The 117,500-nt window shown below is 43.0% G+C and overlaps 7 protein-coding genes across 9 annotated transcripts in view; 5 read left to right on the top strand and 2 right to left on the bottom strand.

Moving 5' to 3' along the window:
• Positions 1-5,334: 5,334 nt before the first annotated feature.
• On the top strand, positions 5,335-11,369 carry socs6b (suppressor of cytokine signaling 6b). The gene is made up of 2 exons (XM_063219025.1): positions 5,335-5,719; positions 6,645-11,369. The coding sequence occupies exon 2, from the start codon at positions 6,762-6,764 to the stop codon at positions 8,355-8,357; it is 1,596 nt and encodes a 531-aa protein (XP_063075095.1). The 5' UTR covers positions 5,335-5,719; positions 6,645-6,761; the 3' UTR covers positions 8,358-11,369.
• Positions 11,370-24,935: 13,566 nt separating this feature from the next.
• cbln2a (cerebellin 2a precursor) lies at positions 24,936-26,101 on the bottom strand. The gene is made up of 3 exons (XM_063219937.1): positions 25,814-26,101; positions 25,437-25,556; positions 24,936-25,306 (listed from the first exon to the last, which is right to left on the bottom strand). The coding sequence occupies exons 1-3, from the start codon at positions 26,099-26,101 to the stop codon at positions 25,109-25,111; spliced, it is 606 nt and encodes a 201-aa protein (XP_063076007.1). The 3' UTR covers positions 24,936-25,108.
• Positions 26,102-29,288: 3,187 nt separating this feature from the next.
• On the top strand, positions 29,289-39,724 carry LOC134466037 (neuropilin and tolloid-like protein 1). Its single transcript, XM_063219936.1, has 8 exons — positions 29,289-29,313; positions 30,230-30,364; positions 30,488-30,736; positions 33,739-33,780; positions 34,007-34,134; positions 36,606-36,834; positions 38,791-38,904; positions 39,117-39,724. Exons 1-8 carry the CDS (start codon positions 29,289-29,291, stop codon positions 39,722-39,724), a joined length of 1,530 nt encoding a protein of 509 aa, XP_063076006.1.
• Positions 39,725-49,137: 9,413 nt separating this feature from the next.
• atpsckmt (fATP synthase c subunit lysine N-methyltransferase) lies at positions 49,138-54,017 on the top strand. Its single transcript, XM_063219024.1, has 4 exons — positions 49,138-49,669; positions 50,405-50,542; positions 53,443-53,493; positions 53,724-54,017. Exons 1-4 carry the CDS (start codon positions 49,391-49,393, stop codon positions 53,898-53,900), a joined length of 645 nt encoding a protein of 214 aa, XP_063075094.1. The 5' UTR covers positions 49,138-49,390; the 3' UTR covers positions 53,901-54,017.
• A 248-nt stretch (positions 54,018-54,265) lies between these two features.
• On the top strand, positions 54,266-82,805 carry marchf6 (membrane-associated ring finger (C3HC4) 6). 2 transcript variants are annotated; one of them, XM_063219023.1, is made up of 26 exons: positions 54,266-54,624; positions 55,575-55,674; positions 58,041-58,114; positions 59,719-59,862; positions 60,102-60,174; positions 60,816-60,984; positions 61,996-62,194; positions 66,053-66,114; positions 66,398-66,430; positions 66,564-66,615; positions 66,712-66,770; positions 67,454-67,534; positions 67,939-68,007; positions 68,583-68,657; positions 68,760-68,894; positions 69,402-69,521; positions 69,647-69,747; positions 70,788-70,925; positions 74,373-74,574; positions 74,751-74,820; positions 75,636-75,817; positions 77,278-77,412; positions 78,638-78,727; positions 79,156-79,288; positions 79,934-80,069; positions 80,498-82,805. In XM_063219023.1, the coding sequence occupies exons 1-26, from the start codon at positions 54,606-54,608 to the stop codon at positions 80,583-80,585; spliced, it is 2,739 nt and encodes a 912-aa protein (XP_063075093.1). In that variant the 5' UTR covers positions 54,266-54,605; the 3' UTR covers positions 80,586-82,805. The 2 variants fall into 2 exon arrangements, with proteins under 2 accessions (XP_063075093.1, XP_063075092.1); XM_063219022.1 differs by having other exon boundaries at positions 70,725-70,925.
• Positions 82,806-83,539: 734 nt separating this feature from the next.
• On the top strand, positions 83,540-105,956 carry ankrd33bb (ankyrin repeat domain 33Bb). Its single transcript, XM_063220304.1, has 4 exons — positions 83,540-86,129; positions 100,161-100,290; positions 103,707-103,847; positions 104,761-105,956. Exons 1-4 carry the CDS (start codon positions 85,677-85,679, stop codon positions 105,576-105,578), a joined length of 1,542 nt encoding a protein of 513 aa, XP_063076374.1. The 5' UTR covers positions 83,540-85,676; the 3' UTR covers positions 105,579-105,956.
• Positions 105,957-114,707: 8,751 nt separating this feature from the next.
• The window catches only part of ctnnd2b (catenin (cadherin-associated protein), delta 2b), a 74,807-nt gene continuing 72,014 nt past the window's right edge, over positions 114,708-117,500 (bottom strand). For both annotated transcript variants that reach the window (XM_063219020.1, XM_063219021.1), the window contains 2 exons: positions 117,011-117,087; positions 114,708-116,395 (listed from right to left, as the gene is read on the bottom strand). In XM_063219020.1, the coding sequence (XP_063075090.1) occupies positions 116,150-116,395; positions 117,011-117,087 (323 nt within the window). In that variant the 3' untranslated portion in view covers positions 114,708-116,149. The remainder of the gene's footprint in view (positions 116,396-117,010; positions 117,088-117,500) is intronic.

The raw sequence follows: 117,500 nt of genomic DNA, 5'->3' as shown, positions 1-117,500 counted from the left end.
TAAAGATATGTTAACAACTCCAATCCTCGCAGCAACTCTTCACCTGCCTGTTACAGTAGGCCACATAAAGCTGTTTTTGTGTTTATCTTTTCTTTCCCCTTTGACTGACTCTTACAACTTCAGCTTGTTAGGTCAGCTCATTGCGTATACATATGCACACAGCTACACTTCCCCAGCTGTCTCGTTATTTCAATTTTCACGTTTGACAGTTTTGTCTTCTGGTGATTTACTACTCATTCATCTCACACACACACACACACACACACACACACACACACACACACACACACACACACACACACACACACACACACACACACACACACACACACACACACACACACACAGGTATTTTACAAAAGTAACTTAGTAAAATTCCTCAGGTGAAATTACAGGCCATTAAATGTGGTTAAATTAATCACATGTGCCCTTGCAGTGCACTGCAGGAGGAAATGTGATCCTCTGCGGACTGCCGCTCTCTGCCAGTAGTGCAGTGATTCTCAAAGTGTGGTCCGGCGACCACTAGTGGTGTGCAACAGAGCTCAGGTGGTCCGCGAGGGGATTGCTACTTGTCCAAAGACAAGGTAGAGGTAGGCTATATTCATGATATTATTGCAAAGCTAAATGTTGCCACATTTTCACCACAATAAGACAGGCTTGTAAATGTGAACTAAAAATAAGGGATCTGCATTGAAATTAGCACCGGTCAACTGTCAATTCAGTTGACAGGTGGTCCCTGAACATTTTTGGGGGGACAAAGTGGTCCTCGGTCAGAAAAAGTTTGAGAAACGCTGCCAGTAGTGCCTCATGAACCCTGGGAAAGCCTGGGGGAGAGAGGCCCACATTATGTGATCGACATGTTTTCCTCCAAACCTGGAGGCTGAACGAATGCCAACGCTAGCAAAAACCCCAACCTGAGCACACTTCCTGTACACATCAAAGTCTATGTTAATCAACTTCTCAGAATACGTACTCCACAATGCCATGCATCTTGCCCTGGGCTAAAAAATTGAGAGCAAAAATCAGAGCTTCTTGTTTGCCTAAATTGCAGGTGAGCCTATCAATCCCTAAGACCTAGATTGGTAAAAATCTATTTATTTCCCCCTGAAAATTATTTTGTAGTAGATTTTGTAATCACAGATAGGGCTTATTTTTTCCTCATTTCTATTGCCTCGGGGTAATGTGGGCTACAAAGCATAAATAAGCTGTGTTACTTTTTATTTTTAGCTGATGTCTTTCATGTGTTTTAGTATATTATTTATATACAGGGCATACTGAATGTATCACCCACACGCACAGATGCTATCAGACCTCTGGATGGCAGCATTCTCTTCTCCCAACATGCTCCTTTCCCAGCAAGAGATGGGTGGTTGCCATGTTGTTACGCCAGTTGCCAGGAAGCGGATGGAAGAGTGGGGGCAAAAAGCAAACAAACCTTGACTGGCGGAGGAAGCTGTGAGAATAGGAGTCAGGATGGCAACGTTTCCCTCTGCCACAACCCCAATTAACTTAGACCAGAGTGGCGCAAAGTAGGGGGCAGGGCCGCATTAACGCACAGGCTAGATATGGCTGCAGCCTAGGGCCCCCACCTGCCAGGGGCCTCCAAGTTAAAAATGGCAGAATTGTGACCTGATGCAATATTGAAGAAAAAAACTGTAGTGTTGAGCACAGTTGGTATATTTTACCCGTTAATTCCTAGCTGGTAATTATGACACTGTAAATTTCTCACGAAATTTGCCTTCCGGGGGGCCCCACAGCAACCTGTAGCCTAGGGGCCACAGGCCATCTTGATCCGGCCCTGGTAGCATGGTAGCATCCGGCCTTCCAACATAAAGAAAATTGAGAAGAAAAAAATCTATGAGACACAGGTTAGTGTACTGGGGCAAAGAGGAGGGAACACACCAAGGAGAAAAGATGCAGAGAAGTGTTTTGACAATGTGTCTTTAGAACAAGTATGGAAGAGTGGTTTGTGTCTATGACGGATGAGTTCTATTTCAGCGACATACCATGTAGACCACTAATGTATGGAAATGTATTCTGCCACCGTGTCAAAAACACACACTAAAATGTATAGAAAACGAACACATCTTTCATATTTACAAAATATGACCTGGCCTTGGACAGGTTGTGGAGACTGCACATTGGAACCCATACCTCCTGGTTGGCATGGATGCATGCAGCTGGTAAAAGTTGTATCCTTGCAAGCAGGTCCCATGAGACGCTATTGAAGAGGCGCACAAACTTCTCCTCTTCGCATCTTCTCTCCAAGCATCCGAGCTCTGGCAGGTTATTAAAATATCAAGACAGAGATTGATGTTACATATAGGGCCTAGATACAGCTGTGGTAAAGGCTGACGCATGTTGATGAACTGAACATTGGCCAACAGTATACAAACATACAGTGCTGTGTGTAGAGTGTCTTGTGCAGATATCGCTCTGGGAGTTACTAGTTGGCTCTCTTCTTTTTCTTTCAATTTATGTGCTCATGGTTAGTGGGAGTATCCAGGAAACATAGTGAGCTACGACAGTACATGTACAGGTTTCTAAAAATCCATCAGAACACATGGATGATATTGGGTGGTGGACTTTTTTTTGACACATGTGACCTGAGGAAGGCAGACAGGCCGAAACGTTGTCACATTAAAATCTTGTTTATTTAACTCGAGAGTGTGCGGCATTTCTCTCCTCCTGCAAGTGTATTTACTGGTTGCCAGCACCTCTGTTTCTGGTGTGCGTTTTGCACCTCCACTCAAGGACTTGAGGTCACATGAATTATCTAAATGAATCCAGTTTATAGAAAACAATTTCAAAAATGACATGTAAATGTACACCTGTGAGGTACCCACCCATCCCAATCATGAAGTCAAAAATCTATAGAGGAGAAAATTCAACAGAGTCTTCCTTGAAAAATGAGACATGCTTGACCGTATACGTGCAGCTGCCACCCATGATGTCTTCCTCCTAAATACATGGACCATCTGTCTGGTCCAAAAACAGCTTGTTGTGTTAGTCACCCCACACAGGCTCTCAGCCCAGACTCCGACTCTCACCAAGTCACCCTCTCATGTCCGCCTCCTGTGCACACCTGTTAAACCTCAGCTGTAATGGACGACCTGTCATAACTGGGCGATGCGACCTCTGGCCGGTGACACCACGTTAGACAGTCGTGATGGCTGTTGTCCATCTGGCTTGGCTGTCTGACTGTGGTGTGAGTGAACACCCTTAAGGTGAACTGTGAGCCCCTCGAGTGCCTATGTATGAGATGATTATGGTTATACTCTTTCAATGCGGCCTCATTAAATGTATTGAGCTAGGCCTACATTATTTTACCCATGTGTTTCAGTAGGATGATCACTGCTGCTAGCACAATTTATAATCACACAAGTGAAAAATTTAATTTACCATACTGTTTGAATGACTTCACTTAAGGTATCAACTATATAATTGAGAGTCAGGTGAGACGTTTTCTACTTATGTATGCAGATTTGAGTTGAGAGCACAGTTGAGAGGTCCATCTACATCATAGATTTTCTTTTGAAGAAAACAACACATATGTTTAAAACAAAGGGGGGTTTAATCCCCATGCATATACCGCAAGGCCAGACAAACCTGTAGCAGCCTTCTCATTTTAATAGCCTGTGCAAAGGCAAACGGATCAACGGTAATTGGTAGGGCTAATTAATGCCAGAAATCATGTCCCTATACAACATTCAAAAGTCCACACCACAACACTCTACGGGCTCCACTAGCTTTAACAAATACCTTGGAGAGAGAGAGAAAGAGAGAGAGAGAGAGAGAGAGAGAGAGAGAGAGAGAGAGAGAGAGAGAGAGAGAGAGAGAGAGAGAGAGAGAGAGAGAGAGAGAGAGAGAGAGAGAGAGAGAGAGAGAGAGAATGAATAGTTCATGACACCTATAGACTAGAGACAATGGAATCTGTCCTCAACGTGCAATTATTAATTTTATGCTGAAATTGACACTAATTAAACCAACCTTTAGTCATAGGAGAATGCTGGGGTTTGTTAGGCCTATTGTTATGATAATGTTATGATGCACAGTGGCACCAAAATATATATTTTTTTTATTGAGGTTACACATTCATATTCACATATAACCCGTATTCAGATTGCTGAGCAATGAGTAGCCTAATGTTAAAACTTGTGACTAACAACACAAGAACTTTGCACATTTGCAAACCTTTTGTAGGTATATTAAGAGTGGTAAGTTCAGGTCTCATTTAAATATAACTTTATAGGCCTGGGAATAATAGTATAGAGATACTATTACTAAAATAATGAAGGTAAATGCTGTAGATGTTGCAAGTGTTCAGTGTCCACTGCTGACTCTTCATCATGAAGTAAAGAGGAGCTGTTTGAATAAACGCTCATGTGCCATAACCCCAACTAAACCCGACTGTCAATTGAAGGTCAAGTTTGACTCAAAGATGTCAGTATTTATGGTGACCTCACAGGCACTCAGTTTTTGTGTCATCATCCTCCCCTCAACATTGTAAAGGAATCATGTTTCCCTTTCCCCACATCTTGAGTGATGGGTTAAGTTGGAAAGTATAGGACAAAATGATCAGGTTATAAAGCCAAAAGCAATTGGCAACTTTGTTATGGTTCGGCCTGTGTGGTCGTACCACTTCTTGCATTCTCATAACCCATGAAGTCAACGGAAAATGATGTGCAATTGGAATAGTTGTAAATTGAGGTAGCCTATCTTTGCGACATTTAAAAAGCATCCTTCTCTTTGGTTCGGTCCACCCAGGCACCAGGCAACTTTTGCTCTCAAGTAAAAAGGTGAATAGGGCCTATCAGGTCAACATGGACAATATAAATGTGGACCTATGCTGCTACCTCTTAAGAGTAATATGACCGGTGTGGCTCCATACATTTACCTACTGATATCCACAAGAGGCCTAACACACATAGGCCTAGTATTAGAACAGATTAGATTTTATTGAAATATATCAATGTCAAATTGCCTTGGCTGATGAATAACTAAAAATGTTAGGCTACTGCTGGAGGCAAATAGCCTAAAGATTGGACCACAATTTAGGAGAAATTATAGGTGATCTGTGTTAGGTGCCCTTACATGACACACTGGTGTTCATAGATAAACATAAATAGATAGGCCTATATTAAGATCAATTTAATGTTGCCCACTAATTAATGCATAGGCTATTCTGCCTGCCATGCCAAGGACAATACCGTCAAATAGCCTCCTAGCCTTCCATAATAGACACAACAGCTTCTGTGGTGCTGTATGCAGATCAACGACCCCAGGTCCTCCCTTCAGACAAATCCACACACCACCTACCCCTTTCCCATGATGCAACAGCAAACAAAGGGGTAGAGCAGGAGGACGACTGAAAAGGGGGAGAAAAGTTTTAAATACCTACCATCATGATTTCTGATACGTTCAAACTTCGAGAAAATGCCTCGCACTAAAACACATTTCACCCCGAACTGTGTTTTGTACTGTTAAGCGCTGGTACAAAATTCTGCAAAGCGATTTTAAACCATTTAGCCTGGTGAGCTAGTTAGCCATAGCCAACGAATACATCAAGACTGATGCATCTGATGGTTTGAGTTGTAGGCTAAATGTTAGCTACATTAGCTTCTTCTTTCATGCCAGTATGTGATTCAGAGCAGTTTGGGATACATTACGGAAACAACGGTTCGCCGCCTTCGGTCTGCTGGATGTGACAGCACAAGAGGTAAACGTGTTGATATCATCATATTAGATTTTAACGGATTATGAAGTTAATCATTGTTGGAAAACAGGTTTCTTAATGTGTGTACAATATGCTAAGCATAGCTAGTTGTCAAGTTAGCATTAGCCAAGCTAACTAGCTAAATATTTTGGGTAGCATAGCTCTACCTGGATAGCCTGATGAGTTCGATTGTGTCCAATAATAAAGGATACACACATTACTATTACAATGTCAGTACAGCTATGAATATTATGGTGATGGGTATTTTGATGATCGTCTTTGAAATGTATTTTTTAAGTATACATCTCTCACAATTTAAATGTAAGGGCAGCTCTGCCAGTTATTTACTTCAAGTGTCAGCTCCATCCTGAAAGGTGTCTACTAGCATGCTAAAATGCTATTTGGTGTTGAACCCTCTGGGTTTTGACATACATGTTATAACGTTGTCCTCAATTGTATGAACATACGAAAATAATAGACTTTCATTCTTGAAAGTGACTTATTAAAGTGTTATTCTTGTGAACGATTGCTCTGCATCTGTTGTTTTCCCATGGTGTACCTAACAGTGGCTTATCAAATGCTAGGGAGGACAAAGTCCCTGGGGAGAAAGATGGAAAATGCTAGGTGCTGAGTGTTGATTTTTCTCTTTTTCAGCTGGATGATGTAAACTCAAAAGCCTTTATGCATTTTTTTATACACAGCTTGCTCATCTCTTGTTTTGACAGTGTTTATTTGATCATAGCCTATTTAGGTGGTCATGCATTTTTGTTATCTATGTTGATCTAATGTCTGGTGGAATGTATGTTTTTTTTTTTTTGATTTTTAGTGTCATCATTTCTTTTAGGGAAAGGTGGCCAGTGTAGTGTATACATACTCCTGTATATTGAATTCTAAATTGACATTTCTGTCTCTTTCCTCTTTTTTCCAGGAATGGCTGTGGTATCCACAAGATAAGCAATGTGGAAGCAGAGGGACGGGCAACTTAGTCATCTGTGAAGCATTGCCTGAGTCACCCCCTTGCCAAAACAGGGGAGTAACTACCAGAATGAAGAAAATAAGCCTTAAGACAATAAGAAAGTCTCTAAATATAAAAGGTAAAGATGAAAACGAGTTTGCGGCACCATCGACCCTGGCAGCCAGCTTTGCAGCAGACGACTCCCTGTTCGGGGGCTGCTACAGCAAAGACCTGGTCACGAGTGACTTTGACAATGAGGAGGAGAAAGGCTCCAAGAACCGGTCCAAGAGCGAGAGCCTTATGGGTACCCTGAAAAGGAGACTGTCTACAAAACAGAAAGTGAAAGTCAAAGGGAGTTCGCCGTCCGTCAGTTCTGTGGACGATGACACGTTCTCGTCGTCCTCTGCCCCCATTAGTTTTAGTGACCTGAAGTCGCAGTCCTCGCTGAGGTCGACGTCTTCGCGGAGCCACCACTACAGTCCGACGCCGTGGCCCCTCCGACCGGCCAACTCGGAAGACACGTGCATGAAGATGGAGGCCACCGTGAACGCCTTGATCCACACGTCTGCTGCTAGCCCTGCGCTGAACGGCGTCCGCAAAGACTTCCTCGGATTTCCCAGAGATGGTCTCTTTTCAGAGTCGAGCGATTCGCTGAAGGACGCCGAGCCGCAGAACGGCGACCTTCACTTGGAAATCGACGAAAATGTGCCTGTAGTGATTGGCCTTGCAGCTCAGGACTATATTCAGTACACAATGCCTTTAGATGACGGCCTGTATTCTGAGGAAGGGTCTCGCTCTTTCTGCCTGGACAGCACGTCGCCGATGGAGGTGGGGCCCCAGTCGGACAGGTGCTCCCTGAACGTGGACGTGGACGAGGAGGAGGAGGACCCCATCGAGCAAGAGCTGATGTCCCCGGACATCTTCATGGAGCCCTCGGTGAACAGACTGCTGCTGAGCACGGCCAGCGTCCTACTGCAACAACAAGGCTCTCAGCTCGAGGCCCCCCTCTCTCCGTTGCTACCTCCGCTTCCAGGCAGCCTCCGTGGCAGGACCTTGCCAGGGTTCAGTGGCACGCACGCTCAGGTCGCCGAGCGGGTCCTGCAGCACCTCAACTTCGACCCCAACACGGCGCCGGGGGTCCGGCGGGTCTACGACGCGGTGCAGAGCAACGGGCCCATGGTGGTGACCAGCCTGACCACGGAGCTGAAGAAGCTGGCCAGGCAGGGCTGGTACTGGGGGCCGATCACGCGGTGGGAGGCGGAGGAGAAACTCACCAACCTGGCGGACGGGTCGTTCCTGGTCCGGGACAGCTCAGACGACCGGTACCTGCTCAGCCTCAGCTTCCGCTCCCAGGGTAAGACGCTCCACACTAGAATAGAACACTCCAATGGCAGCTTCAGCTTCTACGAGCAGCCGGACGTAGAGGGCCACACGTCCATCGTGGACCTCATAGAACACTCGATCAAGGATTCTGAAAGTGGAGCCTTCTGCTACTCCAGGTCGCGTCTGCCTGGATCTGCAACCTACCCCGTCAGACTGACCAACCCCGTGTCCCGGTTTATGCAAGTGCGGTCCCTGCAGTATCTCTGCCGATTTGTCATTCGACAATACACACGGATAGACTTGATCCAGAAATTGCCTTTACCGAATAAAATGAAAGATTACTTACAGGAAAAGCACTATTGAAAATGGTTGATACGGTCTTGGAACCAACCAAGACTTGCTTGCTACTTGCACTTTTGGGATAGATTTAAAAACAAAGCAGGTTCTAATGACTTCTAGACATGTTCTGGTGCCATTTCTTTTTTGTTTCTTTTTTTTTGTTTTTAAAGAAAAGATGAAAAGTGATGTTTGTTTGTGTGTTAGTGAGTAATGATGTCCCCCTTCTAGATTGGATAGTCATGTTTTTGGGCATAACTTATCAAGTGGCAAAGAATGTGATAAAGAGGATCAAAACATACTGGAATATGTTCTGCATGTTCAAGATGAGAAAAGCTTAGAGTGCCATCCTTTTGGTTGTGAGGATCTGTATTTTTTGGACAATGTAGTCCTTTTTTATTTGTTTTTGTTTGCATAAACACATGCATATCCCAAATAAGGAAACATGAGAAGCACAGGAAATGCCCAAGCTTTACTAACTTAAACATAATCAGCCGAGGATGCACACAGGGAAAATGTCTAATGCTGTTATGGGGTTGCTTGTATGTTTTTTTTCTGTAACTCTTGACACATTGTTTGTGCACAGATTCACACAATCCTCTGGAGTCATCATTTCATTCCCTCTGTCCTCTCCCACGTTGGCTCAGTGGTTTTCAAAGTACCTGCGGTCACCCAGAGTTTTACGCACGGACAATGCTTCCTCTGTGTGTGTTGTATGCTGTCTCAAAAAAGCCATACTTATAAGCTACATTAGCTGGCCACACAGGCAGTGCACTTCCATGTCCACTCAAGTTGACTTTCTACAGGAAGGATATCTGAAGCTAAAATGTATGTTAATTGTTGCTTTTTTAATTTGGTTTTAATTTGGTTGTTGTATTTTATAGCCTCCCTTATTCCAGGCAGTAGAATGTGGACCCCATGACTCCGACCTGTTCTTTTTCTAAATTTTACTATTTGAACCTTTTCTCTTTTTTCAATTCAACGGTACTTTTTGTGTGCTTGAAAAGACATCTTTAATTCCCATATTCTAATCATGTAACTACATTGTTTCTTTACTTGGATGACATTTTGCATGTAATCCTTTTTTAAAAACTGTTCAAGTATTAAGGTGTTGACTTTTGTCACCTGTAGGAGCTCCAAAGAGCTGAATTTCACCAAAATACCCCTCATATTGCAGAAACAAAAATGTATTACCAATGGTGTTATTTTTGAAAGTATTTTTAGTATCATCGAGGCACACTTTTAAAATTCTTGACAGATCATTGCAACAACTCCTGGCAGGTAAAGGTTAAGGAGTGCATATTGAAAGGGAAGACAATTCTGTCTTATTCCAAAAGCTGCGAACACATTTGCATCTTGCTTTTCAACTCTAATTTAAATGGGTTTGTATTAATTGTTTTTTATTTGGAAAATGCATAAAAAGTGTCTCTTGGAATGATGTAAGTTGGAAGTCCAACTTTTAGTCTAGGCTCTATTCAGATCATGTAGGTCACAGAAGTTGGACACTACCGTCCAAATGTTTAAATTTGTTTGGTCAGCATGTCATCTTCAATGCATCATGTTACTGCTTTGACTGGATGTTCCCAAGGCAAACATTTGAAAGTAATCCATGCCGCGAATTCCAGTGATTGAATACAGTTCTAACCATGAATTATTATTTTTATTTTTTTTCATACAGAATACAACTGTTAATGCTTATTACTTCTGTCACATCAGAGTCAATAATCTGGGTATTTTCAGAGTGTAGTATGTTCACTTCTGCGACACAAGTGAAGTTTTAAACATGTATCATGGCTCATAAGGTATGATGGCTATCTAGCATGTGGTAAAGGAAGTTTAAACGCTGGCTTTATTGTACCATGCAGAACAAATCACAATGAAGGTGTCCGTTTCTTATACTTGTTTTATGACTGTTCTGACTTTACATGCATCATCACTATTTTGGCTAAATGTTCATATTCTCCACGGCCATGTGGAGATGGTCCGTGACAAGCCAACATTCCTGTGATGACAAAAAGGGAAACAGAGCCACATAACCGGCAAGCCTGGATACACTGAGCTGGACAGAAAGGGTTTTCAGCATTTTGAATGGAAATGGTGGGGTGAAGGAGAGATATTGATTGACGACAATGTTTTAAAAGTGAAATGGGGCCAATTGCCATTGTCAGCATACCTTTTAACCAAGCATGGCTGCTTTACCTACACTTGGCAGCAAGAAGGAAAAATGGCACCAAATGTGTGGTCTGTTTGGTTATTGAACCTGCTTAGCTATACAGGCAATAGAATAATATTTTGAAACCGGTACTGATCGTATGCTATTAATATTCTCACTCCGATGACAAAACACTTGGCTATTTCCTGTGAGACAGAAAAAGACGTTTACAGGGCTAAGATAAGACAAAAGTGCAACAGTTTTAAAAGTCATCATTACGTACTAAATATGTCATCCCTCTCTCGTTTAAGCTGCTGGTTAAGTCAGTATTTTATTAAAGTATCTAATTATATCCAGCCAGTGCTGTCCATTTTCTTATCCTTGGGTATGGCCATTAGGGAGATTTACATCTGTTCATACTAATTATATTATGTTGCTTTGGGCCTTACTTTATTCAGATTTTTATAGACATGTATCCACATTATCCACATGTTTGGTACGTTGTAAAAATTGTATCATTTCTCTCCATAATTACTGACGGCCTTTGATAACTTATGAATACAGAGAATGTCATTTCAATGTGGTTAGAATGACTAAGCTTGAAAGTCGCTTAGGTGTGAGCCTCTGTTAAAAAAAAAAAAAAGTAGTAGAGTTGAACTAGTGGTGGCTTGGGTGGTTATTGATGCCTATGGCTGCAGTGATTTTATGGTTTTTGGTTCGTTCCAGGTCTTTAGGACGCCCTTCAAGAATGCAGTATAAGCATTCATGTGCTTTTTCCTGTTTTTGAAGGGCAAGGCTGTATAACAACCTATTGCACATTTTGAATACAGTGTAAAAGGGTTTTTTGTATCTGCTGATACACCATGTAAATAAAAGACTTATTCTGATGTGACTTGTGCTGTGTGCTAATGTGACTGGCTGTGCGTGTGCGCGTGCGGAGGGGCGCCACCAGAAATGTAGGACCCCATGAAAAATTCAAATTTGGACCCCCTTAAGGGCCCCTTTCAGTGCTGTCACTGTTTGGGCCCTTAGAATCTGTAACACCTTTCCCCCCCTAACGGCACCTATGTGCGCGCGTGAATAAAGGCCAGCTAGTAATGGCACTCGATTTTTGAATATTCGATATGTATCTAGAATATTCCTTTTGAATTCGAAAATTCAAAATTTTGGCCACAATATCCACATATAAACATGAGGCATAAAACAATTCTGAATGGTCCTCCTTTACTGTGTTAAGTGACAATGAAGACTTGTATCTTTTGTTAAATTTCTACATTTGACCAGCAAATATCAATGGATAACCTTTAATTTATCACACAGTGTGTCAGAAAGTCACACACACTGTTTACAAGGAGAATAATGTTTGAATAGTATTTGAATATTTTAATAACGTTCATCGATTTTCACATATTGTGTTTGTCAAAAATTCCCATCCCTACTAGTATAAGCTGTATTGCAGACAAGGAACAAAAACAATCTGAAACAGTACTGTTGGAACCTTGAAAACAGACAATACCCTGTCTGAAATTTGCATTGATTACAGTGGTGAAGGGGTAGGTTAGGGAGAGAAAGCCAGAGGAGCCTGTTCTCAGCCATGCCCGCCCCCATACCTCATGGCCAGCTGGCTGCCCCAAGGTGTGCTTGGGCCTCTGTGTCAGCCCTAACCAACGCCAAGCTCTGGAGTGGGCTTCATTACCCAGGCTGAATGCTCATAATGCATACATTACCAGCCCCTCTGCGCCGCCTTTAATTGGTTTCTATGGTGGCGCCCATCCACCATGTATCTCTCCCAGGGTCACTTAAAGACCCATATGTCTCGTAACACCCCCTTTTTTCCACAGCTAATGCCCACTTTGCTTCTTAACTGACAAATGAGCATGTAGTTTTTTTCCTGCCCAAACATCAGAAACAAAAGAGCCCATGAGAGGTAAGGGGTTGACAGAAAAGCTTCTCCTCCCCACATTGTTTTGCATCTTAACTCATTTGGTGCCTACAGTATATAGTAGCCTAGGTATTCCTGCTGGGTCTTGTTGAGGAAGAGAAGGAGAATTACTCTAGTAAGATGCTATGCTATGTTTGTATTTTCCATGTAGGCCTACAGCACAGCCACAATATTATGCAGTAACTGTGATACAAAAATGCGCCAATACACTAGTAGATGGATTTTATTTGAAAAGTATGCCTTGGGTTCACAACACACATAAGAGGTAGTATATGGGAATACTCAAATGTATTGTGTGTGGATTTTGCATGCAGCCACATGGATCTCTTCTTTGATGATAGAGAGCCACACAAGAGAAAGTGTTTGATGATTTATTCTTTATTTCTGACAGACACCAAGCTCTTCTTTGTCACAGCTTTTTGCAGCATGGGTGAATGGTGGGTAACGCAACACAAGCTCCTGCCTACCTCGTGTAAACATAATAGTCTGGGACACTGCCACACACACACACACACACACACACACACACACACACACACACACACACACACACACACACACACACACACACACACACACACACACACACACACGGCCCTTCAGTTCTCTCCCTTCAAGCCTTTCACTGTCCCCGAAAAAATGTCAATGTCTCCTCGAGCGTGCACTTTGATTCGCCGTTTGTGCTCAAGAGTGTAGAATTTGCACTGTGACTGCAGCAGGCGGCAGTGCCAGCTTCGGCGGCGTGGCGCGGCGGCACCCACCCTGATGCTTCTGCCGTGCGGGGTTCTTGTGCAGAGAGGCCTGTGGAGCCGCACCACTTGTCACACTGATGCCGCCTTTATCTGAGAGGCACGCCATCTGCCAGCCGCCCCCCAGAAGACCTCTTTCTGTGCGCACCATGTGTGTCTCTCTCTACATAAAAGGCAGGCTAAGGCAGGCAGCACTGTGAAGCAGCAACTGTGCCTCTCTGTGTCCCAGCTTCATTACAGGGGGAGATTAGGCTGGCGAGGAGGATGGCAAAAGGAGACGCTTACAGTAGATGTGGTGGCCCGGCCTCTGGATCCGGTGTCCTCAAGTGATACATGATGAAGTCAGGAGGAGTTGGAGAAAATAAATGAAAAGACCAACAAAAAAACCCATATCAAATCGGTATGGAAATTTCAAACGACTCGCTGTAAGTTGAAATTAATAAATATGTTACATTTCAGTGAAATGAGAGGGATGGCATAAAAAAACACAAGTTTATGTGTTGCGACTGGTGCAGGCAGGCCATGTTTTAGTAATGGCTTCTGTGACTGTGCTGTGGGCTCTCTGCATTGTTGCCTCAGTGGAGTGGGGAAGCGGGGCTGTGGCATAGAGGCCGGAGGCGTGCCCTGGGAGGTAGCCAACATGATTCCCAGCAGAAAAGCAAACCTGGGGTCAGGGCGGCGCGATGAGTCTGTTGTGTTGTTCAGCGACTCTGCACTAATTAATCTGACATTTCTCTCTCTCTCTCTCTCTCTCTCTCTCTCTCTCTCTCTCTCTCTCTCTCTCTCTCTGTTACACACACACATAAACACGCACAGTATCTGCAGAGACAATACATTTTTCATTAAATGTTTATAAAAGTTTCTTCCTGCATAAAACATTGTTTTCCTTTCTGTATGAAACATTATACAGAGGTGTAATAATGACCTTATAACTGTGAACTGCTGTGTTCAACTCATCATGCAGAACATTATGAACACTTTGACAACCAAACCGTGAAAAAAACTCATTTAGTATTTATTTGTATTAGCTGCTCAACAACTTGGAAGTGGAAATGCTTGATAGTCCTGAATGTAATAGTCCTGATTAACTCAAGCCTATGTAGCTAATTAGCTATTTAGTCACCAGTAATTTAATCTCATTTTGAAAAAAGAACAAATCGTTCAAAATATATTTACTATGAATGACACGGAAGATTCTGAATAAGTCATTGATACTTAAAGCCACACTAAATAGTTTTTCTTTCATGGGTTCATGAGCTTTAACATGGCACACGGGGTCTTTTGCACTTGCCTCGCCTTCTTCAATGGTCTACCACAGCACAAGGCAAGTTTGGGGGTATTGAATGAAGGGTAGAGTAGAGTAGAGTAGAGTAGAGTACCTTTTCTCCCCAGGGAGAAATTAATTTATGCCATTTTCTATCGAATTGTTATTACCTGTACGATTCTTTTTACACCATGTGCCTATCTGTTGTGCAATGTGTTTCAATGGCATGTTTATCATGTATAGTTATGGCTTTATTGCTATTCTTAGCCTACACAAATGGACACAGGGGCCTGCCGTTGTCTTGTTGCAATAGATATGGGAGGTAGTAGAATATGTGTGCAGTATAAAGAACAGTTTCAGTTAAGCAGTCGGCTCATTTTAAATCTTTAAACACCTTCATCAGTATGCCATTTTCTGAGGCCTTGCCTTTGGGCTTAATAAAATTCAAATGTGAGCTCCACTTCTCAGCTATGTGGAGAACAGCTAAAGCAGTGGTTCTCAAACTTTTCCCATCATTCCCCCCTTCGGAGGGTCTGGATGCTAACGAGTGAGCACCTGGACAATCATGGGTGGTACAAATTGTACTGTACATACAAATCACGAAAGGTCAGCAGTCAAGTGTCTGACTAGGTATAGTGGTTCTATCAGAGCCCAATGTGTCCTGTTCACAATGAGTTGGAATTTGTTATTACAGTACAGGCACAGGCACAGGTTTATTGTTATGTCATTCTCCGCCCGGGAAAATAAAGACAATTTTGGATAGTTCTGTTCTCGGTCAGTGCTTTATTTCAGCATTTGTTCAGATTGTGCTTTACTCACAACAGCTCACGCCCTTTGAAACCCACTATTATTTTGGCAAAGGCTATTTATTTCCCCACAATACCTGTCAGGTTCAAGTGTGTAACACTTGTTTACACATCTTGCCAGTGCCCCGGCCCTCTGGGTACATATCTCTATAGGAGAGTAAACAGCCCAGAGGACTAGACTCACAGACTTAATGAGAGGGAACGTAAAGGCTAAATAACGGGATCCAGCAGATGCTCCTATTTATTATTTACAGGCAGCCACTGACATCTTTCAGAGGCAGAATCTCATAACTGTTGGCATCCAAGTCTGAGAAGAACAAGGCAATTGCCCCCAAAGGAACTCTCTCTGTCTCTCTAGGTCTGTCTGTTTGCCTCTCTCTCTCTCTCTCTCTCTCTCTCTCTCTCTCTCTCTCTCTCTCTCTCTCTAGTTAATAAGAGCTTGTGGATCAGGAAGCAATTATAATGGCCACAGATTAACTGACTTATTCTGGTCACCTGTAAAACAATGGCTAAATGCACATGCACATGGGTAAACTCCACATCACGTTACACCAGTCAGCTGCTTAGACCTTATTGCATGGCACAAGATGGGTGAGTGAATATATGCAAAAGATTGATGTATGATGTTGTGAAACGCGACATAAAATGTAATTTGCCATGTAAAAAGCTTTCCCTTTAGAGGAACTTTTCTCAAAAGTGCCAAAAAAGTTACTGTGGGGCGATTAAGAAGATGCATGAGTTCAGCACTCTTCCATAAATTTACAATTATGTCTGCAATGAAGAAGATTTAATCAGTAGTGTTTTGAAAAACAAGTGATTAAGCAAACTGGATCCAGAAGGTAGCTATTAATGCATTTTCAATGAGTTAAGTCAATACGCCGGCCAACTTAATCAAAAACAACATTGTCTTGCCTATGCCTATGTATGCAAATTGACAATTACAGCTCTAACAACCTCCAAGACGTCCATAAAAAGCCATAAAACTCCACCGCCATAGACAAAATGCAGCAACCATCTTCACCTCCCACAGGCTGTTCATCAGCAGCAGGGGCGGAGTGGCCCACCTTTTCCCACCGGGAGAATTTTCCCCTTGGCGGCCCTCTTTTAAAAAAAAACAAAAAAAACCCAAAAAAAAACAAAGCGAACAACATGGTTTCCTAACCAAAAAGACAAAAGCCACGAAATCTGCAGTCGTACTACATGTGGACATTAGTGTTGTCAAAATATCAACCTGAAGTGGAGAATTGTAGCCTACACCTTGATGAAATGCACAGCCAGTGGTGTAGTCTACGTAAAACGCAGGTATACGCACCCATTTCAAAATTTCAGGGATTACAGTATACCCACTTAAAATTGATTGATCCATTATTTACAATAGCACAAATATATACAGTAGACTATACACACATCAAAAAATGCTCAAATATACAGTATACCCACTTCAAAACGTAGACTACACAACTGGAGCCATCATCACAGTCCAAAGCATTCATAGGCCTACTAGGTTAGTCTACATCACGCTACTGTTCCATGCAAATGTTTTGAGTTTTGAGTGTGGGGATTTTTAGAAGAGTAGGCTTACAAAATATAGTATAGTAGCCATAGCTTACAAAAAGTCTGTCTACATTGTGCAATAAACCCACCATGCAGCAAATAAGCCAAACCTAATAGCTACTTCAAACCACAACCATAAGTCAACAAAATGTATAACCAAACGGTGTAGGCCTACCTTAAAACGCTGTCTTCGTCGCAGCAAATGTCTTTGTTTCTTGCAATCACTCTACTTTAATCCACAGCTTAGGCTACACACCCAGCACTGGTCACATCAGAATATTGTGTGGTAATTATTTTGTTCCATTTCTTCAGACATAGGCTACATCCTAAATGTACCACATATAAATATATGTATGATAATAATATTATTTCGACCAGGGCTCTAAATTAACACACGCCAACCCGCCAAACACGGGTGAAAAATAATATTGGCTAGTAGAAAAAAATACCTACCCGCCTATTTGGCTAGTGGCGCCCGAGTACGGTAAAGTATGAACGGTAAACCGCTGCTATGACAAACGTTAGACGGCGAGATTTCCTACATTACCCATGGACACTTGCGTCACGACGTAGCCTCCCACCGTGGGCTTTCCAGTGCAGCGAGCGGCAACTCCATGCCGTTGCGCGCGCCAGGATTGAAAACATTTCAGATGACCAGCCTTCTGTCAGCTACGCTCACACTATTCTGACAGGCAGCTCTCCTCCTATGCTCCCGTCGCTTTCGCTACAACATTTTAACGTCACTAGTACTGCTACTGCTACTAGCATGAACCTTGCTGTAACAGGCTGCCTTTTTGAAGCTGCGAGGGCCTGACCGTTTCAATAACAGGACTAACGCAGATTATGCATAGAGCTACTTCTGTTCTGTATGTTTTGTGCGAGTGATGAGAATGTGGCGGGGGTTAGAGCAAGGTTCTCTGTATTGGTGAATGCCAGTAGTAATTGTAACAGTAATAGTAGTGACGTTAAAAAGGTGGTTGTGGAACGAAATTGCGACAAGGACAGAGGAGGAGAGCTGACTGTCAGAGTAGTGTGAGCGTAGCTGTCAGTTGTCTTCTGAAATGTTCCGAGTCCTTGCGCGCGCAACTAAGTTGGAAAGCCCACGCCATCGAAAAGAGAATAACAAAAAAGCAACTAACGACGAAGCTATGGAAGTAACAAATGAAGATTCCCGTGATATTATTTACTTTTAGTTAAACATAGGCTTCTTGTCATTTTGTTGCGCATGGTAGAGAAGAGCTCCTCCTCTCTCCTCTCATTTTCCTCTCATCTCTGCTCCTTCCTTAGGGTGTGCGTATGTGAGGTTTTGTAGTGTTTGGCTGTGTTTACTGTATGTTAAGGTCTGTTATGTGAGTGGCTTGAGATGTGATTCACTGTTTTCAGAGGAATTGAATAAAAACTAATGAAATTGATCAGGCCTAAGTAATGAAAGTAAAAAATAATGCAGAAGTTAAAAAATAATGAAAAAATAGCCTATAATATGCTTATTACATAGGCATAGTATGCAGGCCTATAGTGTAGGCCTATCTGTGTTGTAGACATAGTTGAACAAAATGGCCATAATTTAAAAAAATAATTAGCCTAAAGCATAGTTTATTTTGGCGAGAAAAAAAAATGGCTAGTTGAACTTCTGTTTGGCTGGTAAGAAAAAATGTCCACTAGCCAAATTGGCTGGTGGTGGAAAAAGTTAATTTAGAGCCCTGATTTCGACTATAAGGAGATGTACTGACGGTCTAACAAATCAAAACAAAACCCATTGCTTCTGTTAGGCGCAGTTCTCTTCCTTACCACTTGGTGGAGTCTGTTCGTAACCCAAGTCAATAACCACAGAGCAAGTGAATCGGGACTGGAAAGACTGTAAACTGTAACAGTCGTGTGGAAATCGGAAAATAAATCATAATTTGTTAATATTTCCATCCTTTGGTAACCAATATACATATCACAGGTTCTTCAAATACTGAAAACGAAACTGTGTTACTAAGATCTTGTAAACTTCCGCGATCTACGGTGTATGAAAATTATCAGTAGAGAAGGGGTGTGGCCAATTTACTGTTTGACACCGTCAGTGAGGTATTGCCGTCTGGTATGCGGTATAAACATTGGCTAGTCAGCCTTACTGAAATATAGGAAAGTGGAAAGTGGGAAGTCAGTGCTAATAAGTATAATGTCAATACTTCAGGGCCGATTAAGAACACAATGCGGCCGCATTATTACATTTCACGGCCGCGGCCCACCGGGACAAGTCCCCGATCTCCCGACGGCCACTCCGCGCCTGATCAGCAGGGAAAGGTGTTGCCCTGACCATGAAACAAATGAGGCATATGCTGTAGTAGGGCTGTAACGATACACTCAACTCACGATTTGGTTCGTACCACGATATTGGACCTATGGTTTGACACACCCCACAGGTTTTTTTTAATCTATCTTGTTAAGTTCATTCTTTGCTTCTTTACACAAATATGATGCTTCAATTGAGGATACTGTGAAAGGGTATATCACAGTACTGCCTTCTTGCACCGTGATACAGTATCGCGACTCTGCGTATCACGATTTCTCAGTTCGACAATGCAATATTGTTAGGTACAGCCCTAATACGCTTACAACCGAAGGTAAAGCTTAGAGTTGTTAGGTCTACTACTGGGTATGTGCCAGGTATGGAGGCAGATCAAGAGCACATGTCATACAACACAATTAGATGGATCCCATCATCTGAAGCACAATATTGCTCTCGAAATGAATTACATGAATATGTTCGTGCAGTGGCGTGTTAAGTGGAAGCTACAAAAAGCTGCTGTGTTAAATGCCTTCAACGCATGTGCTATAGATTTTAGATATAGGGTCACTGCACTGGTCACTAGGATAATCACAAGGTTATTAATAGGATTACACCTAATACTTATACAATCTCTATTTTTCAAATTCTATATAAACGTGCAATATTCAGAAGTAAGGTGTGCGTGCGTGCATTTGTGTGTTTTTGTGTGTGCGTGCGTACCTGTATGTGCGTGTGTGTTAATGAATGAGTGAAAGATCACAAATCATCAAGTCTGCCATATTTCATGCATTTAAGATGTTTTTCTTTCCAAGCACACCACTTGATTAATGGGTAAAGTTGTGATGTTTGTAACAGTGCTGACCTGGTTGCAGGTTCTCGCATACAGCCTACTGCACAAAGAACTACTCATGGCAAACCACTCAGACTCAATGTAAGCAGGCACTTGAGACATATAAGACCTCTAGCCTAAAGAACTTCACAGTGAATGGTGAGTGTGCGTGGGTGAATAAATATACTGTATTGTAAATAATTGCACATGACTTGCAGTCTGTTCATATAATTTCCTCAGAGTTGCTCAAACAGTATGTTTTTTTTTTAATTTATAAGCACTGATGTTTTTATCCATCTGAATAACTTCTATATATTATATGTGGTAAAAAAAAAAGCATTGGTACCTTGATACCATTGTTACCAACTGTAATAAAGATGCATGATTAATAGTATGCACTACTGCTTCATTAGAAATGCATCAGCGTTGGGGTCTAAACTCTCCAGATACATTGCCTTGCATCTGCTGATGCTGCAGCACCACATCACACTAGTGCTGCTGTGAAATCACCTTCATAACATGCCACCATGCCTGATATCGGTGTTATTAAGAACCTCCTATAACTACAGACATTTGTTAATGCATCTGTTCAAAGGAATGGAGATTAACGGTGGTCTCCCAGGTGCACATAAAGCAAAGCAAAGAAGACCACTGCCATTAGTGCAGAAATAGTGCAACCCCCACTATAGAAACTACCACTGACAGTATTTTGACACGGCCATTTATTTCAAGACCTCAAGGGGTTGTGGGTTAGCAAAACAAGTCTTGCAACACATGCGCTCTCGTGAGTCTAAATATCTGAGCTCCATATGAATATTAATGGCCGACTACCAGCGCCCTGCTAGCCACAGCCTGCGGAGCGCTGCTCGCTCTGGTGGGAGATCAGTCAGGTCTTGTGGAGAGGAAACTTCCCCTCTCGCTGAGGGAAGGGGCGTGTCCGTATCCAGGGCTGTACTTTAGGAGAGGTAGGGCTCGGGCACTTTTGGGTTAAAGGGGCCCCTCATAATTAGGGTGCAGAACTGACTCATCGGTGGGGCCCCGCACCCTCATGGGCCCCTATTTTCAGAAATGTAAAACATTATATATTTTCACATTTCTGAAAATAGGGACCCACAAGAGTGCAGGGCCTACCGGGAAATGCCAGCTATGCCAGATGGACAGTCCAGCCCTGCCCGAAGCTCTATCTGTCTCCATGTCCGTGTGTGAGTTTCCGTAGGCCGTAGGCTGGTTCCGGGGTCCGCTGAGTGCCAGGTGTCAGCGGGTCACAGATTGGGCTTGTGCTCAGTCACTGCCGACCTCCCGGCAGGTGTCCCGCTGAGGAAAGGTGTACATCAAAGCCCATCGGCTGAGACCACAGGACAGAAATATGGAGCCGCACTCACTCACCATCTGAGCCCAGCAGAATGGCCTCTGTGTGTGTGTGTGTGTGTGTGTGTGTGTGTGTGTGTGTGTGTGTGTGTGTGTGTGTGTGTGTGTGTGTGTGTGTGTGTGTGTGTGTGTGTGTGTGTGTTTGTGTGTCTCTGTGTGTGCATGAATGTGTTAAAGGACTCACACTCAGCAAAGACACAACACACAACACTTTCACTTCAATCCACTCTTATAACTCAATCCCTACAGACAAAACACCATGAATATACCTATTTTTGGATGGATTGATGTGCATGTGGCAGTTTTAAAGATGCAGTGTTATACCTTGGTAACACAAACGTGGAAACACTTTGTTGGTTGTGATTGACTGTTTACATTACGTGTCACCCTGTGTTTACATTACGTGTCAGTGACTTGCCAAAGTTGCCCTCATTTGTTGGGAAGTTACTATTTTGAGCACGGTGGATAAGAACATTTTTTTCATAGTGACTGATAGTCTTAAAGTTATTTTGGCAAAGAATACTAACCCCTATTTTTATTATATTTGACAGAGTGCCACTTGGCTAGAAGCAGCATAAAATGTCGACTGGACCTAAGGACAAAAAAAAAACCCAGCTGTTTTCTTTTCACAATAGAATTTAAAGCATTACACTTGGCTTTGGTGTTAAATACTCTTCTGGCAAGCTTTTTTTTTTGTAAATCAAAGCACATGTCAAATTGCATTCCCAAACATGCCAGAATATTATATAAACTCAATTGAAATCTCTTAATATCACAGGATCATGGGGCTTTTAAAAAGAGAATAAAAAGAACATACTGAACTACAGCGGGTCTATTTTAAGTGCATTCTCTCATTTCTATTTCTCTTATAAGCACTGCCTCTACCTTGTGGGATACCGCTCTGTGGGAGGCCGTGCTGATTGTGTGCTCCTGAATGCCACACTGCTCTGCACAGGTAGTCTGCAATACAAACTCACACTCAGTAGTCCTCACACCATACAACACTCAGACAGAAAACACTACAAGATGCATTGTGTTCTATGTATACCAACTACATTTAAGGTGTTAAGTTTTGCTGAAATTATGGCATGATTAATGGGACCTTGGAGGCATTAGAAAACACACGGCATCAGAACAGTCATCTTTCGGTCATGCAAGCTTGGTGGAGGTGGTACTGAGATCACAGAAAAGTTGATAAATAACATGCACTCAGCGTGTCATTTTGTATGAAAATATGTGTGATTATCATGGGAATCAAGACACTGCCAGTAGGCATATGCATGCAAGGGGGACATACATAACTAGGCTACTATAGCAAGCCCTCGTGGCAAAATATCAGCTGTATGGAAGCTAATTACTCAGGGCTACATGTGTGAGGAACATGCTAATGGTCCTCCATTTCATTTCATTTGTTCACAATAATCACATAGAACCAATCATGTGATTATTGTGAACAAAACATTTCAAGATGGCCCTTTCATGGCTTAATGGTAGGGCACTCGTCTGCTATGCAGCCGACCCAGGTTCGAGTCCGGCTCGGGTCCTTTTGTCCTTCCCCGTCTCTCTCTCCCAACTCACTTCCTGTCATTACTACACTGTCCTATCGAAATAAAGGCAAAAAGCCCTCCAGTTATATATTTTTTAAAAACAATTTTCAAGATGTGACAATATCTCACTGATATCTAACTTACTAATTTATCTATGTCATTTAGTTTTCCTATGGAGGACCACAAATGTCCATAAAGCGAGAGAGACTTTTTTTTCTCCACTCACTGAATAGCCAGAATTGAACTGAAGCTGAGACCGAAGAGATCTACATTTCCTTCCACCAAATCAAAGTCCTGTGAAGTGACCTGACAGAAACATGTCTGCTTGAGTCATGTTTTCATCTTTAATCATTCTCCTGAAAAGAGAAAGGTCAGTGAAGAGATTCACACAGCTTTTGGCCTTTGGGCTATCTTTACTTGAACCAGACCAAGAGACTTTCAGGAAATACTAATTATGTGTGCTCATGAAGCACACATAAATGACGAGGACTAACAGAAGAAAAACAAGCTGGAAAACAATAGCCATGTGTGCCAAACAAATGAAAAGATGTAGGCAAGTTAATGTAGACAACAGAGGTGTATGGCAGTGAGACTAAGTTATATTTTAAAGGGTATAGTTGCATTCACAGTCCACATTGTCACAACAAAGGGACAGCCGAGTCTTTTCAAGAGCATCTGTTGCAAATCACCTCACGCAATTTAACACAAAACGCCTAGTCGTTACTTCGTCAAATTTGCATTTTATTTTCAGGAGTGCTGTCTATACAATTTTTAATTGTACCCGCAGTAATGCCACCCCTCCTTCTGTGCGCCTCTTGTTACTGTGCCAGCAAAATATAAATCTATGTGTGTGTGTGTGTGTGTGTGTGTGTGTTTGTGTATCCTTGGTGTTCAGAGGTGCGTAGACTCATTGATAGTCCCCCTGTCAGAAGACGCTCAGATGCTACTGTGTCACAACACAACTCAAGGCTCATTGTGTGCATCTGCAAGTCCCTGGGGGAGGAGGAGGAGGATGCCACACTCACATGGTGCACTGCACGCCTCTTTCCAGACTCTGCTCACTGCAGCTGGTGAATTATTTCTGGTTTTACCCACTTTATACTGTAGTGCTGCTAGTATTGCTGTATGCTACACATGTGTGTATGTGTGCATGTGCGTGTGTGTGTGTGTGTTTACACAACTGGTTGAACGACACAGCAGATTCTGTCTGACCTGATTTTAGGCTCCATCTGAGCTTATCACAGCTGCTAGTCATGATATTGCTGTGGCTGCACAAGTGGCAGAGTACTGATTCTTGAAGCTTTCTCCTAAGTAGTAGTGGCAGGTTCCTAAAACTCTTGCATTTATTTAAGACGTATAGTTGAATTTTATCAAATGCCACTTTGGAAAGCACACAAAAGTGTAAAACTAACATCACACTATATGGTGTTATTAGGTTCTTCAATAATCTGAACAGAACCTTTGGTACAGGAAACACAGGCAATATGATCTTCGGTCAATGGCTAAAGTGTGAACACCATGCTTACTAGCCATTCATTTGGCATTGCCTGACTGACTGAAAGGTCCAAGAATGCAAATGAATGGAAGTGCCACTTGTCCCCAGTCTCTGTTTAATTTCTACACATTATTGAGGTAATACAATTAGAAACTCAGTGTAACAGGTCTGAGTAAATTGATTTCAACTCCTACATTTGTTTATGTTTATGGAGTGGCTGAAGCATACGTCAGCCTGAAGAATGGTGTTCAAGTGAGCATTGTTTGCAGCACCGAACGCCAATACGACGAAGCAATGATGCGTTTCAGCACCATGGACAGGGTCCGGCTAATAACGGCTGGACTTTTGTCGATACTGTTCATGTAAAATACCCATACCTACCATATATCACGCAATATAACAACTCTTTACATTCCAAATGCTACTTTTCATAAACTACATTCAAATTTAGGAATACTCCTGAAACAGCAAGTGGAACATAGTGTAGCTAAGTTTTAAGAACTATTAAATTGCGGTCTATTTAAGATAGGCCTACGTGTAAATAAATACTGTACTTTCAGTGCAGAATCAAAACGAAGAACCGTGCATTGTAAAACGAAAGTCCAAAAACAGCACACGCATCAAAGACTCACTTCCAGGTCATCTTAATATTTTCAGCATATAGCTTACACTTTCACAGTTTCGATATTTTGTGCCTCAAGTGTTATTCTCAGGAAGTGCTGAGTAAGTAAATACATCCTTGGGCGTTATCCCAATTGCAAACGAGGGTTGCATGACACAAAGTGTCCGGAAAATAATTAAAGTGGGAATACAAGAAAGCCAGAGAATGTGGAGTACTTCCATCCGCCCATCAAATTCCCGCGTTCCAGTTTAAGGTAGAGCTTGTCCTCGCGCTCCAAGTGAAGGAGAACCCCGTTGCTGGCTGCTTCTCTTGTCACGTCCTGGTCGCCAGCGAAAGCTGATATAATTGGGTACTCGTTGTGCATCAGGTTTACCTGGATAGTGTTCAGAAGAAAACGTATAAACTTTCTTTTGCATACTCCAGGTAACCTTTTCATGGGCCTAACATGATGTAGGCTATAGGCTACATAGTCATATCCTCTTCAAATCTAGGCTATTACCCACCTGTATAGTTTGCCGATTGTAAACCTTCACAACGTGGAAACTAAAACTGTATATCCCTCTTCTTGGTGCCAGGAATACGCTGGATCTGAGATCGAAATGGTTACCAATGTTGACAAGCACCTGCGAAGGTGGGTGTGAGAGAGAAAATCATTGCGTTTATTGCACTCTCCTTCGCCGTTTTCTGTCATAATTTTGACAAGCAGTTCCCATAAATTATTCATTAGGCCACTTGATGCAATGTTATCACGCAAAAAGTGACCAAAGACAAAGACACAATGAAAGAACACCAAATCTGAAGTTGAGATCTGAGATGCGTGTTATCAACCAACTTGCAAACTACACAAAATGATTCATTATGCTATAAGTGGGCTACTAACCTGATCGAAGTAGATGGTCATTGACTGGTTGCTCATATCAGAGGGCTCGTGGTTTGTACCTCTAACTGCAGAAAACGCCACTTTAGCTCCGGCAGCTCTCACAGATATTCCGAAAGAAGATGTTACCCCTCCTTCTGCGGATGGGTTCGAGTCACATACCACCAAACATTTTCCCTCCAAAACCACTGGTTCTGTATCGTTCTGTCCCACAGAAAGACCAACGCCACACCCCAAAAGAAGGGAGGATGCGAACCATAAATGAAACAGTCCATTATTGTTGCCTCTCATAATGAAGGAGCAGCTTGCAGCTGGAATGTGTAACGACCTGTCTTCGGAGACAATGCGCAGGCACCTGCTGCAACTAACTACAACTCTGTTTCTGTTTCTGTCTCTCTCTCTCTCTCTCTCTCTCTCTCTCTCTCTCTCTCTCGCTCTCTCTCTCTCTCTCTCTCTCTCTCTCTCTCTCTCTCTCTCTCTCTCTCACACACACACACACACACACACACCTCTGGCAAGTGTCGTTTGCCACAATCACTGGTGATGGAAGATTATTTACTTAAAAAAAAAAAAAAATCTACATTTCCATGAAATGTATATCATTACAGGTCAATTCTGCCCCTCTCTCGTTCTTTGACATTTTTCAGTTATGCATTCACTGATCAGTCAATTACGCATCGCCATGCGTAATGGCATAATTGGACATGTTTGTGAGCAAAGGAAATACTAAATATAACCAGAGATTGGAAGCGAACTCGGAAAGCATAGAGAAAATATATTGCTTATTCTTGATTACGTAGATCCAATTATTTTACCTCAGTGAGTTTACTGTTTGAAACCATTTCAATAGAATGGTCGAATCCAACGGCGTTTGCTCCATCTAGTGGTATTCAGAAACTCTGCGCGCCGGCGATAGGAGGACTCTTGGCAAAGCGCCCTCACTCTAACTAAACCACTGAAAAGCACCAGTACGCCGGTGTATTAATCGCTCTCTGGCATGAATAAACGAAGGAAGAAATAAAGTGGGTCTGGACAGTGAGGTGTGTTTTATCTCCTGTATAGCCTTGAAATAACCATGTGCAATAGGCCTAGGCTATATTCCTGGTGGCCTGGTAGTATCTTGATATATATAGGCTATATATTTTAAACTATGGTATGGGACTATTCACCACAGTCAGTATGGCCAATATCAATAAAATCCAATCTGATCAATAGTCTATGTAATGGAAATTGGCCAATTGGTGGTCAGTCTTAGCTTTAGCCTCAGTCTTAGTTATCAAATTCAGCAGTTATGTTCAGAAAATGACACGGCCTGCTATTTTGAGTAGCCTATTTCTAGGTTCATACAGGGAAAGAAGCCAATTTAAATCTATCAAACCGTGATATTGAATAATGCCATGCCTCAAAATTCAATAGTGCCCATCGGAACAGTCATCAGGTAACATTCAAAAACATGTGTGACGGATGTCATCTTGCACCTGTTCACCCCCCTCGGGGATCGAACGTGCGATCTCGTCAACTATAACGGTCCGGCAATGGGAGACACAGTACGATACCGCTGGGCCAAGAATCTTGTCTCTTGGCCCAACGGCTCGAGACTGTATGAGGCTATCGGAGGGAGGTTTACCAACGTTCCACGCCAACTCTGCTAGTTAGCCTCCGTTACACTCTCCCCCTTAAACCTCACTCTCAATCCGGGTCATGGCACCACTGTGATGGAGGTCATCTTGCACCTGTTCATCCCCCTCGGGGATCGAACGTGCGATCTCGTAAACTACAACGGTCCGGCAATGGGAGACACAGTACGATAGCGCCAACGGCACGAGACTGTATGAGGCTATTGGAGGGAGGTTTACCAACGTTCCTCGGCAACTCTGCTAGTTAGCCTCCATTACACATGTGACCTTAAAAATTAAACGTTGAGGGCCTGAGGGAGTTGCACACTCTTCCTCTGGATTATTGAAACCTTTGAGGTCTTTTTAAGTATCACCATTCACCACCTTCTAATAATTCTTCAACCTGAATGTCAGTTCACCATACCTTCCAAATGCTTAGTTACAGCATTTAGTTACATGCTCTTCAAAGGAATATGCAGTCCCTGCATTGTGCAGTATGCATTTCAGTCTGCAAGCCCCATTCCTAGGCCTACGACCTGATACTCCTCTGTCCACAAGAGTTCTTAAATGACTGTCATGCGTTCAATTGCCACTGGTTCAACTGCTGATATCTGTAACAAGTGAAAGTCCTGACGTCTGATGTTCAAACTCACTATTTGACATAAGTTTACATCAGCGCATAGCGTTCATGTAACTTCCCATACATGCTGATCTCCTCTCAGATTCTCCAAATTATGATATAACATAGGGGTGGTCATTGTCTAATCTCGGGCTCGCAAATTACAACAGAAGTCTTTACCGCAGAGGACATCTGGGATCAGATTAGCTATCTCTCTCACTCACTGCCTTTCTTTCTCTCTCACTCTCTCCCCTGTCTCTAAATCTCCTCCCTCTTTCAGCTGTTCACACATCATGGCCTGCTTGTTTGCCCATCTCTAATCTGAAATATCCCCAGAGGGGGAAGAGACTGTGAGGCCAAGGTATCCCTTCATGACCAACACATTTCAGAATCACACACGAGGCCTACTCTGACTGAAAATGTGGACAAAATGAAGTGGGGGATTTGCCTCACAATACCCCACACACGTGACCACACTGACACATGAAATAATAGGCTACAGCAACATAATTATATTCAGTAGGTAATATATAGGCTACTGCTGATCTTGTTGTAGGCCTAAACTCTATTTAGAATTATTTCAACAGGGGCTTAGGCTGGGCTACATTACATTAAACAGGGGTAAAGTATAGCAAGGGCAGTTCGATGCTACATCATTAGCAGTGGTGTAGTCTACGTAGAACGCGGGTATACGGAGTATACCCACTTCTAAATTTCAGGGATTTCAGTATACCCACTTAAAATTGATTGATCCATTGTTTTGAATAGCACAAATATATACAGTATACCCACTTCAAAAAATGCTCAAATATACAGTATACCCACCATTAAAAGGTAGACTACACCACTGATCATTAGCACCTGTTTTCAGTAGAGAGAGTGGTGATCTCGTTGTGCCATTGACTTGTCTGCACCAAGGGTGTCATGCTTTGAAAACCAAATTGCCACCCGTGGGTTGTCCCGACCTGGCACAAGGGTGGCGCGAAGGAGATCCAGATGACGGACCTGTTAATCCGCTCTTCAGCACCACGACAGTTTTCCAAAGGCATGGAGATCACACAATCTCACCGACACATTCCGTCAGTTGACATCTTTGAGTGGTACCTCGCCCTTCGTTGATTTATTACGTTTTCTTGTGCAAAAACTGTTACACACAAGTAAATGTCTGGTTTTATCGCTGAGATCTTTTTTCGTCAAAGTTTCATGGAAATAACTGGCGTGGAAACATTTGCCAGGAGAGACCATGTACAAGCTCAAACTACTCATTGGTAAGTAGTATACCTTTTCAACGTGCAACTATAAAGGTTCTGTTCATGAGGATGGGAACATCATAAAACTTAACAACAGTGGACATAACCACTTGGGACTTAAAATACATCCCATATTGAAAATAAGGTAAATGTCTTCTGTGCGTAAAACCAACGAATCTGTGCGATTGTTTTTATGGAACTGTATTGAGAATGCAAAACTACTTGTGCAGTAGCCTATACTTTGCAGTAGGCACTTTTCACTTTCCCAGTGGTCGTGGGCTATAGCCTCCAACGTAGCATCCGGTTTACAATTCCCTTGTGACAAGATTGAAATACTTGCGTGCGTAATCCGAAAAATAATAACGCTTTGAGGGAAAGACAGATGGATTGCATTTGATGGAGGCTGTGTTTAACATAATATTTTTTTGGATTTGCATTCAGATCTAAATCTGGACGAACATGCCGCAATCTGGAACTTTATCCGAACACTTATTTCTGTATTGAGTATCAAATAAATGTCAGTTCTATGTTAGAATGCATTGTTTAAGTATTGTGCTGCAATGCTACCTATCTTTTTGGAGACATTTATATTTATCTCCTTGTACAGTGTTCATGACTCTCTGTCTGATCAACCTGAGCTGTGCTGAGAAGACGAAAAGGGCTGCAGGTAATGTTTATTTTTTCCCCATCTGATATTCACTAAATGCAGTTAAAAGTCGACTGACTTAAATTAAGATTCCTTCCATTAAATGTGGGAACCATCCCGAAATTCAATTCCTCTGGATCAATCGCCCACATTAAGCTATATAAAAAATAAAAAAAATTAACATTGTTTATTACCAAATACTAAACAACACAGTAAGAGCTGTGGGAAGTGCATATTTTATGAAATACAACAATGACTGCTGGAATTGTGTGATGTACTATGTTTCAGTCAAAAACAATTCTGGAGTCACTCCAGCTGGTCTGTGTGGCACCTGGGTCAAAGAACCCGATGGAGGACAGTTTACATCCCCCAACTACCCAGAGAAATACCCAGCAGACAGGGAATGTGTCTACATCATTGAAGGTACCCACTGTTCATCTTTATTTGGGATGTTTGGATAGTGAACTTGAAGGGGGGTTGACTTCTGTAAAAGTAGTGAATGTGGGTTCTATGTCCTGAAGTTTTCTCTCTGCCTTTTATCCCCAGCTTCTCCAAGGCAATGCATTGAGCTATTCTTTGACGAGAAGTATTCCGTAGAGCCGTCTTGGGAATGTAAATTTGACCACATTGAAATACGGGATGGACCATTCCCTTTCTCGCCTATAATTGGACGTTACTGTGGACAAGAGAGTCCCCTGTATGTGAAATCCACTGGACGCTATCTTTGGATAAAATTTGTTGCTGACAGCGAATTGGAGGCAATTGGATTCTCTGCCAGATACAACTTCACCCAAGGTAAGTCACCACAGGGGATAGTTAACCTCACGCCTGTCAGCTGTAAGCAATGCTCCACTCATTCCAAAAAATGTAATAGCTCCACATTGTACCAATGAAAGTCACCATTGGGCACGTTTTAGCTGTATTCTGCTGTCCCCCCACTGTGTAGGTGCATTTTCTACTTCGTGCTCTGGTCTACTGGGTCTAAATTTGTAGTGCAGGCACACATGCACCAGCTGAGGGAAGGGGGGGAGGTCAGCATCATCTCTCTTCATCCCACTTAATGAAAGCTTGTCTTTGGGAAAGAACGCTCTGTCCACACAGGGAGCTAGCATTTAGCCCTCACATTTCTCTTATATCGCCCTCTGCGGTCTCATGTCATTTACTTGCTGTGGTTGTTTGTATTGGTGCACATTAATGCTACTCTATTTGACTGATGCGCTGACTGTTTAGGACTCTGGGGGAACGTGAAGGCCTTCAATGCCAGTAGTTACTAGAGATGCATGAAGTGAATTCAGATCTGACAATGATGCCATCCCTGGCTTCTTTCAGTGTCCTATTCAACTCTGCCCCTTCTGTTGTAGAAGAGAATCTGAGATGCAAGCAGTGTAGTAATACTAATTCTTTGTACGGCACCTTGTATTACATAAAGTGAATTTACATCTTGGCTGTTAACAATGGAGGAACAACACTATAATAACAACACTAATAATAATAATAATAATAATAATAATAATAATAATAATAATAATAATAACAATAATAACAATAAACAGTGGTAGTTGCATCAGACAAAATACTACATATTGTGATTTTACCTAAACGAAAAAAATCTGCAACCATGCACACTCCTGCCATGATCCCTGCAGTAATCCACTTTGAGCTGAACCAGAGGTAAGAAAACATGAGAGGATTAGAAAGGATTCGTAAATGATTTTTAGATTGAAACCTCAATGTATTTAACCACTTGCTTTTGTAACTGTGTTCATTCCATTTCATTTCTTTGCAAAACCATTGTAATGACTGAAAAATCAGTGTTTAAAAACACTAATGAGAGAATTCTGCTATATTATGAAGATACGTTTAAGTCCACTGTCTTCCATGTCTAGTCTTGCATGTCTAGGATGAGGCAGTTTAATCCGTATGAAGCTGGTACTCGGATTATTAATCCAAATACAATCTCAATTGTGAGACTTCAGGAGAATCACTAATCCCACATGTTGCAGTTATTATGAGAAAGTGGATCATTGCACCAATGTTGAGAACAGTGATAAGGTCAAAGGCAGTTACAAAATTACACACAAACTGTCCTTAGTTTTGTGAAATAACATCACAAACAGTATTATTTTTGACATTGCACAGTGCACAACGGCTGCTGTTTTCCCTATAGATATAAGTACTGTAAAGAGGGAGAAATTAAGTTTGACAAAAAACCTTACCAAACCCATTTGGTATAATATTTCCATTTATTAGTCAATTATCTTGTGTATTAAATTATAGAAATGTTTATACTTTACCAGCATATGACTGGTGGATGATGTGTGTTTTCATACCCGCTATACATTTGAAATACATTTTTTCTGCTGTTCAAAATTATGTTTTTGCACACCTCTGTAATTGGACAGGTGCGTAGGATATTATCACAGTGGGGTTGGGTTGTCATTCAAGAGTAAAGAAATCCTGCACACTGTCCATTCCACCAACAAACTTTAATACAAGGTTTCGGTCCGAAACTTTGTATTAATATTTGTTGGTTGAATGGACAGCGTGCGGGATTTCTGTACTCTTGAAAAACATTTATTCTACGCCAGCGTTTCTCAAACTTTTTCTGACCGAGGACCACTTTGTCCCACCAAAAATGTTCAGGGACCACCTGACAACTGAATTGACAGTTGACCGGTGCTAATTTCAATGTCGATCCCTTATTTTTAGTTCACATTTACAAGCCTGTCTTATTGTGGTGAAAATGTGGCTACATTTAGCTTTGCAATAATATCATGAATATAGCCTACCTCTACCTTGTCTTTGGACAAGTAGCAATCCCCTCGCGGACCACCTGAGCTCTGTTGTGGACCACTAGTGGTCCCCAGACCACACTTTGAGAATCGCTGTTCTTTTTTTTATTATTATTTAACCTTTATTTAACCAGGAAAAATAAACCCGTTGAGATTAAGAACCTCTTTTACAAGGGTGTCCTGGCCAAGTGGCGGCTCAAGTTACAAAATTAAAATTACACAGTTGCATTAAAATAACAAATCAAGTAAAATAACATGTCAATTGAAACAGTTACAGACAATAGACTCTGTCTCAAGTGATCTCATCTTGGAATTAAAATCGTTCAATGGAATCAGATCTGTTAGTTTCAAGTCCTTTTGTAGATTGTTCCATGAGGTAGGGGCTGAAAACACAAATGCCCTCTTCCCCAGTTCTGTGCGGAAGCAAGGGACAGAGAGTAACAAATGGCCTTTAGAGCGCAGACCATAGACTCAACATTCCTCACTGTGATTAGGCTGCAGATGTAAGGTGGCAGTAGTCCGAGTATTGCCTTGTAAATAAATGTATACCAGTGAGTAAGTCTCCTGGTAGTCAGTGAAGACCATTTAACTCTGGCATAGAGTTCACAGTGATGAGTTTGGGCCCTACAGTTAGTAATGAACCTCAGGGCACCATGATACACAGAGTCAATCTTACTCAGACATTGGGATGAAGCATTCATGTACAGCAGGTCTGCATAGTCTAAAATGGATACAAACGTTGCAGAGACAAGGCGCTTCTTAACATGAAAGGAAAAACAAATTTTATTTCTAAATAAAAAACCTAACTTTAGTTTAAGTTTCCTCACAAGATTTTCAATGTGGGCTTTGAACGTCAAAGTATCATCAAGCAAAATACCCAGGTATTTATACAAATGTACCACCTCAATTTCTATGTCATAGCATAGGACTAATACATCTGAACACCTCCAGTATGGTGAACTTAGCCTTTTTTCACAAACTTATGTTCTGTTTTGTTTTTTCCAGATCCTGACTTCAAGGACTTGGGGACTTTGCCACCACTTCCTAGTAGGTTTGACATTTTAAATGTCTGTGTCACAATAATATCATCTGAGGAAGGGTCCATTGACCTGAAACATAAAGTAAAAAGTGGGAGCACTAAAATCCTGGTTGTAGGGGACTTTTTTGTCTTTGTTTCGCACCATTTTGGTGCAGGCTTGAACCTGTTTTAGTGTGTGTATCACCATAATAGTCACGTGTATGCATTCAGCACTAACAGCAGATGTCTTTTCAGATTGTGATTTTGAGATGGGCGGGCCAGAAGGCATAGTGAATTCTATTATGATATCGAAGGAGTCGAAAGTCTTAGACACACAAGCTGTGGACTGCAGATGGTTCATTCGAGCCCCTACTAACTCCAAGGTCAGTTACTCTCAATACAGAACTAGGTGTGTTTACTCTACCCATTGGCAGTGTTGCCAGATTGGGCTGTTTCCCGCCCAATTGGGCTGCTTAGGATGGCTGTGTGCAGGTAAAAATGGCATATAGCAGAAAAAAACACCCAGTTTTTGCCATAGAAATCAATAGAATTGGGTGGGATTTTGTGCTTCTAGGCGGGTTTTGAGCTTTTTTTGGGCTGGAAATCATCAGCCTCATCTGGCAACTCTACCCATTGGTTCATTGGTGAACTATTGCTACAAAACCTCTGAAAAAAAACCCAAGTATATTGAGAAAAATGTGATTCAATACCACTTTCTCATTGATATCATTAATATCATTTCATAGTGAAACTGTAAATGGACTCATACAGTGCAGACCTCCGCCAAGGAAGCTGTTTGATAGAACATTTGCCTATGTCACACCCACATTTTTTTCACAAGTCTTTCTGCCTTTTGTGGAGTTAGAAACTGGAATGTGAAAATTCGGCCTATCCCGCAATGGTGAAGAATGATCCGAGTCCAGATCAGCATCAAAGTGTAATTACTTGTTCCCTTCGTCATTTCCAATAACTCCACAAAGCTTCATCAAAATCCGTTCATTATCTTTTGAGTTATCCTGCTGACAGACAAACCAATAGACAGACTGACAAACAGTCAAACGGACAGACAAAGCAACGCGACCCAAAACATAACCTCCTTGGTGGAGGTAATGAATACCTTTAAGCACAGTGCATTATGTAGTAGCTTGGACAATTGTATGATGTTTTGCTCCTATCTGACATGCCGCAAAACAGGGAAAATGCATTAGGGTACGAGTTGTGGCATGACTCTAGCAGATTTTAAATGCTTTGTTGGTCTTTACAACCTCTACAATGCATTAAGCAAATTAGTTAAGGTCTAAATGCTGCATGGTAGAACAAGAGAAATTGTCTCCCATTTTGGAGACAGGGGTGCAAGGGTGGATCTTTTTTGGTATTAGAACTAACGTAGACGCCAAAGGTACGTGCTGTCACCTTGCATTCAAAATGTTGCAGTGTTAAATTTTGTGATTGAATAAAAAAAGTCTACTTGTTGTTGTGACAAGCTAATGTCACAGACACCTTGACCTAGCACCTCATTTTGTGTATTACCACTCCTTGAAACAACGAATTGACCAGACTTTCAGATCCCTCATAATTGATTTGCTGTCTAGTTACTTTCATGTTGATACTTTGTGTGGGAAGATTTTATTTTCAATTGTGTGAACATTTCATTGTACACATTTCTTGTGCATGTGTCCATATGGATAATTGTGTATGCCCCTTTATATATCACAATATTTGTGTCACACATGGTCACACACATCTTTTGTGTGCCTGCATGTTATTTTCTTGTACAGGTATAACAATCATCAAAGAATATGAAAAAACACTGCAAAGTAATATTTACCTCCGCCAAGGAGGTTATGTTGTCGGTAGTGTTAGTTTGTCTGTCTGTCTGTCTGTCTGTCTGTCTGTCTGTCTGTCTGTCTGTCTGTCTGCCTGTCTGTCTGTCTGTTTGCTTGTCTGTCTGTCTGTCTGTATGTTCGTCTGTCAGCAGGATAACTCAAAAAGTTATGAAGGGATTTGGCTGAAATTTTGTGGAGTTGTTAGTAGGGGTGGTACGGTTCACAAAATTCACGGTTCGGTTCATATCACGGTGTCAAGGTCACGGTTTTCGGTTCTCTACGGTTCTTTTTTTTTTAGTTCATGATAAATGGTGCACTGGGAATATTATAAAATATTTATATAACAGCAGTTATAAAGTGATGATGCACAAGTTGAATTTGACGTTTTGCATGTGTCTGAGAACTGCCTATTGTGCTTGAATTTAAACTGTCATCAGCTGATGTGCGCTGTCTGAGCATTCCGAATGCCCTCTTTCAATTGGCTAATAGAATTGGACTTATCACTAAATATCCTACATATGGTTTGTATAGGCTTATACTGTGAAAATGGTGTGATTTTAATTGTGTCATCCTCTGATTGGTCTCATACGCTAATGTTTTAATCAGAGAGACTGGATAAGATACTCCTAGAATCTCTGTTTTACATATTTTTCTGGGCAGTACATGAATTGCGGTTTGCCACGGATTGCACGGTTCGGTTCGGTATGTGTGTGAATTGCACGGTTTCGGTTTTCGGTGCGGTTTGTACCATCCCTAGTTGTTAGAGATGACAAAAGGAAGAAGTGATAACATTTTCGTGGTGATCCGGCTCATGATCCAGATGCAGGAATTTTTTAAAAAGATTCTTCACCATTGCGGATTGCGTTTCTGACTCCATAAAAACAAGGCAGGAAGCCTTGACAAAAATGAGGGTGTCACATCGTCAAATGTTCTATCAAACAACGTCCTTGGCGGAGGTCTGCACTCTCTGAGTGCATTTCTAGTTTACAGTATGAATCAAGCAGCACCATTGTTTTCTATACCCACAGATATACTTGCGCTTTCTGGAGTATGAGATGCAGAACTCGAACGAGTGCAAACGCAACTTTGTGGCAGTGTATGATGGGGGCAGCTCTGTGGAGAACCTGAAGAACAAGTTCTGTAGCACCGTGGCTGTGGATGTGATGCTGAACACTGACCTGGCCGTTGTTCGCTTGTGGGCCGACGAGAAGAGTCGGAAGAGCCGCTTTCGCATCCTGTTCACCACGTTTCAATCACGTGAGTTTACACTCTCACTTCTCATTTCATATGGGGGTCCCCACCCTTTCTAGGTCTGAGGGCAACCAAGGGCTACCCAAGGGCTACTGAGGGCTTCCCGAGGGCTACTTCTGTTCGAAATCCTCTACTGATGTCTTGGCATCATTCTCAAATCACACTATTATTGAATGATAATTTGTTTATAGGTTGTAAAGAATAAATAATCTCGTATTTAAATCAAGAAAAGCATTAACTGTGACTAACATCTGGTGGTCGTCACTGTTTATTAACATCCTTGGTGGGCACCTCAGAAGCTCCTGGAGGGCTACTTGGTGCCACGCGGGCACAACGTTGGTGACACCGTAGAGTGCCTCACATTTTCCTTTGCACAGTATAAAGTAGCACATGTAACCTACGTAGTTGGCAAACGGTCTCATCCAGCTGGTGGTTTTACAGATGTTTCAAATATTAAAGGAGAATTGCATTCGTTTTGCAAATGTGAACTTTCAATGACCTCAAACAACTGAGGTACATTTGTAAAACACAACAAATTCTCCATTGCGCATTTCGGACATTTAGGATATACAGTTTTCAGGGGATGCAGATCTGCTCTGAGTGACACACAAAGGAGCTTGTGTCTTTGGTGTAGTACCATTACTAGGGTTGTGGGTGTGCACTGAATGTCACTTCAAGAAGTCTCATTTGGTCACCCAGAGGCCAGGCTTTGATTCCGGGCAGTGCAACTCTACTCCCTTTCATTACAAGTGCAAGATGAAATTGGAACAGTGAGCTGGAAGTCAGCTGGTAGGTAAAAATCACACAGCAGGCTGGTGAGAATCATCAAAAGGATTTGTGAGTTGCAAAGGGAGTAGAGCTAATTCACCTATACCCATTTAAAAAACAAAGCATGAAGAAGGTGTTACATTAGTATGATGTGATTATATGCTTGAAGTGGAGTGATGCCTGATTTGTTAGGATAGAGTGTACACTTTGGTATTAGCAATTTATGATTTTTAATTCAAACCTGAATCCCTATGAGCAGCTGCCTAAATGTGGTTTGGGTGCAATAGCGCATTGCGCCACAGAAAATAGCTCTTTCATACTGAATGTATCATTTCGGGAGATTCCTCACATTTAAGGATTCTCCTTATTTTATCAATGAATCACACCACACCACATCATTTGTTATAGACCAATACACCCAACACAAACAACATTATTTTGTATGCTTGTACGTTTTCAAGGAGACCATTAAGGCTGTAAGTGTGGTGAATGAGGTGAAAGTAAAATCTGTTGTTATGTAACAGCTGTCTCACTCTAGCCGTATGCTGTTACATTTTTAAAATGAATTGATTTAGACATTTGATTTTACCTGGCTGCTATGCTATTACAGAGTCCATTTTATAATGGATGCCTTGAGTAGCACCAGCAGTATAGATCTCCAAAACCCATGACTTGCTTATTGTGTCAGAAAACCCAATTGCATGAAATAAGGTAAATAAAGTTGCATGAAATAAGGTCCTCGCCTACTCTTTGCCGATATGCTATTATAGATCAGATGTAAAATGGCTCTCAACAGATCTGTGTGTTTCCGCTCAGTTTTGTGAGTTACTCAAGCTACAAGACTCATTACGAGTGCTAGGTTATACCAGATGCTGTACAATTTTAGACACTTTTTATACATCTGACTAAGATTTGATACAATGACCCCACTATTTGACAAGACACGTAACATTACAAATCATATTCCGTGTGAATCATTACCAGTATATCATATGAAGTGAAATTGACCTAGATATTTGTGCAAGGTTTGTTATCTTTACCTTTCAAAGTCATTGGAGTTTCATACACACTAGTGTTGCAGTTGTAATAGACAACACCATTTACACAACAACGATTGTAAAGTGACTTATTTTATGTGTGCAAGTTATTAAAAGTATAGTTTATAAACCATCAGATGATTTGATTTCTTTCCAGCTCCGTGTGAAGGAGACCTGTTTTTCTGCCATAGCAACATGTGTATCAACAACACCCTGGTCTGCAATGGAATACAGAACTGTGTCTACCCCTGGGATGAAAATGGTTGCAAAGGTATTCTTCATTTGCATAACCCATTCTGAAGTATGACTGTTGGGCCAAGCAACTGGTACATGATAAGTATACCTATTGTGTTTATGACCATAACCTCATACTCTCAGCTAAGCATATGGCTAAATATATTTGCAAAGTATTCTTAATTTGTAGGTTATGTATTATTGATGTGTATGCATTACTAGCAAGTGCTTCACCTTTGTCTGTTCCAGAGAAGAAGAAGCCAAGTGTCTTGGACCAGTTGGACCATGTCAACATCACCATCATTTTAGTGACCTGTGGCGTGGTGATGATCCTTCTCATTGTGTCTGGTATCATCCAGTGTAAGCAGCCACGCAAGAAATACATTGCGGCGCGACGGGATGATTTCGACCCCAACCTGTTCCACGAGGCCTTCGAGCCACCGCACTATGAACTGTGCACTCTGCGACGTGACACTGCGGGAGACATCGACGAAATGGCTCCGGACTTCAACAAGCTGCGTCGGTCGTCCTCAAAGTGCATCCGTGACCACCACTGTGGCTCGCAGGCCTCCAGTGTCCGTGGCAGCCGCACTGACCTGAGTCTCCGCGACGCCGCGGCCGCTCTGGCTGACCCCCAATCGACGCTCCCCCACATGCCCCTCCACCACCCCATGCACCACCCCACCACCGTCACCACTCCCAGTGGCCGAAGGAGCATCCTGGTCATGAAGCACAGTTACTCGCACGACCGAGCAGAGGACTGTGACCCAGACCACGACGAGCTGGACGAAGGACCCAGCCACGGCCGGGGGAGACTGGAGAGAGGCGTGCACCGGTCAGTATCCAATGATTTCTAAGGCCTGTGGCTGTGGCTGTGGCTGTGGCTGCACTTTGTCGTGGTTGTGAGAGGTGTTGCAGGCGGACTTTGCATGGAAGCCCCGGTCATGAATGTGGTGCTTTTCTGTCTCTTCTCTTTGTGTTAAAGGGGTATGCCACTATTTTGGGGCTTAATACAGTTAAAATCGTTGGCCAGGGTTTATAAAAGTGGTAAAGTGTCTTATTTTTCATGTAAGCCGTTGTCTTGCTTTAAGACAAGTTAAAAGAGGGAGCATGTCGCTAAGCTAGTAAAAGTCAACGCATCCGTGTAGCATGCTACATGCTACAGTGATCCATTGACTTTCACTAGCTTAGCTACATACTCCCTCTTTTAACTTGTCTTAATGCAAGACAACGCTTAACATGAAAAATAAGACACTTTACCACCTTTATAAACCCCAGCCAACGATTTTAACCGTATTAAGCCCCAAAATAGTGGCATACCCCTTTCATTGTGTCCATTTGCTTGTTGATCTTGTTTTGCCATCTGTTTTCCTTGAACCATCCAACATGCTATTTTCTGAAGAACATGTTTATGAATGAAAACGCACATATATGGATTTTAGTCTGCATGTGTAAGTCCATGAAACCAAGGTATTTTCAAGACATGGCATGGCATGATGTACAGTTATATAAGCGGTTCCTGCTTTTATCATCCGTTTTAACTTTATTTTGGGTCATTCTCTGCCAGTTGAACACATTTCTGTGCACTTGCGTTGGATTGAAATCTCCTTTAAGTGAAGTGTACTTAAAGTTAAGTGTGCTTTGCAAGTAACAGACCGTTATATTAGGGGCAGGGGTTTTGATTTTGTTCAGCCATTGTTGAACTTCTTCATAAGGCCATAGCATAACATCTGTACTGTACAATATAAAAGGTTTGCATCTGGTATGCTGGTACCGTACATGAATAAGTGTAGTCTGAAAAAAATGTTCATGTTTGCAGGAGATAATTCCCACATCTTCGCAGAAGTCCCTCAAAGTTGATTCACATTTTCAACAACCATAAAAAAATATGACCAGGCTACTGAAATCTGACCATTTTTTTTAACACCCAAGCACCTTGCGGAAATGTTCTAATATTTTTTATTTACATTTTCCCTGAAGGCTTCATGCACTTTTGTTTTTGAATATATACATTTGTTGAGTTGTATGCGCCCCCTTCAATGCTTTTTTTTGTGCCATAAATATAGAAAAGCATACACAACAATGTTTTACACAGCTCCCTCTGGTGGTGAAAACAGCTAGCTCCAAAGACATTGATGGTGGCATTGTCCTTATGTATGTATAGGGTGTAAAATGAAATCAATAGAGAAAATATAGCTGCAAGCAGCAATGCGGGGCCAAGCAGTAAACTTGCCAGAGCCGCCACGGCAACAGAAGGAACTGCAGCGCCCCCTTTGGTCCAAATCTCGCCAATGTTGGTGTGCATTCCTTGGACGAGAGTGTGATCACGTAAACCAAGTTTAGTTTGAATCCGTTGAAGAGCTGCCGAGATATGAGCTCACTTCCTGTTACCTACCTGTTGGTGGCGCTAGAGAGCTTGGGGTCTGGATTTTTTTGTGGGAGGTCATGGGATGGACTAGAATGTGTGCAAAAAATCCTAACAGAAATTGACTAACGGTTGCTGAGATATGACCTCACTTCCTGTTTTGCCACCTTTATGACAATTTTGATTGGCTGTCACCGGCAAACGACAAGAGGTGTTCAAAATTCTTTCCTCTCCCCCCTCCCTCTCCCTCCCTCCCTCCCTTCTTCCCTCTCTCTCCCTCTCCCTCTCCCTCTCCCCCCTCCCTCTCCCTCTCCCTCTGTCTGTCTGTGTCTGTGTGAGGAGGGGGTGGGGGGTGGTGTGCAGGGGCTGGGGCAGTGGGGCTTGACCCCCTGCCGAGAATGGTGTCAGTGAACGTGCGCAAGGGGAGCAGAGGAGACAGAGAGATGAGAAAAAATCCCTCCATTCTTTCCACAATTTTGAATGGCTGCTGTGAGCTGATAGTTTTTTCAATCGTTACGAAAATCCATACCTCGGTGCAACATGGTGTGAAGATAACCTGTGTACCAATATTTTGAAAATTGGGAGTAGGGTTCAAAAGATACAGGCAAAAATGTAGCTAAAATTTTGACCTGCTGGTGGCGCTACAGAGCTTGAGCTGGGGATTCGATTTTTTTTGTGGTAGGTCATGGGATGGACTACTATGTGTGTACAAAATCCCAGCCTAATTCAACAAACGGTTGCTGAGATATGACTTCACTTCCTGTTTCACCACTTTTACGACAATTTTGATTGGCTCTCACGACTAAACGATAAAAGATATCCAATATTCCTGAAGACCCCATGTGTAGCTCAGTCCAGAGATACTATATACCGGGTTTTGGGCGAATTGGTCAAAAATTGCGGGAAAATTAACATTTTTATTGAATTTTACAAAATTCAAAATGGCGGGAAAACTATCCTGGCGGAAAATGACGACATATGGTGCGTTGGATTCGTCTTGACTCAAGGATTCCAGGGATACCAAGTTTATGAAAATTGGCCCAGCGGTTCAAAAGTTACAAGCAGAAATGTACCTGCAACTTTGACCTGCTGGTGGCGCTAGAGTGTTGGGGCTGGGGTCCTATAAATTGCTGTGGGTAATGCTGAGACTGCCCCGAATGTGTGTGCCAATTTACAGCATTTTCCTGCCTACGGTTCTATGGGCTGCCATAGACTTGCAGAGGGATAGGAATGGTGACTAGAGAATAATAATAATAATTAAAGCTGCGAGCAGCCTTGGCGGGCCCTCGCACCTGCGGCCCGGGGGGCATGGCATATCGCCCTGCCCTAATAAACCCCTACCTGTGGAAAACGGATGAAGCGTAACAATTTTCTGACAGGTATGAAGAAGGAGAAGGTGTCATTGTCGTTTTTGTCTTGTCCACAATAACTTTAGAGTCCGTAGCTTCAACTACGTATCAGCCAGTTTCAGACAGGTCTATGCAGTGGGTTCTATTGAGTCTGACTTTTTTGGATTTGTAAATTCTTACAATGGGTTGCTGAGATATGACCATACTTCCTGTTTGGGGGTGTTAGTAAGATTTTGATTGGCTGTCACGGCCAAACGGTAAAAGATGTAATAAAACCCTTTTATAGATCTCCTCGGAGTTCTCCTCAGATCATGTGTATCAAGTTTTGTGAAAATTCAACCAAATTTGAAGATTGAGGAGCATTTTATCGATTTTCATCATATTTTAAATGGCGGACATTCAAAATTTACAGGCAGAAATGTAGCTAAAATTTTGAGGGTTTGAGCTGGAGATCTGATATTTTCTGTGGTGGGTCATGGGATAGACAAGAACATCTGTGACAATTCGCAGAAGATTCTGACCATGGGTTTTCGATATAGCTTCACTTCCTGTTTGGCAACTTTTAGGCCGTTTTTGATTGGCTGTCACGGCCAAACGAAAACATTTCCGCAAAATCCACTCGATAAGTTTTGTAGAACTCAGTCCAGAGATGATATATACCGACTTTCAGAAAGATTGGTTAAACATTGAGGGAATGAGTAGCGTTTTATTGATTTTCGCTGCGCTGCTTGGCCCTTAATTATCTCACTTCCTGTTGGGTGTGGCCATGACAACCTGTTGACTTTTTTGTTTGTCTTAATGAGATACACACCACCAAAAAATTTGGAGTCTGTAGCAGGTACTTTGTACCGACCCTAACTTTGACCTGCTGGTGGCGCTAGAGGGATTGTTCTTGAGGAGGGTAATGGGATAGACAAGAATGTCTGTGAAAATTTGCTGGAGATTCTGTCCATGGGTTTTCAAAATATAGCTTCACTTCCTGTTTGGCGACTTTTAGGCCGTTTTAGATTGGCTGTCACAGCCAAATGAAAAGATAACAGCAAAATCCACTACATAAGTTTTGTGAGGCTCAGTCCAGAGATGCTCTATACCGACTTTCAGAAAGATTGATCAAAAATTGAGGGAGGAGTAGCGTTTTTATTGATTTGACCAGCTGGTGGCGCTAGAGAGTTTGAGCTATTGAGCTGAAGTTTATTATGGTGGGTCATGGGACGGACAGAAATGTCTGTGACAATTTACAGAACATTGTGACGATGGGTTCCCAAGATATGACTTCACTTCCTGTTTGGCGACTTTTAGGCCGTTTTTGATTGGCTGTCACGGCGAAACGAAAAGATTACCGCAAAATCCACTCAATACGTTTTGTGAGGCTCATACCAGAGATGCTATATACCGACTTTCTGAAAGATTGCTCAAAAATTGAGGGAGGAATAGCGTTTTTATTGAGTGTTGCTGCGCTGCTTGGCCCCTAATTATCTCACTTCCTGTTGGGTGGGGCTAATGGGTTGGCATTGCAATTTTGTTTGGTTTAGTGAGATACATATGCGTATTTTTTTTCGTGGCCCAACGACAAACTATATGTCAGCCAGGAACTTCAACGCGATAGGGGGCGCTATTCTGTGCCCGGGACCAATCCGGATCAGAGCTTCCGGTTCTGAGTAGCGGCGCACATTTCGGATCACTGTGCAAAGCGGCATGCGACCAAGTGCTTCTCAGACAAAATGGCGGGCCCGAACAACGAGCAAGAAGATAAATAATAATAATAATAATAATAATAATAATAATCCGAGCAAGAACAATAGGGCCTCGCACCCTCCGGTGCTCGGGCCCTAATAATAATAAATATAGCTGCAAGCAGCAATGCGGGGCCAAGCAGTAAACTTGCCAAAGTCGCCATGGCAACAGAAGGAACTGCAGCGCCCCCTTTGGCCCAAATCTCGCCAATGTTGGTGTGCATTCCTTGGAGGGGAGTGTGCTCACATGAACCAAGTTTATTTTGAATCCCTTAAAGGGCTGATAAATATAAGCTCACTTCCTGTTACCTGTTGGTGGCGCTAGAGAGTTTGAGCTGGGAATCTGGATTTTTTTTGTGGGAGGTCATGGGATTGACTAGTATGTGTGCAAAAAATAGCTAAAAGAATCTGACAAACGGTTGCTGAGATATGACCTCACTTCCTGTTTTGCCACTTTTACGACAATTTTGATTGGCTGTCACCTCCAAACGATAAGAGGTATCAAAAATTCTTTGGATACCCTAATGCCTATCAGTCTGAAGATGATGTGTACCTTTTTGCTGGTCATTCTGACAAAAATTGTGTGACAAGTAGCATTTTATTGAATTTTACAAAATTCAAAATGGCGGAATTTCCCTTCTGCGTTTACATAACGTTATATAGTGCGTTGGATTCGGCTTGGCCCAAGGATTCTAGTGATAATAATATATTTTACATTGTGCACATGGTTTAAAAGCTACAGGCAAACATGTAGCTAAAATTTTGACCTGTTGGTGGCGCTACAGAGTTAGAGCTGGGGGTCTGAATTATTTTCATTAGGTCATAGGATGGACGTCTATATGTGTAAAAAAAATCCTAGCCGAAACCGACAAAGGGTTGCTGAGATATGACCTCACTTCCTGTTTTGCCACTTTTACAACAATTTTGATTGGCTGTCACGGCTAAACGATAAAAGATATCTAATATTCCTTGAGACCCCATATAAAGCTCAGTACAGAGATACAATATACCGAATTTCGGGCGAAATGGTCAAAAATTGTGGGAGAAGTAGCATTTTTATTGAATTTCACAAAATACAAAATGGCGGGAAAACTATCCAGGCAGAAAATGACGTCATAGAGTGCGTTGGATTCTTCTTGGCCCAGCGGTTCAAAAGTTACAAGCAGAAATGTACCTGCAACTTTGACCTGCTGGTGGCGCTAGAGTATTGGGGCTGGGGACCTATAACTCGCTGTGGGTAATGTTGATGCTGCCTCAAATATGTGTGCCAATTTACAGCATTTTCCTATGTACGGTTCTATGGGCTGCTATAGACTTAGAGTGAATTTTACAAAATTCAAAATGGCGGAATTTCCCTTCTGCGTTGACATAACTTCATATAGTGCGTTGAATTCGGCTTGGCCCAAGGATTCTAGTGATAATAATATATTTTACATCGTGCATATGGTTTAAAAGCTACAGGCAAAAATGTAGCTAAAATTTTGACCTGCTGGTGGCGCTACAGAGTTTGAGCTGGGGTTCTGATTTTTTTTGTGGTAGGTCATGGGATGGACTACTATGTGTGTACAAAATCCCAGCCTAATTCAACAACCAGTTGCTGAGATATGACCTCACTTCCTGTTTCACCACTTTTACAACAATTTTGATTGGCTGTCATGCCTAAACGATAAAAGATATCCAATATTCCTTGAGACCCCATGTGTAGCTCAGTCCAGATATACTATATACCAAGTTTCGGGTGAATTGGTAAAAAATTGCGGGAAAAATAGCATTTTTATTGAATTTCACAAAATCCAAAATGGCGGGAAAACTATCCTGGCGGAAAATGACGTCATAGGGTGCGTTGGATTCGTCTTGGCCCAAGGATTCCAGGGATACCAAGTTTATGAAAATTGGCCCAACGGTTCAAAAGTTACAAGCAGAAATGTACCTGCAATTTTGACCTGCTGGTGGCGCTAGAACGTTGGGGCTGGGGTCCTATAAATTGCTGTGGTTAATGCTGTGACTGGCCCAAATGTGTGTGCCAATTTACAGCATTTTCCTACCTACGGTTCTATGGGCTGCCATAGACTTGCTAAGGAGAGGAAAGAGGTGACATAATAATAAGAAGAATACCAGCTAAAACAGTAGGGGCCTTCGCCAGCTTCGCTGCTTGGCCCCTAATGAAGAAAACCTACTAACTCTATAGGGGCCTTCGCCAGCTTCGCTGCTTGGCCCCTAAATATGCGTACATTTCCACAAGGCGTTTGGGTGCTCTGAAAATGAGATTGGAAATGATTCAGAAGCCTGTTGTTCAGACCATAATGGACCATGATGATTGGCTTTTTGAAAGTGTTTTCATACCCCAGTATGAACAAAACAACAAGAGTAGGCTATATGTTGAGTACAGACATGTCTTCTGAATGCATAAACAGTGCACAGCAAAATACTGAAATTAAATGTTGATCAACTTTGAGGGACTTCTGCGAAGATGGGGGAATATCTAGAGCAAATATGAACATTTTGCTGCAGACTACAACTGTTCATGTACCAACATGCCAAATGTAAGCCTTCTTTATTGTACAGCTGTAATACTATTGCCTTCAGAACTTTGGAGAAATGCAATGCCTGAACAAAATCACCATCCCCGCCCCCTATGAAACGGTTTGTAACTTTGACAGTGAGACGGGTCACTTCACTTAAAGGAGATTTCAATCCGTTTCTTAGATGTGTAAGGTACACCTAGTAAGATTTCCCCATTTTTTTTTGGTGCAAGTGCTCCGGGATTTATTCACTTGGCACGGAATAACCCTTTTACTGCTCATGTAGCTTATATTTCAGTCTGCCAGACGTGTTCTTTCAGTTTGCTGTTTTCACTGACACAAATAAATAAATGACGTTATTATTATTATTATTATTATTATTATTATTATTGAAATATTTTGAACTGAACTCTGAACGTTTCAACTGAAATTATCCTGTGACTGACTTGTTTCTTTTTGTCCCTTTTCATTTGATGTAACTCATGAATGTATGTTTATTGTTGTTTTGATGGTGTTATTTTTTCATATTTTAAATATATGAACATCTGGATGAATGCATCAATTTGTCATTGGCTGATCCCATACCTATTCACATTTGGTTGCTTGACAATATACAAATGCCATTATGTGTGAATGATACCACTCAGAACACTCTCCCACATGATACCTGTGTTTCAGAATCATGGAGATGCAAACTGTCAATATTTTTATTTGTCAATAAATTAACTCCGTACAGTAGACCTATGGGACTTGTTCTAGCTTGCCTAGTATACGGTATCTCTGCAAGGGTACACTTGCGGCCCAATCTGGTTGTTAAGAGAATTTTAGGCTACTTGATTTTAGCTTAGTTTTTACCAAACAAAGGGCTGTTATGGTTGTTTATTTATTTATGTATGGATAACTCTGGGGGGAAAGTGAAATGATGATGAATAAAACTTGGGCTCAATAAAACATTTTACACAACATGTCGGGATGTTCTTTCTTGAAATTAGGATGAACGAACGAATGAATGAATGAATGAATAATTTATTGCCCTGAAGGGGCAATTATTATTATTAGGCTATAATCAGTGAGAACTGATGGATGGCTGAATGCTGTACTAAATGTGCAATAATGTGTAGATAGTAGGTCTGAGTGTATGCTTTTTGTGTGTGTGTGGTTATTGATATTAACTTGTAATATGGAATCAAATAGTGTGTGTGTGTGTGTGTGTGTGTGTGTGTGTGTGTGTGTGTGTGTGTGTGTGTGTGTGTGTGTGTGTGTGTGTGTGTGTGTGTGTGTTTGACATGGCACCTGCCAACCGGCCAAATGCTGGTAAAACTTGGCTTTGGCTGGTAAGAATTTCAGTTTCACTATCCAATTTGGCAGGTAGCTTATTCTATGGTATGACATATCAGAATAGCCTATATTGTACACTTTGACCCTTGTGTATCAATTGTTTGTTTTTAAGTTCAAGAAAAAGCTCAGTTACTCAGTTTCTATTTGTTTGATTTATTTCCATGTAGAAAGCTATGCATTCATCTTCTTGCTTTAGCACCTCATCTTCATGATAAAGATTATTTTTTTCAAATTTGTGGCTAGTCGAATAGCTGGATGGCTAGTGACTCTGGAAAAACACTACCCACAGTGCCCGGTGAGCGAAAAAAAAGTTAATTTCAAGCCCTGGTGTGTGTGTGTGTGTGTGTGTGTGTGTGTGTGTGTGTGTGTGTGTGTGTGTGTGTGTGTGTGTGTGTGTGTGTGTGTGTGTGTGTGTGTGTTTGTGTGTGTGTGTGTGAGAGAGAGAGAGAGAGAGAGAGAGAACACATGGGTGTTACTGGTAACTGATGTAAAGCATTTTGCTATACTCAGATTTGTACTATATGTTTACTGCAGTAATGTGCAATAATATTTTTTAGGTCTATGTGTATGTCTATCACAGTAGCCTAGTATGTCTTGTATCTGTAGGCCTATCTATGTAAACTGTCAGACACCTTAATTTCCCTCGGGATTAATAAAAAAAATAATCTATACTACTACTACTACTAGGCCTATTACTACTACTGTACTACTACTACTACTACCAATAATAATAATAATAATAATAATAATAATAATAATAATAATGATAATAATAATAATAGCCTCACCTTAGTAGGCCTAATACATTCAAAGCTATATGATGAAACTGGGTTTACATGTAATATTTGATTTAACATTTAAAGCTTGTTTGCTGCAGGGAGAGTTTGTACATCATCTGCATGCCTACACAACTTCCATACCAGTGCGGAACAAATAATACGAATCGTCTTGATTGGAGGGAAGAATTTCATTGACGGACACAAACAGTCTGCTAGCGGTCATCATGCTTGATTTGCCTATCTATCCTTAGTTTTTCAACATTCAGTCACTTTTATGTATTTTAAAATGTATTATCTGTTTAAGATGAAAACTGGTGATATTAAACCACCAGGGAGCACGGCATGATGCGTTAAACAGGATTGAAAGTTGCTTCCTATGTCTACATCTTTCCTAGCAGGTTTTGCTGAACATTTCTGGTTGACTTGTGCTCGATATAATGACAGATTACGGCGTGCAGACGAGTTCAGGAGGCAAAATAAACGGCACTGCATCATCTAATAGTATAGGCAAACGTTTGGGTATAATTGCCACTTGTGCAGTCGGCGGGTCATTGGTTGCCCTCTATGCTGTGGCAGGGCCATTTGTTGCTCCTGCTTTGAGAAAAGTATGTCTCCCTTATGTTCCCGCAACGTCTCAACAAGTTGAAAATGTGATAAAAGTGCTCCAGCAAAGATCAGGGACACTCGTGGACATCGGGAGTGGAGATGGAAGAATAGTAAGTAAAGCATGAGCCTCGCAGGGGTGGAAAAGTAACTAAATACTTTTACTCAATATTGTACTTGAGTAGCTTGTATGAATACTTTGTACTTTTTAAGTAATTTTTTAAATTAATACTTTTACTTGTACTTGAGTACATTTTGACCCAAGTACTTTACTCAATTACACTGGAACCTGGCCTGAGTACTGAGTAAAAAAAAAATGACTGAGAGACAAAATGCCATGCACAATAATGCCACAATCCGCCGTAAATGAAAGATTGTGCAGGATGGCACACAGCATTTCCACTATTTTACTATCTTGTATCAATGTATTGGATGATGGCTGGTGCCAAGCAAGAGATAGAGGTTATGGAGGACGATATTCAAGAAAAATAAACATGACATTCTCAAGAGGAAAGCTAATTAAAAGTAACTAAGTACTTTTACTCAAATTACATTTTAAGTGAAGTACTTTTTAACTTTTACTTGAGTGGATTTTTAGATAGGTACTTGTACTTGAGTAGAATTTAGGCAAAGTAAAGATACTTTTACTTGAGTACACATTTTCTGTACTCTTTCCACCTCTGGAGCCTCGGATGTTCAAGTGATGTTCTAGTCATGGTGTTCCTGGACCTTGTGTATGCCAGTCACTTAAAAACACGAGTTTGATAATGGAATGCGTGATTGAACTCTTTAACAAATCTGAATTAAGCCATTGGAATGTCGAATAGCAAACCTTTTGATCTTTGCAGGTGATAGCAGCTGCCAAGAGAGGCTTCAAAGCTGTAGGTTTCGAGCTCAATCCTTGGCTGGTGTGGTATTCACGCTACAGAGCTTGGAAAGAAGGGGTTCATCATTCTACCTCATTCTACATATCAGACCTCTGGAAGGTAATATGAATCGTATAACTCGAGTTATATATCCGATCAGTTACAGATGGTCTTTGACTGTAGCCTATAACTATTATATGCACTAACTATGTCATGCCTGCATAGGTACTGTTAGTCCCCCCCAAGCCAGTCAAAGTCAGCTTTATTATCAATGTATATACAAACAATTTACAAAGGTCATGCAAAGAAATTCAAATTACTGCCCATGCACAGACATAGACTGCTATAGACATAGGCAAGAAGGTGCACAGGGCAACAGATGGAGCTGAGGGAGGAGCAGTGCAGCCTGACATAAATCTAACTGAAATAGTTGTTTTTAAGGAAATAACAAGGGGTCTTTACACATGAATGAGACACGTTGAGGTCCAGCTGATGCAGATTTCAATAAAACTTAGTGTGCTTTTTTAGTGGCAAGGTGGAACCCCAGAACTGCACACACATCTGGAACTAATGTAATAGAAAAGGAGAGATACTGTCAAATTATACATTATGCATTCATCATTGATTATGTCAGTCGATTTAAGTCGCAAAGAAATGGTTTTGAGGTGGTTTGAAAGCTCCTTTCTGGCTCTACAAAAAAAACCGGAACACAACATGTATCTGAGTATGAATTATGATGATTTAAAAATATTAAACTGCAGGCACACAAACCACTGTGCACAGAAACTGTTCAGCCTCCTGCCCTCTGGGAAGGGATACAGGAGCCTGTGCTCCTGCACCACCAGGCTCGCCAACAGCTTCACCAGAGAGAGTAGAGAGAGACGTTCCATTGGCCCATTGTTTCCGGGTTCTGTTATTGCAAGGGGGAGGGGGAGGGGGGGGACCTAAGCAGACCTAAGGACTGTTCTATTCAATGCTAGGAGTATTATGACACGCCCCTTTAGGCAGACCGGAACCTGGTCATGTTAGGTGCCTATAGCAACCTATTACATTGGCATATCTCTATATACTTAAAGAATCTCTGCTTCATCCACCAAGGAGTCAGGATGCTGCACTCTCTCCCATCACTTACAGCCCCCGCTCACCAGCCAGTCAGGAAACTAGGAAGTAGCATTAGTATTTTGGGTGGATTGACAGGTGGGGTACTCATGTCAGGTGTGGTACTCGTCTCTAATGCCACCCTACTACTACTTTATTAGAACTCATTTTAACCTTTAAGTCACATTCTGTAATGACTCAAGAACCAAAAAACTAAATTTCTGGTGTTATTGACAGTACTGCCTAGGCTTAGACAAGATGGACTATTGGCCATTTCATTTTAAAGTATTGCTATTTTGATTTCGTATAATTCATTCTTGGATAACTGTTGTGTTCCATGTTGTTTGTGTAATTTGTAGATACAGGAGACAGGAAAGTAACCTGGTTCTCACGCGATGGCTGTTACCAACCATCTGGAACATTGTCAATCGCTTAGCTCTGGAAAGGCCTGGGTGTGTTCAAAACAGCTCGAACTTGATTGGACAATTCACATGGCTTTTTTAAAATCACGTACTACTTCAACCACTGACTTGTATATACCCCGCGATTCTGATTGGACAGGCTGTGAAATATCTCATTCCGTTCGGGCTCGTCTAAGATTTCCAGACCCTCGTGCGAGCTCACAAAGTTTAACGAAGATGCACAAAGCACGAAGGGTCTGCGTGAGAGCCAGGCTAACAGGAAAGAGTTTTGAAACGCCATCAAAACCATCTCTGTGCCTCTGAAATTGACCGACATAATCAAGAAGGAATGGATAATTTCCTACCCTAATAATTAAGACTTTCTTAGTCTGTTTCTCAGTCTCCCTTACTATTGGTGCCAGATTCATGCAAATGGAGCTCTGGGATTCTACTTTGCCACTAAAAAGGCATGCTTAAGTGTAATTTAAGTGTCTGATTTCGTGTGAGATGACCCCAAGGCTTCTTTCTTAATGAATTGAAGCGCATGCAGCTGGCAGTTAAACAAAATCCACCAGACTATTTCCTTTGGAAGATGAACTAGCCTGTGAAATTGAAGTTCCCAGACCCAAACACAATGAAATCCAGACCCCGGATGTCGTAGTAGTGTGCTGGCAGACCAATGGGCCGACCGTGGGCCCTCCCATCCTTTTAATGCAGCACAAAATTACGTGGCTGAGTCAGTCTGACGAATGGCTATCTGAAATTCATATCAGCCTCCTTTTTGGAGCAAATTAAAGCTGAGATTTCAACTTTCCCACTGCAAAATAAGCCAAAAGAAAGAGTGGACTGATTGATAGCTTCAACCAGTAGCATAAAGAAGCATTTTGTAGATGAAGGTTAAAGGCCATCTGAGAACACGGTTTTCAAGACAAATTTGTCTCAACAACGCTCACAGGGTACTTTTTATTACATTACTTGATTACTTTATTTTTCACAGTACTTGGCATACTTAAGTACAAGAATTTTCAGATACGTTCAGACTTTTGCTCAAGTAATATTTCAGTCAGTGACTTTTACTTTTACCAAAGTCCTTTTTGGAGGGGTACCCATACTTTTACTTGAGTATGAGATTTCAGTACTTTATACAACACTAGCTTTGTAGTTACAATATTAAGGTTATTGGATGATGGCTGGTATACAGATACAGAGGTCACGGAGGGTGATATTTAAAATGAAAAGTTGATTTCTCGAAAGGAAAGCTAATTGAAAGTAACTTTTACACATAAATTGTTTGGGAGGAACTTTTACTTTGAGTAGGATTTAAACCAAGTGAAAATGCTTTTACTTTATTGCCATGTACATTATTCTGTACTTTTCTGTACAGATTACCATATTCTGTACTCTTTTGACCTCTAAATGTAGTCTGTATTTGCTTGTATGGTCTCTTTATAAGTTACTTTGCATAAAAGTGTCGGCTAAGTAATATGATAATGTAATTATTTTTTCTGTGAACTATTGCAGGTTAGTTTTGCCCAGTATTCCAATGTGGTGATATTTGGAGTTCCGCAGATGGTAAGTACTCTTGCTCCCATGGTTCGGCTTGTACAATACAAACTGTGCAGCATAATATATTTGACCCAACCCTTCTCTGACTCTGAACTAACTGGTGTTAATACTATTCACACAGTCAGACATATTGGCTAGATTATATAAATATTTTCTCTTGCAGGACTTGAGATTTTATCGTAATGTGTGAAATTCTCCATGATTTATAAATTATTCTATTTCCTGTGTTTCCCCAGATGGAGCAACTTGAAGATAAACTCGGGAAGGAATTGCAAAGCTCAGCAAAAGTGGTTGCCTGCCGTTTTCCTTTTCCTTCATGGGTTCCTGATGACACGGCTGGAGAAGGGATAGATACTGTTTGGGTGTATGATGCTAAAACATTTCAGTCTAATGCAGATAAGCCAGGCAATTAGACAAATAAGCTGAACTGGCGTTTCCTTTTGTTTTGTTTTGGGGTATATTTTCCTGGTGGCATGAGCTCTATGCACTGTGCAATTAGAAATCAATAAATTTTTAATTTAAAAAAAAAAGTTTTTTGTTTGTTTGTTTTTTCTATTTGCCTAATTTGTTTTGTCCATGGAGGAGTATTGACTATGTTTTCATCATTTGTCTTTCATACTGAGATGACCAAAATAACGTGCCATTATCATCATTATTATTATTATTATTATTATTATTATTATTATTATTATTATTATGATGAAGATGTTGAGTTTGACTCACAAAAATGCAGCGAATCAATGCGCTTGCGCAGATACATGATGCTGACGCAGCCGTAGCAAGCCGTGGGTTGCAGGCGCTAGCAAATACAATTTACTGGAGACTCGACCAGTGTGACTAAAACTGCTCGACAGTGAGATGAAACTGTTCCATGCTCCATAATATTACCGTAGTTTACAAACTGATTATTGTGGCACAGTCTAGCCCTACGTGTGCGAAGTTGAAATGACTCAAAGACTGTTTGAAATGTGCAGGGCGTTGCGTTGAAACACCTGCTCCGACATGCACAGATATATGTTCTTTCCGAGCGTATTATTTTCTTGATTGGAGCTGGAACTAGAGTGTTGTTAGCTAGCTTGCTATGTGTTGACTGGAAGGACAGTGCGTCACCGTTCAAGATGGACACTGCCGAAGAAGGTAATTTACCTCCACAAGACTAACCACATAAACAACACTACAAATAGTGATTTTGTTTGTTTACTGCACAACGCAATACGTTTATTTGTATGCAACACCGTCGCCTGAAGTAGCTGATGTTCTGGTGCCTTGGCTGTTGTTAGCTAGAATCTAAGCTACTAACAGCTAACTTTGCTGCTACCTAGACTGATGGAAGTGGGCTTTCTGGATGTCGTGCTAACTAGCATGTGTCAAGTATGTGATGTTAGCTGACAACAGCCATCATTCGCATTTACTATCTATAGCGCATCCTCATTAGCCAGGTAAGGTTACCTATCCAACAAGCACCTTTGTATTTTAACTGGAGGAAATTGTCAAATCATCTGTAGCAGCCAAAGCTTCAAACTTTCAGTCTTTCAGCTAGGATAGCCTGAATCAATCAAGTAATAGCCACTTAGCCAACATAGGCAATGTTTTCTTTCCCATTGCATTACAAAATTGTGTCAACGCCAAATACTACTGCACCTTTAATTAATCGTACAGGCATGGCTTGTCGTGGCATAGCTTTAGATATGTGAATAAACTATGTAGCAGTGTATTGAGCAGTCTATGTAGAAAATCATATTATGTTGACGTAAAGCACATTGATATTGGTGTGTTATCACTTTTTTATGTAAACATGCATCCCCCAGTGTTGTGGCTTTTATGGCGTTTAAATGACGACCATTTACAACAAGACATTCAGGCGTTGGACTATTGTTATGTAGGCTTTGTAGTGGTTTGTTTACCTATCCAGAAAATCAGTACTGCTGACAGCACCAGCTCAGAATTCTGTGCCAATGAAAAAAACTGTCCCCCTAGTCCCACCCCATTTACTGCTCTTACTAGATCTTCTAACAATATTGATTTTTTTTACTGTCGTGTTTTAGACACTGCTAAAATCTGACTTTGTTTCTTTTATGAATTGGCAGCTGATATATGCAGGGTTTGTCGGTCAGAGGGGACCCCTGACAAGCCCCTTTACCACCCCTGTGTATGTACCGGAAGCATCAAGTTCATACATCAGGAATGGTAAGAATGTCATTTCGTGTTACTTTCCTAAAGCACAAACTGGCCTTTAGTGGAATCAAGGATTCTTTGCTTACTGATCAACACACACACACACACACACACACACACACACACACACACACACACACACACACACACACACACACACACACACACACACACACACACACACGTCACTGCTGCTTCATGCCTGTTACTTGAATGACTGTACTGAAAAACTAGCTACCAACTATTTGTAAATATTGCACATCACAAATTGCTTACTTATATTTATTACTTCACAATGTTACTATCACTATGTCAGAATCGTCAAAATAGGACAGAACTGGAAATGCACAACACTACCTCTTTTAATATACAGTTAGGGCCAGAAATATTTGAACAGCAACACAATCATCATACTTTTCCACCCTATACCCCACCACAATGGATTTGAAATAAAACAAACAAGCTGTGCATTAACTGTAGACTCTCAGCGTTAATGTGAGGGTGTTAAAATCCATATCGCATAAACAGGAATGAAATGGCAACGTTTTTTGTGTGTGTTGCCCACTTTTCAAGGGATCAAAAGTAATTGGACAGTAGGCTTCTCAGCTATTTTCCAGTCAGATGTGTGTTATTCCCTTACTACACCATCACCAAGATGCCAATACAAGGTCTTAGAGTTCATTTGAAGTGTTCCATTTGCATTTCCATATATTTTTACGGAATATCCATGAGATCCAAAGTCCACCTGTCACCATCAATGATGCAAGCCATCATAAGGTTGAAAAAAATCAAAACAAACCCATTTGAGAGATGGGGAAACATTGAATATGACTAATTCAAGAGTTCAGAATGTTGGAAAAAAAATAAATACCAGAGCAACACCAAATTACCTGGCAGACATGGAAGACAAATGCTGTGGATAACAGACAATATTCTGTATCTGGTGAACAAAAACCCATCTCCTAACAGTTTGCCAGATGTAGAACAGCGTCCAGGTGAACGGTGGATACATGTCCAAGGCCACAATCAAGAAAAAGATCAAGACCATTGAGGAACACTTCATCATAGGAAATACAGAGGGTTTACTAAAAGATGTAAATTATTGATTGCATCAGAAATAGCAATACCAGATTTGGCTTTGCCAAACAACGTCTTAAAAAGACTGTATAGGTCTTGAGCTACATCCTATGGATAGAGGAGACAAAAATCATCTTGTACAAGGGTAATGGGAAGAAAGGAGTATAGAGAAGGGAAGGAACTGCTCATGATTCAAAGTATACCACCCAATCAGTGAATCATGGTGGTGGTAGTGTCATGGTGTGGGCATGCATATCTGTCAATACTATTTTCCCCTTGTATTTATTGATGATGAGGACTACAGACAAAAGCCACAGGATGAATTCTGAAGATTTTCAGGCTATATTATCATGTCATATTAAACCTAATGGTTCTGAACTCATTGGACAATGCTTCACAGTGCAGATGGACAATGACCCAAAGCTTCATCTGAAAGCCACTAAGCCATTTCTACCCCAAAAAAGTGGAATATTATTCAATGGCCCAGTCAATCACCTCACCTGAGTACGGTTGAGCAAGCATTTCACTTGCTGGAGCTAAAACTGAAGGGAAAATACCCTAAGAATAAGCAGGAACTGAAGACTGTTGCAATAGAGAGCTCACCATAGCATCACCAGAAATAAAACCAAGTGTCTATTGACGTCTATGGATTGCAAATTACAGGCTGTAACTGACGGGAAAGTATTTGCAACCAAATAATTAAAAATTGAAAGTTTGATGTATAAATACTAGACTGTCCAATTACTTTTGGTCCCTTAAAAATGGGGTGGCACTGATAGAAAATGTCACAATTCCTTCACAGTTCACTCGATTTGGACGCAAACACCCCCATATTAAAGCTGAAAGTCTGCTGTTAATGTACATCTCGTTTGTTTCATTTCAAATCCATTGGGATGGTGTACAGCACCAAAAAGATGAAAATTGTGCAAATGTCCAAATATTTATGGCCCTAACTGTACGTTCTATGCATGTCTGCTGATGCCCAGTCTTGCACTTAATATGTCTGTATGGGTATTGTATAGGTACTCTAGGTGTAATGTATGCTTACTGTCTATGTCTAATTGTTTATGTCTATGACTAACTTTATGTCTATGTCTGCATGGGAAAGTAAGAAACGTAATTTAAAATTCTTTATATGACCAGTGCATGTAAAGAAATTGACGATAAAGCCGACTTGACTTGACTTGACTTGACTTGACTAGACTGGTGGCCGACTTGCAACAGGGTATGTTGTTGTTGACAATTATTCTCATGTCCCCTTTCTATCCCTTTATTCTATCTATTCTATATTTATCCCTTAGCCTTGTTCAGTGGCTGAAACACAGCCGAAAAGAATATTGCGAATTATGCAAACATCGATTTGCATTCACACCAAGTAAGTATCTTAAGCTTTTGATACTTTTTAACTGTTGAAGTTAGGCAACATGTCTGCACCTGTACAGCTGTGCAAATTTAATTGCAACTCCTGTTGAGGTTCAGAACTGAATGTGGCACATTTTTGAGGATTACCACAACCCGCTTGATGCATTTCATACAAGATTGATATCGGCTGCCTGTGGAGTCGCTGGCTGATTCAGATTTTTATCTCAAACACGTGTGTGTTTGTTTGCATGCTTTTCTTGTTGTTTTTGTTTTTGTTGTTGTTTTTTTCCCCTTTTTGGATCTTGTGTTTTTCTCCTTCATTGGCATACATGTTGAGACATGGCAGTGGTGTAGTCTACTTTTTTATGGTGGGTATACTGTATATTTGAGCATTTTTTGAAGTGGGTATACTGTATGTATTTTTGCTATTCAAAATAATGTATCAATCAATTTTAAGTTGGTATACTGAAATCCCTGAAATTTAGAAGTGGGTATACTCTGTATACCCGCATTCTACGTAGACTACACCACTGAGACATGGGCTTGTACCCAAGTGGTAGCTGAACTAGAATACCAGATAAGCATTCATACTGACTCAAACACTTGCTGCAGGAACTTTGGAACTGCAGTGCGTTTGCCCCCATTTTCAGCTTGGTTCATTCATGTCAGACACGCAATTGTTGTGTACATGGGTTTTTTGTGGAAGATGATTGGTCCATTGAAGGACAGTTGTGTCTATTTGTGTCTATTTGTTACTTTGTCTATGAAATCTTTGCAGTTAGTTACAATGTGGCAGTATGAATTATACATGTAGACTGGTTTGTGAAAATGTGCATGTAATTTAATTACAGTACAAAAGTCATGAAAATGTTAGATTCACTCACTCCTTTGCTCAAAGTTAGCGATGGGATATCGGTATTAGTGTATCGGTATCGGGTTCAGAGATCGGATCAGATCGGAATTTTCTTGAAGTATCGGAAATTTCCTGATACTAACATTGAGTCAGGTGTAATGTTAATTTGAAATCATAACACTTGCATATTAGTTTTCAGGATGGGATTGTTACTTTTTTACTTGTTACTTATTAATTGGTTTCCTGTTCTTTTGATCAAGTCTACTTGGGCCTACCTCAAGTTGAAACCCATGCATAGATGTGGTTTTAGTATTGGATCGGAGTAGTATCGGTATCAGCAGATATCCAAATTAAGATATCGGGATCGGAAGTGAAAAAATGTGTCACATCCAGTGTGATTGGCTACCTGGTTCCCTCATAGAGTAACAACAAGTACAGGAGGTACTCCACATTGCAGCAGTTTGAACAAAAGTTTCAATGCCCTTTGAAATGCAGTATCATGGGGAAACTGATTTTCGGGATGATTAATTTTTTTTTTCTAATTTTGTTGGTGCTCATGCAATACACATTTGAGTTGTGGGTCACGGCTCTACTTCCATTTGAGGAAAAGTAATACTTCAATACATGCCGTACTCTGTCCAAAATCTGTCCACTCCCACTCCCTTATAGCCTGTGCTTTGCCAGCTCGCATATACTACAATAGGCAGTATAGATGCTATCATGAATGAGATGTATTTCAACAATACTTCTCCTTTCCCCTCCAGTCTACTCTCCAGACATGCCCTCCCGGCTGCCAGTGCAGGACATCTTTGCTGGCCTGGTGACCAGTATCGGCACAGCCATCCGTTACTGGTTTCATTATACACTGGTGGCATTCGCCTGGCTCGGTGTCGTCCCTTTAACAGCGTGTAAGTGGCCTCCCTGACATCTTTCAAATAACTTATATTTATATTACTTATAACTTATATTTATACTACTGGTTGTATTTAAATATTATATACATTTCACCTCAGTTTGTTTTTTATCAGCCTTCAATCCGAGATGTGTCCTCCTGTATCATTCACAGTGGATGTTCCAATTGGTTGCCTTGAATTCCTAATCTAAGAAGGACATTGTCTGACCATGCTCCTCCTTTTGGTCCCGACAGGTCGCATCTACAAATGTCTGTTCACAGGCTCTGTAAGTTCACTGCTGACGCTGCCACTCGACATGCTCTCCACGTAAGTGCCCCTGCAAAAAAAAACACATGGCTTAGCCAGAGCCCATTCATACTCATACACTCAGAGATGGTCAATGTAAGGGTGTTACATTCAGACATGCACCTCATGAGTGACTCAAGCTGCATGAACGGAACTCACACTGACTCGTGTGAAAATAATTCTTCTGTCCTTAGGGCGGTCTTTAACCCATTTTGACCGGGAGTGACATTTGTGTGTTATTACTTTAAGACCGGCTGCCGCATGCGTATTTACTTAAGACCAGGAGTGACATTCATGTGGTTTCCAACGATGCCGGAATTTCAAAAGCACATGGCTGATGTCATGTTTTGTGATTGACTTAAATACGCATCAGTGCCGTAAAAGGAGTGTGTGAGTCATGTGACTAATGAAATGCGGTTGGCGTAAATCACTACAAACACGTTGATTTGACTGTGCTGTCCCAACTTAACCAGTGATTGACCATGGCTGACATAAATCAATTCAACACCAATCTATGAGCTTGTTCATTCATCCTCAGATTGTTTATTCAGAACAGGTTGATTGTGGCATAAAATGTGACCATCCAAATGTTTCAATCTATCTTTTTTAAAACTCATTCGTTCTTTTATCTTTTCTTCTTATCTCCACTATGCAATGCATAGGGAGAACCTGCTGGCGGACTGCCTGCAGGGCTGCTTCGTGGTGACTTGCACGCTGTGTGCCTTCATCAGCCTGGTGTGGCTCAGGGAGCAGATTGTCCACGGCGGTGCCCCGCTGTGGCTCGAACAGAACCAGCAGCAGCCTGCCAATGCCCCCCCACGGCCCAACGAGGTATGGTGGCCTGCCGCACACGCACACGCACACGCACACGCACACGCACACATACATGCATATACACATACGCAAGTCATGTCTGTGCAAGTCTGTACTGTGTGTAAAAGTCAAAGCCTCCATTTCTGAAAGCCTCCTCATAAACGAGTGTTTGGTATCCATCACTGCTCAAGCCCTTGATTTTATTTTGAAAGTTTATAATACAGGAACTGGACATTTTGCACTGGGCCATCTGGGTGCAAAGACACCATTGTCATCGCTGTTCAATAGATGGTATGTCATGGTATGATGCTAGTCCAGTGACGTTGCTAATGGAATCAATAAGCAACATGGTGTTACATTACCACTTTGTTATTGAATACACTCTCAAACATCAGGCGTAGTATGCCATTTGTAGAGACCATTCAAGATATTGCTTTTCACGTGGACAGAAAGCACTTGACCTACAATCCAGATGCCTGTGTGTTACCATGTCATGCTTTTTCAAGAGACTGTATGTGATATCACTACTTGTGCAGGAATCAATAGAGAACATTCCTGAAAAGTGTCTGTAGGGACCAATTTGAGATCCAGTGCCCTCATTACTGTATTTCCAATTAGCGCTACCGGGTACCAGCCATTACAGAGCCATTACAGAGCCACTCCCCGGAGATGGGGAAACTGATGGCAAAGCCTTCATGTGTCACTCTGCTCTCTCATCTACTCCTCCTCCAATTACTTTACTTGTGGCCTTTTTAAATTCTTACCTCCTTTCATGCCTTATGTATTTTGATTTATTGCCCCACTTACCTGTCTATTTGTTTTTTTATTTCTTTTTGATTTTTACATATAGTATATTCCTGATTTTCTGTCATGTCTTATTCACGTTTTCTCTCATTGAATCCCACACACTCTATATTCATTCTCTTGTCGCCTTTCACTCTCTCTCTTGTTCTCGTTGTTCTCCACTTACTCCTGCTTCTTTTCTTCCTCCTCCTCCTCCTCCCCCTCCTCCTCCTCCGCCGCCTGCAGCCCCCTGCCCCAGGCAATGATGCGGGTGCGGCGGGTGAGCAGCCGGCTGCTCCCGCCCCTGCTGCGGTTCCGGAGGAGAACGCGGTGTTGGCCGAGGCCCTGGAGGCGCAGGCCGAGCCCGAGGAGCTGGAGCTGGATAACGAGGAGGAAGAGGAGGCTGGCGCGGAGGACGCAGCAGACGCCAACAACGCAGCACAAGGTAATGATGACGATGCGCATGGTTACTGTTACTGTTCTCCCCAACGCCTTGCCAGGTAAACAGTCAGATAACGCCACTCCACAAACCCAGGGGTGATAGCAGTCCGGCGCCGCGCCGGAAATCCGGCGTAGCGTGGCTGTAGAAAAAAATAAAATAATAATTTCCCCAAAATTAATAAAATAATAAACTATCGCGTAGGCCTTCATTAATGTATGGTAAAAATAAATGAGCGCGCAACAGCCTGTTGTAAGAGACGCGAAAGGAACCCAAATGAGCAGCAGCCCATAATTGTATCATCCCGACATCTTACTGAAAAATGTATCAATTTGTTACGTCTTGCTCTTGAGTCACTCACCACATCACTGGCGGCAGTCTTCTAGTTCTAGTGAAAGGAAAAGTAGATTGGCAGTATGCACAGTAGAGAGTTCTAGGCCCCTACTGGTTACCCTTCTCAGATATTTTCACTGTCGACGGAGGCAAATCCAAAAATGGCATCTCGTTATACTGAAGAAACGGAAGAAAGTACTATAGGCCAAGTCTAGACCATTTGGATTCCGATAAAAATTAGCAACTATTGTTAGCACAAATCCACATGGCTTGCTAGTTGTGATGGGTGTGTTGAACCGTGTGGATGTCAGTGGAATACTAGTGAGATTCTGTGATCAAGAAAATGTTTGAAGGTAAGGCCATTATTAATTTGCCCACTGTGGCATGTTGGCTTGGGCCCGAATGATTTTGCCTTGCGCAGGTTACTCCAAAAACCTGACCATAAACGGCTTATTGATGCGCATAAACGGGCTCAGTGAGAGTATATGTTTGAAATAGGTTCGTCTATTTTCCTCATTTATGTGCGCTAAATGACTGCGCAATGTTGACAAACTTTGATGGAGATGGACGTTCTTTCAAAAAAAAGTCTGTATGCTCAAAACGGTAGGCTATGCTATGCCCGTCATGATACTTTTTTTCTAGGTGTAGTGCGTAAATGTGGTCTGCATTGGAATAGCGGCTACCATTGCGACATGTCCAAATGACAATGGAATGCTTGGATCGCTAATGTTTGGCAAGCCTAGTTAGCCTACACCCCTTGTAGGCTAGTGTGAGCTGAGTTCGTGGATTTTGGTCTACTGTTGATTGAGGGATGGTGTTTTGCGTCATTCCTGACAAACCACGTGTCAAACTGATTTCAGGGAGATGTTTATATTAGTTATGCTGACTAAACCAACGCGCTCTGTGAAAACCCCCAAACAGCCTCGCACAGGTTCACACAGCCTTTTTCTCTCTCGCGCGCTCCCTGTCGTAGCCCTTCTGCGTAATCGAATCCAGTTATTCCACGCACGATGCACAGGTTGTATTGTCTGCACGCTCTGGGCTACTTAATCCCTACTCTCGGGCAGGGGGCAATTATCAATATCAGACTCTCATGAACTTCAAATACTTGGCTTGCGTTCATGTGGCCACCACGGTGTCACCTAGACATGCAGTGAATGTTCATCTTATCTTCACGCCCTGTGCTATTTTCATGTAGCTTAATTCGGTCCTGTCTTTGTTTTTGTTGCTTTCTGTTATCTTTTCAACTCGTACATTGTAATGGGCGTGTGTACACGCGAGTGATTTTCATGTATTTTAATTGACTACAACCCAATGCGAAAGTCGCGCAGTAGTCACACAGGCTATATATACTGTCCTGTCCGTAATAACCACTGGTTCTGTCATCCGTGGAGTCGAAATATGCGATGTGAACGTGGGCCTGCATGTAGCCAATCATGCGCTTGTGCCCTAAATATCATGTACCGGTAATTAAAGGGCGTTTCCCTACAACGGAAAGGCAGGGGTTATAGCACAGCCCTTGAACAATCTGTGGTTATAGGTAGACCATGGGGCCACGAGTAGGCTATCTAAACGTATGTCCAGTAGCCTATACAAGTTATATGAGCAATGTCCCAATGAAAATGAAACTTATCAGCTTGCAGCAAATGTCATGTCATTTAAAAGTATTGCTCAATTAATTGGTAATCACCTCCTCTATTTTGGACAGAGTGTAGTTACTGTACTTTGGAGTAGTATTGCCTCCTACTGACCTGTCTTGGTATGGCTGCTACATATGTAGCTTTCAGTTAATTCAATGTGGTAAAATATGCACCATGTTTTCAGAAATGCATTCTGGTGTTGAAATGTTGCATTGGTTCAATACCCACCTCAATAACTTTAGTGCAACATCACAAGCCTAGAATGCATTTCTAACTGCATACGTTGGTATTCGTTTGTACAGCTAGAATTGAACGTGGTGGTCAGTTTCTTTCAGCCAAGTGCTGTAGCCTACCAACAGGGAAATGATCTGTGTTTTCGTGAATAACACTATAGAAATAATGCAAAAATGAAAACATTATCTTAAATGTTTGAATAATGTGTTTGAATAATAATAAGGCCTACATTACGTCTCATATGCAGTATGTCCCGTCGTCCCCCGGCCCCCCCTCCCCGACCAGGAAAAAAGTTCAGGCTCAGGATTTTTTTTCACTATCACCCCTGCTAACCACGCAGACAAGTTCTTCCTTTTGACTCTTTATGGCTTGTAGAAATGGGTAAAATAACGATGCCTTCAAGGCAACCTTGAAACCTGATGAGAAGCTAGTGTTTACATTCTCGAGAACACCTCAGTAAAACTAGAACACGTCCAACAGTTATGACGTCAGTCACCCTTGCACAGATAATTAACTTTGCCAGAAGGTGGCGATAGAGGACCAAAAATAAAAGTAAAGAACAATTATCCTTAGTTTCACAGTAGAAAACTAGCACCAGTCTTGCATGAAACAGAACAGTTACCGTTTGGGTAGATTCGGTCAGGGCTCTATCATCTCCCTCTGGCTGGTAGAAACGATAACTTACTAGCCACTTTGACTGGTGGTGACGTGAGTGTGTGTTTGGCTGGATTAACATCTACTAGCCGTATTGGCTGGTGATGGGAAAGACGATTTCGAGGCCAGGATACATTTCCTTTTCATTTCATTTATCCTTTATTTAGCCAGGATTGTCCCATTGAGACTACAGTCTCTTCTGCCAGGGAGTCCTGGTCAAAATGGCAGCATACATATAGTTACAGACACAGACAAACACATAGACAAAAAGGAAAATAAATGTACAAAAAACACATTAAGAAGAATAAGTTTACATAAAACGTATTTTGAGATAAAAAGTAGCCTATGTGCTGCATAGTCAGAAACAATGACACTCCTCTGTGTATACTGTATTAATTTCCCTCTTAAAAGTCTCTAATGAGGGCAGAGAGTCCATACATAATATCTTCTGCAACTCATTCCATAGATATGGGGCATAAAAAGAAAAGCCTGTTTTCCCTAATTCAGTGCGAGGAGTACAAGACTGTAGTAGTAACTTGTGTGAGGAACGTGTGCCATAACATAAAGTACAAAAAGTCCATAAATTACAGATATACGGCTGTTCACCGGTCACTGGGGTAGATTGTCATTGTCTTTTTAGTGTGGGATGCAGGTGCTCGTCTCAGTAGTTTTGATTGGCAAATTGAGCAAGTCCAACAGCTTGTCAGTGTAACAGTGTAACATGAAAATGTATGATAATTTATTTCCTTGTAAGTTTTTGTGTGGTTTGCACAATCAATTTAAATCAAAGGTTATCAAAGAGCAGTTGTACAAATGTTGCTTGACATGTTTGGTGTGTGGGTGCAGGAAACTGATTGTGTGTGTGTGTGTGTGTGTGTGTGTGTGTGTGTGTGTGTGTGTGTGTGTGTGTGTGTGTGTGTGTGTGTCTGTCTCTCTCTCTGTGTGTCTCTCTCTGTGTCTCTCTGTCTCTCTCTCTCTGTGTCTCTGTATGTCTGTGTGTTAGATGATATGAACTGGAACGCCCTGGAGTGGGACAGAGCAGCAGAGGAGCTCACCTGGGAAAGGGTAAGATGGCTGGCAGACCTTACTTTGGCTGTTATGGCTAAGAGCACTTTCCTCTATCCATATTTTATATCGGCCAAGTGAAGGCAGATATGACTATGATGGGTTGTCTTTCCTTCACAATATGTGGACTCATTTTTGTGATGTACTTTCAGTTTTACTCAGTGTTGAGTTATGAATTGCCAGACTAAATATGCACCGTGTAAAATGTTTTATTGTTGGTGAAATAATTTGTAATATGTTAATTTAACAATATCTAATCACAAGCCCCTTGTTTGTCAAATAGATGCTGGGACTGGATGGGTCCTTGGTGTTCTTGGTATGTATCTATATGGATCCGAGATCTGCACAGTAATTGGTTTTAATCGGTTATGAATTCATATTCATAGTTTGAATGGACTGTTTGAAATGGGTTGCTGATTGCAGCCTCTTTTTTTCATGTTTTTTTCCAGGAACATGTGTTCTGGGTGGTCTCGCTGAACACACTCTTTATTCTGGTGTTTGGTAAGTGTGTTTTGAGTTAAATGCATTTAATGTTTAACACATTTCTCTTGCCTGTATATGGAGACATTGTATGAATATTTGTTTTCTCTTTTTCAGCGTTTTGTCCCTATCACATTGGACATTTTTCTGTGGTGGGCCTTGGCTTTGAGGAATATGTGAGTAACATTGTTGTTCTGTATAATGGTCTGCACCACTTGTTTTCACTGTGTGATAGAATTGACATTTAGCCTAGGCATTTTGTTATTCACTAAGTCGGACTTGTGGGCATTTCTCACGTTTCCACCAAAATCAGGCGCCCGCCATATTCATTTGGGGGAAAGCACAGGAGAATCATTGTTGAATTGCGTAGTTTTGGCCTTATTTAAATGCAATTTAAATGATTTTATGTTTAACTATGTGAAGTGGCATTGTAAGAATGTCAAAATAAGTTGTTGGGATATGGTTATGACCAAACTTCATGTAAACACAAACCAGGACAACAATGCCGGCTTTGATATTTCATGTGGTGGAAGAGAGGAATACTACCTAGGACCACGGGAAGTTTGGTGCAGTTTGGCTAACTTTTTAACGACATAAAGCTAAATAGATCATCTTCCTCCCGTCGGCACTGATGTAAATATTTTCCCAATTTCAACATGGCGATACATTTGCAACACGATAGTGACGACTAGCCGACCTACTGAATACAAGATCAACCTCTTCTTGCTTAATCTGTTATATTTACACATAAACAGCTTTGAGTATATGCACAACGGACAGCCCAGCATTAGCACCACATATGTAATATGTAACAGCGTCTAAACATATTCTTCTTTTCTTGTTGTTGTCTCTCCTGTAGGTCAAGGCATCGCATTTCGAGGGGCTCATCACGACCATTGTTGGATACGTGCTCCTCGCCATCACTCTCATTGTGTGCCATGTATCCTTTTTGCAGTATACAAAAAAACCTGGCATATAACTGAACAGTTGAAACGGTGTACATTAGACACGCCCGAAAGCTCACACATGCACACACAAAGTATGTAATAGTCTTAATGGTCATATTAAAGTGATTGACAAAGCAGGTCAATGCAGCCTGTTCACAAAATCTCCTGCTTACATCTGATTGAAGGCACAATGTATGAATACAGAGATCAGAAATTCCTACATTAGAGAGATTGCAAACCAGTGATGTACATTTCAAGTTCTTTTGAGATACTGACCACTGTGGAAATATGATGGCAGATGTATATTTCTTGCTTGTTCTGGATGTTGCCCTTTGTACACCAGATTAGAGGTCTCGGAATGATGTAGGGTATTACTTTCCTTATGCGAAAATCCCAGGGATTAGCAGCATTGGTGAGATTCCAAAGATCTCGGCGGTTATTAGGAGTGTGCTACATTGTTGTAAAGGTAAATAATCAGCATACACATTCTCTACACATGTGACATGAGAAATGCCATTGTAGTAATTAGAGAACAATCACTTTTACTCCTGTGTGTGTGTGTGTGTGTGTGTGTGTGTGTGTGTGTGTGTGTGTGTGTGTGTGTGTGTGTGTGTGTGTGTGTGTGTGTGTGTGTGTGTGTGTGTGTGTGTGTGTGTGTGTGTGTGTGTGTGTGTGTGTGTGTGTGTGTGTGTGTGTGTGTGTGAACTGTTGGAAGGCTGACAGCTGTACTAAATGTGTGCTATATGTTTACTGCAATGTGCAGTAATGTGTACGTAGGTCTGAGTGTATGTTTTGTATTTGTGTGTGTGCGTGGGTGTGTGTATGTTAACTGATGTAAGGCATTTTGCTATACTCAAATTTTTGCTATATGTTTACTGCAATGTGTAATAATGTTTATTAGGTCTTTGTGTATGTCTTGTATTTGCGTATCCATGTAAGCTGTTGGACACCTAAAATTCCCTCAGGGTTAATAAAAGTACTCTACTCTTCTACTCTATTCTGCACTGCCATGGAGTCACCATTTGTCATGTCCATCCCTAGGTGTCGCTGCTCGTAGTGGTGGAGATTGGTGTCTTCCCTCTTATCTGTGGGTGGTGGTTGGATATCTGCTCCCTGGTACGTTGAAGCCCACAAATTACGTCTCGCAAAATGTTAAGAATTGTGAATTGAGACACCTCTCCAACTCAACCTGTTTGTTTGTATGTGTGTGTGTGGCAGGAGATGTTTGATGCTTCCTTAAAGGACAGAGAGCTGAGTTTTGAGTCCGCCCCGGGAACAACCATGTTCCTCCACTGGCTCGTTGGAATGGTCTACGTCTTCTACTTTGCCTCTTTCATCCTCCTGTTGCGTGAGGTGAGCACCAATACACTTGCCTGGCTCTTGCCCGACGTGTAGTTCTATGCAGCTTTGTGAGCTTCACTACTAGGTCTGGGAGCATGTAGCAGGATTCCATTTCTCCAGTCCAAAAATAATCAGAGCATTTATTGCTTCGATATAAAAAAATCCTTCAAAAACGTTTTCTGTTGATCTCTAAAGCGTCAATATAGTCTATCATGTGTCCAGTGACTCCTCAATGCGAGCTGCCATTGATATTGAAGCAATAAATGCTCCACTTATTTTTTGACTGGAGAAATGGAATCCTGCTACATGCTCCCAGACCTCCGTGTGTGTTGAGCGCCACCAGGGGGCTCCAGAGCACACACGCAGAGGTCTGGTAGCAACCAGGCTACCAATACACCCTGTGAAATGCCTCAGTACTGTGCACAGAGCAGAGACATGCTGAGAAGTCAGTATTTTCACACTTGCATTGAACCTGAAAATCTTTTTATTTTCCTCCCCTATGTTTGTTATATTATTTAGGTGCTCAGGCCTGGTGTGTTGTGGTTTCTCCGAAACTTAAATGACCCCGATTTCAATCCAGTACAAGAGATGATTCACCTGCCAATATACAGACACCTGAGAAGGTTCATTTTGTCTGTGGTGAGTAAAGAACTGGCCCAGCCCAATATGTCATTAGTCAGTGAGCACAGTGCAGTCATGCAAGCAATGAGGATGCAAAACAAAGAGGGCCAACCGTCGGGGTTTGTGTGTGCGTGTTTCTGCAGGTGGTGTTTGGATCCATTGTTCTTCTGATGCTGTGGCTTCCCATCCGCATAATCAAGCACCTGCTTCCCTCCTTCCTGCCATACAACGTAATGCTGTACAGGTGTGTATCCCTCCTCCACCATAACCATAGCAACAAACCCCATTGTACTTGTTTGTTTGTGCGTGGGTGGAAGGGTGGGTGTAAGTTGTGTGTGCGTCTGTTTGTTTGTTTGTGGCTAGAAGGGGGTTGGGAGTTGGCGGCAGCGGTGGTTAGTTGGTTAGTGTTTGTGATGGTGGTGGTGTCTGCTGTCGCGACTGTGCCTGCGGCAGTTTTGGGGCACGTGAGGTGAGGATGAGCGTGATGATGTGCGATGGATGAGCGGTGGGTTACATCAGCCCGGCCAGGTATTGCAGGCGATGACGGCATTCCCCCCGGGGCCGTCTCCCAGGGGGCCGCCTCCCTCGCATGCTAATGCAGCCTCCCGTCCCTCGCTGAAGAGGAGCGCTCATCACTTGCTCTTAATTTGCCCGGTTTTCATTGTGTTCGGTGTCTTGGTTCGGGGGTTGTGATAACATGCTCTTGCTCTTTTGCGGCGCGTTAGGTGTGTGTGTGTGTGTGTGTGTGTGTGTGTGTGTGTGTGTGTGTGTGTGTGTGTGTGTGTGTGTGTGTGTGTGTGTGTGTGTGTGTGTGTGTGTGTGTGTGTGTGTGTGTGTGTGTGTGTGTGTGTGTGTGTGTGTGTGTGTGATGGCTGAGGCCATGGGAATGTAATTTCATTGTTGTCTGTCCTGTTCTAATGTAGATTAGCCTCCGCTTAAGCAACAGATGAAACGTTATTTTACTAGTGTTCTGCTTATCTAATGACAAGCCACAAAGTGGTAATTTACATGCATATATATCCCTTGTGTTTTGTCTGCCCACTGTCCTCAAACTAACCGCCCTTTCCCCTCCTTCAACTCTCCCTGTGTCTCATCCCTGCACCCTTCTCTCTCTCTCTCTCTCTCTCTCTCTCTCTCTCTCTCTCTCTCTCTCTCTCTCTCTCTCTCTCTCCCCCACCCCTCCTTCCTCCCTTCCTCACCTTCATCTGTCGTTCCCTCCAGAGTGTCTCGAGGCCAGAGAGCGGCCTCTAACGGCTCTCATGTGTTGTTCCCCTTTGCCCTCAGTGATGCGCCGGTGAGCGAGCTGTCCCTGGAGCTGCTGCTGCTGCAGGTGGTGCTGCCGGCTCTGCTGGAGCAGGGACACACGCGCCAGTGGCTCAAGGGCCTCGTCAGGGCCTGGACCGTCACTGCCGGATACCTCCTGTACGTTAGCTTGGGTTGGGGTTTTTTGTTGTTGTTGTTGTTGTTGTTGTTGTCTAATCGCGTTTGTCTAACTGCATTGTGCCACGACAGAACTCGCAGTTAGTTGGGTTTTGCAACGACATTAAGTTGTTCTGTTCTTGAAATCGGAACATCGGGGCATTTCTCACATTTATCGCTAATAATCGGCCAGTGGCCATGTTCCAACGAAAATGCTTAAAGGCCAACTTCCGATTAAACACAATTTTACTCACTCCTTTTGAAGATCGGACGGTCAGCCCAAGTCAAACTCACTTGCAAGGCTCTCATAGCGGTGCGTCACCTCGCCTGGCTGTGTTTCCTGGTGTTTCCCAATTGACATAAATAATGCAGAGAAACGAGCGAATCACGAAAGCCTTTCTGTGTTTCGTCACGTCGAAAGAAGGCGTTGGCCACAAAGGTTTATGTCGACCCATTTTTCTAAAAACATGTCGAGTAATTTTTTTCTGCTTGTTTTCAATACAAGCAACGTCTGGTGGCCCGAAATCTAGCTTAGCTTAGCTATCAGCTGGTTGCTACTCTCAGGTACACACACAGCACAAAGCCTCATCCATAGAGCAAGTCCACTCTGGTTGCTCCATGCCTGCAGCTCCCCTAGGGGTCGCTGTCGAAAGAGCACAGCCCTGAATGGAGCATGCACGCCTCCGTTGGCGCCCCTATAGTGCAGTACCACCCGGGGAAGTGGCGACTCTGTTTCCCATTACATTCTCTCCAAGAACAGGAGGACTGAGCCAATCAGAGACGCATTTCCACGAGAGCTGGAAGAGTGAGCCAATCAGAGACGCATTTCCACGAGAAACACGGAACACCCTCTCGTTTCTCCACAAGCCACCTTGCTGGCTTTCAAAAACGGCTTGAAACAAAGCAACCAGAACGTTTTTTAAAACAGGACCAACGCGTAACACATTCAATAACAATGGGGAACACAGCAATATTAATCAAATGACGTTGAGAGGCCATCTTTAACACAGAGTATGGCCACAATGCTTGTTTAGCATCCGCTTTGATATTTCAAGAGGTGGGAGAGAGCACTTTCCTCCATAGGCATTAGGCGCTAATGAAAATATAATATTTCCCCCATTTCAAAGAGGCCATAGCCTTGTCAAGTGATTGGAACTCCACGCTGACTTACAGAATAAAAGTCTATGTAATGAGATGTTATGCATTGGCCAGAGCTTGCGTGGTGTAGTTGAAAAAATAAAAATACACCTTGTTTGGTAATCTACTTGCTGTATACTGCCCTACAATCTAAGAACGCAGTAACTCTGAAAACTGCAAACTGAGAAAAAAGGCTTCAAAGTTTCCCATATGGCGTGACAAATGTGTTGTCGGTAAATTGGTGGTGACACTTCCTGGTAATGCTTTTTTAGGATAGAAATTTAATGCACACAAAAAAAACCCAGAAACAACATGTATGTGTCTTTTTGCCACAAAAAACAGAGTTACTGCATTCTTAGCTGGTATTACTGCCACAAAATTGAGTTACTGCAGGAGTTACTGCGTTCTTGGCTAGTGTTACTGTCTACTCCCAAACCAGTCCCATTGGAACGTGCAGCAGTAACTCGCCGACTTACTGCGTTTTTGTTTTGTACGACGTAACCTTTAATCCAACACCGCAGTAACTTTTTTTTGGTCATTTTTGCACTTTCAAAATTAGTTTTCTCCAAATCGGGACGGTGTTGGACCACCATTTTTTGACACAAGACAAATGAGGTAGTTTAAAACCCATTTCCCATACCCATTTTAAAACCCATAATTTTTTTTTCCGACCATTTTGAGTTACTGCGTTCTTGTTTTGCACGGCAGTATAGTTGGCCAAGCAGAGGTATGACTGGAGCATTTCAGTAGGAGTCATAGTGTAATGTTGAGGGGAATTTTAAGTTGCTGTAGCCTGGATCTGCACGGCCAAAGCTGTGTAGTGGGTCATAATATGTCCCATATATGAATATGTCTGTGTCGGCTAACAGACAGATCTGTCATCTGGTGATGGCTTAATGTGGCAACTAGGCATCTCAGGCCAGGAGTCCTCATGTGTATGTTCAGCTGCAGCATTGAGGCCAGGATTAATCCGATACAAAATGGCCACCCAGAAGCCAGCGGTGCTTAAAAGCAAGCCCAGAGTGTGTCACACGGGGAGAACGGTTGCTTTCTTCAAGCCTTGACAAATTAATTCAGCACGTATCCAAGAAAAGATGGATGGGTTGCTGCATACTTTTTTTTTTTTTAAACTTCTCTGTTAGTGTTGTACAGAGCTGTATGACCTCAGTCATCCCCACAAAGTTATAGTAAGGTATCGCTTTGTGAATATTCACAATATATAATCTAAAGAGCTGGAAATATGCAGCAGTAGCAGCACAGTCGTCTCCAAAAATTCTCGTTCTCACAGTGAATTGGCAATAAAAGGAATGGATGGGCCCGTTAAACCTTGGCTGGTGAACAGTGGATATTCTTAATAGGGTCAGCAATGCATTCCGTCTGAACATCTAGAATTCCTCTCCATGCCTGCCAGAGCACAGCCTCCGAACAGAAGCAGTTTTTTTTTGTTTTTTTTGCAGGAAGGACTTTTTAGGGAATCTGTGAAGAGAGTTGCGTGACAGCCCTGCTGATGTGCTAACCTGAATAGCAGGATGGAATGGTTAGCATCGCCCCAGCAGCATGTTTTCTGCCAGGACAGTTATTCGTGTAAGGGCTTCGCTACCTGCCACACTGAATTATAAGTGGGGGGAAGAAAGACAGTTTTTTGGAGGCCCAGGGATAAAAGGCAGCAGCAGAGCATTCACAAAGCATTCGCTCGGCAAGGTGATGAAAGCAATCGACCGTGTGTCTGCCTCATGGAAATCCATAGCTCCACAGGTGTGCTTGTGTCTGACCTTTTGTCCGTACCTGCTGCAGGCTGAAACCCAGGCTGTTAGAGGAGTTGTTATTATTATACCCACTGTCCCAACAGTGCCGGTGCCAGCTGATTCCTTTTTTACTAATTGACCCTGCGTAGGGATGCAAACGATTAATCGATCAATGATTTAATCGATTAAAAGCATTAATCGCAATTAATCCACAATTCAATTGACAAGAGACCCAGGTGAAATGGGCATGTGAAGAGTGTGTGTGAAGAGGGGTGTGAATAGTGGGAATGTGTAAATCACCTTTGGATTAAAGAATTGCAATAGAATTCATTTAAATGTGGTATTTTATCTAAATTTTTAATGAAAATGTTTAGAATTTGTAGTTTTTTTCTGAGAAACATCGAGATTTCGGGGGGAAAACGCAGCTTATCAGTTAATCGTAAGTCGATCAATAAGACTATCAACTAGTGATTAATGAATTAATCGATAATTTGCATCCCTAACCCTGCGCCTTTCCTATCCGCTTACCTCCTACCTCCTCTCTGTTCTCCTCATCCCCGTGGCACAGGGACCTCCACTCCTACCTGCTGGGGGATCAGGAGGAGAACGACAACAATGCCAACAACAACCAGCAGGCGCGCAACAACAACAACAACAACGCCATCCCCGTGGTGGGAGAGGGCCTGCACGCGGCCCACCAGGCCATCCTGCAACAGGGCGGCCCCGTCGGCTTCCAGCCATACCATCGGCCAATGAAATTCCCCCTCCGGGTCAGCTGCCACTTTGTTAACCAATCAATGTTGTTCTTTATTTCAAATCAGACACATTTCTGTTCTCTTGACACCCACTGAGGTGACTTTATTCCCCCCTTCAGCTTTTGGTCATGTTTGAAATACCAGGCCATGTGTGGAATAATGAGCTGTGTTTGTTGTTTTTTATTCTCTAGATTGTCCTGCTGATTGTGTTCATGTGCGTGACTCTGCTTTTGGCCAGCCTTGTGTGCCTCACTCTACCAGGTGGGTTGGAAGACAATCACATTGTTAACCTGACAGCTTTACACACTGTTTTTTTTGTAATTCGTTTGACATTGATACAGTTATTTATCAATGAACTAAAGCTAGCCTGGGAAGTCCCATGCTGCTTTGTATGAACGTTTATTTTCTGAAAGACATCGTGGACTCCACCAAAAATAAGGGCCTGAGCAAGGGAGCCAATCAGAGAGCAGGGAGGGGTGGGAAGGCGATGACACGTACTACTTGACAAACGAAAGCTTGCACTTTGTTTGACTAGATACAACCGGCCCAATGGCTATGGCCTAAGAATATGCCAAATGATACATTCGATATGCCCAATGTATGGCCATGGGCAATCGTAAGCCACACCTTTCCTATGAGAAATTGCGTAGGAAGCCTCCAGGCTATCTCAGTTGTGATGGCCTGGTGTTAACCAGGCAAGGCTAAACCCCTCAAAAATACATAAGAAACTTCAACTTAGGCCATACTTTGACTAAGGACATCCATTTTCTGGCCACGTTGACTATTCATAGAGCATTTTGTGGCGCCGTCCCGTGTAACCAGAGAGAGTAGATAAGAGAGAGGTTCCGCTGGCCCATTGTTTCCGGGTTCTACTGTTGCAAGGGGGAGGGGGGGGGGAATCCCCCTTTAGGCAGACCTAAGGACTATTCTATTCATTCTAGGAGCATTATGACACGCCCCTTTAGGCAGACCGGAACCTGGTCACGTTAGATGCCCATAGAAGCCTATTATGTTGGCATATCTCTATATACTTAAAGAATCTCTGGCGTAACCTTTGCACCGCTCCTGTCCTGCAGTGTGTGCTGGCCGCTGGCTGATGTCCTTCTGGACGGGCAGTGCCAAGATCCACGAGCTGTACACGGCGGCGTGCGGCCTGTACGTGTGCTGGCTGTCCATCCGCGCCATCACCGTGCTGCTGGCCTGGATGCCTCAGGGGCGACACGTCATCCTGCTCAAGGTCCAGGAGTGGACACTCATGGTAGTGCAAAACGCTGCAGATTTTCTTCCCGTTCCTCCTCTCTTCCTGTTTCTTCCCTTTCCTCCTCCGCTCTTCCTGTTTCTTCGCTTTCCTCCTCTCTTCCTGTTTCTACCCTTTCCTCCTCCGCTCCTCCTGTTAATGATGTCCTCACCCCAGGCTGTAGGTTTGCTAAAGGATCGTAAGGACTTGTCACAACAAATGTTTCTAGGGAGACGAAGTAGTAATACTACTGCCAATAATTTGCTAATGTTTGCGGCTGTTATTGTCCCAGTTAAAGCAGAGACCCAACCTACACTCTTGTTCTTAACCTTATATACCTCCCTGGTCGTCCTTTCTCTCTGCCTCCCTCTGTCTATACCTACTGCGACTTACTTTCTTTCCTGTTCTCCCTCCTCCGCTTCTCTTTGTCCTGACTTCTCCCATGACCTCTCTCGTCTTGCTGCTGCAGCCCGTGGGTTGTTCAGCATAGTCTCCATAGCTGATGTACAACCGTACTGTTAAACTGTTGCTTTGGTCAGCTACTGTAAATGTGCTCTCAGCTATTGTTTTGAAGTGCTCCAGTCTAGGGGGCTCATGTGTTTATTTTTTTTAATGAAAAACATCTGTTTGATTTAATGGTTTATTTATTCTTGTTTGCTGACTCTCTTGGCAAAAGAAACAGTAGCTGTTTCCTCTGTGAAAATATTTGAAAGAATAATGACCTCAAGCAGTGTTTAGGTCTGTTTTTATGGCTCTTTTCTGTGCGACGTTTGAGGCACAGTACAGTGGCTTAACAAAAACACATTACGTAACGTTGCAAAGATGTAGTGAGCAATTGCAATAAATAGCAGCTGTTGTTAGAGCAGTCATAAGTGTTCGGCTCAATTGTTCAGCCAAGTGCCCTAGACTGTGAGAACACTGTATTACCACGCAGGGCACTCAACTGAGAATCGGATCGGTTCGGTCATGATTTGTGTAGGCTGCAGGGCCGCTGACAGTTTTGACCACACCCGGGACAAAGGCATCTGAAGGGCCCCTCCACGGAATACATATCATGTAATGGGGATCTAATTCTGCACCACCCCCCTCCTCCTCCTCTCCCCCCTTCAGGGGTGAAAGTATTCAGGCTCCATGCCTGATTTCAGGCTTGACAGAGTTTGCAAAAATAAAAAAAACATTGATGATAATAATTAGCCATTAGGTTATTCTCGTCTCAGAAAGTGTTACAGGTTCAGGGCTTTCTTCTACTATCAGGCTTGAATAATAACGGTCATACACAGGCTATTAAATGTTTGAATAATGTGTCAAAATAGGCCTACGTTACGTCACTATGCAGTATCTTGTCGCCGTCATTAGAGCAGGGATTTTTTTTCACCATCAGCCCTGCCCCTTTCCCTGGGCCTGGGATAACCGACCCATTTTTTCCCCACCCCTGTCGGCTTCCCTGGTTGGGTAATAATAAGTGCACCTCTCTCCTGTAGATCCTGAAGACCGTGATCGTGGCCGTGCTGCTTGCAGGAGTGATCCCTCTGCTGCTGGGTCTGCTGTTTGAGCTGGTCATCGTCGCACCCCTCAGGGTGCCCCTGGACCAGACCCCCCTCTTCTACCCTTGGCAGGTAGGGTCCTACTGTACACACGCCCCCACTGGTGCAAATACGTTGGAACTTTACCAGTGTCGTGAAACAAGCAAGGGTCGTAGAAAAGAGGATCCCATGTGGAAGGTGCTTGCATCCCCTATGTGCACAAAAGGTAGCCCCCAAAGAAACAAGCTGTCAATCATGATGCACACAAAATGAGTTCCTGCATTCGGCACTCAGGTCAGAGCCTGTTGATATTTTTTGCAGTGCAACTGGACTGTTCACTTGACATTTCTTGAAGAACAGGACTCAATAATAATTAGATGTAATATATAAGAAACAGAAATGTAGTCCTTTGTAAGGTTTTACTGTTGAATTAAAACATCACTGGGGAAGGTCTCGCTGGTCTCCTGTCTGCTGTTCTGTTCAATCTGAGTTTGACCTAACCAGCGCTATGGAGCAAAGTTATGACAATGGGGACAATATGAGGGGAGTGCAGTAGAAACGTCCAGAGGGTCTTTTCATTCCCCATTGTGGTGGCCACAGTCTCAACCGTCTGCTGTATAAAATAAAGTGTGTATGACATTCCTTGTGACACAACTAAGAGTGTACAGGACATTCTCACCCTAAAGGTGGGATGTCTTAGAAGAGTTTGTGCATGTAACCATGAGTGACAGGATGTCTAAGGGCCAGATGTGCATTACCAAAATTAGAGGCAATTGAAGCTGTGCATTACCAAATTGGGGTACTTATTACTTAATGGTTCAGGGCAAGTAGAGTAAATTATGATGGCAACACTCTCGCAAAATCGCTCTCTGAAGAAATTACTGGCATGGAGTTTCTTGTATGCCTTGTAATCTGCTTTGACCTATTTTCTGAAACTAGCTTTTCCAGCAAAGCCCTGCAAGCGGCTGATTTCTATATCGACATGGCCATCAGAATTACAGTACGTGTTTAGAGGAGGGGCTGCGGATTTTTTTTCGATATTCCACGCTGTTGAAGAGAACGGACGAATATTCAATATTCAGACGTACCAGAAAGCCTAAAAAAATATATAATGTTTGTAGTTGCCACTTGGCTTTGGCCATATCCCTTTAGGTTTTTAGTATTCATTGACTGGAAAGTGCTTGGAACGATGATTCATATTATTTGTGACTGATTGCCCTCGTAAGTGGATTCAAATGTGGGATGTTTATATCAGATGTGAAATGTTAAAAACACTCCTCTCTTCCTTTTTGCGGTCTGTCTTTTGCTACCCCTACAGGACTGGGCCTTGGGTGTTCTGCATGCCAAAATCATTGCTGCCATTACCCTTATGGGCCCGCAGTGGTGGCTGAAGACTGTGATTGAGCAGGTGAGTGATTTGTTCAGCCATTTTTCTCCTACTTGTTTGAAACAAGCGCACGTAAAATGTTGTACTACTTTTTCATAGAGACCAGAGCCACTAGCAGATCTATTGTTCAAAGTCATCATTTTGCACTATAATATGATTTGTCAAGGAGCATTGCAATGTTGGATTACCTGTAGTCTCACCACCCACTCTACAACTTGCCAAAAGTTAACTTTGCTGGCCCTTAAAAAAATGTCGAAGCAAAGTAAACATGTAATACAGATGCCCAATTAAAAGCCACTGAAATACATAGGCAGCAGTGAGGACCCCAGACCCTACAGTACAGTCACAGTGTGTCTGCGCGTCAGCGTGGTAAGCCATGCATGTCACAGGGAGCAGATGCGCAGGCCGCAGCTTTCTGAACAAAGGGCTTTGATGTTCCCATCTCCAAGGTGTACGCCAACGGGATCCGCAACATTGACCTGCACTTCATCATCCGCAAGCTGGCGGCCCCAGTCATCGCTGTGCTGCTGGTGTCTCTCTGCGTCCCCTATGTCATCGCCGCAGGCATCGTTCCCATAATAGGTATGCACTGACTATAGCCCGATTCGCACGGGATAAATATTGCCTATTGGACCCCTGGTAATTCGCAATTACCCCCGGTCCTCCGTGATTTTTCTTGGAGCATTCGGACGGGATAAGCAAGCGTCTGTAATTGACTCAATTCACAGACATTATAAGGTTTTTTGGGGGGGGGGGCACGCCTATGGACATGGGTCATGAATTTACCCCAGGACATCTGTGATTCGCCGAATGACAGTAGGTAATTCGCGGCGGAATTATTACCTCACAAATCACGGACATGGCGCATTCGCACAGGACTAAGAACTCAGACATTCTCCGTAATTATTCCAAATTACCGGGGGTCCACAGGTAATAAAAGTCCCGTCCGAATCAGGCTTAAGAGACTGAAGAACGTTGTGTCTTACCTTGTGATGTTATGCACCCTCTTTGTTTTTCATTTTTGATTATACTTCAGCAGAGGGGAATTAGTGGAGTGCTTCTTCTCCAGGCTACATTGGGTGTTTCCCACATTGATGTGCCTGTCACAGATGACCTGTCTTGTTATTTCTGGTTGTTAAAATGAAATGCTGAAGTCCTTGTTCTTGATTGTCTGTCTGTCTGTCTGTCTGTGTGTCTGTATGTCTGTCTGTGTGTGTGCCGTCTCAGGAGTGACGCGGGAGATGGAGAACCTGGTGCAGCGGCGTATCTACCCCTTCCTGCTCATGGTGGTGATGCTCATGGGCATCCTCTCCTTCCAGATCCGCCAGTTCAAGCGCCTTTACGAACACATCAAGAACGACAAGTAAGTCAGTGTAACTCCAATGTACTAAGAGGCAAGGCAAGGCAAGTTTATTTGTATAGCGCATTTCATACACAGGTGTAACTCAATGTGCTTCACAAGATTAACAAATGCAAAAAAGAAAGGAAACATGGAAGAAAAAAGGAATTAAATTAGAGTCAAAGAACATTTAAAACATTAAGATAAAGCGCAAGGTAAAATGATACTAATAAAATAAAAAATACAATAATCATAAAAAAATAAAAAAATAAGAATAAGAGGCATTACATGCTGCTACTGATACTGCATGCAAAAAAAACAAACCCTGATGGGCCATTTTTGACCTTGATTTAGTGTTAGAAAACTTAGTTCATGTCTACCATCAATGTCAACTAGCTTCATTTGCTCTTCATACGTGGTCATTGATAAAACATTGCCATCGTCCTCCACAGGTATCTTGTTGGCCAGAGACTTGTGAACTATGAACGGAAATCTGGGAAGTCCAACACTGCTACTCACAGTAGCTCCCCGCAGGAGTAAGCGCCTGAGCTAAAGGGGACTTGATCCAAGCCTGCTTGGAGGAGGTTGGACTGTGCGCCGCGCATGTCACTGTTTGTGTGAGGGAGAGGAGCCAGGCGCAAGGAAACCAGAACTCTGTGAGTGTGTGATGTGAGAGAGGGAGACATCAGAGAGAGAGAGAGAGAGAGAGAGAAGTCTCCAGTGCCCCCTTCCCTCCTCGCCTCGCCTCTCCTCCAACTGTTGAGCTCTCCAAACTGGCGCATGATGACCTGCTTCACCTTTTGTGCACTACAGCTCTGGAAGTCTCCTCAGCTTCTGCTGCCAGTCTGGCTGTGCCTACCTGGGGAGTGTGGAGGAGAGCCTGTTGGCACACTGCCACAGGAAACGGGCAGTGACAAGAACAACTGTGTACAACATGAAGAATGCTTAAGCTAGACGCCCAACACAATTCTGGAAGATATTTTTTTCCTTGGATACCTTAAAAAATTAAGTATGAAGTTGTCTTTTTGTTATTGTTTAATTTGAACTGGTGTGGCTGCGGATGGGCATATATTTTTTTTTAATTTGAAGACTATTTTTTGTCAAACTCACAAAAAGGACAAAAAGTGTTATTGATGACTAACTTGGGAGAGGTCAAACTCATAGGTTTTTTTGTATTTATTAGTTCCTATGTTGTTCCGGAGGAATTAAAGAAGATAACATTATTTCCAAGTCCATCATCCTCTTGCATGTTGCCGCGGGTGATGACGGCTGTGCTTCCCCCTCACGCGGTCTGGTGATGAGAGCTGTACTCCAAGAGTCTTCTTTTCCTCGTGACCTCATGGCAGTGGTTGCAGATGGACTTTGAGCGTGGACGTGGGTGGCCTTGGATAGATATTTCAGAATGCTGACACACTTTCTCCGTAGCAGCACAGGTCTAAGCACTGTGGGGGACACAGGGCCTAGCGCAGCGCGATGCGGCCACAGAGCTATTCTGTGGAGCTCTTCGACTCTCTGCTTGTTGGCTTGTGTCTGAACAAGAACGACGAGTGCCCTTTCAAGAGGCATAGCGATTGAGCATATTTATTTTGTTAGCGGTGTTACAAAATGTTGACTGCATCTGTCCAGTTTTCAAGTGTGTCCTGTAAAATCCGTTTTCTTGCCACACTTCATGTGCCCGTTGTAACTTCCATGGTGGAGACACTGTTGCACGTGTAGCAGTTGGTTGCACTTTGTTTTTGTTTTTTGTTGGGTTTTTTTATGTTTTCGTTTGATGAAAGAGTAGCAATAGTTAGGAATCTTCCATTTTGATGCATACAATCAGTATTGATGTACTTTGACAGTGAATAACAAGTTTAAAGGTCCAATATGCAAGATTTCGCTTAAATTATTGAGATTTGGCAGGGCAGATAAGTGACTTTTTCTTTTTTTTTTAACTTGCCACAACAAGCAGAAATTGAGAAATTCAGGTTGTTCATGTCCATGATTATTGGGTAATGCAGTTAAAGATGACACGAGGACCCGCCTTCATGTGTGCATACCAGTGTGTCATTTGAAGACACTAGGAATACTTGAAATTGATATTAGCGAGAAAAAAAAGTCATGACAAATTGTTAAGTTTGTGAATGGGCAACACGGATGCTGAAGACCTAAACATTTTCTGCACTGGAACTTTAGTTGTTAAAAAAAAAGGAAATCAATTCACAATTAAAAATGTCATGCTCTACTGTCGAAGAATTAAGCATTGTATTTTATTGTCTAAACGATTTTGACAAGATATTTGTAAATATTGTAAACATAAAAGCACTTTTTGGATTTCTTTTTCTTTTTTTTCATAATAACTTTTCATTTTTACATTTCAAGCAGCTGCTGCAAGTTGAAGGCTCTGATTGAAAGGCTCTGTTGAATTTGTATCAGAATGCCGCAGATGTAGTGTTAAAAAAAATAAGTTGAGATTCTATAAGTGACCTTATAGTTTCTTACAACACGAAACTGGAAATTGTGCTTCTTGACCTTTGTTTTGGCTTCATCTAAAGGCAAAAGCTCTATTTTTATATGTGCATATTAGAGGAGCTTCTGATTGCATTTGACTCTTTCTCTTTCTCTCCGCCTCTCCCTCCGCCTCCCTGCGGTTCTCCTTTTGTGATGGGGTGGCAGCGGACAGCTCTGCTGTTTGATTGAAATCAGCATGCTGTCAAAGAGTCAGTGGCACAGTTCTGATTGCTCCCACTCACCTGGAAAAATAAAACCTTTTGTCCTACAGCTCTGTGTGTTCTTGTGTGTTTTATCAAGACCACTTGAGTGTGCTGCTCGGGGATGGGGAGAAGGGAGGCGAGCCCTGTGTGTTAGTTTTCATTTGCACAAGGGTTTCCTTCCTTTGAGAAACTACACCCGAGATTAAATCAGATTAGTTGGTATGCCCTTGGGCTTCTGCTGTTGATAAAATCTGTATATTTTATAGCAAGATTAATAATACTTTGCAGATTCATTGGTCTCAAATTATACAGTATAAGGCACTAGGGGCTGAGCACTAATTTCATGTACTGTCTGAACTGCACATCTGTGGCTTATCTGAACAGTGGGACCAAGCCTTTCTCTCTTGATGGAAGCATCTTGGCTCCACCCATTACTGCTCACTGTCCATGCTGTATGTTTTTGAGGTATGTGTCTACCAGCCTATGCTTTACCAGAGGTCCTGGGGCCAAATGCATAGCTTTTGTGCACTGAAATGACAAATGCTAAAAATAGCTCTGGAGTGTCAGCTGAGTGGATCAGTATCTTGCAACATTGCTGTTGGTAGCCCTATAGGTCTTGAAATCTTCACTCACTAATTTATGAAAGTAATTTAAAACGCGATGCAGCCCATTCCATTATTTCTAATTGAGAGAAAATAATGTATGTAATACACCATTTCCTCAGCAAATTCGGTCCTTCTGTGAAAAATTAAACAGGCCCGATTTCAGTTTATTTTATTTTATTTTTTTACAATTATTTTTTAATATATTTGTGTCACTTGTGTGTCTTATGAAAGCCATCATCATTGACTTGACGCTCCTCTCCCCGCGGCCGATTTAGTGTAGTTCACTCAGCTCTCCTTGTGATGGCACTGTGGATGCGCATGCTACAGATTCAAAAGCATGACCTCATTACTTCGGTCTATCAGTTGTTAAAATAGCAGATGCATCCATTGTTGCTGGTAGAAAGCCTTTGATTTCTCCACATCTCCTACTTGTAGTATTTCTACTACTCATATCACTGACACAAATGTGATGAGACAATGTAATATCCCTTTTGCTGCGCGCGTCATGTTGCCCAGCAACAGAATTACGCACAAGAGAATGTGTTTAGTAACAACATGTAATTGCAGTGGCAATCTTCCTTCAAAGTATAACTTTCCAAAATATGTCTATTGAAATTTCCTGGATAAGGGGTGAAACGTAAGGCCCTAAGTGATCAAAAGGGAATGTGTCAAATAAGGTCTTGGTTAAACGGCTGCCCTAAGCTCTTAAGCCAGCTATCCATGCTGAAAATAAACCTCGAGTCAATAGTTTGATGGGTCAACCCCATTTCCTGCAACAGGAAACCAACATTTTTCGAGACACGAAAATGAGCCCTTCATTGTAGGTGTGACAGGCCTGACATTGCATACAATAATTGCTTCATTTTCATCGTTCAGTCCTGTTTGGAATCGAGAATTACGCAGACGGCGATGACAGATTTAAAAGCATCCAGTCATCCTAGGTAATTTGGTCATTTGAGCTGCAAGAACGACTTTGGTCTGGCATATTGACCGACAGGGTACTATGTACTATCAACCAGTGGGATTAGTTGCCCCTGGCGGGTGAAGCCCCCAGATTGTTGGAGTGCACGACCTGGCAAGCTGTAGACGTGAGTGAGCGACAAGCCGGGGTGTCCGGCTTTATTTGACTCCCATCATTCGTATAGTGGTGGCATTCGAATGACAAAATAGGCGGACTGCAGTTTGGACGCGGACATGAGTACGAGTTCCACTTGGAGAAAGTTGGCCTAGCTGCGTCACTAACTCAAAGTAGCCTATGTAGTTTTGACGTCAGTTTGTTGTGATGCGACTCTTACATCACAGGCTTTACCCTCAGGCTACATGGCGATTAAGTGAAATGGAGAAGTAGGGTAGCCTACTGGTGGCCTTTTAGTCAAGGAGTATGGAAACAAAACAGCAGGCCTACACACTTACTTTGCATTTAGATATTTCTGAAAGTAAATGTGCTTTTTTTAAAAACACACACATTTTGCTGAATTGTGATGCACTCGAATAACTTAGCTTCATCGGTCCCTCAAGCGTCAAACATGGAGTCCACTGTGTTAAACTGGCAACCCCCTTTGCATCTCTGCGTCAAGAAATTACTTGTTACAGCAGAGCATCAAACATGAGAGATAATGTTGTCTGATCTTTTGGTTGATCATGTTTAGTGAGAAGGGAAGCCTAGCCTACAGTAAGCTGACCATAGCTATGTGATATACCTGCAGCCAAGAGGAACTTAATTAAGAACATGTTATTTGTGTCGTATCCAATTAACCAATCAGTTGAAAGTCAGTGAAAGCCGGGGCAGGGAGATTAAGGTTACGTATGAAGTTATGGTGGAGTTTCCAACGGGAAACAACAGGTTGTTTTGCTGAGCCATGAAGTTAACGACTTGGTTGTTTGTGGACTGTAATTAAATATTATTTGAGGACTTGGAGAGAGCCATATAACTGCCTAGACTTCGCGTAAGCATGAGAACAAGTGTGTTTGTGGATGTAAAGGGATTAAGAAGTCTCGTTTCCGACCACTCATTGTCGAGGGCAGCTGCGCGGTGTGACAACACGGTAGAATTCCTCTTCACTTGAGGTGAAGTTGTGATGTCCGTGCGTCAGTTTGGAAGTGGCGCGGCACCGACCAAAGAAGATGATCGCATGTGCGCACATATACGCGTTTCGATATGAACTAGATATCAATATTGGAAGAGTTTGAACGGTTGGAGTTTTTATCGGATTGTTTTGGTGTGCGTCGTTTGGAGCACTGGGGAACGCATTGTCACGTCGTGGGCTATGTTTAATCTTACAGCGCCTTTCCATTCCATGTTCTTCTGCACCTTGAGGACACCCCTTGGTTAAATGGTGCTGATCACTGAGGATGGTCCTGGAGAGTGTCAACCTGTGCTTAAAGCTGATCAAAATGGAGGTGTCGGTTCCGTTGGAGGCGCGCTACAGGCGACGGTACTTTGCAAAATTGAAGAGCCAGAGGCAGAGGCAGGGGCTGAGGAGACGGGACATCCAGAAAAGCAGGATGATGATGATGATAACTACTACGACGACGATGACGACGTGTATCAGGAGTTTGAAGAGCTCGATTTTTCGCAGTTCGAGGATGACACCAAAAGTGTCGCGTCGGATGATTCCTTTTATCCCCGCGACAGCTCTCTGTTCGCAAGATCTCCATCACCCGAAAGTCCTGAACCACTCACCTTTTTCAGGGCATGCTGTAACAACAGCTCAATCGTTGTCAAAATAATGATACGGCAAGGTGTAACCGAAGACGAAGTCCGAGAAGTGGATAGAAACAACAGGGTAGGTTCAACACATTTGCCAGGTTTCACTGGGCAGGTACAGGTACACGATCAACAGGTTGTCAGACAGGTGCCATGCACAGGAGTTCAAAGGATTGCTTTGCGCACATTGCTAAACCGCGTGTTGGCAGCCACTAGTAAGCCATCAAAGATTCCACTTCCCAGGCTGTGGGCATAAACAATGCCAACTGTAAACAATGTTTGCAGTTTCTGCTTTACTGTTTCAGCCTTCACATATTAGCCAGTGGCGCACTGAGTTGCTCCATGTAGGCCAAAGTCTGCGATTAACATACGCCAATAATAGGCCAACTAGTCTAGTCTATCTAGTTATCATCTGAGACTTTGTAGAACCAGGTCCAAGAACATTTGACACAATGTCATGATTTCAACAGTTTTCTCTCTCGATGGATGCATCCAGACATAGAACTAACCATTTGAGAAAGTGTGGTGTAGACATTAAAATCTGTGTGACCTATAGGCGTATTGTGTTATTTATTTCCAGAACAGATATGACAGGCTTACATTTGTAGAAGATCACTAAACCAATCCACATGCATTCAGGACTCAAGCCAACATCCCTCCACCTTGCGATGGCCTATTGACTGTCTAAGTCTCCCTATTCTCCATTCTGCCATCAGCTAAACCCAGAAGCAGATGGCAGTTAGGATTCCAAGTCAAGATGAACTCCAAGACTGTAATCATGTTTAAGCTGTTAAAGGGCTCAATGAAATGCCAAAAAGCCACAGGACCACAGCAAGGGAGAGCATTTCCAAATGTTCTGCGTCAACTTCATCTTTTCACTAAATCAATCACTGCACTAACAATAATGCCATATGCCATTCCAATGCCTTCCAATGCCATTGTGGTATCTGTGAGATTAGGACAGTGTAGAAAACTGTGACTACACATGTACATCACTTTGGTTGTGCAAAACTCAGCTGTGCAATGTTAGACACCATGCATGCACAAGGAGACGAGTCAGGGTCAGACAGGTTAGGGTGGCCAGTGTTCACCTATTGACTAATAACCAGACATCCTGCATTGCACAGACACAGACAGCCAATTGGATTGCCCCAGCAACATCATTGTGTAATTACACATTATTACGCAGTGCCCAAGCATGGGCATGTGTAACACCCGGCCCATACAGGGTACATTCACACATTTTCTTTTAGCCTGATAATAATATACCCATCAGTCTTGAAAACACCAGGAAGAAATAGGATATGTAGCATTATGTCAAATACACCGGCAATGGTAATAGTGATTGTTTAAAATGTACTCTTCATCATGGCAATTAGCCTACATTAAACTCAAACCCCTCAGAAATTAGTGATTGATCTGTATGTGACTGTTGTTTGCACATCAAAATGGACTCCCTTTACATTATTTGGCCATACCAACCTCCATACTGATATTATTATTTAGAAACCTGGGAACTTAAACTCTCAGCCATGGCCTAGTGGGCAGCCGTGGCCTAGAGCAGTGTTTCCCAACTTTTTTTTGCCTTGCGTACGCCCTAAGCCTTTTTGTCATACCATGAGTACCCCCTCACTCATGCTCTATATCCCAATGTGACTATGTTCCATACATTTCTTTATTTTTTCAAGTACCCCCAGCATTGTGCTCGCGTACCCCTAGTGGTACACGTACCCCTGGTTGGGAAACACTGACCTAGTGGTTAGAGAGTTGGTCTGTCAGTCTAGGGGTTACAGGTTTTGAATCCCCCCTGACCTCTCTCTACATCTCCATCCATAGCTGAAGTGCCCTTGAGCAAGGCACCTAACCCCACATTGCTCCAGGGACTGTAACCAATACCCTGAAAAATAATAACCGTATGTCGCTTTGAATAAATGAAAGCGTCAGCAAAGTGCAATGTAATGTAATGTAATATATTATTTCTGGATAAACATGACAGATGAAATAGAGCATAGGAAATAATTTATTTCACTGCTATGCTTAAAACATATACCTTCTCTAGACAAGTTATTTGGACTGCATATCTTTATATAAGGCTGACCCACTAAAAATGATTACATGTAATGGCATAGTAATAATCCCAATCTTTGCGTAGTCATCGCCATCACTAACATATGTTTGGAAATAGTTGGTTTAATTTACACTTTCTGACATTTATGAATTCCACTTGGCCTTAACTGTTCATAATATTACTTTTTTGCACATGGCTGTCTAGCAAGACTAATGAGGACAATTACTGCTGGCAATAGAATGTAGAAATGTTATTAACCTAGAGGGGTACGCTATAGACATTCTGAACACAATCATTTTCCATGTGCTTTCTATAGAAACATTCCTCTGTCTTGTGAGATGCCTGTGCATGCCTGCTGCCTGTGAATGCCTGCTGCTATGCAAAAGATTTTTTTTAACCTTTCCCTCAATTCTCTCACAAATTGTTAGCATGTCTACACACATAGCCTACATTCAACGGTGTCATGGTACTCTAATGAATATCTCAATTGTCTGCTGGATTCACTGATCACCTTTGTAGCACTGCATTGCACCCAAGATAGCTTACATTTTCCCCTAAGAGGAAATCTGGGTGAAAAAGCCATGTGAATTATGAATTTCAATTGAATTAATGATGAATGGAATGGGTATTTTCATGACAGTAAGAGTATGCACATCCCACCTCTGAGGCCAGGTGCAGGACAAAGGCATATCTGATTAGTGGTGTCAACAATGATCGATTCGCAATTTTTAGAATCGATCCGGCATTTTTTTTAAAGTTTCAATTACTTCCATGGATATTTCGGGAGCAAATGAATGTTAAATTAAATAAAAGCACTTCAAAACATTGCAAGACTGGTACAGATTGATACAGACTGATACAGAAAACAGCCAATGAATTGTTGCTCAGTATCTGAGTACTTGTATTGCCTCATCATGACTGATTAAACATTTGCTTTGCTTTCAGTAGAAATGTAATGCATTGCAATGCATTGTAGAATTGAATCGGATAGGATCGGATCGCATCGCATAGAATCGAATCGAATCGAATCGCTACCTCCCGAATCGTGATCGAATCGGATCGTGAGGGCAGTGCCAATCCACACCACTATATCTGATAGTCGAAAGAGTAGAAGTCTGTAGCTGTTGCTCCGCTTTGAAAAAAAAAAAAAAATCAGGGTCTTCATTGGAGCTTCTACTCTTGGAATGGTTATCTGACATAGACCCAATATACTGTTTTAGTAAACGCTCAGTGTCATAATTTTGCTTCCACACATAGGGGGGCTCTATTCATCTCTCTGTGCTGTTGGGGAAAAGAGGAATTCAAAAGCAGCCTAGGGGTATTTCATACTTTATGAGAAACAGGCTATCCAAAACAGGTGTGAGACAAAAATAACACAGGTCACTAGATAGTCAAATAAAAAAAACACATCCTGTAAGTAAAAGGCAGTCTGTCAGTTTGAAGACAAAGTGGCGTGAACATTTTGAAATAGGTCTGCAATTTGTAAATGTGAGCCAAGAACCCTAATAATGCAGAAGAACAAAAGACAGAACCCACTCTACTGTACTGACATGTCACAACTTTCAGCCTGTAATCTCATTTTATGCAGTGATCATTTGATATGGATGGCTGTGCAATGCTGTTATGGGACTCTAAACAGACCCTTAACTAATTAACTTCATGCTCTGCTCTGCAGTTTGACCACACCTTTCCTGCATTCTCAGCAGTCAAAAAGATGAGGCGCACACAAGGCTTGCAGGTTCAAAAAGTGTATTGTGGCCGACAAATTAACAAAAGAAGTCAAGGGAAAATATCTGGAGCTACAAACGTTTCGGATTATTAATGCATTCTCAGCAGCCACACAATACACATCTGGACTTGTTACAGTACATAGGCCTATCCCATTTATTTGTCTGTGTATACTGGTACTCATTTTTAATGGCGTATAGTAGGGCTGCACAATATATCGAACATTTATCAAAATCGCGATATCAAGAGTGGCGTATTGCGAAATTACTTTATCGATAACAAGTAAACATTTTCTGTGTCGTCCAATCACTAGCTAAATGTGAACAAATGTGTGAGAAGCCCGCTTCGACCAAAGCCGCGCCCCCCCCACACAGACCAACAAATTAGTGACAAGAAAAACACTCGGCTATATTTCTTAATATCTCTTACTGTAAATATCGTTATCGAGGTATTGCATGCTGTTATCGAGTATACATTTTTTCTCTGATATCGTGCAGCCCTAACATATAGTATTAATGAAGTAAATTGAATGTAATCAACTCACTGACAAAAAAGGACGAGGGGTTATTTCCTACAAATATTTTAAGATCAGAGAAAAGGGCACCTGTCATGTTAAACTTTTATTGAATGTGTTTTATCGATGGGCTCTGATTTTCTCTAGAGTATGCTGCCCTACACAGGCAAAGTACAGCAACTACAGCAACATTGAAGCTGAGAAAAATACCTTCAAAGCCTTGGCATTAGGTTGGATATTGTAGTTACTGCAAATAGTAATATCTCTAAAACGGGACACAGTGGGACCATAAGGCTTTGACATAAGATCAAAGAGGTGTAATGAAGACTGTTTGAGGGGATTAAAGTGAGGTGGTTCTTGGATATTTCAGAACGCCGTGGAGAGTCGGTCAGAACTCTTATGAATGCACATGAGTCCGTTATTTCCTTAAGTGAATGTTCTTTATTCTTGAGGAAGGGGTTACAACTTAGATAGCCATTGGGCTTGATGAAAGGACTGTATAGTTGTGTGTGTGTGTGGTCTAAAAGAAAGAAATATACAATAAAGTATAATGAGTACTTGCAATGAATTACCTCAGCTACATATACAAACGGGCTACATAACCGAGTGGCTAGATAAAGTGCCTAACGCACGACAGCATCAATATTAAACACAAATATCTCGACTGAAACATAAAGGCACTTCTTCTCTTCTTACTTCAAATTACTTACAAGAAATCTACATAAAGACTGCATTTACAGCATAGCGATTTCACTCGGCAAACAATTACTAGGCATACGTTACGAGTTCAAACATTCAAACAGTAACGTCTCACTCGACTGACATTCGACATTTTAACTTACATTCGGCACGAAATCACCGTCTAAATATTAATAACAAACATACGAGACATGACAGCATTACTCACTGTTTTCAGGACGCACACTTCTTGACTTAAACAGCAAACTAAATGGCTAAAACATGTCAAGTAAACTTCACACTTAAAACTTAGCTGGCGGCTCCGAGCTGCGCTGGCATCTTCTTCCTGGCACTGCAAGCTCGCGCAGCCAACGTTCTCAATCAGAATGCGCTCTCGCGCTCAGTCCAAAGCTGCGTTAAAGGGCCAGCCGCCCTTTTTAACAGCCGCCCCCGAATTCACGGAGGGAATTCGCACCCCAAAAAAGGGCTGCAGTCACTTCTCCTCAGGGAGAACAGGAAGACAGATCAGCCTTGCCACAGGCCGGACGTACTTCTTGTCCTTCACTGCTACCTCCGCCGATCTGATCCTCTTGTCTGCTCCCGGGAAGACCTGGACGACCTTCCCCACTGGCCAGAGAGCGCGGGGTAGTTGATTGTCGACGATCATGACGACTTCGCCAACTTGTAGCTCTGTTGCCTCGGTCCGCCACTTCTGGCGAGCCTGGAGACCTGGAAGGTAGTGGGTCAGGAAGTGCTTCCAGAAGTGGTCTGCTAATACTTGGCTATGTCTCCATCTTCTTCGTCCCAAAGTCTCTGGGCCCTCGTAGACGACCTGAGGCAGGGAAGTGTCCCGCCGGCCCATCAGGAGACAGTTGGGGGTGACAGGGTCAGGGTCAGCTATATCAGAGGAAGTGTACCCCAGGGGTTTGGAATTCAGGATACCCTCAATTTCCACAAGGACAGTGCGTAGCACCTCTTCAGATACAGTCTGGGCCCCGATGGTGACACGAAGTGCAGATTTGAGAGAGCGGATCTCTCTCTCCCAGCAACCTCCGAAGTGAGGAGCTGCTGGTGGGTTGAAGACGAATCTGATCTGCTGGCTGGCTAACTGAGCTTGAAGCTCAGGGTGGAGAGCGTTGAAAGCTTGCCGTAGCTCCCTCTCTCCTCCTTTGAAGTTTGTGCCCTGGTCGCACAGGAGCTCATAGGGTTTCCCTCTTCGCGCTACAAAGCGCCTCAGTGCCATTAGGAAGGTGTCGCTATCCATGTTGCTGAGTAGATCGAGATGGACAGCCCGGGTGGTCATGCACTTAAAGATGACTCCCCACCTCTTCTCGTTCCTACGGCCAATCTTGACAACGAGGGGGCCGAAACAATCTACTCCAGCCGAGTAGAAAGGGGGCTTGAAGATGCGTTGCCTCGACGGTGGAAGGTCAGCCATCTTGGGTGGGTCTGGACGCGCTCTCCACTGTTGGCACTTGCCACACTTCTTCTGGTATCGACGCACTGCCTCACGCCCTTGAAACACCCAGTATCGCCTCCTGATCTCTGTGAATACCCTCTCAGGCCCAGGATGACACAGCTTCTCATCATAGTCTTGGATGACCAACTTGGTGAGCGGGTGCTTAGAGTCAAGGACGATAGGGTGAGCTTCTTCTGAGGCTAGGTCAGTGCAGCGGCGAAGCCGTCCACCCACCCGTATCAGACCGGTAGACTCATCGAGCTCTGGGGCGAGTGACAGGAGACGACTGGACTTTGACACTGGCTTACCAGCTTTGAGTAGGGCAACCTCGTCAGGGAACGAATCCCTCTGGGCCTGTTGCAGAGCTGCTACCTCAGCAGACTTGAAGGCATCTGCGGTGAGGGGGATGTCGGCGTCAGCCGCCCCGTGAAGCTGACGGGCAGCGGCTTGCAGGTAGCTGCTGAGGGTCTCATGTTGCTCCGGATCTGGTAACGGTGAGGTCGTGGATGCCAGGACGCTGGTCGTAGTCATTATCGTAGCCTTCTTTAACTCGCACTCAGGTTCCTGGACTACGAAGGATGGTTGGTCAGGCCACTGAGCGGAGGGTGACTTCAGGAATTTGGGGCCATATGCCCATCGACTGTCGTTGCGCATGACTTGAAGAGACAGTCCTCTTGTGATATCGTCGGCCGGATTGTCCCCTGTAGGGACATATCGCCAGGAGGCGAATTCTGTCAACTCTTGAATCTCTGCTACGCGCGTGCCCACAAAGACCTTGTAGCGACAGGAATCCGACAGCAGCCAGGTAAGTACAGTCAGTGAGTCAGACCAGAGTGTGCTGGAGTTGATCTTGAGGGTCAGCTCTGTGGATATGACTTTGAGGAGCTGTGCTCCTGTCAGAGCCGCACACAGCTCTAGTCTGGGAATCGACTGCTGCTTACGGGGTGCTACCCGGGACCGTGCAGCAAGGAAGGAGACCTCCACTTCACCATCTGGATCCTCAGTCCTGAGATACGCAACAGAACCGTAGGCTTGTTCTGAGGCATCGCAGAACACATGGATGTCGCGAATGCTGCTTGCATGGTCCATTCTGGGAGTGGAGTAGCACCTGGGCAGTGTTATCTCAGGTAGGTGTTCCAACTCTGCTTCCCAGGAATGCCAGGAATCCAGCAGGTCTTCGGGCAGTTGCGGATCGTCCCAGTCGCGCTTCTTATCCCATAAACGCTGCACCAGGACTTTCGCTCTCGTCGTGTATGGGACTAAGTATCCGAGGGGATCGTATTGGCTTGCGAGGACCTTGTAGATGTTCCTCATCGTGACGGCAGAATACTCCACCTTGCGGACCTTGTACGAGAGCGTGTCTGACTTGCAGTTCCAGTGTAGGCCGAGGGCAGACTCCTGGACATCCGACTGGCCTTGGCTGAGCCACAGCTCACAGCTGGTGGACTTCAAGTCGGAGGGAAGGTGGCTGATGATGGACGGGTCATTACTGGCCCACTGCCTCAACTCGAATCCTCCCTCGACTAGGAGATGCTGGAGTCTGTCTATGAGGGCTTTGGCCGCTTCCGGAGAGGTAAGGCTATGTAGACAGTTGTCCACGTAGAAGGCTTGGTCGATGACAGCTCGAACTTCCTCCTCTGGCTGGGTGTTGTCGTGGACGTGCCTCTGTAATGCATATGTAGCACAACAGGGACTACAGGTCGTGCCAAAGGGGAGTACCTGCCACTCGTAGACATCTGGTGCTCTGTCCCGATCCATGTCTCTCCAGAGAAACCGCAGCAGTGGCCGGTCAGAGGGGAGCAGTCGTACCTGGTGGAACATGGCACGTACATCACTGCTGAAGGCAATTGCGTGTTGTCGGAAACGTAGCAGCACGGCCAAGAGAGAGGAGCCTAGGGCAGGGCCAGGGAGGAGGAAATCATTCAGGTTAAGGCCTCCGTACTGGAAGGAGCAGTTATAGACCACCCGGTTCTTTCCATTGTGCTGGACTATGTGGTGTGGTATATACCATGCTTCCTCTGTGCCTTCAATCTGATGTGGCTCCAACTTGACGGCGTATCCTGCTTCCTTAAGCTTGTCTATCTCAGCTTGGTATGCTGCGGCTTGCTCCGGCAGCTTCGTCAATCGTCGCTCGATACCCCTCAGGTGCGGTAGCACTGCTTCTGGTGAGGCATGTAGCCGGGGCATGTTCTTAACTCTGAGGAGGGGTGTGGCGTAACGTTTGACACCACCGATGTCTACCCTCACTGTCTGCTCTTGGAGCAGGGTCATGGCTTCCTGGTCTTGACGTGACCTGACGACCACCTTCTCATTGCGATACGGGATCACGTCAAGCTGCCACAGTTTCTCGACACATGACATCAGGTCAGATGTGGGAGCGGTTGATGTGAAGAGGCACTGTGGTGAGCTATGGCAGAGGCTGAGGTCTTGGGCTGGCCCTTGTAGCGTCCATCCCAAGCGTGTCTTCACGGCCGCAGGTGCACCCACAGGACCCAGTCGAACTGGTTCTATGGGCGTGATAAGGTGGGTGTAGTCAGAGCCGATCAGTAGCATGGGGTGGACTCGGTTCAAGGACTGGAGAGGTAGCCCCGCCAGGTGCTTGTATCTTTCCTGGAGCGTACTCACAGGATGGGTGTGTTCAGCTAGCCCCAGCTGCTCAGCAGAGAATGCGTTCTGTATCTCATAGCTCTTCTTGGGCTCTGAAGCCGGGGATATCGTGAACGAGATGGCCGCCCCATGAAGGACCTGCAACTCCTGTCTGACTGTGCGGAGGGCGAGCTTCTCTGGTTTGCCTATGAGGCCTAGGTCTTGCACTGCAGAATGGAGGAGAATCGTCCGCTCCGAACCGTCATCAAGGACAGCGTAGGCCTCCATGGATCGGTTCCCGTTCCTGATAATGACTTTACTGATCTTCAGGAGCACTTTACAGTTGTAAGTAGGACGGTCGACATACAGAACCTGGCTGACTGTGTTTGTGAAGCAGCTCTCTGCTTTGGCTTCTGCTGGGGGTTGCGACTCATCCTCTCGCTCATTGACCTCATGCAGGACAAGCAAATGTCTCCTGTTGCACGTCTTGCAGGGTGCCTTCAGCGTGCATTTAGCAGCTTGGTGACCACGGCCGCAGCGCCAACACCGGTTATTGCCCTTTATCCATGCCACCTTCTGCTCCTTGCTAAGTTCCTTGAAGTTAGCACAGCTGTTCAGAAAGTGCTTGTCGTTCTCACAATATGGACAGTAGGCCTTTCCCTTCTGCTCGTTCGTGTTCTTATTGGCTGAAGGTTCAGCTGCAGAGGGCGCTGTAGAGGTGCTGGGCTTGGCAGTGGCTTCTGTACCCAGGAGAACAGTTGTGGTCTTAATGCCCTGCTTTGACTCTCGCTTGTGGTCTTTCTTCCTGTTTTGTGGCTCCTCACTCTTGACACTGCGGGGTTTCCCATTGTCATCTTGCATTTCGAGTTCATACTCGAGCCACTCAGAGAAGTCGACGAGGGTAGGAATCTGCACTTTCCTGGGATAGATGTACCTCTTAAAGCTGTAGGTGAGGTCGTAAGGTAGCTTACTTAGTAGCCTCGAGACGTGAGAACCACATAGCAGTTCCAGATTGCCTCCTCTCCCTAGCTGCTGTAACATGCCCACAAGGGAGCGCACTTGAAGAGCGAACATGTTAAAGGCCTTCACATCGCCAGTACGGACACTTGGGCCATCCATCACTTCCGATATACGCTGTAAGGCCAGTTTGTGTGGTTGCCCATACATCTTGGTGAGGGCCAGCATCGTATCGGTGTATGGGTGCCAGGAGTTCACATATGAATCAGCCACGAGAAGGGCTTCCTCACACTTGAGATGGTCAGTGAGGATTTGATACTTGTATCTCTCTGTGGCGTCTTCCGGCAGAATGTTCTCAAGTGCTGTCTTCATCCTGGAGAACTGTCTGGGGTCAGGTGAAGTCATACACGGGATGGTTGCCTTGGGACCTCTGTATACAGTTTCACGTGTAGGGGACACATGCATATGACGGGAACGATAGGGGGTGTAACCGGGGTCTGCATTGTGCATGCTATCGTATCTTGAGTCATAGGGGGTATGTGAGGACTGAACTTGCGTTCTCTGTCCATACTGGTCTACACCAATGAAGCTGGGATGGGGAGAAGCGTAAGCGTAGTTTGCTCTCTGCTGCTGTGGGGGCTGGAGAGGGGCGTGGTCACCTGCTACCCTGTAATGGTGGCTAGGAAGATGAGCGTGGGGGTCATCATCCTGTGGAGCAGGTGTCTGTGTCAGGCGGGATGAGGGGTGTCTGTACACTGTTGTATTTGGTGGCAGTAAGTGTTGTGACGACACTGGAGCAGCATGTTGGGGTGGAGCTCTGATCTCAGCCATTAGGCTCTGAAACTGATGCTGGAGAGTGACATTCTGTTGCCTCACTTCTTGAACGACAGCTACTAATTCAGACATGTTGATACTCTGATTGCTCAGAGGGATGTCGGTTCGGTGGGTTTGCTGACGTGGTGTCGGTGCATGAGGCAACGGATGGTTCTGGCTTGTGTCACTTGGGTCTTCCTGCAACAGTTGTATGGTTTCAGGGCCAGTCGGCTGTGTTGCTGGATCAGTTTGGCTTACTGGTGATTCAGATCTGTTGCTGGCCACTTCCTCCCTTTCATACTGTTGTTCGACCACTTGCTGCGACGCCGGTGCATGGCCCCTCATTGCTGATCCTGGTCCACTCAGGTCATAATCCAGAAGGTATGGTGGAACATTTCCCTCTCTTCTTCTGGTGACCATGTGCTGTGTCTCATTTGCATTCATCTTCACACAGCTATCTGCTCTATCCAGGCTCGTAGGACCAAATTGTTTGAGGGGATTAAAGTGAGGTGGTTCTTGGATATTTCAGAACGCCGTGGAGAGTCGGTCAGAACTCTTATGAATGCACATGAGTCCGTTTTTTCCTTAAGTGAATGTTCTTTATTCTTGAGGAAGGGGTTACAACTTAGATAGCCATTGGGCTTGATGAAAGGACTGTATAGTTGTGTGTGTGTGTGGTCTAAAAGAAAGAAATATACAATAAAGTATAATGAGTACTTGGAATGAATTACCTCAGCTACATATACAGACGGGCTACATAACCGAGTGGCTAGATAAAGTGCCTAACGCACGGCAGCATCAATATGAAACACAAATATCTCGACTGAAACATAAAGACACTTCTTCTCTTACTTCAAATTACTTACAAGAAATCTACATAAAGACTGCATGTACAACTTAGCGATTTCACTCGGCAAACAATTACTAGGCATACGTTACGAGTTCAAACATTCAAACAGTAACGTCTCACTCGACTGACATTCGACATTTAAACTTACATTCGGCACGAAATCACCGTCTAAATATTAATAACAAACATACGAGACATGACAGCATTACTCACTGTTTTCAGGACGCACACTTCTTGACTTAAACAGCAAACTAAATGGCTAAAACATGTCAAGTAAACTTCACACTTAAAACTTAGCTGGCGGCTCCGAGCTGCGCTGGCATCTTCTTCCTGGCACTGCAAGCTCGCGCAGCCAACGTTCTCAATCAGAATGCGCTCTCGCGCTCAGTCCAAAGCTGCGTTAAAGGGCCAGCCGCCCTTTTTAACACAAGACCATTGTCCGAAGATGAAGATCAGTCCAGTGGTGTAGTCTACTTTTTTTTGGTGGGTATACTGTATATTTGAGCATTTTTTGAAGTGGGTATACTGTATATATTTGCGCTATTCAAAACAATGGATCAATCAATTTTAAGTGGGTATACTGAAATCCCTGAAATTTAGAAGTGGGTATACTCTGTATACCTGCGTTCTACGTAAACTACACCACTGGATCAGTCTAAACTCAAGTTTGACAAAATAATAATATGTAGTAGGCCTAAATGTAGGGCCTAGATTGCCTTGGTATGGCAGTATGGTGGTACACACAAGTTGCTAAATTGTAAAGGGAAAGGGATAGTCCATTGCCTTGCATCTGCCCACCTAGTGGCCAATGCATGTGAAACAGAGAGTGCAGACCTCCGGCAAGGAAGCCGTTTCATAGAGCATTTGACTATGTCACACCCTCATTTCTTCAAGTCTTTCTGCCTTGTTCTTGTGGAATTCGAAACTGGAATGTCCCTCAATGGTGAATCTTTAAAAAATATATCTTGGATCAGGATCACCACCAAAATGCGCCTGTTCTTTTTATCATTTTCAACAACGCCACAGTTTCATCCAAATCCGTGCATAACTTTTTGAGTTATCCTGCTGACGGACAAACAAACCAACACAACCGAAAACATAACCTCCTTGCAGGGCTGGACTGGGGGAGAAATAGGGTCCGGGCAGGCGGGCACTTTTGACCCCAATAATTAGGGGCGCAGAACTGACTCACCGGTGAGTCCTGCACCCCCGTGGGCCCTTATTTATATATATATAAAATGTTTTTTACATTTCTGAAAATAGGGGCCCACGAGGGTGCAGGGCCCACCGGGAAATGCCCGGTAGCCTATGCAAGATGGCCAGTCAAGCCCTGCCTCCTTGGCGGAGGTATTTACCCTACATCAGCAACATTCATGGCCGAGGTTGCTGCTGGGATGCTTTAAGGTCTGTGTTGATGAGGGCACATGAGGTCAGGTCGTAGGCAGACCACTCACGCCGATGGTGCACTGAGTTCTGGTCATCTCAGCAGAGAGGTTGTCACCCTCATGCCTTGGGGTGTTTCTTCGGGGGATTCCGTTGCTAAGTCGTAGCTAATGCTATTTGCGAGGATAACCATCTGCCTGCTCTCCTGCTCTCGGCCCTTAAGCACAATCTTAAGCGCTGCATTTACAACCCTGTCATGTTACTGTAGGTTCAATAGACGCAAATGTGCAGTTTTGATTGGTTTTATAAGGATCTGCCTTCACCTGTTTTACAAACACTCTTGTTTGCATAGTTATCAGCATGGGTTGTTTCAATCTCACAGTATACTGCACACACCTTAACTCGGGCTAGTAAGGATCCCTACTTAGACAAGGCAGAGGCGTTGATCCTGTTGACTGAAACACATTACTAGAAATGTTGTGACGACCTCAGCATTCAAGATAATGACAACCTAATGTGGCCTTACATGAATTACAGATTTGTCTTTTAAAGTTTTGAAATTGCTTAAACCTTGGCTTGGATGAACCCATTCATAATCTTTATGCTAGTCATAGCAAATGTACAGCTGGGACACATTTGGTCTTCTGTTTAGGTATTTAACCTTATCTAGCTCTCTTGAACCCCGACAGTGAAGATACAGCTCACTCCTGAAAGAACTGTGTGATGTGTGCTGCTGTAACACGGCTCTCACTCAAGCTCAGACAGGCGAGCAGCCCTGTGATGGAGCTCTCTTGCAAGCTGTGATTAGCTCACTGACACGTCCAACGAGGTGTAAAGAAAACTTTCTCTGTCCTGTCAAGAGTTGTTGACAGAAAGATTCGTTACAAGAAATCATCGGTTCGGTTTGTGTGTAGTCATTTCTATTCAATTGCGTACAAATATTAACTTTGTATTCATCTCTCTGTCTGTTTTTGTCTGTCTGTCTGTCTGTCTGTCTGTCTGTCTGTCTGTCTCTCTCTCTCTCTCTCTCTCTCTCTCTCTCTCTCTCTCTCTCTCTCTCTCTCTCTCCTACAGACCGGACTCATTCTCGCCTGTTACAATGGCTATGTGGACGTGGTCTTTGCTCTAGCCCAGTGTCCGTTTATTGATATCAACTGGCAGGACAATGAGGGGAACACAGCCCTCATCATGGCTGCACAGGCCGGTGGGTACAGGGAGCTGACAAGGATTCACACAACACTCTACATGAGAATGCAGGGTTTTTTTCCCCACAGTTTCTGTGGTACATTTCTCAGATCAGAAGTAAAATTCTCTCAAAACACTTTGTTCAGTTTTTGCATCATTGTGCCAGTTGCACAAATCATAAAGACAGCTTCCATTCCATCACTATAAGAATGCTTAGCCACCAAGGAATAAAACCTGTTGTAGAGACTGGAACGTTTATTCAAGTTGTAGGCCTATTTCATGTTAGTTGTGTTGTCTGACTTATTGCATAGAGTTCACACTAAATAGAACCTTATGTTTACCCAACTGAGCAGAGACAGAGCAAATAATGATGCTCATATGATTGTATATGCTTGCAGAGTTTATGACATTTTACATTCAGTTTTGGATATTGAGAAAAATATATATATATTTATGGCTTTAGCCTCTTGAGCAATGAGGAATTGCTCGTTGGCACTATAGCCATGAATGAGAGTGCAGGATACACTCATAATATCTCCTTTGTTGAGGCCCTGTGTGGAATTTAAACTTATAATATTTTGATGTGCAAGTAACCTCCCTGCCCATTAGGCCACTGCATACCCAACCAAATGATATGAATCACACCTGTTACTGTATGTTCTGCCTTTTAGCATTTTAGCACAGCCATGCGGATCAACTTGTTCTTTTATGATACAATGCTGCTTTGTAGCATGCCGTATTATTTTATGAACTAAGAGCTACATTTAGGCCTATAGTTTTAATCTTACAATGAATGGTTTAATACCAAGGCTATAGTTCTGCCTGTTGTGGTGAAGTGGTCAGAGAGTTAGACTTGGAATACATCTTAGATCTTTTGGAATCATGGGTTTTAATCCTGTAGCAAGAAGGGTGTGATATTTGAGAATTATTTTAAATGGCCATGTCATTTTAAGTTATGTAGACTTGAAATTATCTTCTCTGCGTAAGACCTACGTGGCTCGCATGAACTTATGCAGCAAGTTCCTTTAAGTCTTACTTCTTAAAGTCTGTTCATTGATATCAGCCCATTTTCTTATAGAGTTTCAACAAAGTGCCAAAGCCTTGCCTTGGTACATCCACGTAGCAGATTACGTTGAACTCTGTACTGCTTCACTGCATCATTATTTTCATTTGTGTCTGCAGAATCGTCTCACTCCCAGAAACATTTGGCTGAAGACATTGTCATAATATGTCAAGTATAGAATGCCCTAATGTGGGACAATTTTTGTCACTTCAACTTTGGTGGTTTATTAAAATTTAATGACAACATTTCAATACAAACAAATTACACCCTTTTCATCCTCTAGTTGTGCTCTAATCAAATAAAACCTTTAAAAACATGTTAAGTGTTTCTAATTTGAATAATTTGTATATTAATGTAAGTTGGTCAAAAACCATGGTTATCCCTAAAGTGGGACAATCGGTTTCCTAATGTGGGACAGTGTATATTAAAAGGTCTCTAAAGCATGTTTGTGTAAAATATTAATTAAAAATGAGATCTGCCACTCTTTAAGACATATCAGCTACACATTTAGAGCATGTTTTATGAATTAATTTTACTTTCTTTTATTGGTAAATATGACTGAGACTGTTTGAACCCATTGCACACAATTGGTCACTTCAACATGGCAGCTCTATTTGAGGAAAGAACTTCCGGTTTTTGGACCCAAATGTTGTGTTGATAGCTGTGCTCCAGTAGATTAGGCCAGAAAGACTGAAATACACCTTTGATATAGATGTAAATATCCATTTTCTTATGTGGACATGGTGTTTGACTTCATAGTAATTGTTTGACTTATTAAATTACTACTTTTACAACTGTCCCACATTAGGAAAATCTTGTGTCCCACTTTAGGACGCACCTATCCTAAAGTGGGACACTAATAATATGGTTTAAAAATAAAATATGACATTATTTTATATACACCACACATTATTTTCTGATGAACATATACCTACCCAACATATTTATCAAAAAAATGACAATGTTGTTTTGATTGGAATTGATTTATACCCTAAAGACAAATTTGGCCAAATGCTAGGTAATTTGCCATTTGACGGACTTCACCCAGGGTCCTTCTTCTTAATTGTAACCCCTCCCTGGAGTATTACTATACATTTACTAAATCATGATATTATGATAACAGGATGATAGGGCTTTTATTTGGTTATAGTTTTGTAAACATTTACCAACTTGGGGCAAAGCTACACCCCTTAAACCTTAAGGTGTCCCACATTAGGCATCGTCCCACTTTAGGGCATTCTACCCTAATTTACTGTTAAAATCCATTTGACTTCTTCAAAAACAGTTTTGAACTATACATCATTCTTTGTTGGATTTCTCTAACAAAAAGGTTGTAAAACCCAATGCATGAAATATTAGCTGTCCTTGACATTTTTAGAAATACAGTAGCTCAATGATGCATTACATAAGTCACAGCATGGAGATGGAAAGTATATGTGAACAAATTACTCAGAAGATCCTTCTGGCTGTCATACAGTAGATGCAGCATGTGATGACATAATGCAGCGGTTCCCAAACTTTTTTCCCCCCGCGCACGCCCTTTTACATTTAAATGTGGTTCGCGCACCCCCTAAGCGAATGTTGCACCGCCGCACATTTTGGGTAATCTTGATTTCCAATCGCCGTTTTTTTTCTGCCGTCATTATAATAGAACTTATTGCATGACAAATCTAGGAGTTATAAATTACACTTCAGATGGATCCTTCCAGCATACAATTCATCAAACAATTAAAACTACCTGACGTTCATTGATGCTGGATAAAAAAACACACATATCCGCCATTGCTCTATTCAGCTCGCGCACCCCCTTGTGACAGGCCGCGCACCCCCAGGGGTGCACGGACCACAGTTTGGGAAACCCTGACATAATGTAACAGACAGTAGATTGAGCCTGCGGAGTCTGGATCAGACTCTCCAAAAGATTCTTTCCATGATTCACCTCAGGAGAATATGTTCAAAGTGATGTGGATTAGACTTTGTGGCCCAACAGAGAGGAAAATCTGTAATCCACCAAAAAGCAAGGAATGCTTTGATTTCTTATTTGCTTTATCATAGTTTCATCACAGACCAGACTGGCATTCACTGTTTTACTTGAGATAAGACATATCCATTTTGATAATTTTTAAGCTCATTTTCTATGTTCAGAAAGATGTAATCATTTTTCAGCACTGATTGGTACATGATTATTTAAGAAATATGCCAACATTGAAAACAGTACATATTGAATGTATATGCATGTGAAAGAACAAGATCCTGCTAAAAGTTGTTTATTAGGTTGTTACTTGAACATATAACCAACTCGATATGCATGGGTATACTGTTTACAGACTTTGATTTGTCTATCTTTCATTTGTGTTTTGTCTGACACTCAGGCCATCAGATGATCTCCCAGTATCTCCTCAACTACTTCCCAGGCCTGGATATTGAGCGCAGGAACTGCCATGGCTTCACGGCCATGATGAAGGCCGCTATGCAGGGGAGGGCTGAGGTTGTACGAGCACTCATGATGTCAGGTACTATAAACATACTTACCAATAAACATACTTATTAAACATACATCAGCAGTCCACCACATAACAACAAGTATAGCGCACAGGGATCTACAGCACAGGGATCTATAGCTATAGCACACAGGGATCTAGCTTTGTCAGCTGGTGCCATTCCAATAGTCTGTGAGCTAGGAGAGGTCAATCCAGAAAGTCAAAGAATGCGCGCACATCAGTGGCACAGGTGCTGGACCAAACGTAAGATAACTGAAAAGAAAATAAAAGGTCGGCTTCACTGTTAAATGCTCCCAAATATTTAATGGCACGACGTTTCAGACTAACCGTCCTTCATCAGAGTGCAACCAAGGAGAGGTCCACATGTGCTGCCACCGCTACATATTTTATATTTAGATGTGTTTGGATTCCTATCTAACACTGTGCAATCTGGTCCTTGATTGTCATTGGCTGATATTGCCGTTGTAAATCGGGCGTAAACACACACCATTCCCAATGAGGATTCTATGCACGACTAAGTTAGACGCGACGTGCCCAAGTTGATAATGAGAATCTGGTGCAGTAGGAGAATAAAGAAAGAGCACATCTCTGGTCCATCTGTGGTTGGGACATCATTGTGATTACAAAGACGTCTCATTCCTGCTTTGTTTATCTCCCCTCGCTGAGTTTTCGTAGAAGTGTGTGTTTGGTAGTGCAACGAATGTGCGCACGCCCAGTTGTGTTGCCGCGGTAACCAACCACTTCCTCAACTTGTCAACTCGTCCTGCCCCACTCCCCTTTCCCGTTATAAATCGAACACAAACCCACGGCCTCTCGTGGCTTATTGCTTACAGTAAGTGAACTCCTCCATGCCCACAGACTGAGATTTTATGGTTAACTCAGTTGTTCCCTCGCCTCACTTTATCCATTTCCGATCCTCATCAAGGTGCCGATGTCGAGGCCCGCGACTTCAGCCGGAAGCTGACCTCTCGGGAGTGGGCCCTGTTCACGGGACGGTACGAGACGGCGCGTCTGATGGACCGCCTGATGGAGCAGCCGTGCGCGGAGCAGTTCTGTGAGTCCTACCGGCTGGAGTGGCCGCAGCTGGAGGAGCTGGTGGCCCAGGCCCAGGAGTCCAAGTCCTGCTGGCAGCGCGTCTCTGAGCTCACGCGCTGCTGCACCTTCAACATCACCAACAAGGTGAATGCGCAGGACGACGGCGCGCTGGACTACATGGTGCGCTTCACCACCGCCATCAACGGGCCCATCCTGGCCGTGGGCTGCCGCACCGTGTGCCCCGGCAGCCCGCCCTGCCTGGGCAAGCGCCGGCCCGCTGTGCAGGACATCCTGCGTCAGCAGCGCGCCCACGAGCTGCGCAGCCTGGCCTCGGCGCCCGAGCGCCTCGCCACCTACAAGCGCCTCTTCCAGAACTCCAAGGTGCTGCTGGTGCCCAAGAAGCGGGAGCGTCGCGCCAGCCTGCAGCCGCAGATGCTGACGGACATGGCGGTGGCGTCCCAGATGGCGCTGCGGCGCACCAGCCTGCTGCCGCTGCACATGATGCGGCGCAGCAGCGTGCGGCCCGGCATCGTGGTGCCCAAGGTGGTGCTGTGCAAGGCCCCGGCGTCCAGCTACGTGCCCGAGAAGAGGAGGAAGAGCCGCGACCACTCTCACCTGCAGATCCCCAAGTGGAAGTACAAGGAGGTGATCAACGAACGGAGGCGGGCAGAGCAGAACAAGATCAGGTTTCCATCCGTGAGGAGGTAGTTTTGGTAACAGGTCTCGACACATTTGTTAGTTGTGTGAAGCGACGCTATACGGCACGACGCTCCACCTGGTTGGTCTTTCCGTCGATCAGAAACTGGATTGCTTTTTGGAGGGTTTGCAGCTGGCCAACTTTTTCTTCATAGTTTTTTTTCTCGCTAAATCTGAGAACTAGGAAAAATGGACAATTCTCTATGTGACGTGACAAAAAGAACTTGGGCGAAGGTGGATTGGATGAGTGTCTTTTTTGGTCTCTTTTGAATGGAGTAAGCCAAGCTTGAAGAATGTTTAAATGACACGTGCACTATTTCGAACTTTCAGCCCATTTTCCGAGTCTCCCTCTCCATTTCTTGGATGTTTGCTGCGGTCTCAGTTATTATGGCTAATTTGGATTATGTCTCAACCGGCTTTAGTATATCCTTCTCTGGCCATGTCTATACCTGCTCTTAAACACCACCACCCCCCCTCCCCCAAACATTTGTTCAAGAATGTGCAACCCATTAAGTGTTTAGGGGTATTCACTGGTATTCCATAACAATTTTTGTTGGAAAACATGATCTTCTGTCATATTTTATGTAGCACTTTGTAAATACATATTTCTTTTCGTTCAGTAAATGCCAAATAAAACATGACAGAAAACTTATTTCGCTTTCAAACACTGGAATGCCTGTGTGAACACCCCTACCTACTTGGTTAGATACAAATGAAGGGTGTAGGGTGAGACAGACATGGACATGCCCATAGACGACCTTTCTAATGCTGGTTCAGACAAAATCTAAATTAGCCAAATAACGGAGACAGCAGCAAACATTCAAAAACGGTGAAGGGGACTCTAAAATATTGCAGGCAAGTCAGATAAGGGGCTTAATGTTAAAATAGTAAACCTGTCCTTTAAGCATGGATATTTTTTTTTAGAATAATATGATCATGTTTATTTATTTTGTTGATGGATATTATTTTAACTATTATTATTATTACTGATACCTTTGCTTTATGTCACTGTATTAATGCCAGACACTGCACGTGTATTGCGACTACAGTATACTTGAAATTTGATACTGCACATTTTTTTATGCCCGATACTTTGTTTGTATTACCATTTTGCTATTAATGGACACTGATGAGTCATCCGCCATCATAGCCTTTTAGCACTAATGGGACAAGAGCAGAAAGGGAGCTGCAGAATTTCCTCAAGTATTAGCATGACAATGATGTCACAGTGTGATGATAAATAGACTTCAATAAAGGACTGAGTGTTTTTCTGTGCATGCGTCCTCCAACTCCTTCTGGGTCCAACTCCTTTTGCTGCAGTGGCATAGTACACGGCGCGTACGTTAGACAATCAGTTAGTCATCACATCAGGGAACAACAGTGGCGTGTCTCAGGGCTTTGACTGCGTCTGATTGTTCTCTTGCTTGATTACCTATGAGTGAGTGAGTGAGCAGCTGCAGAATTAAACTGAAGTGTTGCGACACAGACAAATGCCAAGAGCCATCCATCGGAGAAGGGTACCATAGACACTAATGGAGGGGCGAGGCACCCAAACATCTGAACTTTATCAGGCTCAAGAGAGGGGGAGAGTTGCACCCCTCCGACAAGCCTCTGCAGAAAGCATACATCACCAAGAACTATGGTGCTAGGAACTGTACCAATGTTGTGTTTAGTGCCATGCCATTGCATGCTGCAGTGTAATTCACTTCTTGGAAAATGTGGACTTACAGTATGGAGAAAAGATTTCAGGCTTGGCTTGTGTGTGTGTGTGTGTGTGTGTGTGTGTGTGTGTGTGTGTGTGTGTGTGTGTGTGTGTGTGTGTGTGTGTGTGTGTGTGTGTCAGAGTCTGTGTGTGTGTGTCAGAGTCTGTGTGTGAGAGTCTGTGTGTGGTGTGTGTGTGTTTTAGAGAGAGAGAGAGAGAGAGAGAGAGAGAGAGAGATAACGGGCTGCATGTACCACAGACATACTGTAAGATAGGCTAACCTAATACCAAGGCTTTGAAGCTCAAGAACATCCCCCTCTCTCTCTCTCTCTCTCTCTCTCTCTCTCTCTCTCTCTCTCTCTCTCTCTCTCTCTCTCTCTCTCTCTCTCTCTCTCTCTCTCTCTCTCTCTCTCTCTCTCTCTCTCTCTGAAAATGCCTTCATGTTAGGATGACTCTTCTGACTCCATCAAAAATGTATCAGTCCATCATTTAGGCTGTACAAGTAAGTCAGTTGTGTGACAGTCATTTTTAAAGCTATTCAGTCTTGTGTCCTCCTGTTGAAGTTAAGATAAAAACCCTATGCTTACTTTGATGAAAATGCTGTGTTGATTTCCATATACTTACAGCATGAGGATTATCCGACACCTTCATCAATTTTGCTGTCCATCTGAGTTCTTCATTATCTGAGCCATGTGTGAATATCCTAGCCTGGGAACTCCCATACTGCCTTTAGGTCTACAGAAGCGTTTCGATCTGAAAGACAATCTGGCGAGGATGACTCATAACGGACAAGATCATCGTCCCTGTCTCTGTCCAATCAGAGAGCGGGACGGGTGTGTCATAATGGCCAAGCATTCCGACCTTTACAATTTCTCTGTCCAATCAGAGAGCAGGGCAGTGTGTCATAATAGCCAAGTATTCTGCCCCCTACAGAATTTACAATAGGCAACTCCCCAGACCTAATCTCACTTCTGATTAGGTCTGATGATAACCAGGCAATGAATATCAGGAGCAAACAAGAATCCAACTGACCTCTTCAGTGTCCTGCTGCTAAATGAGTATCTTTATACTCATGTGAGGTTTTAGAATCATCTCCATGGATATGTCATACAATTCACAGGCAAGTGACCACATTGGAATCCAGTGACAGCATAACATGCATCTGTCCAAGAGCCTATCACCCTAAGGTGAATCTGGCTTGAGTCCTGTGCTGAGTACTCCCTTACAAAGGTAATGTGCAGTGACAACATATGTTGTCAAACTTGAGATTAGACTGTCTGAATATGGTCTTCATTACACCGCCTTGATGTGATTTCAACGTGTCATGGTGCAAATGTTTCCCCTTTCAGAGATGATGCTATGTCATATTTGCAGTAAAAAGCAGTAGGCCTATAAAGGTTTTGCAGCTCAAGAACATTTACAAGTAAGCCGTGTTGTTGTATGACAGCCATTTTCAGTCTTGTGCCCTTATGTGGAAGGTCGGCTACAAACCATACACCCATTTAGATGAAAATCCTGTGTTGATCTTCATACTTACAGCATTGTAATTATCCAGCACCTTCATCAATTTTGCTGTCCGAGTTCCACATTATCTGATCGGTGTGTGAATATCCAGGAGCAAACAAGAATCCAACTGACCTCTTCAGTGTCCTGCTGCTAAATGAGTATCTTTATGCTCAGGTGAGGTTTTAGAATCATCTCCATTGACACATCATAGAGTTCTATAATGACATCATTCTATGTCACAGACAAGTGACCACATTGGAATCCAGTGGCAGCATAACATGCATCTGTCCAAGAGCCTATCACCCTAAGGTGAATCTGGCTTGAGTCCTGTGCTGCGCTTATACTGCCGCAAAGGCAAAGTGCAATGACTACATTGTCAAACTTGAGATCAGACTGTCTGAATGTGGTCTTCATTGCACCTCCTAAGTATGATTACAAAGCGCCATGGAGCCCCTTTCAGAGATGCTGGTCATATTTGCAGTAAAAAGCAGTAGGCCTACAAAGATCTCTCTCTCTCTCTCTCTCTCTCTCTCTCTCTCTCTCTCTCTCTCTCTCTCTCTCTCTCTCTCTCTCTCTCTCTCTCTCTCTCTCTCTCTCTCTCTCTCTCTCTCTCTCAAAATGCCTTCATGTTAGGATGACTCTTCTGACTCTCCATCAGAAATTTACCAGTCCACCATTTAGACTGTACAAGTAAGTCATATTATTGTGTGACAGCCATTTTAAAGTTATTCAGTCTTGTGTCCTCATCTTGAAGTTGAGCTAAAACCCTTCGCTTACTTAGATGAAAATGCTGTGTTGATTTTCATGAAGGCTACTTACAGCATGATGATTATCCGTCACCCTCATCAGTTTTGCTGAGTTCCACATGATCTGAGCCATGTGTGAATATCCAGGAGCAAATAAGAATCCAACTGACCCCCTCAGTGTCCTGCTGCTAAATGAGTATCTTTATACTCAGGTAAGGTTTTAGAATCATCTCCATTGATACGTCAGACAGTTCAATAATGACATCATTCTATGTCACAGACAAGTGACCACATTGGAATCCAGTGGCAGCCTAACATGCATTTGTCCAAGAGCCTATCACCCTAAGCTGAATCTGGCTTGAGTCCTGTGCTGAGCCTGTACTGCCCCCAAGGCAAAGTGCAGTGACTACATATTTTGTCAAAGTTGACATTAGACTGAAGGTCTTCATTACACCTCCTTGATGTGATGACAAAGTGTCACGCTGCAAATGTGTCCCCTTTCAGAGATGTTGCTATGTTATATTTACAGTAGCTACAATATCCAACCTACTACCAAGGCTTTGAAGGCATTCATGTGAGTTTCAATGTTGGCACTTGTAGGGAAGTATAAAGGTGTAGGAGCTCACGAAAACTCTCTCTTTCGCTCTCTCTCTCTCTCTCTCTCTCTCTCTCTCTCTCTCTCTCTCTCTCTCTCTCTCTCTCGCTCTGATTGTGTGTGTGTGTGTGTGTGTGTGTGTGTGTGTGTGTGTGTGTGTGTGTGTGTGTGTGTGTGTGTGTGTGTGTGTGTGTGTGTGTGTGTGTGTGTGTGTGTGTGTGTGTCGTGTACCTAATGTATCTGTACATTCTACCTCATTGTCATTTTGAACTAATTGGTCCAGGTGATCTCATTAGCCAGTAGGAAGTCAGATGTTGCAATTTTTTGGCCTATCACACCATGTTACTAGCCTGGGAACTCCCATACTGCCTTTAGTTCTACACAATCGTTTCGATCTGAAAGACAGTATGGCGAGGATGACTCATAACGTACAAGATCATGGGATCTGTGTCATAATGGCCAAGCATTCCGACCTTAACAGTTTCTCTGCCCAATCAGAGAGCAGGGCAGTGTGTCATAATAGCCAAGTATTCCGGCCCCATATGGAATTTACAATAGGCAACTCCCCAGACCTAATCTCACTTGTGATTAGGTCTGGTGTTAACCAGGCAACCATGTTACAGCTATCAGGAACTAGTACAAAGGCAAAGTGCAGTAACTACACTGCTCTACAAAGGCAAAGTGCAGTGACTAAAGGTGTGAAGGCTGGGCTGAAAAAATTCCAATCCATCATTTAGGCTGTACAAGTATAGCCAGGCTGCGCCCTCCTAGTGATGCAACACTTTCAGCGGTGTTGCTTCAAATCGAATCGCGATTGCAAGTCTTTGATAATCAGGCAAGTACAAGTAAGTCATATTGTTGTGTGACAGCCATCTAAAAGTTGAGTCTTGTGTCTTCCTGTTGAAGTGGAGCTAAAAACCTAATGCTTACTGAGATGAAAATGTGGTGTTGATTTTCATGTAGGCTACTTACAGTTGGATGATTATCTGGCACCTTCATCAATTTTGCTGTCCATCTGAGTTCCACATGATCTGAGCCATGTGTGAATATCCAGGAGCAAATAAGAATCCAACTGACCCCCTCAGTGTCCTGCTGCTAAACGAGTATCTTTATACTCAGGTAAGGTTTTAGAATCATCTCCATTGATACATCATTCAGTTCAATAATGACATCATTCTATGTCACAGACAAGTGACCACATTGGAATCTAGTGGCAGCCTAACATGCATCTGTCCAAGAGGCTATCACTCTAGGGCAGGGGTCAGGAACCTATGGCTCTAGAGCCACATGTGGCTCTTTTGGGAACTGTATATGGCTCTTACTTATCTGGGGTTGCCAACCATCCCTTGAAATACGTAACAGTGCTATATTTATAAATAAAAGTACAGGTTCCATATTGAATTGAAACGGGACATGGGACGTTAAAATGCAGGAAATTACATCTAAGAAATACAACATTTTCGGGGGGAGGACTACCAGACCCTCGCCATAATGAAGTTGACAGTTGGCAGCCCTCTACTTACATGTTATCAATTAAAGCAATAACTTGACAGTACACTCTAAGATTGTTGGGTTTAATTGAAATACATGCTTTTAATTGTATTCAGTGTTTTTAAAATGGTATGGCTCTCGTGAAATTTTCTTTTTAAAAATTTGGCGTTTATGGCTCTCTCCACCAAAATTGTTCCTGACCCCTGCTCTAGGTGAACCTGGCTTGAGTCCTGTGCTGAGTCTAAAGACAAAGTGCAGTGACCACATATTTTGTCAAACTTGAGATTAGACTGAATATGGTCTTCATTACACCTACTTGATACCTGCGTGAAGCTGGACCCCCGTCAGACACAAAATGCTGAAATAACACTGCAGATTGTTTGTGCTATGTTTGTGCCGGATTGTGCTGTAAAAAAAAATTTGTGCTATGAAGGCTTTTGAGTAATTTGAATACTCAAATACTCATACTTTTAATGCATTTTCTGACCTGTGACATCACACAGCCCCCCCTCCACGTCCAAATTTCTCCAAAGTAGTCTCAATCAAAGGGAATTTGTTTGTGCTCATTTGTGCTGTGAAAGTTAACGCTTCAATCACTTGTTTTGTAAAGTTACAGCCGTTTTATTTCATTATTATGCGATTATTTTATTAATATCACAAACGAAAAATTGTACAGCACAATCCGGCACAAACATAGCACAAACAATCTGCAGTGTTATTTCAGCATTTTGGGTCTGATGGGGGCCAGCTTCACACAGGTCTCCTCCTAGATGTGATGACAAAGCATCGTGGTGCAAATGGGCCCCCTTTCAGAGATGCTGCTATGTCATGGAGGACTCTGATGAAGACGCATGTCGAAACGTTATACTTACTGCACTGAAAAAATAAAATAACAGAAAATAGACATCCGTGTGGCACCAGATTCTTTTCCCTTTGCACTTATTATTTAGTCCTGCTCTGGTTGAACCGGATTGTCAAATTAGGCGGGCGGAGGGCGTATTTCCCTTTGTTTTTATGCTGCTATGTCATATTTGCAGTAACTACAACAATTAATATCCAACCTGTAAGCCTGTGTGTGGCGTGCTGCATCAGAGGCAGCGTTGTCATTGGATAGGAGTGGTGTGTGGAAGTCTGCCAGAGGGAGGCAGCATTCCCCCTTCCAGTGTGGAGCACTCACTCGACTAGAGCAGCTCTCTGCAGGAGAGTCTCAGTGGACAGCTCTCAGCACCCTTCCCCCAACCCCCCGTCAGCCCCACCCAACGCCACATTTAAAGGGACCAAGCAGAGCTACCCTGCAGCCACTGCCAAAGAGCCTACCACTTTCACTATAGTACCCTCTGAGTGCAAGAGCAGCACACATTTTATTTATGAAGAGGTGGTGAATGGTTTTGATGATTGCTTCTTATGGTTGTTGTGATTGCATGTTTTGGTTGAATAAAGAGTCAAGGATAATGGCTGTCTAGATGGATAGGTATGAAGACTTGCAAATACAATATAGTATTGTAGTGCTATGGTAGTTACATTTCAATGACTATTACAGTGTGCCACTGGAGGTACGGCTCGCATTAAGGGGCTACCTTGCTGACAGAATCTGAGTGGTCATATTATTAATGCCATAATTAAGATCAGTCCCCCTGACTAAAGAAAAGTCAGATATAAAGAATATGTGAGGAAAAAGAGCACAAGAACACCATAATGTTGCCAGTAGCATATGTGCCCACCTGGTTCATTTTTGCGTATGTTGCCAATAGCATGTGCCCACCTGGTTCATTTTTGCATATTATTTTGTATGTGGTAACCTCACCTCATCTCCACATACAGACACACGCACACACGCAGGCACACACACACACACACACACACACACACACACACACACACACACACACACACAAATCAATTGTGGTGAAGGACAATTGTATTAGTTTCCGTGTGTATTTCAGTTCAATGTGTTGTTATCAGTATTGTGCACATGAGGCTACAAAATGAGAGTCTGGATGGAAAGATAATGTCAAAAACATTTACTCTCCAATGGTCAGTTCATATTTTTGTTGCAGTTGCAGTCTGTTGAGGCAAGTAAAAAGATTCACAATTCTCTCAAACACGTTGTCTAGCAACAGAAATAAAAAGTCATACTGACATTTTTCAATACAGTTTGTCTGACATGTCTACTTCCACAAAATCTTGTTTGAGTCTCAGATGTTGACTACAGAGAGAGAGTTGCAGGATATGCTAAATAACAGATCATTTCCTTTCCTTGCATCAGACACGTATCTATATATCTGCAATGATTGCTAAGGGAGACCAGGGCTTTCAGTCCATCACAATAGAAGTTACGATTTAAAAAAATTGCCTGCTCCTGTGCACTATCAAGTAGAACGGTCCAATTGATATGTGCCATTGATGTGTTTTGAGATGCTCACCCACTCCATCTGACATGACAATGCTATGCTTGCAAAGGGGCAAAATGAACAAATGACATGATTACTTAAAACTGGCCACTTGTTTCACAGATGCTCTTTAATGTTAAAAGTTAGCGGCACCGAATGGCAAAGCACATAACCTGTAACACCAAAACATACACAAAAGTGGGCATACTGCTCTAGCACCTGGTCCTGTCAGAGTTACACACAATGTGACAACGTTCCCTCATGGAATCCCCAAGCCCTGGTCTCCTCTGCGTAACATGGCAACAACATGATGACAACAGGGTCAACACCTTGGTTCATCATTTTTGGAATAAAAATGAATGTGAATAAAATCTTACATGTTTTTTTTTTTTTTTTGTATTTTTCTTTTTTACAAGGCTTTTTGTTATGTTGTTGCTTCATGTGACATCCACATCTGCACATAAAAAGTATATATATTTGTATTTATATAATATATATAATATTCATACTCTATTGACAGTTTAGTCTACGATGAACTTAAGAACCACTGATCTCTGCAGGGAAATGTGGATTTCTCCTCAAACTTGTAACTATTTTACAACACAGGGTCATCTAAATTGTACATCTTTGCAGGGATTTAATCTTCCAAAGCCCCCCCTTCTCCCACCCCCACCCCCACATAGTATTCCAGGAATTAGTGAGAGTATGCATCCTTACGCCTTTTAAAACACATTAGTTGTTGGTTTTTTTTTCTTTAAAAAAGGAGAAATGAAACAAAAACAAAAAAAACATAAACTAAGAGCAGCTACAAACTGGCATCATTAAAACCAATGACGTGTTGCTGAAATAGAAACCTCAACAGCATTTTCTACTGTTTCCCCTGGCAGAGGGACATTAATGTTTGGCACGTTTGTACAAAATCGGATGTAAGCACAGCTCCCTAGTCTGCTAGTTATGAACAGCTGGGTGGGTAGGGTACACTTCACAAAGTTGACCAGGACAGGTTCGTATACCGTACCTCCCCCCTTTCGGCTACACAAGATGTGAGGAGAAGTTTGTGGGTATAACCAAAAGGAACGAAACAATGTGCAAGTAAACTGGTTCCAGGCAGTGTTGCACCATGTGGTGTCACGGTGCGATGTGTTCCGACTCGAGTGCAGCCGTAGAACATGTGAACGCTGACACAACAGTTACAAATGATACAAATGACGACAGCTGCATTCTTACATTTGGCTGACAACGATTACTGTTCATGTGAGTTAGGTATCAATTTCCACCCTTTTGTCTTTTGCTTGCCAGAATTACACACAGAAAAAAAAAACTCAAAACAAAAACAAAAAAGAAACAATGCAGTGATGACATAACAGTAAACTTTGTGTAATGTACACAAATCCCAACAAAAAATGTGCATGAGACAACTTTACAATGAAAATCAGAAAGGTAAAAAGAAGTTTAAAAACACAAACAACAAAATAAAAAAAGGTATATATATATTTATATATAAAGGCTAAAGAGTCTCTGCGGGCGCATGAAATGCAAGTTGAAGCAAATCGAAAACAAATCCGGTAAGAAAGGTGTGACAATGTATCTCCCTCAGTGTCAAGCTGTCACCTCATATTCCTTGTGCTTCACATACGCATCTCAGTAGTATGCCACATATTTACAGAAGTTCTTTTCCCTCCTCAGACATTCCGGACGCTCGCCACTCTAGACTCTTCCCTTTATCGCATCAGCAGTGTTCCGGAAGGCCATCCATTCCAAAAGCACATTCCATTTCCTTGTTGTCTGCAAACACCTTTGTGTGAAGTTACTGTAACAGCATTCAAGCTTTGTCCTTCGTTTGCCAGTGTCCGCCTGGATGGTGAAAATGGAGGTGAGTGGCGCTGTGTGGTGGCTGCGCTGGACCAGACATGTACTCTTCGGCTGCTCACAATGTCCCCTTGAGGTGGTCATGCACATGCGGACGCCTCATGTCACTGTGCCACCAGACTCGTTCCCTCCAAAACTTCTCTCTCTCTCGTCACGCCCGGCAACTCACCCCTCTGTCAGCACACATTTCCCACACTCCACCCCACACCAATCCCACCTCAACCCACCTCTTCTCTCCCCCTCCCCACACCAGCCCCCCTGCAGCCAGCCAGCCGCCTCTGCCTCTACACCCAGGAGTCCGGAGAGGCAGGGTAGTGGCTGGTCTCGTAGTTCAGTTCGCTGTACGGGCGGGATGCGGAGTAGAAGTCCACGTAGTTGCCGGTGGATTTTAGTCCCAGGGTCATGGTGCCATCCGGGTTGGGCTGCGGCCGCTGGTGCACCTGGTCCTCGTAGAAGCTCTCCTCGTAGTTGGCTCCCGGCGGGGTCTGGAACGGAGGATAGGCGTCCTGTGGGTTGGCCTGGGCCGGGACCTGCACAGAGCCAGAGATTCTTTAAGTATATAGAGATATGCCAATGTAATAGGTTGCTATGGGCACCTAACATGACCAGGTTCCGGTATGCCTAAAGGGGCGTGTCATAATACTCCTAGCATTGAATAGAACAGTCCTTAGGTCTGCCTAAAGGGGGATTTCCCCCCTCCCCCTTGTAATTATAGAACCCGGAAACAATGGCTCAACCGAACCTCTCTCTTATCTACTCTCTCTGACAGAGCACCACTTGCTTTAGGACAGGAGCCATATGGGTGTAGTTCTTACTATTACGGCTCATTTTATGTGTTCCGCACTTGCTTTAGCATAGATAACATCTGGGTATAGATTTTACTGTACAGTTACTATTACCTCTTAACTGCTCAACATTCACTTTATGATGCAGCTTTCACTTTTCCTACCATTTTTGTGTGAAGTTGGGAAAGCCTGTCTGTGATAAGAATAAAGGGAAGCTCCCGCACACATTGGATGGACAAGAGTGTGCGGTATCTTCCCTCTAAAGTGAACAAGTGCCCGTTACCTGAGCCTCTGGTGTGCGTTGGCTTTCACCTTCAAAAGAAAGAACAAAGGGAAGAAAAATTCTCCTGGAAATCTCACCTGGTTGTGTTTCATGTCGTCTCCTGGAGACACATACGCTCCACGGTACAGTGTTCCCGTTCCACCCGTTATCTGAACTGTATCGTGGGAGAGAAAATGCATGGAGTCAAATGCTTGAATCTCTTCAGGAAATGTAGCACTAGCATCAGCACTATGTTAATCCCCCCCCCCCCCCCCCCCCCCCACACACACACACACAGACACACACACACACATCGTCTGTATTAATTTACAGGAGGAAAATGTGCAGTGATAGCCTGGATCAAGAAGTTTTAATTTCCAAATACATTACACCTCCTGCCAACTAAGAGGCAGATTCCATTTCCATCATCACTGGGAAAGTTAGTTCCCTGTACTAAGGAGACCCCCTCTTAACTCACATACGACAGTTTAGCCATTGTATTGCATTACAGTATTACATTAACATAGTGATTCTCAGCCTTTTTTGAACAAATGCCCCCTTGGCCCCATCAAAAACCTACCAACGCCC

The sequence above is a fragment of the Engraulis encrasicolus genome, chromosome 16, assembly GCF_034702125.1.
Source record: "Engraulis encrasicolus isolate BLACKSEA-1 chromosome 16, IST_EnEncr_1.0, whole genome shotgun sequence".
NCBI lineage: Eukaryota > Metazoa > Chordata > Actinopteri > Clupeiformes > Engraulidae > Engraulis > Engraulis encrasicolus.
The sequence above is the reverse complement of the archived record's forward strand: the minus strand, read 5'-3'. Positions and strand labels throughout refer to the sequence as shown.

Excerpts from the sequence above, each read along its gene's own strand:
- atpsckmt (XM_063219024.1), top strand. The coding sequence starts at position 49,391 with ATGACAGATTACGGCGTGCAGACGAGTTCAGGAGGCAAAATAAACGGC. Across the intron at positions 49,670-50,404 it reads GGAGTGGAGATGGAAGAATA|GTGATAGCAGCTGCCAAGAG; the intron begins GTAAGTAAAGCA and ends TGATCTTTGCAG. Across the intron at positions 53,494-53,723 it reads TATTTGGAGTTCCGCAGATG|ATGGAGCAACTTGAAGATAA; the intron begins GTAAGTACTCTT and ends GTGTTTCCCCAG.
- LOC134466037 (XM_063219936.1), top strand. The coding sequence starts at position 29,289 with ATGTACAAGCTCAAACTACTCATTG. Across the intron at positions 30,737-33,738 it reads CAGATACAACTTCACCCAAG|ATCCTGACTTCAAGGACTTG; the intron begins GTAAGTCACCAC and ends TGTTTTTTCCAG. Across the intron at positions 38,905-39,116 it reads GGATGAAAATGGTTGCAAAG|AGAAGAAGAAGCCAAGTGTC; the intron begins GTATTCTTCATT and ends TGTCTGTTCCAG.
- cbln2a (XM_063219937.1), bottom strand. The coding sequence starts at position 26,101 with ATGAGAGGCAACAATAATGGACTGTTTCATTTATGGTTCGCATCCTCC. Across the intron at positions 25,557-25,813 it reads TGACCATCTACTTCGATCAG|GTGCTTGTCAACATTGGTAA; the intron begins GTTAGTAGCCCA and ends CCACCTTCGCAG. Across the intron at positions 25,307-25,436 it reads ACAATCGGCAAACTATACAG|GTAAACCTGATGCACAACGA; the intron begins GTGGGTAATAGC and ends AACACTATCCAG.
- socs6b (XM_063219025.1), top strand. The coding sequence starts at position 6,762 with ATGAAGAAAATAAGCCTTAAGACAATAAGAAAGTCTCTAAATATAAAA.
- marchf6 (XM_063219022.1), top strand. Across the intron at positions 59,863-60,101 it reads TGTCGTCCCTTTAACAGCGT|GTCGCATCTACAAATGTCTG; the intron begins GTAAGTGGCCTC and ends TGGTCCCGACAG. Across the intron at positions 77,413-78,637 it reads CCCTCTTCTACCCTTGGCAG|GACTGGGCCTTGGGTGTTCT; the intron begins GTAGGGTCCTAC and ends CTACCCCTACAG.
- ankrd33bb (XM_063220304.1), top strand. The coding sequence starts at position 85,677 with ATGGTGCTGATCACTGAGGATGGTCCTGGAGAGTGTCAACCTGTGCTT. Across the intron at positions 86,130-100,160 it reads AAGTGGATAGAAACAACAGG|ACCGGACTCATTCTCGCCTG; the intron begins GTAGGTTCAACA and ends TCTCTCCTACAG. Across the intron at positions 103,848-104,760 it reads ACGAGCACTCATGATGTCAG|GTGCCGATGTCGAGGCCCGC; the intron begins GTACTATAAACA and ends ATCCTCATCAAG.